This window comes from Camellia sinensis, chromosome 8 (assembly GCF_055761805.1).
Source record: "Camellia sinensis isolate YWXY chromosome 8, ASM5576180v1, whole genome shotgun sequence".
NCBI lineage: Eukaryota > Viridiplantae > Streptophyta > Magnoliopsida > Ericales > Theaceae > Camellia > Camellia sinensis.
Window position 1 is genome coordinate 40,780,933 of NC_138968.1, and position 112,192 is coordinate 40,893,124.

The 112,192-nt window shown below is 37.5% G+C and overlaps 2 protein-coding genes, 2 long non-coding RNA genes and 1 pseudogene across 15 annotated transcripts in view; 4 read left to right on the forward strand and 1 right to left on the reverse strand.

The window, feature by feature from the left end:
- Window positions 1-2,681, forward strand: part of LOC145796519 (uncharacterized) — a 5,334-nt gene extending 2,653 nt beyond the window's left edge. The window contains exon 3 of the long non-coding RNA XR_014336984.1: window positions 2,494-2,681. This is a non-coding gene — a long non-coding RNA (uncharacterized LOC145796519). The remainder of the gene's footprint in view (window positions 1-2,493) is intronic.
- A 36,562-nt stretch (window positions 2,682-39,243) lies between these two features.
- Window positions 39,244-98,075, forward strand: LOC114284510 (uncharacterized). Of its 12 annotated transcripts, none has more exons than XM_082882529.1 (22): window positions 39,283-39,521; window positions 46,170-46,268; window positions 46,955-47,100; window positions 48,014-48,165; window positions 48,695-48,767; window positions 55,744-55,866; window positions 56,461-56,569; window positions 63,391-63,470; window positions 63,683-63,764; window positions 64,505-64,644; window positions 64,740-64,850; window positions 65,039-65,155; window positions 65,309-65,398; window positions 74,897-74,950; window positions 75,151-75,225; window positions 75,709-75,784; window positions 75,954-76,053; window positions 76,973-77,042; window positions 78,763-78,836; window positions 78,998-79,107; window positions 92,895-93,143; window positions 97,513-98,075. In XM_082882529.1, the coding sequence occupies exons 3-22, from the start codon at window positions 47,044-47,046 to the stop codon at window positions 97,791-97,793; spliced, it is 2,223 nt and encodes a 740-aa protein (XP_082738655.1). In that variant the 5' UTR covers window positions 39,283-39,521; window positions 46,170-46,268; window positions 46,955-47,043; the 3' UTR covers window positions 97,794-98,075. The 12 variants fall into 12 exon arrangements, with proteins under 12 accessions (XP_082738653.1, XP_082738654.1, XP_082738660.1 ...); XM_082882532.1 differs by having other exon boundaries at window positions 39,303-39,521; window positions 47,005-47,100; XM_082882527.1 differs by lacking the exon at window positions 46,955-47,100 and having other exon boundaries at window positions 39,244-39,521.
- Window positions 69,723-70,790, forward strand: LOC145797435 (binding partner of ACD11 1 pseudogene; annotated as a pseudogene).
- On the forward strand, window positions 82,726-82,980 carry LOC145796906 (uncharacterized). The gene is made up of 2 exons (XR_014337607.1): window positions 82,726-82,834; window positions 82,871-82,980. It is a non-coding gene; the product is annotated as an uncharacterized LOC145796906 (long non-coding RNA).
- On the reverse strand, window positions 84,822-85,406 carry LOC114306347 (ethylene-responsive transcription factor RAP2-3-like). The gene has a single exon (XM_028251561.2). The coding sequence runs from the start codon at window positions 85,360-85,362 to the stop codon at window positions 84,841-84,843; it is 522 nt and encodes a 173-aa protein (XP_028107362.2). The 5' UTR covers window positions 85,363-85,406; the 3' UTR covers window positions 84,822-84,840.
- Window positions 98,076-112,192: the final 14,117 nt, after the last annotated feature.

A 112,192-nucleotide genomic window follows, 5' to 3' on the forward strand; every position in this document is an offset into this window, starting at 1 on the left:
TTTTTGTATTTGCAATTGCAAAATATGGAAGAAGCTCCATCATGTCATGTATATGAACCATATTACCATGTTTATTGTTGTTAATTCTCTATTACTGTGTCCTTTTTTTATATTAGAAATTTTCTCATACTTCAGTTTTGTTGATAATGCATGTCATATCTTTCTTTAGCGATAATATTAGACACATCTGGGGTGTGTGAGTCACATTATCAAGAAATTTGAACATCACTCTTGTTAAGATATTCGCTATATTGGTTATAGTGAGGAGAGTCTTAGAACTTAGAAGCATTTTCCCATGAAGTTTCAATTTTAAATTAGGGCACAAATCTAAGGAGTGTGCTAGTTTCTAGGAGTATACAAGTAGCGTTAAGTATGCTTATGAATAGGCCATTCTAACCTTAAAAATGGTTAATGCAAGCATTGCCAGTTTTTACATTTGCAAATCGAGAGGGTCTTTTGCATAATGTAGGAGTATACATGAACCTGCTGAAGAGGGTCTTTTGCATAATCTATAAAAGATAATTAACTGTCTAGTACATTTTTGGACTTCCATTACTGTCAGGGAAACATTGAGAAAATTGTTTCCCAAATGTTTAAGAAGCAAACATATTGTATTTCCACAATGTGTGATGGCAAGTGACTTGCCACATGTTCATTGAATATATGCTTTTCCTTATTACTAGAAACTAAAATTTTAAGAGAGGTCCACCTGAGCTTTGGTGGTACGTTTCTTAGGAAATATGCCAAAAACCTTTCTCCACCCAATAGGTTCTCCCCAAGCCCATACCAATAGAGGCAGCGCATGGAGGGTTTTTGGCACATCCTCAAGCTCATGTTATTGTTGCTAAGTGCACATCAATTTATTTTTGTTACGTGTGCATGTATTCTTTCTGTAACTTGTTTGGCTGATGGACAGCAAAATAAAATCAGCTAGTTGAAGCTTAAGGCATTTTTGGCATGTGAGAAGCTCATTGAGCTGTGTTAGCATCTCATGCAATGGCATTTTTTGTTTTATTTAATTATAAATCTCTAGAGTGATGATGCCCCTACCCCGTGTTTCAAACAATGTCACACTTAAGCTTCAAAAATAGGCCTTCGGGGGCCAAAATCGTGCAACCGCCACGAGACGGCCCGGGAAACACCTTAAACACCTCGGGATGGACCAATGTGAGTTGTGGAAACTTACGGAACTAGCACGGGACTCCCGGTTTGAAAACTAAGTCCAAAAATGCACTTTTCCACAGTTAAGCTTCAAAAATAGGCCTTCGGGGGCCAAAATCGTGCAACCGCCACGAGACGGCCCGGGAAACACCTTAAACACCTCGGGATGGACCAATGTGAGTTGTGGAAACTTACGGAACTAGCACGGGACTCCCGGTTTGAAAACTAAGTCCAAAAATGCACTTTTCCACAGTTAAGCTTCAAAAATAGGCCTTCGGGGGCCAAAATTGTGCAACAGCCACGAGACTGCCCGGGAAACACCTCAAACACCTCGGGATTGACCAATGCGAGTTGTGGAAACTTACAGAACTAGCACGGGACTCCCGGTTTGAAAACTAAGTCCAAAAATGCACTTTTCCACAGTTAAGCTTCAAAAATAGGCCTTCGGGGGCCAAAATTGTGCAACCGCCACGAGACGGCCCGGGAAACACCTTAAACACCTCGAGATTGACCAATGTGAGTTGTGGAAACTTACGGAACTAGCACGGGACTCCCGGTTTGAAAACTAAGTCCAAAAATGCACTTTTCCACAGTTAAGCTTCAAAAATAGGCCTTCGGGGGCCAAAATCGTGCAACAGCCACGAGACGGCCCGGGAAACACCTTAAACACCTCGGGATTGACCAATGTGAGTTGTGGAAACTTACGGAACTAGCACGGGACTCCCGGTTTGAAAACTAAGTCCAAAAATGCACTTTTTCACACTTAAGCTTGAAAATAGGCCTTCGGCGGCGAAAATCGTGCAACCGCCACGAGACAGCCCGGGAAACACCTTAAACACCTCGGGATGGACCAATGTGAGTTGTGAAAACTTACGGAACTAGCACGGGACTCCCGGTTTGAAAACTAAGTCCAAAAATGCACTTTTCCACAGTTAAGCTTCAAAAATAGGCCTTCGGGGGCCAAAATCGTGCAACAGCCACGAGACTGCCCGGGAAACACCTCAAACACCTCGGGATTGACCAATGTGAGTTGTGGAAACTTACGGAACTAGCACGGGACTCCTGGTTTGAAAACTAAGTCCAAAAATGTACTTTTTCACACTTAAGCTTGAAAATAGGCCTTCGGGGGCCAAAATTGTGCAACAGCCACGAGACGGCCCGGGAAACACCTCAAACACCTCGGGATGGACCAATGTGAGTTGTGGAAACTTACGGAACTAGCACGGGACTCCCGGTTTGAAAACTAAGTCTAAAAATGCATGTTAAATTGTATATGTTATAGATAAGATAATAATTGTCTAACTTTTTTTTTTTTTTTTCATTTTTTTGCAGATTCGAGATTTGATATGGACGTGTTTGGTAATTTGGAGGGCCAATGGTAGCTCATTTTGTGTTTTTGTTCATATTACCTTACATGTATTTTGGTTGTGTTGTAAATTTTATATTTTTGTTAGTATTAAGGGACATGTTTGGTAATCCGCCCTTGATATTTTATTTTTGTTGATATTAGTAGACATTTTTTGTTGGATATTAGGAGATGTGTTTGGTAATCTGCATATGGTTGATATTATATTTTTGTGGATATTAGTAAACGTTTTTGTGGATATTAGGAGACATGTTTATAATCCGCATGCAATTCATGTTGTATTTTTGTGGATAGAGCTAAAATTCGATTGTGATGTTTATGATAATGAACAGATTTTTGTATTGATTTGTAATAGATATTTTATTGAACAGGTTATTGAAATGCGCAGGGAATTGTTACTGAAAAGAAAAAATTTCGGAAGAAAATAGTACCCTCATTTTCAAAATTTTTAATTTTTATTAGTGACGAAATAAAAAATGTTGCTATAAGTTTTCAAAAAACATGACGAATAATTTTGTCACTAATGATATAGTATGAAACAAATAATTTCGTCACATTTGCTGAATATTTCGTCGCTAAATTGAAATATTTGGTGACAAAATGTTTTTTGTCATTGAATAATTTTCTTTTTTGCACATTTTAGTGACGAATTTTTTTGTCACCTTAATCTATATCATTGGTGAGGAAAACTTTGGTCACAAAAATATATTTGGTGACGAAATATTTCGTCGTAGAAAACAATTAAAATAAAATATTATTTAGTTTTGGTGACGAAATTGGTGTTTTAGAGGACGAAAAATTCAACATTTGGAGACGAAACATTTCGTCGCCAAAAATGAAAAATAGGTGACGAAACTGTTTTTCGTCACCAGGTACTTTTTGTGACGACGTATAGGCCACGAACGTGGTGACAAATTTTTTTCGTCACAGATCACTTTAGTGACGAAATTTTGATGTTTGGAGACAAAATCAGTCTGTCACCAAAGACCTTTTTTGTTGTAGTGACATTTTACCTATCTAAACAATATTATAAAGTATACATTTTATTTTTTCTGTCAACTGTTTCATGTTTCTACTCTAACCATACTCTTTATTTTAGCTATTCATCCAAATACTATAAACTTTATAGAATGCCACGTCAGCAACAAAGATGGAGAGAAATAATCCTAATGATTAAATATATTTTTCCTAGCCTTGAAAGCTATAGTTACATGTAGCTAGTGAATGTGAACTGAGCCAAAATGCCTAATCATAGGCCTAGTGCATTAGAGTTGAAAAAAGTGAGTCACATTAGGCGTTTTGACTAACAAGCAGTATATGCCTAGTGGGTTGGAGATGCTTTTATATATATATATATATATAAATATAATCTGCTAATTGCATTATCAAAACGGTATATATAATAGAGGGTAAATTACAAACACACTCATGAGGTTTATTTAAATTATAAATTATTTTATGTGATTCTAGAAATTACATTACGCCTCATAAAATTTTTAATTTCATAACAAATAGGTCATTTTATTAATAAATCATCAAGTTAATTAACAGTTTTTAATAATATTAAAATTTTATTTCAATTAATAATTCATATAATTTTATTATTGTATAGATGAACAGTTAGAAATTTTACTTTTTTAATTAATTTTGTTAAATAAAAAATTCTGACAGGGAGGTATTTGTAATTTTTCAAATCACAGGAGACAATTTGTATTTTAAGCAAATCTCAGGGGATGTATTTATAATTTACCCTATAATAGATGAGTGGTGCTATTAGCACTCCATAAATTATTTTGGACCCCTCATTTCTTTGAACTCATACTTATAAATTTTGAAACCTTTAAAGTTTATTTTCCCTCCCCAAATAATACCAAAATTATCCTTAAACATTTCACTCGTTGAATGCACACCCCCCGCACCCAAAAAAAATCTCCCTTCCAAAAAATCTTAACAAAACCCACTAAGAAGAATAAGAATCTCATCCTTTTCAAAACCTACGAAGAAAAAGAAGAAGAAGAAGAAGAAGAAAAATGTTATTTCTGCCGATTTAACTAACTTCCCATCTAATATTTTAATTGTTCTCAAATCAAAGCTCGTGATTTGAGCCACAATAATCTTTCAAGGAATGTTCTAATACAAAACTTGTCTATGGTTGTCACCAACCTTACTTATCTTAACCTATCATACTATTATTTCTCGGAGACTAAAATCTCCAATCCCCAGTTCCTAAAACGGTTCAGTTCTTCAAGTTTTCTTCATTTTGGACTCATCCCAGATTACAAAAAGTTCAAAATTAATGTTCGATAACCAGTTCCCAAACAAATAAATAATGTTCAAGCCTGTGTTCCCGAATTTCGGTCATATGTTCGGGACTTCAGTCCTGAAAAAATAACGAACATATTTTATTATTTTTATCATTTTTTTAAAGAAACTTACCCTTACAAGGCTAATCTCCTATGAGTTAAAAATAACATCAAAGTTATGAACCTTCTCTAGATTTTTATTGTTGTACTTCTCTCGTCTTATGAAATTGTGGTTGCCAGAAAAATTTTCGCTTATTGTCATAGTCGGAAAAATGTAGGTAATCAAATGGTTGCAATCGTTACCGCCGGAATATTATTGCTAAAGGGTTTTCAAGGTTTTGAGGGTGGGTAGATTTTGAAAGTGAGATTTCGAAAAGATGGATGAATGATGATGGAGGTGGGTGCTCTCATATTCATGATATAGTTGGTGTATAAATTTAATCGTAAGATGGGATGTCCCAAAATTAATGATGTCCTCTCTAATAATTTTTTTGAGATTATTTTTGTAATAAAAGAAAGCTAAAAATTAAAGATTCAAAATAATTTATGAAGTACTAATAAGAGCACTCATAATAATATCTCTAATGCTCTCTGTCTTTTACATACAAAAACGTCCACAAAAATTACGTTTGCAAACTATCTGCCCTCGACGCTCCAATTAAAAAAATGGAGGGGTATCATGGATGAAGAAAATTTGAGTTGGACTAAACGCATTGTATGAGGGATTTTTCACTAATTTTTTCTAAAATTATTAATTTTTTAATTAATATCCTAATATCTTTTAATTCTTGACACATATAAAGAAACAGTGTTACCCACACATATACAAAGAAATTAAATTACATTTCCAAATTTATTTATACTTACCATATAAAATTTTGAAAACATTGTTAGGTTTTTAAGGCTTAAAATTCTCATCCATTTTTCTTAGTTTTTGAAAATTTTATATATTTAATAATGATATATCATAATATAATTAGCCTAAATATAATTTTTTTAAGAGAAAATTGGCCTAAGGTCCCTCCTCTACTTTTGATGGGATGAGAGGTCCAAAATAATATGTTTTGATGGCTAAGGTCCCTCAAATTTATTTTAGGTTATAAAGTACCTAAATTACCCTTCCTTTATAACATAAATTTGTTTGAATATTATATTGTTGACTTAACTGATAGATTTTGGAAACCGAATTTGCAGTGGAGATTTTGTCGGAGTTTTCGTCGGAGATTTCAGTGGAGTTGACAAGAAAGATTGGTACGATCGTGTAGATTTCGTTGGAGATTTCGTCGAAGATTTCAGTGGTGTTACAGTGTGTTGATCGCGTAGATTTTTAATGGAGTTGAATCAGGTTTGTTTTCGATGGAGATACCACATGCATTTTGATTTTTGTTTTGAATTTTTGTTTAGAGAGAGGCCAGTTTGATAGAGTTGATTTTTATTTTTGGAATTATTTTTTGATTCTTTATTTTTTAATCAATTTCAAAGAGTGTTGACAGTGTGTTGATCGCATAGGTTTTTGAGTGGAGTTGAATCAATTTTGTTTTCGATTTCGATTCGACATAGATTTTGATTTTTGTTTTGAATTTTTGTTTAGAGAGAGTCCAGCTTGATAGAGTTGATTTTTATTTTTGGAATTAATTTTTGATTCTTTGTTTTTTGATCAATTTCAAATAGTGTCCAGCTTGATAGAGTTGATTTTTATTTTTGGAATTAATTTTTGATTCTTTGTTTTTTGATCAATTTCAAATAGTGTTGATAGCGTAGGTGATTTTGATGTTTAGAGTTTGTTTTTCGTGCTCTGTTTTTTTAGCAACATGCTGATCAATGATAAGTTTTGTTCTATGTTTTTTTTCAAACCAGAGAAATTTCATTTTCTGCACTTTTGTTTGTGTAGTCCAGATAAAATTATAAGTGCATATGGACATATTATTAGAAGTTTCTAATGCAGATAAAATATGAGAAAGTGAATGTAAGTTCATAAATTTCTCTAGACTTGTATTTGTAGTTCGGAGAAAATTGTAAGTTTGTTACTCACTTTCAGTTTGTAGTTCAGAGAAAATTATATGTTTGTAGAAGATGAATAGAAGTTTTTGTTTCTCTAAGCAAAAGTTATTTTTTGTGTTTTTTCTTTCAGTTTAGATGGACAATGCAGTGTTTTTTGTTATCTTGAAGGTGTATATAAGTTTGTAAATTTCTCTGGATTTTTCTATGAGTGCAGTATTACAGAATGACGCATAGAAAATTGTTAGCATGTAGTGAGGTGAAAATCACGGAGAAGCCTGTAATTTCATAACAGATATTCTGCATGATTTTTTTCTATGATTGTGTTTAATAGTTAGCAGTAAATTTCTCTGTGATTCATTAAGTTTCTGTGATTTTGTTTTTTATCATCTTGAAGGTGAATATCAGTTTATAGATGTCTTTGGACTTTTATTTTAAGTTCAGAGAAATTATAATTTTTAGAAATTTCTCTGGACTTTTATATTGTTCTTGTGAAGTGTTTCTATGTTAAACAAATTATTTTTCTTGTTTTTTGTTTCAGTTTCAATAGACAGTGCAGTGTTGTTGCTGTGCAAATATGGGAATGATACTATTGTCATTAATGTTTCATGCGAATTGAATTTTGAGGAATTGGTTAGCATTTTGTGTAAAACATGGGAGAATTTGAAACCTGAGACTATGTGTATTTCATATTCTATTTTGGGTCATCCGAATTGTATGGTTCGAAATGATATTGATTTTTTGAATATGTTGAGGGTTGTTTGTGCACGCGGTGTTGATATAGTTGATGTTTCAGTTACTAGATGTAGTACTTCTGATGAAGAGGATGAAGTGGGGTCTAATTGGGTAGATGTTGTGGATGGTGAGTGTGATAGGCTGGTGGATGTTGAAAGGAATTCACTCTCTAAGTTTTGTTCTCACCAAGAAAATGTGTTATTGTCGGCTAGTTGGCGAAATAATATTACGAGTGTTGGACAAAAGTTTCAGGATGGTGTGGTTGAGTTCCATACTTTTTTATACAAGTATGCTATTGAGGTTGGTTTTCAGTTTATGTATGTTAAAAATGACAAGCTGAGGGTTACGGCAGAATGTGCATATAAGGAATCAAGGGGATGTATGTGGCGTGTACATGCTTCTGTTGAAAAAATAAATGGGTTTTTCTACATAAGGACTTTGAACAATGAACATACGTGTGGTGTGGCGGTCCGTACAAGTAAACATTTGAGGATGACTTCCAGCTTAGTTTCTGGGCTGATACTTGAAGAGGTAAGTGCAAAACCTTTAACTCGTCCAGTGGATGTTGTGAAAGAAATGAAAGACAAGTATGGGGTCTCAATCAGTTATAACTGTGGTTGGTTGGGTGTTGAAAAAGCAAAATGCAGTACATATAGGGATTCTTGTTTGTCATTTGATCAATTACGGTGGTATTTTGATGAGGCATTAAAGAACAATCCAGGTAGTCGTTTTGAGTTAGATTTTGAAGATAACAAGCGTTTCAAAAGAGTGTTTGTGGCTTTTCATGCATGCATTGCTGGTTTCAAATATTGCCGGTCATTGCTTTTTCTTGATGGAACATTTTTTAAAGGACGATACAAAGGAGTTATGCTTGCTGCAACGGGGAAAGATGGGAATGAAGGTAATTGTAAATATATCTAATTTTATCTAAGTATGTGAATTTTCTATACATGTAGGAATTGAGTGAATGTGAATTTTCTCTGGTTTTGGCCACTGCGTGGATTTTCTATGGTTGTGGCCACTGTGAGAATTTTCACTGGATTTTGGTCAGTGTGTGAATTTTCTCTGGATGTTGTCATTGTGTGAATTGTATCTGTAGATGGTCACTAAGTGAATTTTCTCTGTAGTTGGTCACTAAGTCAATTTTCTCCGAATGTTGCCAACGTGTGAATTTTCTCTGGAGTTGGGCACTAAGTGAATTTTCTCTAGATGTTGGCAGTATCAAACTTCTCTGGTTGTTTATTGTTCTATTTTTCTCTGCATGTGTATATCTAATATGCTTGTTCCTATTTGTTTTGTAGCTTTTTTTCCTGTAGCTTTTGCTGTTGTTGATGCTGAGAATAAAGACAATTGGTGTTGGTTTCTTGAACATTTATATGGAGTATTGGGATCAGAAAGGGTGATAAGTTTCATATCAGATCGACATTGTGGTATTGTGGAGGGAATTGCTAGGTTTTTCCCTAACTGCTTTCATGGATTTTGTCTTGAACATCTAAAGAGAAATTTGAGGGATAAGTTGTCATGTGGAAACACAAATTTAGTTAGGGAGACGATTGTGTCCAAGTTTTTAGAATGTGCATATGCTCCAACAAAGATATCATTTCATTTCAAGTTAAATGAATTAAAAAGTGAGGGAGGAGGCATTGTGAGTGTTTTCTTGAGAAGTTTACCATATGAAAATTGGAGTGATGCATATTTTGCGAGAAACGTTATGGTGAGATGTATTCAAATGTTGCTGAGTCATTCAATTCATGGATACGAGAAGCTCGGCACTTGCCAATAACAAATTTGGTGGACATGATACGGTTGCAAATCATGAATATGAGGTCTGATAGGAGGCTACTCTCTAGTAAATGGAATAAAATTCTGTGTCCTCGTATGGATAGTGTGTTGGAGAAGTCTTTTTTGGATGGGAGGACATGGAATGTGAGTTTATCATCTGATAATGTCTTTAAAGTGCAGTGTTTTCCTTCGGTTATAGTTGATCTTGGGTTGAGAACTTGTTCATGTCGAAAATGGGAAATAAATGGGTATCCATGTCAACATGCTGTTGCTGCAATTTTTAGGAGTGGAAAGAATTCGAATTCATTTGTTGAACCATTTTTTCATGCTGATATGTATCGTCAAGCATACTCATTTTCGATTGGCCCAGTTCCAACTGTTGAAAAACCTGTGTGTAGCATTGAAGATGTTATGATTTTACCTCCATTGAGCAAGAGACCTACTGGGAGGCCGAAGAAGAACAGAATTCACTACAAGAAAAAACACTTTCCGCGACCAACATTTTGGTCGCGAAAAGTACCATATTTGGTCGCTAAAACCTTTTCGCGACCAAAATATGTTGGTCGCGAGTTGGTCGCTAAAGCCTCGTCACAGATAGTTTTCTGCGACCAAAAAAGCCTTTTAGTCGCCAAAAGTTAAATTTTAGTCGCAGAAAGTGGACTATTTGCGACCAAAAAAAATAAGTGGTCGCCAAAAGTGTTTTTTCTTGTAGTGATTGCTTCTACTGGAGAGTTTAAAAGGGTGATTAAGTGTAGTCGTTGTGAGAGTATTGGTCACCATAATAAGAGGACATGCAAGGAACCTTTGTTAAATAGTTGAGGATTATACATTTTATTGATTGAATAATACATTTGATGATTACTTTGTGTATTTTGTTTTGTGAAATGTATTTTTTAGATAGTGTATATAATAATATCAATCAAATTCATCTAGAGTAATTTTTCAATATCAGTTAAAGTGTGCATTGTGTTTGTTGATATATACTATAGGCAGTGAGTTTGTAATACCTGTCAAATTCATCTAGAGAAATTTTCCTATGGCAGAGAAAATTCTGTGTATTATGTTTTGAAGCTTCATATTCATCTACATAAATTTGACAATGGCAGAGAAAAGTACTGTGCGGATTGTGTTTTTTGAATTTGATAATTGTTTTGTACTAACACAGTGCATTAGAGATTGAATAATCATATAGGCACCTTCTTTGGCGAGATATGAGTTAAATTTCTCTGTGAATTTCTGGTAACTTCATATCAGTCATTTCAAGAAATGTGCACACCAAACAGAGCATACAAAAAATTATTGCACAACCAAGAAACAAAATTAAGCTCTTTTGAAATTTCTCTGAATTGAGAATTTCTCTGGACCAGGGAAGAATTTCTCTGGACTCACTTCAACTCAGAAATTTTTGTCAAAGGCTGAGAAATTTTCCTCACCAACTCGGAGAAATTCCTCCTCTCCAAATCACTTAACCAAGAGAAATTCATAACTCAGAAATTCCATTTTCTGTCACCATTCGAATCCGTCAATTTCATCCAGAGAAATTTTCCACCATCCAGAGAAATTTCTCTAAGTTGACAATTTTCTCTGTGTGGATTGTGTTGACAATCACAATAAATATATATATATATATATATATTTAACCATCGATAGGTATGAAATTTACATTAGTCGAAATATAAAAAAAAAATGAAATTTAGATTAGTTAAGAAAGGATATATACATATATGTCAAGGATCATCATTCCTTCAATGTATCAATAAAAAACTGAATGCTTAATACTGTATAGATATATACATATATGTGAGACAATTTTCTCTATATGGATGTGTATATTGTCTTCCTTTCACTAGTTTCACTATTATATTTGTGGTTCTTCTAAAGGTATTTCAATTGGTTCAGTCCATGACCGGCCAACTTCAGTCACAAATCTCTCTATAAGTTATGCCCTCGTCAACCTTATCTCTTGTATGGACAATTTGGAGCTGATAGGTTCATGCTTGCTATATTGTTTTATTATATAGCAGACAAAGAGGCCACAATCCAGACTGCATACAAATTATAGGTATGGTTAGTTTTAAGAAACATGCAAATCAGATTATCTTATTTATAGATGTATGAAACTTACGAATCACTTTCTTGTTGTGGAGCATTATTGACATACTCAAAGTCGTAACTTGTGTTTTTGAGTTTATTAATTTGAAAAAGGGTTGTGATTGAGCGTCTCTTTCAAGGCAAGCTTTCAAAAAATTCTCCACGTAATCTTGCTGCAAAAAAATAACTTTTAAATAGCAGAGAAATTTACGGACAAATCAATGGGATTCTATGAAAATTATCATCACATAAAGATAATGATGGATCAGAGAAATTTGCACTCGTTACCAATTGTTTTGCATCTTTGACATATTTGTCTTCTGCATCATCTCTCATTGGCCTCAGTGAGTTGTAGAACCTCCATAAATTGTCTTGTTTGTCCAGGACAAGCAAGGTCTAGTGATTTTCACGTGTGGACTTGTCATTACCTCCAGTATTTATTGGGAAATGGAGGAACCTGTAGTTCTTCCATGCTGTTTCAATATGCTTGTCAAATAAGGACACTCGAAAAGATTGATTTTCTGTCATCTTGATGAAATTCTGTGTTTAGAGAAAATCAAAAAATGGTTTTGTTATGACTAGTGACACAACTGGCTTCAATAAGCATTTTACGAAGAGAAAGTAATAAGTAAATTCCAAAGAAAATCAAATAAAATAGTAGTAACATACTAAGCTCATGGATGTGAAAAAAATGAGATTGGTTGTTGTCTCTCTCTCATTTGGTCAGCCAAAAGGATCTCTCCATAGCCATCAATGACCTGAAAAATATGATTTATAATTGTAATATTGGTTTATAAAGGCTGATGGAACATTGCAGAGAAATTTTGATGAAAGGGAAAGACTTACATTGTTGGCAATTTCTTTTTGCTTTATTAGGTTTCCAATGTCTTCAAAGGTAATGAGATTCAACTCACTTGTCCAAATTAAAGCCCTACAAGATGACAAAGAAGGGATTGAATTGTTGTTAATGCAATATAAGTTTGTAATTTGTTGTTTGTAATCTTCTATTTTGTTTGTTGTACTTACTCAAGTCCAGACACATTTGATATATGCTGCAAAATGTCTTTTACATGATCTTTTATCAATCTTGAAATCGGAAGAGTTTGTGGAAAGACCTAAGATTTTCTGATGTTTATAGGTTGAGGCAAGACGTACGCATCAGCATCAAGCACTTCTTTGTCCTTCGTGCTTTGCTCAGCTTGCTTTGCAGCTTGTTTTGAAGCTCTAGTCACTTTTGCAACTTTGGGATATTGGAATTCTGGATCGTGCTGCTTTTCTTTCTTTTCTTTTGCCTTTAAATTTTTTATCATTGACGTCGGATCTTTTTTTACTATAGATAGTGAAAATATTAGGAAAAGTGAAATTTTTCTGAAGTAACAGATGATATTTCAATATGTAAATTTATTTGATTCAATATTTTGTAGTTACCATAGACTTTTGTCTTTTGTTTCGGTTGTTCTTTGTGTGCCATTTCTTCTTGTTGGGTTGTCGGTTGTTGTTCCACTTGCATTTCAACTATACACAGTGAAAATCAAACAAGCCCCAAAAATGGAATAAGAAAATATACAGAGAAAATGAAATGAGCAGTAGAAATATAACTAATGTGTTCAAAGAAATATAACTTCCAGAGAAAATTACCAATGACAGAGAAAATTATATTAAATAGAAATTTCTCTGAGTTATGTTGACACAAGGATATAACTTTTTGTGGCTTAAGATTTTCACTGACCTTGTGGTTGAAGTTGTGTTGGTGTTCGGTATGGTTGTACTGCTAGTTGGACGGATAGTTCTTGAACTTGTTCATGCAATTTAGCATTTTCAGTTTCAAGCTCCGAATTTGAACACCTCAACGGTTGAATTGTTTTTGTATCGTCTGCTTTTTCAACCTTCAACATCCTTAGTTTCATTTGGATTGTGCTTTCTTTTTCTTGAAGTTCTGATGTCAGGATTCTTATTGAAATATCCTTTTCAGCAAGTAATTCAATCCAATTTCTCTCTTCTTCCTTTTTAGATTGAGAAAGTGCCTTCAGTCTTTGACGTAGATCAGCAATTTGGGCATCCTTTGATTCCTCAAATTCTTCAGGCTGATGCATTGTTGAGCCACAAATGCTATCACGTTGTTTGTCCATCGGCTCATTATGTTCTTCTTCATCACTTTCCTCCTTGTTTTCTGTTTGTTGTTCATCTTCTTGTTCACTGTCTTCTTCTTTCTGTTCATTTTGTTCTTTGTCTTCTGCTTCTATTTCTTCACTTTCTTCTCTGGTTTCTTCTTCTTCACTTCTTGCTTGATGTTCTTGTCCATTACTGGCATCGTATTCTTCTATGTTGCCTTCTGCTTGTTCATTCCTTCCATCTTTAGATGGATCTTGTAATGTCTTATTGAATTTGACAATTGCCTTTTTTGATTCTTTCTTCGTCTTTTTGCCAAGACAGAACTCCTCTGATGGGTTTTTGACTAGCTGGTTGTTATCTATCTATAACAGGAGACTCTTTTATTAGACAAATGTTACAAAATTCACTGAGAGAAAAAATTCAAATAAGGAAAATAAAATTCATCTAAATGATACTAATGGGAAACAAACTTCAGAGAAAATTGTATGGGCTAGAGAAAATTAGAGACAAGGAGTTAATTTTACGAGGCAGAGAAAATTATGAAACAAGCAACATAATTTAGATATCAGAAAAAATCAATCAAGGCATATTAGTTAATGTTTTACTATAATTGTGTTAGAGAAATTTGGATTCTAGAGAAAATTCATTAGAAGGGTAGAAATAAACAGTGTTTGTCAAAGATGCAAGGCACATAAGTTATAGGCAGAGAAAATTACACACAAGGAGATAAAATTTTATGGGCCAGAGAAAATTATGAAACAACCAACATAATTCAGATATTAGAGAAAATCAATCAGGGCATATAAGTTAATGTGTTACAATTGTGGTCAGAGAAATTTGGATGGCAGAGAAAATTGATTACAATGGAAGAAATAGACCAGTGGTAACCAAAGAAGAAAACATAAATTGATAGTTCATAGAAAATTGATCTTAATCAATCAATGCACAAGGAGGGAAACAAAGCAGTGGTCAGAGAAATTTTAGAATTTCACTGAGATTTCAGTAGCAATAGGAATCTAACCTGTCGAGGTGCAAGAGAGTGGACTGGTGTCTTCTGCAGCTATTTCGTCAAGGTTTGCAGGTTCCACTTGGCACATCTTGGGAAGTCAGCTGTGTTACTGTCTTACGAGTCAATGATAGTTGCATGTTCACATAGCCAATACTGTGATGAAAATTAAAGTAAATAAAATTTTCTAAACTCACAAATTTGTAAGTATGATAACTGCAAATCTAAATGGATATTATACTTACCAGCAATGCAATGACACACCCCGTAACTTTTTCTGGAGTTTTGTGCAATGCCATGATAGAATCAATCAATGTTGATGTGATTGCTTCCGGCCAATTATACTATTTCATTGATTCAAGAGGTTCCACATACTTTATAAAAACCCAACCTATTGAATTCCCACTTGTTGCAAAAAATAGGGTGAGACACAAGTACAATGTAACAATGATTGCTAAATCTTTGAAGTCAATTGGTTGCTTGCCTTTCATTGCTTTGGCCAAGGTATTTTTAAGAACAGGACCAGTGAGCCTTGTGTCCTTTTGGAATCTTCTCCTGAGGAATGCAGATTTTGGCTTTTTAGAGTATCTTAATGACGTGGCTTCTTTACCTCCTTCCAAACCAAAAATCAAGGTCATGTCATTTGTTGTAAAGGTCAGGTTCTTCTTACCAACTGTGAATGCTTTTGTTTTTTCATTGTAACATTGGATTATGGCAACTACATCATCATCGGATTTCCTAGATTTCTTTGGATCCATCCTTCCAGTGGTTAGAGCTTGGATCAAATACCAGAATGGGGTCTTTTGAAGCTCTAGAAGTTGCTTTGAATTGAATTTAAGTGTTTGAAAAAAGAAGACGACAGATGAGAGGTTGGATCGGAATTGAATGCTGTAGTGAGCTCTCTTTTTGTGGAGTTTAACAGGTTTTTTCCCCCTTGAGCTTGAGTCTTTTGAAGTTGGGGTACTCATCTGGATGCTAGTTGCTTCATCACCTTGGACTTGTGTGTTTTGGTGAGGAGTTTGTGGTGTTTTGTTGTTGGTTTTTGATCTTAGATGATAAGAAGACTGAGAGAGTTGTTCTTTCTTGCTTGGTGTTTCTAGTGTTTTGCTGCTGGTTTTTAATCTTAGCCCATAAGAAGACTGAGAGAGTTTTTGTTTTTTACTTGGTGTTTCCGGTGTTTCGTTGTTTTTCCTTTTTGCCATTTCTAGACAATGATTAAAACATAAAGATGTCAACATTAAATCCTAGAGAAAATTGGATATGTCAGAGAAAATTACAGTTAAAGGCGAAAATTACAGAAAAGAGAAAATTGGAGATGCCAGAGAAAATTACAGATAAGGAAAAATTACAGAAAATTGGACATGCTAGAGAAAATTTGACATGCCAGAGAAAATTGGATATTAAAAATTAAATGTCAGAGAAAATCAAGACAGCATCATAAACATGGGAGAGAAATTTTCAATAATTGTTAAAATTACAAATAGAAGTAAACATACCAGAGAAAATGAATGATAGAAAAAAGTAAACATGGCAAGCGAAAGAAAATTTCCATTCCACAATTAGCAAGATAAAATAAACAAAGTAATGTAAACATGCCACTGAGAATTATAGCATATTGAAACCAAGAATTGAACAAAATAAACATACCAGAGAAAAATACACATTCCGGAGAAAATTACACATTCTTGAAGAAATTTTCATTCCAAAGAAAATTTCAATTCATAATATTAAAATGCAAGAGAAATTTACATACACAACCAGAGAAAATTAACCATGATAGAGACACACAATGGAGAAAAGTGGTGTGATGTGGTCAGAGAACATTATAAATACCAGAAAAACTTAGACAGGGGCAAGAGAGTAATAGACATTGCAGAGAAAAATACATATTCCAGAGAAATTTACAAAGCAGAGAAATTCATAGACAAAATCACAGAAACATGTTCAAGAATAAGATCAAAATTCAGAGAAATAACTTTTTCTCAAAATACACATGGCAGAGAAAATTCAAAGAAGAAACATTCATTCCAGTCCATAATATTAAAATTCCAGAGAAAATTAAAAATGATAGAGACACTCAAGGGAGGAAAGTGATGTGAAGTGATCAGAGAAAATTATAAATACCAGAGAAACTTAGACAGAGGCAAGAGAGTAATAGACATTCCAGAGAAATATAGACATTCCAATTAAAAATACATATTACAGAGAAATTTACAGGGCAGGGAAATTTATAGACAAAATTATAGAAATATGTTCAAGAATAAGATAAAAACACAGAAAATTGTTTTTGTGAATAAACAAGCCACAGAAAATTGAAAGAAGAAACATACATCAAGCAAAAATCAGAGAAATTCAAATGCCAGAAAAATTTACAGATAAAATCACACAAACATGTTCAAGAATAAGTTCAAAACACACAGAAATAACTTTTTCCAAATTCAGGTAGCTTTTTATTACGAAATTGAAATCCTAATTTATGGAAGGTTAATATAAAATGCTATTAACTGTGTTTCCAGAAAAAATCTAATTGTATTGTAGAAAAACTGACCAGAGTTAGGATGAAACTTGAATGACGAGCTGATATGGCCTGAGATGAAAATGCGACGTGACGAAGATGGATTGAAATGATGATGAGCAGTGAAAACGAAGCTTTAACGTAGGTCAGAGAAATTTGTGAGGAAGGAATGGGAATGATTTTTACAGAAGATAACGAAGCTCTAATGTCGATGGTGAAGATGATGTTGAAACCCTAATTCTGCTGTTCTCCTGTTCGTGAAATGCTGGATGTTTGGAATGGAACTCAAACGTCGGAATGAGTTTCATTTTTGTGTTGATTTTGACAAGGGTATTTTGGTCCACAAAATAATTAAAAACGCGCGCCAAGTTGTTCAGGGACATGATGCATCACTATTTTTTTGGGTGTCCTTTATCCTCTAAATTATTATTATTAGAGACCTTAAAAAAAATTCTTCTTTTTTTAAATACACATATTCAAATTATTAATCATTATTAAAAGTTTTTATTTTTATTTATTTTTTGTCTTTTTTGGTTTTAAATTTATTTTATTTTTTTAAATTCTTCTAAACTATAAGAACTTGTACAGTAAATTTTTTAACAAAAGAAAATCAACTAAGAAAATGAATCATTTTTTTAGCATTTGTCAAATATGGTGAATTCTGATTTTATTTTTTTTATATCTCAATTGTCAATTAAATAAATTTAAAAAAATATATTTTTGACTTAAATAGCTCATAAGTGACTTTTGCTAAAACAAATAGAAAATTTTTTTATTTTTCTATTAAAAGTGATGGTCGAAGGAACTTACTTTTTTTTATAAAAAAATAATAATAAAATAGACGTTACACGTGATAATTTATGGTTCATCTAATTATTTTCAGATTAAATGAGAATACCATTATAAACATTCTTTTTATTTCTTTTATTTTTATTTTTATTCATATATTTTTATTTTGTGAGAAATTTATTTTATTTAATATTTTATTATAACTTTTAAACTAAAAATAATGTCTAAAAAATCATATTTAAATTACTTTATGCTTTTATAAAAAGTAAAATATCAACTTATTTGATTATTCCTTTCTAAAAGATGTATTTTTTAAACATTTAAAAAAAAAATCTTATTGGACAAACTTAAGCATACCGTTTTCATTAATATTAAAATTTTAATTAATTTTATTTATTGTTTTAAAAAACAAATTAGCAAGTAATTTTATATATACAATTTGAGTTTTAGGCTGCTCAAGTTATTTGGTGTTTCTGCCCATTTTCAAATTTCTAAATTTCTGTCTAGGTCCTTACCGAATTAAAAAATATGTTGTCCAATCTTTAAAAAATTCCAAGCTTGATTCGGATTGCTTGGGTTGAGCTCTTCCAAGTTTGCAACTTTAACAAGGGAGTTGAAAGTTACATAATTAAATTTGTAGCAAACTAAAAATTGAGACATAAATTGTAATAAAATTGTGAGTCTTAATTTTTATTTTTATTTTGATTTTGTAATTTACATACAAAAATCTAACTATCTATATTGTTTATATAAAAATATATTATTAATTTTTTCACATGTTATGTATAACATGGGTTTACCGCTAGTATTCTTATAGTGTATATCACACCCAATTAATTAAGGGTTGTGAACATTTTTTCAACTGGAAATAAGTTAATAATCACACCACTGCCGCTGATAGTTCCTTCCTATGATCATTCAAATGTGATCAAAACAAAAAAACACGCAAATATATATACACTACTTCTGTTGACTGACCCCCTTAACAACCCTTCCCGTCACCCATTTCTGTCTCCTATTTTGTCTCGTTCTTTTTCACAATAATAAAATAGAAAAAATAAAAAAAAAAACAAAAGGAGACGAAGAAGAAAAAGGACAGGGAGGGATGATGCACTTCGAATATACAGAAAATGAGTCCAATTCAACTTTTTCCAAGTTCAATTCTAAAATCTTTATGTCTCAATAAAGTAAATATATCTGAAGTTCAATTACTTGCTCTAGGCCTGGAATAATGCCTATACTCATTTAGACCTCGTTTGAAAATTTTCTTTTTTAGTTAAAAAGTCAAAAAATTACTAAATTAGTCAAAAAGTCAAAGATTCTCTTTTCTCTCTACTTTTTGCACATTTTTTCATAAAAAGCCAAAAAGTCATTCCAAACATACTAGTTTTATTTAGCTTATATTTTAGCCAAATAGCCAAAAAAATACTAAATTAGCCTGTTCCCAAACGAGACCTTAGTGTAAATATTTAAAAAAAGAAAAAGAAAATTACATATGGTGAAATAGGAGGATATCCATTTAGGTAGGTTGGGAATAATGCCTCTATCCAATTGTGGGTGTTGATTTCTGACCATACAACCAAATGAAAAACTCAGCTGGAGAGCACCGGCAGAATAGATTAGCCCGAACAACCTGTCACCGAAAGATAAAAATCTGACGATGATTCGTCCACCCAAGGGCACTCTGACGATCAGGTCAGTAATCAATATCTCTTAAAGATAACAAATAGTGCTTAACTCACTAGATAGAACATAAAAAGCATATCTTAGACCCACCGGGGGTGCCTTACTTCCTCAAGAGTCTTTTTTTATCCAAATAAGTAGTTTGATGTCATCTAGGACTCTAGTCCTCTATCCAAATATATCGGATTCCAATATTATCGCACCATATCTCGGCACCATAGTCCGCCCACGTGGCACATCGACTAACAACCTCAGCCACGTGGACTACCCAGAAATTTATCTCCACAACTGCCCTCTAGGTTCTATTATCTCGACAAACTGAGGTGATGGAACCTATATATGTACTTCTCCAACCGAGATCGTGTCTCGTTGGCACCAAGAAACAAGGACTCAAATGTCCACTCGTCAAGAATCAAGAATTAAGAACCAAGAACCATAAACCATAAACCATCATGTTTCATTTCATCTAGGTCCAACATCTCGACAGAGATTGCACTGCTAGCAGAGATCATGACTTGCTAGTTCAAGAACATCAAGATCCTAGTATCAACTCATCAGAAACCAAGAATAAACAAGTTCCGCCACCATCCAAATTCAACATCTCAACCAAGATCAACATCTCAACAAAAATCATCATGTCAACCAAGAGCACCATCTCAACCAAGATCGTCATCTCAACCGAGGTCATCATCTCTACCGTGATCAATATCTCAACTGAAATCGCACTTCTTAATCAAGATCATCATTAGATTGGAGCATACCAACCATGTCCCCATCATGTTGCATTAGTTCTGCCCCCCACCGCCTGACGTCAGCACGGGTACGTCGGAACTCGAAATCATAACTTTTTGCCATATTTTTCTAATTCCAGCAAAACCATTTCATTTTCCCATTTCGTCTTTATCTGTGCCCCTAGACTCTCTTTCTCTTGGCCTCCACAAACCATTATCACTGTTCTTGAAGCATTCATTACTATGAAGACTCCCTTTATGCCCAAGGGTCAAACTCTACCAGCTGAATCATACTAGCAGCCAAGTAATTCATCAGCTGCTCCACACATCAACCTATCATCTCAATGGCGGTGAAAATAATGACAATCTTGCAGCTAGAACTAGGAACAGGAAACACCGAGGTCCTAAGCTCCTAGCCTGAGACCTTGATAATTTTCCAATCACCTTATCTATGAGTAACCATCATCGTAGCCAATGACGACATGTCTCGCCGAACTCTTGTCGTAGAAGACCTTTTTGTTGACATCCCTAATGTCATAACTGTGCAATCCACTCCATCTCCTTATAGTCAATCGAACATGCTCATGCCTCCAGTAACTCAATATCTCAAAAGAGAAGCACATGAAGCAAGTGGACCAAGTTACTACTGCCAAAGCCGAGGCCATTGCCAAGGCCGAAAACACAAGTCAACATAGCCTGCAACAAAGGCAACTATCTCAGTTGGATGGAAGCCCTAAAAAAGTTGTCTATTCCCGAGGACTCACATCTCCATGATATGGGTTAGCTCAATGTCCCTTTCCCTCCCTCTCCCAATTAATCTGAGGATGAGGCCGAGGAAGTAGAAGAGGCCAACGATGAGGAGGCCGGAGACAAGGAAGAGGCCGAGGCTGAGGTTGTCGAGAAAGAATCTAAAGCTACTGTTGGAGCCAAGTCCCTTACTCTAAATGTTCAAGTCCTGGACTTGACAGAGGAGGATGAAGATGAGGTCTTCAAGCTCTCCAAAGAAGGCCGACACGTCTCAAATCGAGATCACTGTCACTACAAAGAGCCTAGACCAGACTCTTTTGGAAATCGAAGCCGAAATCGCGGCCGAGAAGTCTACCCAGCTGTCTACCGAGGCCAAAACAATTTCAACAGCCGAGGTTGAACAGTCTGAGATCAATGCATAAGATCCTAGTAGTTAGGAATTTTTCTTCCCATTATACTTTTTTTTCTTTGTAGTTGTATTTTCTTCTTCTTTGTTTTGAATAGTATCTATTTTGTCGAGGTCGATGTGCCTGTTTATGTACTTGAACAAGCTGTCTCTTTTCAATGCAAGTCTTCTATTTTTTCTTCTAAGTGTTGCATGTATCTTCTATATGCTTATTGTCTTTTCTTTGTGCCTTGCATATTTTTTCATACTTTAGAATTTTTCTTAACTTCCCAAGTCTAACAACTTGGTTCCTCAACTCGAATCCCAGGACCTCGGATATATCCAAATCTTGGGTAACAACTCTTGTTTAGTTATCTCGGCCGAATTGCACTTATAACATTTTTTCATAAACTTTTTACAAATGTTGTTTCTTCATTTGTGCTTGCTGTCTTTTGGCAAGACTTCACTTTTCCAAGTCTAACAACCTGGTTGGGTATCTCGAATAATTACACTTCAGGTACAGTACAGTACTGTCATCTTGGATTGACTTATCTCGGATAGTATCACTTGTCAATGATCTCGGATAACATCAATTTGCTCATTCCCACTTCCTGCCCCCTAATGTGAACTTGAGTACCACTTATGTTCACATTAAGGACGCATCACACGGTTATCACCTAAGTCTCTCTTAGACATTCTTGGCTGAGGTCATCATGTTTAGCTCGCCCAAACAAAACACTTAAGACTTAACCTTAGTGCACCGAGAGTACCATATTCCCCGGCTTTCTTTTCAAACTGACCAAGTCATGGCCAGTTTCATTATGTTTCATACCGAAATATCGTAAACTTAGTTCAACTCTACTATATGGCAAGTCTAAGTTGTCAAACTTAGTTCAACTCTACCATATGGCTAGTCATGTTTCTTACCGAAACATTACAAACTTAGTTCAACTCTACCATATGGCAAATCTAAGTCACTCGTCATGTTTCATTCGGAAACATCGCAAACTTAGTTCAACTCTATCATATGCAAGTATAATTCAACTCTGCCATATAATAAGTCTAAGTTAATTCAACTTAGTTCAACTCTATCATATGCAAGTATAATTTAACTCTGCCATATAATAAGTCTAAGTTACTCGTCATGTTTCATTCAGAAACATCGCCAACTTAGTTCAACTCTATTATATTCAAGTATAATTCAACTCTGCCATATAATAAGTCTAAGTTACTCATCATGTTTCATACCGAAATATCACCAACTTAGTTCAACTCTATCATATGCAAGTATAATTCAACTCTACCATATAATAAGTCTAAGTTACTCATCATGTTTCACTCAAAAATATCGTCAACTTAGTTCAACTCTATCATAAGGAAAGTATAATTCAACTCTACCATATGATAAGTCTAAGTTTACTCGTCATGTTTACCATAGGAATGTCGCCATAAGACATTTCGATCTTATCGCACAATCATGGATTCCAACAATATTTTCATGCTTTTTTACATAGGCTTCGGCATTCTTTTGTATATAGGGTCGCCAGAATCCCTGTGATATAGCTCTATGGGCAAGGGATCTGCCCCGTACATGGATCTCGTGTAAAAAGTCTTCAACTTATGAAAGATGTACACATTGAAATAGAGGTCCAGTAAAAGTCTTTCTGTATAGATAGCCTTCTGCCGATAGGCAGAACCTGACAAACTTCAGTTTGATCTTGTGTGTTTCTTTTTTGTCTTCTAGGATCTGGGATTTACTTATTTAGGCTAAGCTCTTGTCTTTTCGGACCTAATCATCTAGACCGAGATCTTGTCATCTAGGATCTGGGATTTGGGATCTGGAATCTGCTCACTTGGGTTGAGCTCTTGTCTTCTCAAACCAAATCATCTAGGCCGAGATCTTGTCTTATAAGCTCTCTGGGATCCGGGATCTGGAATCCCAGATCTACACACTTAGGCTGAGCTCTTGTCTTTTCGGACCTAAGCATCTAGGCCGAGATCTTATCTTATGGGATTTGTGATCTGGGATCTACTCACTTGGGCTGAGCTCTTATCTTCTCAGACTTAATCATCTAGGCCGAGATCTTGTCTTCTAGGATTTGGGATCTAAGACCCAGGATCTGCTCACTTAGGCTGAGCTCTTACCTTCTCGGACCTAATCATCTAGGCTAAGATCTTGTCATCTAGGCTCTAGGATCCGAGATCTGGAATCCGGGATCTACTCACTTAGACTGAGCTCTTGTCTCATCGGACTTAATCATCTAGGCCCAGATCTTGTCTTCTAGGATTTGGGATCCGAGATTTGGAATCTGAGATCTGCTCACTTGAGCTAAGCTCTTGTCTTCTCAGACCTACTCATCTAGGCCAAGATATTATCTTCTAGGATCTGGGATTCAAGATCTAGAATCCAGGATCTGCTCACTTAGCCTGAGCTCTTTGTCTTCTTTGACCTACTCTTCTAGGCCGAGATCTTGTCTTCTAGGCTCTGGGATCCGGGATCTGCTTACTTAGGCTGAGCTCTTTGTCTTCTTGGACCTACTCATCTAGGTCGAGATCTTGTCTTCTAGGCTCTAGGATCCAAGATCTGGAGTTCGGGATCTGCTCACTTAGGCTGAGCTCTTGTCAACTTGAAGGTCGTCTTCATCTCCTTGGGAGCGCTTATGCCCCCTTATCTTTGCATTCATCATTTCTGGAAGGGCCTTCATTCCGTCAATGTTGACGTATTCTCCATCTTCGCTAAACTCGTTGTTGCCGAAACATTGATCTTTCATGATGATAGCCATCTATTCTAACTAAGTTCCCACAGACGGCGACAAATTGTGGGTGTTGATTTCCGACCACACAACCAAATGGGAAACTCAGCTGGAGAGCACTAGCAAAATAGATTAGCCCAAACAACCTGTCACGGAAAGATAAGAATCCGATGGTGGTTTGTCCACCCGGGAGTACTCTTACGATCAAATCAGTAATCCATATCTCTTAAAGATAACAAATAGTGCTTAACTCACTAGACAGAATATAAAAAACATACCTTAGACCCACCAGGGATGCCTTACTTTTATAATAATCAGTGTCCAACTTTCTCTAGAAGTCTTACTTCATGAGACTCTGTCCTTTACAATGATAACATCTATCACAACTCACACTATTCAGATTAAGATGAACTTCCTCAAGAGTCTCATCTCTATCCAAATAGGTAGTTTGATGTCATCTAAGACTCTAGTCCTCTATCCAAATATCTCAGATTCTGGTATTATCGCACCATATCTCAGCACCATGGTCTGCCTACGTAGCACCTTGGCTAACAACCTTAGCCACGTGGACTATCCAAAAATATATCCCCACACCAATTACTTGCTTCTAAAGACATCCTCCTGTGTGAGTTGAGTAATTTTTCTAAGCAAACTTAGGTCCATCCATCATAAAACCAAAACCCAATTAGGCCCATTGGGTTTGCTGAGAGCTTAACGCCGAACAACACGTTCACCGAACAATAGGCCGACTATGAGATGCTAGTAGAAACGGCTGACACCTATGCCAAGGACTAAAGTGGGCTCAAGGTGTCCCCTTCCGAAGGTTTAGTAGGAAACTGGGTCTTGACATTCAAGTAATGATGAGAGATAGGGATTATGTAAGAAATATCTACACCAAATGGCTATATAAGAGCATCTCCAACAGTGTATCAAATTTTTCAACAAATTTGAGTAAAAGTTTCATTTGATATCAAGTGCTCCAAAGGAGATCTGTAAAGCTTAATCAGAACACTAGTCGACCGGGTGAATGTCCAGCCGGTCGACCGGCCAGTGTAAACTTTTCACAAAATTTTGCCTTTAGGTGGTCATCCGGGGAGTCAACCACGCGAACGACCAAGGGGTCGACCGGCCAGTGTAATTTTTTCACTAATTTTTTCCTTAAGATGGTCACCCGAGAGGACATCTGGGGGTGAAAATCAAACGGCTATGAACAGTGATTTGATGAAAGGCACATTGGTTTTCAGTTTGATGAAAGAAAAGTGAAATTCTGGATTTGATACCTATTTGGTGAAACCGTTAAAGTGGAAAAAAAGAGTCATTTTTCACCAAATTCAAATTTGATGACAAGTTTGAGTAACCATTGGAGATGGTCTAAGGAAAGGGAGTTGAAGTATGCACCATTAACCCACTGAACTCTCTCTCTCTCTCTGAAAAAATATACTTATCCCTCCTCATAATCCAACTTTCCCGTCAGAGTGCTAATTCAGGCACCCCTGAGTGGAATGTTTCCTGTTTCAAACATCGGAGCGAGGATCAAGTGAAAGATTGTTTGGAATAAAGGAATATTATAGGACCACTCCTCACACCTCCCATTACACCACATGTAATTTTATTTTTAAATCTGACCCTCCCCATAAAGGATATTTTGAACAAATTACTATTAGCAACGATCAAGGTGAGGAAGATTAGAGAGGTCAATGATTGTTTACTATCTAAGTGGTGGTAGAGGTTTGCTAAGAAGATAAGGCTTTATGGAAAAGCATAATTTGTTCCAAATATCCCATGATAGGTGGCAGATGGTTACCATTTATGGATAATGCTACCAGAATTTCTAGAGTTTGAAATGATATTCTTAACATTGCTAACAGTAACCCACAACTCAGGAACTTCTATTTATCAAATGTTGAGATTGCCATTGAGAATGGGATCAGAATCAGATTTTGGGAAGATAGTTGGGCTGGTAATCAAAGCTTAAAATAGGCTTTTCCAAGATTGTTTAGGTTGTCTACAAAAAGGAATAACTCCTTGAAGAGGATGCTAGATAAAAAAAGGTAACTCTGAGGAGTGGTGCTTGGATTTCAGAAGACCTTTGAGGGAGTGGGAGGTGGCTGAGGTTGTTAGACTTAATTCTTTACCAAGTTCAGCACAAATAACAGTGTCCAATGCTGATGGTTGTCTAATGTGGAAAGCTTTCTCTTCATGTGTCCTCAATCTCTAATAGGAATGAATTTGAGGCTATTTCTGTTGTTCCCTTCATTCTTTGGAGGAATCACTTTCCTCCAAAAGCACAATTTCCTGGATGGTTGGCCTGGAAGGGTAGGGTCAAAATAGCAGCATTTTTGCAAAGGATTTGTGTGCTTAGTACAGATGCTAGTATTTCTTGTGTGTTTTGCAATTCTGAGGTTGAATCATCTGATCATGTGCTGTTATGGTGTCTCTTTGTGTGGAAGGTGTGGTCAAAGATGATAAATTGGTGGGGATTATATTGGGTAATGCCTGGTTCAGTGGAAAGGCTATTTTACTGGTGGGTTGGGTTTAAGTTTAAGAAAATCTTTTGGATGATGTGGAAATCCATTCATTTGGCTCTAATGTGGTCCATATAGAGATCAAGAATTGAGTGTGTTTTCAACCCCAACTAGATGAGCTATGTTAAATACTCAAAGTTAGGATTGCTTTGTGGACTAAATATCGCTTCCCTAAGTGTGTGTACTCGGTCCATGATCTGGTGACAAATTTGCAGCAGATCAGGTGTGTTGCAACATAAGTATGAATAGTCCACAAACCTGAAACGGTGGAGGAACAGAGGAATGTTGGAGTTTGGTTGCTGCTAGTTGTGTTTTATTGGCAGTTTTGTGTTGCTTTGATTGCTTTGATTTGTTTTAATCTTTTCTCTGTTGACTTGTCATTAACTCCCTGACTTAAGCTAGCATATGATTGGGCTTTCATCTTGGTGCCAACTTAGTTAGGATTAGAATGGGTGCTATGATACTCTTTGCTTTCGTCTTCTTTTTATTGATGTTAGTTCATCAATAAATTTCTTTTTTACTGATAAAATCAAATGTCTGTTATTATATGGGACAATGGTAAGTATTTTAATTATTAATATAAAAATTATAAAATATCATTTCATTATGTATAAAATTTATTTACAAAAAAAATTATTTATATAAAAAACTATATGAAAAGGCCATCATTTTAGAGTTGATTTTAGTAAAATTTTCTTACAAAAATTCCTCATTTAAATTGTAAAGGCACATTAATCACGACCTTGTGTCACATCGCAACAATATGTTTTCTAATTTGACAGTAGAGATTATTATGAGTTGGAGCCTATGTAAGGCATTCGAGTGATCCCTTTTATTTTGAGTAATTATCACAAGTGTTGTTGAATTTAATTTCTATAAAATTCTATTAAAAATAAATTTTAATAAAATCGTTATTAAAAATAATTTTTTGTGATATTTTTTTTACATATATTACTAAAAATTAACAATTTGTAACTTTTTTGTCACAATTTTAATAAATTGTAGTTAAAACTAACAATTAGTGACATAATTTTTTAAATTGTCGCTAAAAATTTGAAAATTAGCGATTTTTTTGTGACGGTATTTTTAAATTTTTGCTAAAAATTATAATTAGTGACATTTTTGTGACAAAATTTTCAAACTGTCTCTAAAAATTAACAATTAGTGACTTTTTTTTAATAGTGTTTGATAAAAAAAAAAAAGCCATTAATTATTATAAGAGCTATTAGACAATAAGTTTACCTATTAGGACTTACACATAAGTCCTCCTTTTCTTTTTTGTTGGATATAGTTTAGAGTAAGTTTTAACGAATGAAAAAAAAATAATAAAAATGCACATATTAGATACATTGGCCTTTTTTTTTTAATTGAAATTTTTAGTGATTTTTTAAATTTTTATGAAACAAATTTACAAAAAAAATAAAGGGGTAAATTACAAATACACTCCCTGAGATTTGATTAAAATATGAATTCCCTTTGTGATTTTGGAAATTACATTCCACCTTCTAAGGTTTTTAATTTCATAACAAATCGCCCATTTTAATAATAAATCATCAAGTCAATTAACTATTTTTAAGGATGTTAGAAATATGTTTCAATTAATAATGTAGGTAATTTTATTATTGTATAGGAGAGCAATTATGAATTTTATTTTTTTAGTTAATTCTGTTAAATAAAAAATTTTAACAAGGGAGTATTTGTAATTTTCTAAACCACAAAAGGCGATTTGTACTTTAAGCAAATTTAAAGGGGTATATTTGTAATTTACCCAAAATAAAGAGAAATTTTGAATATTTTGTAGTGATTTTTTTGTCTTTTTGACTAAAATTTCATGTTGCCAAAATAGGTCATTATATCATTATATATATATATATATTTTTTTTTGATAAGTTACATTGACCTCCTCTAGGGTTTAGACAAAATAAAATGAATCTTATAATTTTGACATAATTTGTGACGACCGGGTCTTTCCTTCTCTATTCCTTGCTTTTCTGTCCCTCGTCGCCCCGTTCTCCTTTTACTTTCGTTGGGTTTGAAATGACTGGAAATAACCCCCTAAATAAAGTTCTTATTTTTGTGTTGTTCGGTGTCGAGTTTCACTTGTTTCGAGGAGTGCAATGTTGGGTCCGGAGTACCAAGATTTAGACCGGGAAATTTTTTGGGCTGTCTGGACTAATTCGCACATGCGGAATACAGGGGAAATTTTGGGTCACACACTACTAAAAAGGCACGTGCGAGGGTGAGAGCCGCACGTGCGGGAGAAGGCGCACCGCACGTGCGGCAGACGGGCAGTCCGAATCGTTGTTTTTTTTTATCCTTTTGGCCGAAGTTGTATCACATTTTGGGGCTTTTTCTCTCACTCTATACTTCATTTCTCTCCTCCTTTTCTCTAGAAACCCTAACCAAAACACTTAAACACTTTGATTCCTTGCAAATCCTTGGATCTAGAACATCATCATCTCTCCTTAATCTTGAAGATGAAGCTTGGACTTCTCTTGGTGTGGAAGAAATTGAAGAATACTCCATCTTGAATATAGGGTTTCCTCCCTCTTCTCCATCAAAGTTTGAGGTAGGGACATTCTTGAGTTTTGTATACATGTTTTGCAAGATATATGTTGATTTTATTGCTTCTCTTGAATCTATTTTGAGAGTTTGGTTCTTGGCTTAAGGATGATGGGATTTCTCAAAACGAGGGTTTAAACTTTAAATGTTCTAAGTTGATCTTTGAAGCCGTTTACCTATGATATAAGAAAGATGATTTTGATGAGCTTTCACATGAAAATGGGAGGTGTTTTGGTTTTGAGAAAGAACCCTAGAAATTGGGGGTTCTTTTTTTAGAAAACATGAGAAAAACTATGAAATTCTTCTTTTCATGTGTTTAAATAAGTCAATGAGTGTGCAGGGCCGACCATGGGGTGAGGCAACTGAGGCGGTCGCCTCGGGCCCCCAATTTTGAACAAAATTTAGGGCCCCCAATTAGGGGAGTGTATCATGCCATGTTATTTCATAATTATTTTAATATTAGCTCAATTTATTTATTTTTATGTTGTCGTGTGGTGTTATTTTGATTCGTGTTCGATTGATGTTTAATGTGAAAACTTTCACTTTTAGTTAAAAACTTAGCAAGTGTATTGACAGATTAAAATTTTTCTCATAAGTTGAATTTTATAAAATTTATTTCAACTAAATGAAATTATTCATAGAATATTTGATTTTAATTTGATTGCATTTTTCTAATTAAAAAAATTGTACCTTATTACTATATATTTTTTATTAGATTGACTCTAAAATAGGTAACAAAAAAATATATATCTTAAATGAAAAAAAGATATTAGCCTTAATTATTATTTTGCATACTTTTTTATTCAGTTAGATAGAGTTAAATAAAAGATTAAAAAAATGTCATGGCATCCCTTAGTGAACATTCAAATATATAACTAATAATTCATGTTATTGAGTTATGTCATACTTGGATTCATGTTGGAAATAGTTAACCTTAACTTGCTAATTTTATATATTACTTGAGTTGTGTCGAAAATTCTCATCCTTATCCCCAATTAATTTTTGTTCTTATAACATTGGTAAGCTAAAAAATAAAGATTCGATTCAACTAATTGAAGTTCAACTATTATATATATATATATATATATATATATATATTTGTTATCTAAATTTTGTTAAATTGTGATGCAATAGTAATAAATTTTTATCTTTTTTGTTTTATCCAAACAAATTTTTTTTTTTTTGGATAATGATATATAAAGGGCCCAATTAAAAAATTCGCCTTAGGCTCCTAATAAGTCAGGGCCGGCCCTGTGAGTGTGGATTTCACAATGTGATATAAAGAAATGATAATTTTCTTGATATAAAAGAGTGGAGGACCTATTTTTTAAACTATTGTTGAATGCATGGAAATATTTAAGTGGAATATGATAATTGTTGTGCACTATGGATTGTGAGAATTATAAACATTGAGAATTAATGTTTGAAAACATTACATGTAGTCTTGATGAGACTATATTGCTAAGAATTGTGAAAAGTGAAATTGTGGCTAAGTGTAGATAACATATGGTTATCTTGGGGAAGAGTATTGAAAAGAGGTAATGGGAAATGTGAGACACTATTGTAGAGACTTTGAAAATGGAGAAATGTTATGAGATATGGAAAATCATTGCATTGCATATTCATTCAATTATAATTTTTGCATTGTAAATTTTGATTGAAGATATTTATTTCATGAAAGAAAATAACGATGTGATAAGAACTATGGAAATGTGATATGGGGTAAATACGTGGTAAGTCCGGATAGGGGGTGTAGTTAATCTTGATAAGTTGGCCTGAGTGTCCATGGTGAAAGACTAGAAAACCGCACAGATAGGTGTCGAGTCTACCGGTTAATACCGGTACAAATGGCAGTTTGGTAGTACTCGTAGAGTCTACTTGCAGATACCAACCTAGAGATTACTAATGTCGTATTTACCGCCCCTATTGATTAAAATTGGAAGTTTTTGAAATGTGTTGAGATTGCTAACTTTTATTGAAATGGAAATTTTAAGAAGAGCATGAAATGGAATTTTCTTTATGAGAGCATGGCATAGCATGAATATTTATATTTTATTGAGATTTGGCATAACTGTATATACTTTGTTAGAATTCTCTATTGGGTTTTATGCTCACCCCTTTGGGATTTGGTGCAGGAAAAGATTTGGTGATCCCGCCGATCTGAGGGCGTGGATATTTTTGTGAAGAGTAAATAGCTCTTTCATTTTTGTTGCAAATTTTGTAAAGCCAAGGGCTAAATGTGTATGGGTTCGAGAGACCATTTTGTGTAACCGGGCTATTACCTTGGAAGATGTAAGCCCGTAAGGGTATGTTATTGTTTTGAGACTTTGTGCTTCACATGTTATAGATTCTTATGTATTTCTATCGTTGAATGTATAACTGCATGTGAAACTTTTGTATAAATTCTCTTATTAATCATGTAAAGATGGAAGGTTCTATTGTTATGTTTTAGTGAATGTTAATTAATGTGGGTAGTTCATGTTAAATTATTTTGGCGCGTTACATAATTACATTATACTCTCTTAATGTTTTAATTCACATAACATTTAACTAATTTTTCATTAATAATTCATTAATCATACGGATAAAAAATAATGTTATTATCTATTTTACATGAAATGTATATTTTTTTCTTATTTGTCTTTATGTATTCATACTATTTATATTAGTTTCGATCTTTTTAATCTTATTAAAAAAAATTAATATAATTGTACCAAGATTATGGCACTATAATTTGTTTGGTTTCAGTTTTCTAAATTTACTTTTCAGAAAATTTTATACTTTTTCGTTTTCCGTATTTTTTTGTTTTCATTGATTTTTTTTAATATTTTAAGTATTTTTTTAAAAAAAATTTAGAAACATTTAACATAAATACACTTAAAAAGTATAATATTTGTGAAAAAAATCATCAAATACCAAAAATGCAAAAAAATATAAAAAAATTCAGTACATTTTTCATATTTTTGTATATTTATTAATTTTTAAAAATATTTTTTTCACAAATATATTATTATTTATATATATATCTAAGTAAGGTGCATATAAAAAAAGTAAAAAAAAATTGCTTAAAATATTAAAAATATTTACTAAAAATAAAAAAATAAAAAACTAAATTTTAAAAAAATTGAATTCAGAAAACTGAAGCCAAACACACTGAATTATTTTTTCTTCGAACTACCAAAAAGAAAAAAGAAAAAAAAAAGATCAGTCTAATTTCCCTTTTTTTAATTTGATAATCATTGATGTAATTAAACCTTAATTTTTAATTTTTTGACTTCTATTGTATTATTTTTCTTGTCACACGAACATAAAGGAAGAAGAAATAGGCTCTCCTCCATACTTTATCTCTTTATATCTTTTCATACTCTTCTTATTGGGTTCAATTCTAAACTCATATTGATGATTCAAACTGTTTATGTCGTAGGTTTCGCAATAAAGATGATCTACACAAAAATGAGTTTCATCGCACATTTGTAAATATAAGAAAAAAACACATTTTGTTTTATAAAATAAATGACAAATGTGATTATAAACTTAAACTATTTATCATATATATATTATTAAAAGTAATGGTTTTTTCAATGCTTAGGTGACACATTATAAGGGTTTACTTTCTTTTTTTTTCCAAGAGAGTCGTGTCAGCATGTATTTTCTTAATTATATATAGAGTTTTACACAAACTTAAACCTAATTTAAATTATACTAACTTTACTTATTTTATATGAACTTTATTTGACAAATATTTTTTTCTATATATTTTTCATAATAAATTGAGATAATCCACAAATCCAATACTGATTTTGCATTTCACGTTTTTCTTCTTAATTCTTTCAAAGGTATTAAGATTTTTTTATGCTAAATTGCCTCTTTTTTTTTCTTCTTATTTTTTCATGCATTATTCTATACCTAATACCAATTATGTATTATAAATTTGTCGTTTAAATTTTATGGTAATTTTATATATGAAATTATACTTCATTTCCTATATTATTTTATATAATCACAACTCACAAGAGAAAAAAATCTGCACAACAATGATACTTTCGAGGAACTTTTAAAGTTTGTGAATTTTTGGATGTTGTCATTATTTTTTTCTTTTTAGGTTTAAATGTTGTTATGTGATTTTTTCTTGGGAAAAATTAGTCTAAGGTCCCTCTCCCATTTTTAATAATAGAAGAGATCCACAATATTATTTTATGATGTCTAAGGTCTCTCAATCCCCAACACCTATATATCACAGAGAAATTTGATTCCCTTAAATCAAACTGCCTCTCCCTCTCTTCTTTTCTCTTTGCTCTTCTCTCTCCGATGAACTCTACCTCCATCATCGGAGTTCATCGTTGTCATTTGTACTGGACCGGACCGGATACAGTAATCAAGTATATGACAGATGGTATGCTTTTGAGAGAGATTTTGATTGATGAGAATTTATCTCAGTATTCAGTTATAATGCTTGATGAAGCTCATGAGAGGACAATCCACATTGATGTCCTTTTTGGATTGTTGAAGCAGCTTGTAAAGAGGAGACTTGACCTTCGATTGATTGTCACATCTGTCACATTAGATGCAGAGAAATTTTCAAGTTATTCCTTTAACTGTAATATCTTTACAATTCTTGGAAGAACTTATCCGATGGAGATACTCTACACCAAATAGCCAGAAAGTGACTACCCAGATATATCTCTAATCACTGTTATAGAGATCCACTTGACAGAACCTGAGCGTGATATCCTCCTCTTCTTGACTGGTCAAGAGGAGATTGCTCTCTCTCTCACTCTCTCACAGCTCATACACATATAAACATCCATGTATATAGTATGAAGTTAAACTATTTGACAAAATGCTTCTTAGAACTCCAAAACACATAACTGTGAGATTTGGTTTGACAAAACTCTTTTTAGAACTGTAAAACATATAGCTATGAGCTTTGAAGCTAACTTGTTTGATAAAATGTTTCTTAGAAAAATAATCATAGAGAAAAACAATTACAATTTTCTCTAGTTTGTTCAAAACACAGAGAAAATTATGATTGTTTTTTTGTTTCTAGGTAGCCCAAATTTCTCTGGTTTGGTTTGATTTTGAATGACCAATAATAAAGAAGTTTAAATAACCAAGAAATATTTCCTGGTAAGTAACTAGAGAAATTCTTTGATTTTGAATGATCAATAATGGCTATGAGAAATTTGGAGCATCAGAAGCTTCTTCTGCAACCATATATCCAAAGAAAAAATATTAGAGAGTGAGAGAGAGTTTAGGCTAAGATGAGACTTGAACTTACTTTGTCCAAAGAAATTAGAGTGGGAAATCCAGAGAAATTTGGCGAGAATTTCTCTAGACAGTGGGAAGTCCAGAGAAATTTGGAAAGAAGTCCAGAGAAATTTGGCGAGAATTTCTCTGGACAGTGGGAAGTCCAGATAAATTTGAAAAGAAGTCCAGAGAAATTTGGAAATAAGTCCAGAAAAAGTTGGAGAGAATTTCTCTGGACAGTGGGAAGTCTAGAGAAATTTGAAGAGAAGTCCAGAGAAATTTGGAGAGAATTTCTCGGGAGATTGAAATTTCTCTGGATCAATGTGTGAGGGACCTTAGATATTATAAAAATATTTGATGTCCTTTATGCTATAAACTCTTAATACCAGGGACCTTAAAAAAAATCCCCTATTTCTTGGTTAGTCGTTGAATTTCTTTTATATAATTGATATTTTAATCTAATCAAGAGTGATTATCTTACAATCTTATAATTTAATATATATATATATATATATATATATCATATAAAATCTTTATATGGTAATCAAATTATAACAAATTTATATTTAATTTTTTAATAAATTTTATATAATTTTTATTTCTACATATTTTTATTTTTCAAATGAATGTAAAAAAAATTAAATAGTAAGAATTAATTTTAATTTTACGTTACTGATTCTTCTTCTAATTTAACTATTATTTTTAGTTGATATTTTAATTTAATTAAGAGTGTTTATTTTACAATCTTATAATTTAATATATATATCATATAAAATCTTTACACGGTAATCCAATTATAACATATTTATATTTAATTTTTAAATAAATTTTATATAATTTATATTTCTACATATTTTTATTTTTCAAATGAATATAAAAAAAATTAAATAGTTAGAATTAATTTTAATTTTACGTTACTAATTTTTCTTCTAATTTAACTATTATTTTTAATATCAAAATGAGTATTTATTTTTTATTATTTTATAATTTAATATAGATTATACAAAATTATTATATGATAATTACACTTTTATAATACAATAGAACTAAAATTATCAAAATATCCAAATAATTTAATTAAAATTAATATATATATATATATGTAAGTATTCAAGTAACAATTTTATAAAAATAATAGCAACAATATTATCAAAATAAACAATTAAAAAAATGGGAAATTATTTATAAGTCTTATTAAGGAGACTTATACTACATATAGTCTTACTAAAAAAACTTATGTTCCCATAAGTCCTGTGTGAAATTTATTGGCACATTTACCCTCAATATTAGTTATTAATATCATGAATAATGGTAAAACCATAAATCATATCTATATGAATGTGAATTTGAATTTCAAAATACACATTTACGAAACGTAACGTGACACGTACATAAACGTAACGTAACGTGACACCTATATAAATGTAACGTAACGTAACTTGACGTGACATCTACATAAACGTAACGTAATGTGACACCTACATAAACATAACGTAACGTGTCACGTTACGTTTCGCAAACTTACTAGGTTTTTGATTTTTTAAATTGAATGTAATCTATGGTAACATTCAATTTCTTATATATGGTTTTGCCATTATAGTGTATAATAGTATATTAATACCATTTATTTACAATTCATAGGATCTTGTGGAATACATTCCTATCTAAATAGGACTAAAAACTCTATAAGAAATTATACAGGACTTAACATAGCATAAGTGTCCGATATAGGACTTATAAATAAGTCTCCCTAAAATAATACTTTAATTTTAAATTTAAATTATTCTTTTATAACACACATTTTACCATCGAATATTTTTTTTTAGAAAATAATACGTGTATTACACGGGTCAACGACTAATTTTTTAAAATAAAATACTATTTATTTATATATTTATAATTGTTCAATAAAATTAATTTTTTTATATAAATAACATTTATTACGATATACACATAGTAAACTGTTCAAATCCTCTGTGCAAGTTTAGAATTAAGTCCTATACGAGTATGGAGTAGGGGTGTTTGCTGTTCGATTGTGGTCAGATTCTCTAATCTGTCATCCGTTCGTCGGATGGATGGATTGGAAAAAATCAATCCACATCCGTTCGTCGAATTGACGGATGTGGATTGAGCGGATTAGGAGATGGATGCGAATTGGTTTGACAATTTAAACTTTTACAAATTTTGAACATAATACAACAATTTGTCAACATTTTTTTTGGAATAACAATCCAATTTAACATAACCAAAAGATTATCAAGTAAATTATCAAATATCAATAATAAATACATATAAGAAAATAATGCATTATTAAAACTATTTCATTACTTTTTTTTTTAATTCCAAAACTATTTAATTTGATTTTTTTTTAAATGATAAAAGTAAAGGTTTATATTTTCCACACAAAAATACCAAATATCAACCCTTACCATTTGATAAAAGGATTTCTAAATTGAAAATAAATTGAAAATACAATAAAATATCTAAACTCTTTTTCAATTGAAAACATAAATAGAATATCTAAATAAATTGAAAATATAAAATCTTACAAATTAGGATAAATTACAAATACACCCCCTGAGGTTTACTTAAAATATAGATTGTTCCCTATGGTTTGAAAAATTACAAATACACCCTTATTAGAATTTTTTATTTAATATAATTAACTAAAAAAATAAAATTCATAATTGCTCTGCTATATAATAATAAAATTACCTAAATTATTAATTGAAACATATTTTTAATATCATTAAAACTGTTAATTGACTTAATGATTTATTAATAAAATGAGCGATTTGTTATGAAATTAGAAATTTCAAGAGACGGAATGTAATTTTCAAAACCACAGGGGGTGATTTATATTTTAATCAAACCTCAGGAGGTGTATTTGTAATTTACCTTACAAATTATTAGGGGTGCTCACAGTTTTGAGATTCAGTTACAGCCAAAAGAATTTCAAATTCGTCATTCATTTAAAACTAGGCGAATTAAAAAAAATCAATCATTAACTGTCCATTCGTTATCACAAATCTATTTAAAATATAATAAATTAATTCAATTCAATCAATTTAAACGGATCGAAATATCTACTGCCTACCCTACTATGGACGTAGGCAGGAATGAGGCAGGCAGGAAGCCATTGTCCTACTTTCTTTGTTTTGTATTTTTTTTTAGGTAAATTACATTGACACCCCTTGAAGTTTATGTTTATTACAGTTTCTCCTCTTACCTTTTAAAAATTACATCTTTCCGTTGAGATTTAAAGTTTCAATACAGATTTCCCCCTTCAGCAATTTAATTTTTTTAAATACCAATTTTGCCTTCATTGGGTAAATTACATTGACACCCCTCATATTTTAGAAATTACAATCCCCTTCCTAAGGTTTAAAGTAACATTATCAATTGCCCCATCGGTTAGTATAAGTTGGAAAAAAAATTCATAAAAAAAAAATTAATTGGAAAAAAAATTATTTAAAAAAAATTAATCGAAAATTAATTTTTTTTTAGTAAAGTTTTTAAATTTCTGTTTAAAAGCCAATGTAAGCTCATTTTTTGAATTTACGTTTTTTCCTCAAATTTACAAACTGAGACAACCATTTATAAACTAAAAAAATTATCAAATAAGTTTTTATGACAGTTTTAAAATTTTTGTAAATATAAATTAAAAACTGAAAACGAAATGGTTACCAAACAGGCTTGATGGTAAAAATGTCGTAAAATTAACAAATAATTAAATAAGTTACCAACGTAAAAAATGACTTATCAAAAGATTCTTAGGCTATGCATAGTTTGATTTTTAGAATTTTTTTTAAAAATTAAAAATTAATTTGGTTAAGAAATAAAAAATAAAAAATAATAATCATTTTTATATAATTTTTATCTTTCGAGTGGTTAGAAATAATTTTTTATAAATTAAATTGAAACTGCTATACATATGTATATAACTTGTCCAAAAGTTAAAATGATAATTATTTTTTACCCTTAAATGATAATTATTTTTTATTTTTTTATTTCTTAACCAAATTAATTTTTAATTTTTAATTTTTTTTTCTAGAAATCAAACTATACATATCCTAAGAATCTTTTAATAAGTTATTTCTTACGTTGGTAACTTATTTAATTATTTATTAATTTTACGACATTTTTATCATCAAGCCTGTTTGGGAACCATTTCGTTTTCAGTTTTCAATTTATATTTACAAAAATTTTAAAAAATTGTCATAAAAATTTGTTTGGTAATTTTTTTTGTTTATAAATGGTTGTCTTAGTTTGTAAATTTGAGGAAAAAATGTAAATTCAAAAAATGAGTTTACGTTGGTTTTTAAACAGTAATTTAAAAACTTGACTAACAATTTTTTTTTTCAATTAATTTTTTTTTCAAATAATTTTTTTTCTAATTAATTTTTTTTCAATGAATTTTTTTCCAACTAATATTAACCGAAGGGGCAATTGGTAATGCTACTTTGAACTTTAGGAAGGAGGTTATAATTTCTAGAATGTGAGGGGTGCTAATGTAATTTACCCAATGAGGACAAAATTGGTATTTAAAAAAATTTAATTACTAAGGGGAAATCTATAATGAAACTTTAAACCTCAAGAGAGATGTAATTTTTAAAAAGTGAGGAGAAAATTGTAATAAATATAAACTTTAGGAGTATCAGTGTAGTTTAGCCTTTTTTTTAATTTTTTATTTTATTTTAAGGCAAGATGGGACCATTGTCCTACTTGTTGGGTCCGCAAATATTACGTCATCTCCTTCTCCTTCCGTTACATTCTCTCACCTCTCACATTTACACTCTGCCATTACAATTACAACACAGATCGAGCAACAACAACTCTCTCTCTCTCTCTCTCTCTCTCTGGATTGTATGTATGTGATTGTGGTGGATATTAGGTAGAAGAAGATGTTCAAGTTCCTAAAAGGAGTTGTTGGTGGATCTGGTTCTGGACCTAATAACCTACCCTATTATATCGCTGAACCTTATTGCTCTTCTTGGGGCTCTTGGTCTCACTCCCGCGGCTCCTCCAAGGTTATTCCTGTGAATTGTTGAGTTTTATCGTCAATTGTAGAGTTTATGTCATCACATATGGATAATTGTATTAGTACTGGTTACGTTGCTGCATAATTACTGCCTTGTAACTCCAATCTACCGCGTAATTCATGAATGAAAATCAAGTGTGTTCTCGAAGAAAAATTACACGTTTTAATTTTTTGGATTTAATTTTCTAGAAATTATTTATTTTGTTTTTCGTATTTTGTTTTGTTTTGTTTTTTTTTAGTGAATATTTTTTAAATTTTAATTATTTTTTTTAAAAAGTTTTTTAGATATATTTAAAAAGTAAAATATTTATAAAAAATTATTTTAAAAAATCAATAAATATACAAAAATATAAAAAATATACTGAATATATATATATATATATATTTTATAGGGGTATTTTTTTTAAGGTCATGATATTATGATTTTATAGTATAAAGGACATCAAATATTTTTATGATGTTTAAGGTCTTCAACATCAATCTAGAGAAAATTGGTCCAGAGAAAATTCAAGTCAGAGAATAGTGGTCCAGAGAAATTTGAATTTCTCTGGCCTCCCCAGACCCAGAGAAATTCTCAGACAAAGGGGATCTTCAACTCCTACATTTGAAGTCTCTCTCTTCCACCTAAGCTGTTAGAAAACGACCTTTAACAAGCAGGTATGTCCCATGAATATGTCTGTGAATAGGTGGGGCATCAAAAGTTTTAACCACTTCCATCCTTGGTTTGTCTACGATCAACATAGATTTTCTTGAAAGATGTCCAACAAATAAAACAAGGTCTCTGAAAGCACAAAATTTAAAATTCTTTCTACCATTGTGTTTCGTATCCAATTCGTGGCCTTTATATTTCCGCTTCGGTCTTCCATTAATGGGAGAGTTCTGCAACTTCTTCAGCACCGGATCATGACCATTTGCCAAGTCATTGTCATCATCTTGATCAACTGGTAACCCAAAGTCAATCAAGCGCATTGCCCTTTATTTTCAGAGATTCTCTCACCCAGAGAATTTCTCTGGACTCCACAATCCAGAGAAAATTCCCAAACATATTTCCAGAGAATTTCTCTGGACTCCACAATCCAGAGAAAATTTCCAAACATATTTCTAGAGAAATTCTCTCAACCCAGAGAATTTTTCTGGACTCCACAACCCAGAGAAAATCCAGGAGCTTGCTTAATCCACCGAATAATTTCTCGTTGAAGAAAATCTGAGTAATCAAACCTCAAACATGACTAGTCTCTTACCAGGAGGAGGAGAACCCAGCAAATGGCATCACTGGCCATCTTCTCTATTGCAAAAATACCATGCAAAACCAGATTCTCATACCTGACTTCATTTTCTACACAAATGCAAAGCTTCGTCTAACAGCCAACTCGGGCCGAAGATTCCAACCAAATTCGCTCCGTATACTGTTGTCTCTATCGTTGCCGAAGAAGTAAACACTGTCCGAGTCAGCACCGAATGTCTAGCTCGACTCGGTAATCGCTGGATCGACTCTGTCCTTATTATCATCATCATCCATGCCGAGTTTGGTGGCGATAGGGGGCAACCAGTGAGGAGCAAAGTCGTAAATGATCCAATTAGGTGCGGTAGCTTGAAGGAAGCCAGCCAACCCAGTCTTGAGTCCGTCGAAGGCTTTCTTCAGGTAAGGAATATGATCGGAGGGGACGTCCATGGTGGCCTCTGCGTTTTCACGGAGGTGGTCGTCGACGCGGGTCAGATGATGAAGATAGTATAAAGGACTGAAATTTCTCTGATATATGTTTAGGGACCTTAGATATCAAAAAATAATTTTGTGGATCTCTTCCATTACGAAAAGTGGGAGAGGGACCCTAGACCGATTTTCCCTATTTTATATGTATGGTATTTAGTGAATTTTCTAATAATTTTTTTCACAAATATTATATTTTTTAAGTGAATTTATGTTAAGTATATCAAAAATTAAAAAAAATTCTTAGAATATTAAAAAAAATTCAATGAAAACAAAAAAATATAGAAAATAAAAAATTTCATTTTTCTGTAAAACCAAACAAAAGTGTCCTATTTACTGTGTAATGGTACTTCATAGGTTTCTTTTGCATAGTACCGGGTACACGAAATATGTATCAAGATTTTGTTTTTAATATTTCCTTTATTGCGGATGTACCTAGCATATATCCAAATTGTATCGAAGTAGTATTTTCTTCTAATACTGGGGGGAAAATTAGTTTTATTGGAATTCTTTACATGTTATTGTTATTATGTTTAACATTATTTTAAAGTTTAGTCATGGTTTGTAAGTTTTTTAATATAATGACATTTAATTTAATTTTATATCTTTACTTTTGACATTAACTGTTAATTATAAGTTGGATCGTAAAAAACTAAATTGTTTAACTAATTTTTACATTATTCTAAATTAAAAATAAATATCATTTTACAAACATACCCAACCGTATCTGTATCTTACTTATTTTAGATTTTACTGTATCAACATGTTCGTATTGTACTAATAATACCCGTATCCATACTTGTACACGTGCTTCATAGCGTGGTATCATCTACGTGTTACTCTGGCAAATAAGACACTGCAACACAACACACTTGCAAGTGTGAGGTAGCATGTCCCAGCCGTAATTGGTTTGGAACACTACATAAGTAATGACACATGGTTTTTTAGGACTACTGAATAATTCCCGGTGTTGGAAGCTGCCTGAATTTGCTTTTCTTTACACCTGCATTGTGAAATTGAGTTTACAGGTACTAATAAGCCTTGGAAATTTAACATCTTGTTTTTGTTGTTGATCTACAAGATCTAGTTATAGTTACGAGAACTACAATGGATATCTTAGTTTAATTTCCGGATTGGGGCTTAACGGTGCATGCATGCAGTTGAAGAGTATAACTTGCGTGACTTCAAAAAAGTAATAAAACATTTGCTTTTCTAAATTGATAATTTTGAGGATTCACACCCTCTAGCTGAGTCTTTTGTCGAATCCTCTTTTTTGCCAAAACATTTCATCATGTAAATGTAGAGTGCATGGTAAATGGCCATTCTAGAGTGACTTTTGGTGTATTTGTCTTTTCTTCAACTTTTTCATGAGATGCAATTTTCCCCATTGATTAGTCTCTATTGTTATTACTTTTTTTAGGGAGACAGGTTTATCTGCTTGTTACTTATTGGATTTTTCTTGCCAGGGAGAGAGTTGCTGGACGAAACTCCTTTCTTTAACCTAGTGAATTCAATAAAAGTTCACCATTATCTCTCTGCTTCTTTCTCTATCTGTTTTTTTCTGTCTCTCTAATTTCATTGTACGTGAATGTTAGAATTTACCTACACCTACCACCACCTACTACCACACCTACTACACCTACCACCAATTTACCCTCACCTACTCCTCACCTACTACCCAAACCCTCTCCTATATAATGAGCTACTCTGCTTTGTAATAGAACATATCAATAAATCAATAATACATAAATTACATAAATTCTTACATGGTATCAGAGCTTGGTTAAAGATTTTGGTGTTCTTCGCCTTCCAGCGGGCGGCAACCTTGCCTTGACTGCCCGCCGGATCTCAACCAATTCAAACCTCCCTGTCCCTCTCGGCACCTCACTTTCTCTCTCTCCAAACACCCAATTCAGATCCCAAGAAGAAGACTAAGAAGAAGCTCAATAGGAGCCGTTGCTATATGTTTTTTTCCTTCATCATCAAGCTCGAGCCGAGGCAGCTGCCTTAAGAACGGGTTCATGTCATCCATTTCTCTCTGATAATCTGTTGGCGGAGTTCATCTCAACCCTAATCTTCGTCTTCGCAGGAGAAGACTCCGGCATGGCCTTCAACAAGCTGACCGGCGACGGCGCCGCCACCCCCTCCGGCGTCATCTTTGCTGCCATCGCCCATGTTTTTTGCTCTTTTCCCCGCCGTCACCTTCGGCGGCTTCATCGGCGGCCACATCACCTTCCTACGTGGCATCCTCTACTGGATTGCCCAGTTGCTTGGTTCCATCGTGGCTTGTTTATTACTCAAGTTTTCCACCAATGGCATGTCAACATCGGTGTCTGGAAGGCTTCAAGAACTCTATCAGCGACCCACAATCCAAACTCTCCTCATGGATCTTCACCACCACCGCGGAATAAGTTTTATCTGAACCGACTTCAAACTATGGGACATGGTTCATTGGACCATCATGATGTTGTTTCCTTGCCAGAACTTCTCTATCCTGTTGAAAGCCTTTCACAAATTTTTATTGCTACTTTTACAAACGATATTTTATGGTTTTTATCATACTGTGATATTCCTACCCACCTGTGATGCCAATCCCATCTACCCACCTGTGATATTCCCGACTGAAAAGTTTGACCTTCACATGGGCACACACCCCACTCTGTTCTTTTCTTTAAACAATAACAGCCCCATGTGCTATTATTTTATTTAAAAAAAAAAAAAAAAAAAAAAAAAAGCCACCCACGTGGGCTTGTCCTCTCTCTTTCTTCTGTTTGATTTTTAACTCTATTATTTTTATTTATTTTCTTTAAACCCCTTTTTTAATCTTTTTCCAATCCCATTTTTATTTTATTCTATACTCAACATTTCCATCATTCTTTTCCCCACTCCAATATATTATCCTAGCCTTAATTGATTCCACTGATTTCCCCCACTTCATTTTATTTATTATTATTATTATTTTATTTAACAATAAAAAAAAAAAAAAAAAAAAACATTATTCCAGTTTAATTTTTCTGCTCCGTCTTGTCCCTTCACGCCATTCGGATTTGCACAATACACTCATTTTATTCATATCGGGATCAACCCCGATCCACATTTTACATAAAAAAAAAAAAAAAAAAAAAAAAAAAACAAACAAACAAACAACACATCCACCGGCGGGATTTTTTCTTATCTACTCTGCCGCCGGTCTCTTCTTCTTGCCTCCGTCCTGGGCGGCCCTTGACGGTACTGCCTCCGTGCTTCCTCGGCCACCAAGCCAGTTGCCTCCTCCCTGCTCCTCCACTCCCGCATCTGGTGGACCTCCAAATCGGAACATCACAGTGGCCTTCCGCTTCAGTTCCTTATTTTCCGCCTTCAGCACACTTATCTCTGCTCGCGCATCCTTATACATGCGTTGGAGCAGAGCCAGTTGGGAGTTTAACTGCTGTACCTTATTTGTCCTACTCTGCAGCCGGTTCGACAGGTTTGTAACCGCCGTCATGCTTTCCACACATGCCTTCAAAGTATACTGATTGGCCTCCACATCCGACAGCACTGCCATTCTTTTCTCCACCGACCGCATCGGAAAGTTCAACGGAGCAAACTCCGGGGCGCTTGGTTGAGGTTCCAGTGCCACCGCACCAGTTCTCTCTCTTGTTGACTCGTTGAGGTCGGGAAAGAGGGTGAGCAGTCCACAGGAATGTAATTATCAGTATTTTTGTTTTTGAAGACACCCAATCCATGTATTAGAGAAACTCCCAACACTAATAGGCATTTTTCCTAACAAAAGTACATAAAAAGATCATGTAATTATTAGTATTCTTGTTTCTGAACACGCCTGTGTATTACGAAGTGGAAGTTAAGTTTTCTTTTACTTTATTATGGCTCATGGTTTTTCAAAACTCATAAGTTGAATGGTGAATGAATTGTCTAGCTCACGACATCATCTTTCACTTATAGTTCTTTAAACAACGGAGTTCTGCAGAAATGTAGAAGCTTTAGCATAAAAGAAGCATTTCCTACCAAATAATCCTGCACATAATAGACTTTTAATAATGTCTCAAAAAATAAAAATAAATAACAGCCTTTTAATAAGCACTCCATAACTTTCCTGTGGTTGGACTAACATAATAACATTCCTGTCAAAAGCATGTCAAATATCCATACTTGTCAGTTGCTGCAGTGAATTATTTTCCTCTATGGCACATCTCTATAACCAGTAAGGCAAATACTTGTTCACAGGACATCCAAATATGCTCTTATTCAAAGAATGGGGTTGTTGACGTTATTTGTAGGTGCTTATTTAGAGTTGCTGATAAAATAAGTGCAAAAAAAAAAAGTTGTGAATATGTTTGGCAAAGGTTGCTAAGAAATATTGAAATAGGGACATGCATGGCATTGTCGCTTTTATTTGAGAGGAAGTTTGAAAATTGTTGTAGTTCGTTGTGTGTTTGGGTGTGCCTCACTTAACAAATAAGCTAAGAAGCACCTTACCAAACATCTCCCTCAAATAAGCAACCCTGAATTGGGCCATATTTTATGATGAGAAGATAAAATATCCCTGAATTTACTTACCCAAAAAACAAAAAAAAAAATCCCTGAATTCCTTGAAAAAAATCTCTTTCAACATCTCAGATCACGTTTGCTTCTTAAAAAGAGACATGAAATGCATTACATATCTGCTGTTGGAAAGGAAAACTCTCTCTTTGAATAAAAAAGAACTTAATGGCATCAATGGTACAATTTCAATCACAAATGATCCATATTTCTAAACCAAGCTTCAGTCAGTTTATTTCTGGCAAGTTGACATGCATAGGTTCAAATTTGGATCTTAGTTTCTAGGATAGTGTGACATTCCAGGATATTTTAGTACTCGAATATACCTGAATTGTTTTAGGCTTCTAATGATACTGAAATTCACTTCTGATTATTTGGTTGCTTCTTCAGGATGATGGGTCTCCAGTGTCAATATTTTCTCTTTCAGGAAGTAATGCTAATGATGGACTTTTAGCTGCTGGTCGTAATGGTGTCAAGCGTCTCCGAACGGTAAGTTATCAAGGCTATAAAATTGAAAATATAGGATACCTATCAATGGTTATTCCTCCGCATTTTAAACTTATCAATTGACTCGTGTTCTCCAACTCAAATAGGCTTGCACTTAATATTTAGTAATCTATGTGCTGTCATTTGCTGAATATTTTATTGCATGTTAGGATATTCGGAGTAATCATTCTTGGGAAGTTCATATCAAACTTGATTTTAGAAAAGAACAAGAAGAAAATAAAATAATTACAAGACTGCATGATAATTTTCTCTTATCAAAGGAAGTTGATGTTTTATATTCTGAGCACTAGTGAGATCTCGAGAGTCTGGTTTTGACCTAGGTCTTTTGGTTTTGCTTTGTTCCCTTTTGGTTGTTTAAGCGGTTTGCTGTGTTCAGCACTGAACCAGACCGCAGTGATTTTAACTTTCTCTGACTCCCGTAGAATGTACATAGTACATGGATCTATTATAACACAATAATGAATGCAATAGTCATTTTTCTTTAGAGTCACTGAGAGAATGTTTGTATTGTTGTTGCAAGATAACCTACCTGACCCTACTTATCCAAAAAAAAAAAAAAAGAGAAAAATAAAAGAAATGAAAGATAACCTACCTGAGCTCATTATTATCAACACTGCTGGCCAATATTTCCTACCTTATCTTTGGTGAAAGATTTCTTTGTTTTGTAGATCTGTATCTCCAATTTCAACATCTTATGCCAGATGGTGGCATATTTCAGGAAGTGCACAAGAGAAACATCAGATTCTAGCATCTAATAATGATGGTGAGGATGAAAATGCTAATTGGATCCGATTTAAATTCATTTTGTGATGGGGTTTGCTCCTAACTGTGCTCATATGTCCGTTTATGGTGCTTGAGAATCCATGTTTGTGTTTAAGCTTCTGTTGCATAACCAAACATTTGAGTTGCCCCTTGAAAGTTCATCAGTATTGAGGTTAAAGTTCTATAATCAGTTTTGCCATTAGGATTAGAAGTTCTATATCATGATCCATATAATCAAAGTAAGTTGGCTCAAGTAGAGGTGTACGTCTAACATATTATGTGATCGGTGAATACCAACAAAAGTGAATGCAAAATTTTATAAAACAACTATTAGGCCAACGATACTGTACTGGTCTGAATGTTGGGCAACTAAAACATGTCATAAAATGAGTGTAATTGAGGTGAGGATGCTTAGATGTGTGATAAGACTAAGAACGACATATTTCAAAATGAATATACTGGTGAAATGGTTGGAGTATCACCAATTGAAATAAGTTGAGAGAGAACATGCTATGACATTTTGGTCATGTACAATGAAGACTTGTAGATGTGATGGTAAGGAAGAGTGGAATGACCTGTACGTGCTAGGATTAGAAGTTCTACAAATACCTGTAGAAAATGAATTTATTTAATTGAACTGAGCATATAGCTTTTGAGAGCGGAATGACTGAAAAAAGGCTCATGCAACCTCACTCAATTGAAACACAAGCCTTAATTTAGTTTGGTTTGGTCAACTAATTTACATTAACTATGTGTCTAATGGTTGTGGAGGAAACTGTTTTTAACATGTGATACTCCTCAATAATGGTGAGGTGATTTAATAGCAATATTGAGATTTAGATGTACCCAACTTTTATCGTGATTTAACATGTGATACGCCTCTCTATATATTGGTTTGTCAATTATCTATTGAAGTTGTCATGATTCCACATCTACCAGCATAAAACTCTGCTTGCTCCTTTCAGGTTAGGCATCCAAATATTTTATCATTCCCTCACAGTATGGAGGCTGAAACTTTTGATGGTTCTACTGCAAAGGTTACTATCTATATTGTCACTGAGCCTGTCATGCCACTATCAGAAAAGATCAGGGAATTAGGATTAGAAGGTACACAAAGGTATATAAATCTATTCTACGAGATTTATTATTTTTTTTTATTTTCTTATTTCTTTATTTATTTTTATTTTTTTCAAAATCAGCGATGCGCTTGATTAAAGCCTTTATATAGTGTTTACTAATTGTTTTATTTCATGTGGTTTTATAATGTAACTATTTCGATCCCATTTACACAGTATAATTTTCTTTTGGGTGCTTTCCTCAGATATTTTATGTATACAGTTCTGTAGATTTAGAATAATTGAACAAGTCAGCACTTAGTATTTCATGTGGTTTTGTAATGTAACTAATTCTATCCCATTTACACAGTATAATTTTCTTTTGGGCACTTTCCTCAGAAATTTTATGTATACAGTTCTGTAGATTTAGAATAATTGAACAAGTCAGCACTTGTGTACATTCTCTTCAATAGTGTGTGCATTTTGTTTTCAGATTAAATTGTTCTTTTGTTTGTTGAAGTTTATTTACCTTTCTTGGAGATTAGTCATAGATTTTTTGCCTTTTGAACATATCTCATTCTTTGGTGGCAGGGATGAGTATTATGCATGGGGATTGAACCAGATAACTAAAGCTGTGAGCTTCTTAAATAACGATTGTAAACTTGTAAGTATTTTCAATTTTAGTTCACAATTTTTGTTATGTATTGAGTAAATTTTTAAATCAGGTTTCACAATTGAATAAAAGTTTCAAATGCTTCAGTTAGAAACAAATTTGGTTGTTCACAGATTCATAATTTAATTAGTTGATGTACATCTGCGCAATGCACTCTAGTTTGAGGAAAAAACTAAGACCAATTATCAATTTGTGCATTTGAGCTTTAGGCACTGTGAGGTGTACTTTTCAATCTTCTTGTAATATACTGGTTGATATTGGCCTAGTGCTGGTTTAGGTTAGTGATTTTATGGTTGGGGACCGACTGACCAATCCCCAGTGTTGGGGCTATTTTATTTATTTATTTTTTAAAAAATTTAGAACTGTTTTTCTTGAACTATTTTTTGTTTTCTTGATATTTTATAATTTTAGATTAGTCATCAATTGCTATCTCATATTTGAATTTTAAAAACAGGTGTAGTACTAAAAATTGTATTAAGGCTTGAAATTTCAGTAGTGCTCATTTCTTCTGCAATGGTTATAGAGTTCAGGCTGTCAAGACTCAAGTGTGATAATGTAGGTTTGAGATTCAGGGCTGCCACTCTGTGCAAATAATGCCGTAGTTGTTGTACCCAGTCTACCCCTTTCAGCACCCTCAATTGACAGGGACTACTACTAAGTACTGTCCTTTCCTTCTTTTTTTTGGCTTGTAATTTTATTATCCTCAATTATCATTGGGAGTTTTGGACCAAAAGCCTGTGATATTGAAAAGACTTCCCCAAGTTAAAGGATTAGGGTTCAAGGCCCATCAAGGATCTTTTTTTGGAAGGTAGAAAAAATTATAATGTGTGTTTTCAACATTACCAAAAAAATGTACATATGTGTATATATATATCACATGATGCTTGGGCCCTCTATTCCTAATTTTAGGAGAAAAATGCTGAAAGTATTGTTCCCCTTGGCTGAGTTATGAGAAGGAAAGATGAGTGGGGTTATTCAACTTGGGCTGAAGACATTTGATCTTGCCAGAGAAGGTGAAGATGGGAGTTGAGTGGTGGTGGTGCTGCTGCTAGGGAGATGTGTTCAAAGATCTCTCACTCTACATACAGTGGTATGAAGTTGGTTGGCTAGACAAGAAGATGTAAGAGGCATTGAAGGGGCATCAGGGTAGAGGGTTTTGGAGAGTTTGAGAGGGGTAAGAAGGTTGCTGGAGTGTAGAAGCTTTCAAAAAAAAGCGGGGTGGGAAGGTTCTTGGATATGAAAACTTGCCATTTACAAAGGATGAATAATTTTTGTATCTTGGAGTTCGTATATGGAGATCAGTGGGTAGAAGTGGTGATGGTGCTAGTGGAGTTTAAACTAGGTGGTGTCTGGAAGCATGTTGCTAGAGTGTAGGAGCTTTGAAGGGAGGGGGGGCTGTTGGAGGTTCTTGGAGTAGAAAACTTGCTATTACAAAGAAGGGAGAAGGTTTGCACCTCAGAGTTCATGTGTGATGCTACTAGAGTTTAACCCAGGTGGTGGCTGGAGAAGGGTGTCTTAGCTGAATACGTTTTCTACATGCATCAGTGGTCCCAACATGGCCTCAGAAGTCGCTAATAGTTGATAAGCACAACAGACCAATGTTACCAGAAAACACTAATATCATAGCGATTATGTTTTGGAATGCACGTTCTGAAATGTGGTATACTCTCATTCCAAAACTGTGAATTTTTCGATCCAAAGTGACCTCTAAAATATTTTCCAATATAAACCTTGAAAGTTACCTTAGAAGGAAAAATAAATCAAATATAATAAACAAAAATCTAAAGAGAATGAAGTTTTGGTATGACAAAACATAAAAAAAAAGTCATAATGCTTATAAAAATGTGTTGTGACATGATTAATTTGAAAAAGAAAAGTAATTTTATTTGATGTCTAATTGTTAATAGAAAACTGCTCTAAAAATACTTTAAATTCTAATAGTGTAATTTAAACAAGTCCTACCCTAATCGTACCACATTTTAGAGAATGGGGTGTGTTAGGGAATTAGAGAGCCCACAAGCACACAGCAATAGGGAGAAACTCTGGAGTCCACAAACGCCATATCAAGACCCAACATATATTATTTGGAACTCATACCCACTTAAAACCTTAAGCCTATAAGTGGAGAGTCCATCTGATGTATATTAAGACTCTTCTCTTTTATTCTTTATCCAATGTAGGACTCTACCTTCATACATGCTCCAACAATCGCCCCTCATGTGTAAACCAAACATTGGGCCTCTCTATGCTCCCACTCGAGTCTTGTTCTATCATCAACAAGTTCATTGTAAATCATTGCACACTCCTCTTTAATCTTGATCTAAATCTCCAACATTGAGTCTAGCGTGGGCCACCTGCACACACTTCATTATGAGCCACCTTGTCGCGGTCTAACCTTGCCATGTGCATCAGGAATTTTCTTTGCTCCATCAAGAGTTATCATGGATTTTTCTTGCTCCATCAAGAGTTTTTGCGCAGCCCAAGCCCACCAACATCAATGCTCCAGGAGAGTCTGCCCATAGATCATCTGCCATCGACTCTGATACTAGTTGTTACGGAATCGGGGAGTCCACAAGCGCACAGCAATACCGGTCCAATCCATTGGAGAGAAACTCTATAGTCCACAGACACCACATCAAAGCCCAACATACATGATTTGAAACTCGTACCTACTTAAAAGCTTAAACCTATAAGTGAAGAGCCCATCTGATATATATTAAGACTTATCTCTTTTACTCTTTATTTGATGTGAGACTCTGCCTTCACACATGCTCCAATAGGGTGTACCATGTTCTCGATCTCGTTCCACGTACCAATACAATCCATGTTCTAGTTAACATAGCAACAAATAAGGAATTTGTGATGAGGAGATGGTTCACTCTTTAAGTGACGTGTGATAGAATTTATGAGTTTGTGTTTGGTGGCGTGATTAAGAGAGTTGGATGCTTTGTGTTAATGTAAAATGTAAATTGTAAAATGTAAACTACCACCCACCTACCACCTCCACTACCACCCACTCCACCTACCACCTCCACTACCACCCACTCCACCTACCACCTCCACTACCACCTACACCTACTACCACCCTCTCTTCTATATATAGGAATTGTAAACATTGTAAATACATATCAATCAATACATATCAATCAATAATATACATCAATTTATTTTACATGGTATCAGAGCAGGTTTAGAACCTAATATTTTCGCTTCCCCGGCGGGCGGCAATCTCGCCTTGGCCGCCCGCCGGACAAACCCAAATTTCCCTAATTTCTTCTTCAATGGCAGATTCTTTAACAACACTTCTATCCTTCTCTGCTTCTTTCATCTTCAGCCATGGAATCACTCCTGAGACGTCTCTTCATCTTCATCATCTCGTTCACTCTCTTCGTTACCTACATTTCAGTCGTTGTTTCAGCAACAACCATAACACTCTCCAACAAGTGCACCCACCCAGTCTGGCCCGGATTCCAACCCGGCGCCGGACAACCCATCATCGCACACGGCGGCTGCAAGCTGCCCCCCTGGTTCCTCATCTCTTCTTGTGCTCGCCTCATCTCTTCAGGATCCATGTTTTCTACTAGCTTGGGCATTAGGAACACCACGATCACCATGAAACCCATCATCAAACCCATTGGGCTTTTCACAACAGACATTATGGAGAAAGGTTCCCTCATCTCATAATACTGCTCCTCTTTCAAAGGCTCCAAAACCAACTCATTCAGACTCCTCCTGATCTCTGTGAGTGTTGCCTGAACCTTACCCGGGGTTCTGGCACTAACATCAACACGAACTAGAGAAAAGAAATAACCAATCGCAGACACTTCAATAAGATGAGTACCGGCTGGGACATTATGGAATGAAAAATATCCATCAGGCCTGAGGAAAGTGACCCTCTCTCTCTCTCTCTCTCTGCGCTTCCAATGGCAGTGACGAAGAGTTCGAAACCGATCTTTCTCAAATTTTCACTTCTCTGCTTTCTCTCTATCCTCTCTTCGGCACTCGCGATCACGCCCTGGACTGGTGATGGTTATACCATTAATGGTCGGGTGAAGATTCCAACTCCAGGTCTTGGTGGTCCGGCCGCATCTGGGGCCGCCACGGTTGCCGCTCCACCGTGTCTTCGTCTCCCCCTTCCTCCGCTGCCTCCAAACTAAGCCAAAATGGCGTCAAGTCTTCTCCATCTTCTTCCATAAGTTTAGAGAGTTTGGTCTGCTTTTGAGAGAGAGAGAGAGGAGCTTTTTTTTTCAGACAGTGGAGGCGTGTTTGGTGTGCTTTTGCTTTTCTTTTTGGGATGTTTTTGCTTTCATCTGAAGCACCTCTGTCTCTCTCCACTCAAGGCCTCCCTCATAAAATAAAATAACAACATATCACCACACTGCAGCAGCCGAGGGACAAGGTTCACACACACACACACAACACCCACGTTCTTTCCCACTTTTCTTTTCTTTTAATATGTATATATATTTTTATTATAATATCTTTCCACCAATATATTTCCACCATCCTCTAAAATAATATTTCTTCCCATCCTCCCACTTTGACCCATTCTTTGTATTATTATTATTATTATTATTATTATTATTATTATTATTATTATTATTATTATATATCTTTCCAAAAAAAAAAAAAAAAAAAAAAAAAAAAAAACAAATGTAAACTACCACCCACCTACCACCTCCACTACCACCTACACCTACTACCACCCTCTCTTCTATATATAGGAATTGTAAACATTGTAAATACATATCAATCAATACATATCAATCAATAATATACATCAATTTATTTTACACTTTGTTAGGAGGTTAAGGTGGTCAAGGTGTGGGTCGACCGAATTATTTTTTGGGGACAATTTAGGAATGGACAAAGGTTGGCGAAGTTATCTGGTTGGAGAAGCTGGAGGAGTGTAAGTTTCAAAAGAGTTGGAAGACTATTGAAGTTGCTGTGGACTATAGCCGGAGGTCGCTTGGTGGTCTTGCAACAAAGTGGCGTAGGCAATGGGTGCAAGTTAATCTCGGGAATGGGTGTGGCGGGCACTGGTGACAGACATCTGGTACGTGATCCTTATGCCGACACCAGTGAAGAAATCAAGCTAAAGCTTTGTGTGGTGTTCACACATGAAGTTGTGTTACTGGGGGTCAAGTGGTGACTTTGGGGAGTGGGCTAACTGCACACGCATGATGCTAAGAAAGCTTTCTCTAATGAGCTTTCGAATAGTCTTGGTAAGTGGCATACGATTAGTTATAGGGGTGGGAGCTCACATCAAAGGGCAACACGTGGAAAAAAGCCTTTGGAACGAAGTTGTGTGGGAGGCTCTTGTTTGGGTATGATGCTTAAGACGGGTTATGGATTGGGCCTTTTCGAAAATAATTATGAAAGGGAAGAGATCAATTGGGGTAAGAAGTGTAAGAGATCAATTGGGGTCTCGGGGAGTAAAGAGATAGCTAATGTGGATGCCCAATTAGTCCAAGTCCAAAGACAAAGAAATGAGTGGATGGAGAAAGTGTGGTGGGCTGTAGAAAAGCATTTTGGGCAAAAAAGATAAGAGGCTAAGAAAATAGTGGGAGCTCATTCTTTTGTTCCTCTTGTCAATAGTGCCCAAGCCAAAGAAGAAATATAGGAGCGGTGACATATGCTACAAAGTCAATTGATTCTTTTTTAGGTGTAGGCCCAAGTAGTTTTATGGGTCTAGTACATTGTAGGTCTTGATTAGAGATGAGGGTATTTCTGTTCAAGTTATGGACTTAAGCCCAAGCAACGGTCCTACCACAGAAGAGTTTGTTGGTCAGAGAGGAAGCCACTGATCGTGTGGAAAGTTCTTGTAGGTCTACTGTATTAGATTTGGTGGTGATGATGGTGGAAAAACCTACCATTGTTCTTATAAAGGGAATGGAGGAAGAAGTGTTGGAGTGGGTTATGGAGAGGGTCAAAAGTCTGAGCAAATATGTCAGGTTTCCCTTGACAAAATTTTGAGAAAGATGCTTTCGTGAAGCAATTAAAAAAATTTGAAGCAAAATGGAGGCTTGGTTTCGTTGAAAATCTGGCAACGATGGCAGGAGCAAGAGTACGAAGAAAAAAAAAAAGAAGTGAAATGGAGTCGTAAGGTTGGGGCATTGGAGAGTGGTGAGATGTATTGGAGCCTGTTGAAGGTTGTCCTTGTGCTTTGTGTCTCAGATAATCGTTTCCTTCCTTGTTCTATTTTGTACAGTGGTGGTCCTCCTGGCATTTTCTATAATATAATTTTTATTTACTTTAACAATATATAGATAATTTCAGTTGGGCCATCCCTTGGGTAAAATAAGGCCTTGTTAACAACATTTTAGTATTATTTTAGTCCTGGTCTACTTGCGGAAAATGCCTTATTATATATAAAAAGAGTATGCAATGCATTTTATTTTTGTTTTCTGGACATATGCTGGCGTTAAAAATTAGTAAAAAGTGATCTTATTCCAATGGTGATTCTATGGTCTTTTGTTGTTGTTGGGGGTACTAATGATTCATTCATTTGTTGAAAAGAGGAGGAAACTTGTCTTATGTTTCCATTAAAAACATGTGTGTGAAATGTTTCTCTGAAATTCAATGCTAGCTGTTCTGAATGTTGATGATTGTTGAGGGAAAACTGCTGTTTGGAATTGTGACCAGATTATGAATTGGTAAAGCATTGGGAACATGCACCAAATTATGCTTTTGTTCATGTTGCGAAGTTTCTATTTGGATCTGTTCCAGATGTATTATTTCAATATTACGCATCCATAGGGGAAACGGGCACTGCTTCTGTTTGTGTATATATATTTTTTTGGTTCTGCTTTACTTTCTTCTTCTGTTCTATTTTTTGATTTATTTTTTCCAATGAATCCTAATTTACTTTTTTCTTACCCTCTTCCCCACTCCCACAAAATAAAAAAGGAAAAAATTTCTCTCTCTCTCTCAATGTTGTGATTCATGATTCATTTTGGGTCTACAGGTCCATGGTAATGTTTGCTTGGCTAGTGTTGTTGTTACTCGAACTTTGGACTGGAAGCTGCATGCTTTTGACGTTCTGTCTGAGTTTGATGGAAATAATGAAGCTTCTATGGGATCAATGCTGGTACTGTATCTTTTGTGGATGTGCTTCAGTTGCTTGCCATTGCCTTTTAACTTGATGTTGGCACATGTATCTTTATTTTAATGAATTCTGTGCCCAAGCAACAGTTATAATTGATAAAAAAAATCATGAATTAATCAAAATATATATATATATATATATATGAATTGATAGAGCATTAAAGAAAATATAGTTTGGCACTTGATTTTTTCACACCATTGATTAAATTATAATCCTCCCAGTTGAAACATGCCCACAATTTATCTTTAACTAAATCTTTCTCATTTTGTATTTGTGCTGAATTAAAAAGCTATGCAGACTGCTTATGCTATGCCTGTTCTTGATTTTTACTGATGATAAATGTTTCACCGACTTTTCTGTAATAATTTTTTCTGTATATTTCTCAGAACATGTATACTAAAATTATTCCTTAGTAGTTTGTTTGTAGTCCTAACAGATTGATTAGGATTTTCTTTTGCCAAGTTTCTCGGGCTTTTCATGGTTCATGATGGAATTCTTATCTGGATGACCGACCACCTTCCATTTGTTAGCCACATAGAGGTTTGGCTGCTCACATACCGATTTTTTTTCATACAGCAATATGAATGGCTTGTTGCTTCGGAATACAAATCAATGGAGTTTTTGAAATCTGATTGGGCAACAATCAGAAAATCTCCACCTTGGGCCATTGATTCTTGGGGTTTGGGTAAGTGTGCCATTGCCCTTTCAATGGTACCAATTCTACTGAATTAATCTTCATCAAGTTGGCAATAAAATGGATTGGTAAATGATCTCTTCACGTTGCATGAGTGCTAGACGCAGTACTTTTTTTTTGTTTTTTTGTTCTAGCTATTAGGATACACTGTCTTGAATGCCCATGTATTAATGAGACATTTGATCCGAGCATTTTACTTTGTTTGTACTTCCATGGAATCGCTATTTGATAAATTTCTATACAGATTCCGTACTTTTCTTGAACTTTGCTAAGAAAGTACTTCTGTTTAATACTGGTGTGCATTGAAGATTATTTTGGAGGCTTGTGGTGACATACTGGATTCATTTCTGGTGTGGAAAAAATTAAATGGAAAGTTTTAATGACTAAAAGAACATTCGTATTTGCTGGAAATTGTGTTCATGCATATAATATGATAGTGGTGTTGGTGGTAGATAGTGGCATGTATAGAATATGATAGTGGTGTTGGTGGTAGATAGTGGTATGTATAGAATATGATAGTGGTGTTGGTTGTAGGTAGTGGCATGTATAGAATATGATAGTGGCGTTGGTGGTAGATAGTGGCATGTATATAATATGATAGTGGTAGATAGTGGTAATATATAATATGTAAGTGGCATATAATGGATTATGATGATGTTTGTAATATCTCCTATATAAGGAGTGTCATTTGGTCTTGTAAGATAAGAAGTTTTGAATATAACAGAAATATATTCCTTCTTCCTCATATTTTCGGAGTTCTTCTTCTTCATATTTTCTAAGTTGGTATCAGAGCAACAAAAAACACAGCAGCCCTAAAACCGTCATAGCCATGTCGGAAGTCACGTCCGGAACCACTTCAACCCCTGCCGCTGCCATTCCGGTGAAAACGTCCAACTCTCACTCTGTCCAAATCACCACCATCCGCCTAAATGGTGATAATTTTCTCCGCTGGTCACAATCTGTCCGGATGTATATCCGTGGGCAAGGAAAGATCGGTTACATCACTGGTGACAAGAAGGCTCCTGCTGTTAATGATCCGCTGTTCGACAATTGGGACGCTGAAAACTCCATGGTTATGACATGGTTGGTCAATTCCATGGAGGAGGATATAAGCTCTAATTACATGTGCTATACTACTGCACAAGAATTGTGGGATAATGTTAGTCAGATGTATTCTGACCTAGGAAATCAATCTCAAGTTTTCGAATTAACTTTGAAGTTGGGAGAGATTCGTCAAGGAGATGATTCCGTCACCAAATATTTCAATTCGTTGAAAAGGTTGTGGCAGGATCTTGACATCTTCAACACATACGAATGGAAATCGGTTGACGACTGCAACCACCACAAGAAAACTGTGGAAGACAGCCGTATTTACAAGTTTCTTGCCGGCCTCAACATTGAGTTCGATGAAGTGCGAGGAAGAATTATTGGCAGACCTCCTCTCCCATCCATTGGCGAAGTATTTGCCGAAGTCAGAAGGGAAGAGAGCCGAAGGAGCGTCATGCTTAAGAAAAAAGGTAATGGTGAATCAATTGAAATTTCTGCTTTAATTAGCGATGCTGCGGCCAACAAGGCTGCAAATTACCAGCGCAGGTTTGATGATAAGCCACGGGTCTGGTGTGATTTTTGCAACAAGCCTCGCCATACACGCGAAACGTGTTGGAAGATTCATGGCAAACCTGTCAACTGGAAAAGCAGCAAACAAGGAGAGAAGAATCGTGGCTTTCCTACCGCTAATGAAGCCGATTCAGGTCCCTTCAACAAAGAGCAGATTGATCAACTCTTAAAGCTGATAAAATCCAACTCCTCAACCGGTACTCCTAGTGTTTTGTTGGCACAAACAGGTAGAAATCCTAAAGCCTTCTCTTGCCTAAACTTCTCTCCGTGGATCATAGATTCCGGTGCCTCCGATCACATGACTAGTTTTTCCCATTTATTTAGTACCTATTTCCCTTGTTCTGGTCATGACAAAATCAGAATAGCCGATGGTAGTTTTTCACCTATTGCAGGAAAATGATTTATTAAACTAACTGAGAAAATTAATCTCAATGCTGTTCTTCACGTCCCCAACTTAGCCTGTAACCTTTTGTCTGTCAGTAAACTATCTAAGGATTCTAATTGTCGTGTTACATTTTTTGAATCCCATTGTGAATTTCAGGACCAGAACTCGGGGATGATGATTGGGCGTGCTAGGATGCTTGAAGGTCTTTACTACTTTGATGAAGTACCTGTTAGTAATAAAAAAGCTCAGAGCTTTAATAGTACCAGTTCAATCTCTGTTCGAGAAAAAATAATGCTATGGCACTATAGGCTAGGACATCCTAGTTTTCTTTATCTGAAACATTTATTTCCAGAATTATTTAAAGGGATTGATTGTTCTTCTTTTCATTGTGAAAGTTGCATTTTTGCAAAATTTCATCGCTCTACTTATTTGCCAAAACCTTACCAGGCTTCAAAACCTTTTTATTTGATTCATAGTGATGTTTGGGGCCCTTCTAAAATCACTACTCTTTCTGGTAAAAGATGGTTTGTTACATTTATTGATGACCATACCCGCTTATGTTGGATTTATTTGATGAATAAAAAATCTGACGTGAAAAATTTATTCACAAATTTTTACAATATGATTGAAAACCAATTTCAAACCAAAATTGGTATTTTACATTCTGATAATGGAACAGAATATTTCAATGAGCAGTTGGGTGAGTTTTTGGAAAAAAATGGGATTTTTCATCAATCTACATGTCGGGATACCCCTCAACAAAATGGCATTGCAGAACGAAAAAATAAGCATCTACTTGAAGTAGCACGTGCTATAATGTTTTACATGCATGTTCCTAAATATTTATGGGGTGAAGCAATTTTAACAGCCTCTTATTTGATAAACAGGATGCCTACAAAGGTGTTAACATACAAAACACCTTTTGATTGTCTCAAAACTTTTTTTCCTGACACGAGGTTGTTTTCTGATTTACCCGCCAAAGTTTTTGGATGTACTGCCTATGTTCATGTTCCCAGTCAATTTCGTTCAAAACTTGACCCCCGTGCTATAAAATGTGTTTTTTTGGGTTATTCCTCAAACAAAAAGGGGTATAAGTGCTTCGATCCTCAAAACAAGAAATTTCATGTGAGTATGGATGTGTCATTTGTGGAAACAAAATCCTATTTCCCCAACACTTCTCTTCAGGGGGAGACAAGTGGAGTAGAAGACCGTTTTTGGGATATTTCTATCCCGCTCCCCAATGTCATTTATCCTACACAAAAACCACATCTGTCTGATAATGATCACTTAGGAGAACCAAGTTCTATGGTGCCTAGTCAAGAAGATTCTTGTTTAGGGGGAGAAGTACTACAAAATGATCTAAATCCTGAGCTTCAGGTTTATACTAGGAAGCGATTTCATCTGAGGAATAATGACCCGAATGTCCATCCTAATGACCCGAATGTCCACCCGAGTTCTGGCATCGAAATTTTAGGTAATCCTATTCCTTCTATTTCCGACCTTGATGTACCTATAGCAATTAGGAAAGGTGTCCGAAATTGCATTAAACATCCTATTGCAAATTACCTCTCCTATCAAAGACTGTCTAAAAACCATAGAGCTTTCACATCTAGGATTTCACACTTGTTTGTTCCAAGGAATATACAGGAAGCATTGGATGATCCGAATTGGAAATTAGCAGTCATGGAGGAGATGAATGCTTTAAGGAGAAGTGGTACTTGGGAGATAGTTGATCTACCCAAAGACAAGAAAACAGTTGGGTGTAAATGGGTGTTTACGATAAAATGTAACGCAGATGGAAGCGTTGAGAGATACAAGGCGAGATTGGTAGCTAAAGGCTTCACTCAAACTTATGGGATCGACTATCAGGAGACGTTTGCTCCTGTTGCTAAAATAAATTCCATCAGAGTACTGTTATCTCTTGCAGTAAATTCAGATTGGCCTCTACATCAACTTGACATTAAAAATGCATTTCTCAATGGTGATCTTGAAGAGGAGGTGTTCATGAGCCTACCGCCGGGATTTGAGCAGAGACTTGGAAGTGACAGAGTATGCAGATTGAACAAGTCATTATACGGGCTCAAACAATCACCAAGAGCGTGGTTTGAATGCTTTGGGAAGGCAGTTATCAGTTGTGGCTTCTCGCAGAGTCAAGCAGATCACACAATATTTTATAAACATTCAAAAAACAGTAAAATTGCAATTTTGATTGTTTATGTTGATGACATCATTTTAACTGGTAATGATGAAGCAGAGTTAGCAGCCCTCAAAGAGAAACTCGCAAAAGAATTTCACATTAAGGATCTGGGAGCCCTCAAGTATTTCCTCGGAATGGAATTTGCAAGATCCAAGGAAGGTATATTCGTTAATCAGAGAAAATATGTTCTTGATCTCCTTGGAGAAACAGGTATGCTTGGTTGTAAGATGGCGGAGACTCCGATCGAGCCTAACTTGAAGTTACAAGCTGCTAAGGCTGAAGAAGTCAAAGAGAGAGAACAATATCAGCGACTGGTAGGGAAATTGATTTACTTGTCTCATACGCGGCCTGATATTGCCTTTGCAGTCAGCATGGTAAGTCAGTTCATGCACTCACCAGGGGCAGAGCACTTTGAGGCCGTTTATAAGATCTTAAGATATTTGAAAGGAACTCCAGGGAGAGGCTTACTATTCAAGAAACATGGACATCTTCAAGTTGAAGTATACACAGATGCAGACTGGGCAGGAAGTGTTACAGACAGGAGATCAACATCCGGATACTGCTCCTTTGTAGGTGGGAACCTAGTTACATGGCGGAGTAAAAAACAGAATGTGGTAGCTAGAAGTAGTGCAGAAGCAGAGTTCAGAGCTGTTGCCCATGGAATCTGTGAAGTAATGTGGATTAAAAGAATTCTTGAAGAATTAAAGCTTTCTCACCCGACACCTATGAAGGTCTATTGTGACAACAAAGCAGCTATATCTATAGCTCATAATCCAGTTCTACATGATCGCACAAAACATATAGAAGTGGATAAACATTTCATCAAGGAGAAAATCAATGCTGGCATAATCTGTATGACCTACCTTCCAACAGGTGAACAATTAGCTGATATGCTAACGAAGGGACTACACAAGAAGCAATTTGATAAGCTGACTAGCAAGCTGGCTATGGAAGATATCTTCAAACCAGCTTGAGGGGGAGTGCTGGAAATTGTGTTCATGCATATAATATGATAGTGGTGTTGGTGGTAGATAGTGACATGTATAGAATATGATAGTGGTGTTGGTGGTAGATAGTGGTATGTATAGAATATGATAGTGGTGTTGGTTGTAGATAGTGGCATGTATAGAATATGATAGTGGTGTTGGTGGTAGATAGTGGCATGTATAGAATATGATAGTGGTGTTGGTGGTAGATAGTGGCATGTATATAATATGATAGTGGTAGATAGTGGTAATATATAATATGTAAGTGGCATATAATGGGTTATGATGATGTTTGTAATATCTCCTATATAAGGAGTGTCATTTGGTCTTGTAAGATAAGAAGTTTTGAATATAACAGAAATATATTCCTTCTTCCTCATATTTTCGGAGTTCTTCTTCTTCATATTTTCTAAGTGTATTTTCAAAATTTATCGGAATGCTTGTAGTTTTTATATGCATTATGCTTAACTATTGCTTTTTGTGGATGGTTAGGGTATATAGGCTAGTAGAGGAAGTATGCTAAGCACTGAGCTCGCGCTGCACCACAGAGAGTGAGAGAGAGTCCCCAGAAGATGATGCTGACTTGCCTGGAGATGAAAGACAATGGGCCATTATTTATGGGGGCCTGCCCATTGAGGCTAGTTCACCACACTGGAGGGGTACAAAGTATGCCATGGTCATGTCGTCTTGGTTTGGAGTTGTATTATTGTGAACTTCTCTCTAAGGTATAGCCTATAGGTCCCTCAAGGGACGATGGAACAAGTACCTTTGCAAACCCTTAACTCTAGCCACTAAGCCAAATGATCCCCAAAGGTCCTGTGTGTGGGCCACAAGATAGCGCTTGAGCGGTCCATTACTGTGGCACCAACTCTAAGGGGTCCCTAGGCCCTACTGTCAATCTAAGCTGTTGTGGGAGTATTATGGTGCCTTTGGAGGTAAAGTGCTATGAGGCATTGGAGAGCCCCGCTCAAGTGGAGTGTTCCTCAAAACAATTGAGTAAAAGCCTGAGAAAAGTGAAGATGTGCTCAAGTGGAGAATTGCTAAACCTTTTTGAGGGTGAGACCAAGTATACATGGACGAGCGTATTTGGTGTGCCTCTTGGAGATTGGCACTTTAAGCACCTATGCTCAAGGTAAGCACCGTGATTCGCGGTCATTAGCCTTGTCTGGCATGGCTCAATTGTGGACAGAAGGGTGGCAAGACACATTGTAGCATTTAATTGGTCATCGTGTCACATTACTCACATCGCAAGGATGATATATGATGACCCAAGCACTTGGAGATGGTGACGTGGTAGTGACATGGCATGCGACATGGGCAAGTGGGCCTTTCTTGTACCCACACGTTTTTTAAGATTTTGATTAATGTGTAATGTGTTGCTTCTTTGCAGTTGGGATTATCTTCCATTTTGCAAAAAAAGGCCTCTAATAAAAATGAAACTTTTACATGGGAGAACAATCAACCTAGTATTTTATGTTGGGTTGTTTATGGCTTTATTGATTTCGTGGGCATTTCACCACTTTTTGTTTCTTTATCTTTAGGTATAATTTGTATAGATTCTTTTTTATTTTTGGGAAGTGATTTATGTGGATTTTTATTGCAATCTAATTTTTCTTTTTTATGTTAGGCTGTCTTATTTATGAGCTTTTTTCTGGTATGAAGTTGAGTAAAACTGAGGAGCTGCGTAACACTGCTTCCATACCCAAGGTATTGACCCCTCCAAATGCTTTTTTCTTTATTCAGTTTCACTTTCTTTACTCATTAAATTAGTGTCATTGTTTGAGCAAGTAAATGCGGATGTGTATGCGCATGTGTTTGCCCGTGGCTAACAAACTTTTGTTTGTCTTTGATTGCTTTTACTTTCCAGTCAATTGAAAGATTCATCTTCATTTCCATCTGTGTATTTTCTTGGCTCACAGTCTCTACTTCCAGATTATCAGCGGCTTTTGAGTTCCACGCCTGCTCGCAGGTTGAACTCATCAAAGCTTATAGAAAATAGTGGTGAGTTCTCCTCCTTGCTATTTAAGTAAATGCCTGACGGATTTCTTGTTCTTGGAATTCAAATAGCATTGCATTTTCTTTGGGAAAATTTGCCTTCGTTTGATTGCCCATGACTGCAGCTTATTTTTACCTTAGAGAATGTTTCTTGAATTCAATTGTCAGTTACCCCTCCCTTCCCTTTTTGGTGCCCCCCACTTTGGCTTTTTTAACCAATCAATTTTGTGCCTGTCAACTGTGGCATAGTTCATGTTTCCTTTGCTTTTGTTGCAATATAGTTGGCAATTAAACCTTTTGGATTGGGTATCTTCAATTTAAATCTTACTGTTGTTTGTTCTGGTTATGTATTTATCTCATTGAAATTCAACGTTTGTGTAAGTGTGGTAGGTAGAGTTGAGTGTGTTAGGTGAGAGTTGAGTGTGGTAGGTAGATGTAAGTGTGTTAGGTGAGAGTTGAGTGTGGTAGGTGAGTATGTTTTTCTCTTCTATATATAGGAGAGTCATTGTATACATTCAATAATATCAATAACATCAATCAATAATACAATTCTCTATTTCTCTTTATACATTAAATATCTACAGTTTGAATTGATATGCCTTTTCCATTGCACTTTGTGTTTGGGGTAATTTTGTTTTTCTTTCCTTTAATTTCATTGCCATTGGTAAACTTGTTTCAATGATTATCTATTCTGTCCCATACTTTCTCCTGTGTTTTACTGAAAGAAGCAAGCTATGTTTCTGCAGAATATTTCCAAAATAAGTTGGTGGATACCATACATTTTATGGAAATTCTGAATTTGAAGGACAGCGTTGAAAAGGATACTTTCTTCCGCAAACTCCCAAATCTGGCAGAACAGCTCCCTCGCCAAATTGTTCTGAAAAAGGTTTCTTTAGATTGATAATATGATATGCTCAAACATCAGTATTATTGTCAATGGTTTTCAATGCAAAATCATTGTTTGTTGTCCTGTCTCTACAGTTACTTCCTTTATTAGCTTCTGCCCTAGAATTTGGTTCAGCTACTGCCCCTGCTTTGACTGCAGTGTTGAAAATGGGTTCTTGGCTTTCACCAGAAGAATTTAGTATCAAGGTCATAGTCTTCCAGTGCCTTATGGTGTCCTTTTTAAATTGTTTACATTTTGAATTAATTCCTATTGCTGGGTTTCTTGTTGAATATGTTGTCTTTGTAATTACCATTTTTTAAAAATATGATCTGTCTAGAATACATGACTTTTCAATTTAATTTCATCTGTTAGAATACCTTGCTCTTATTTGTAGGTATTGCCAACAATTGTTAAACTCTTCACCTCCAATGACCAGTCTATTCGAGTTGGTCTCCTGCAGCATATTGATCAATATGGGGAATCACTGTCAGCACAAATTGTAGATGAGCAAGTATGCAGTCAGGACTAAATTATTATAATATCTTCGTAGCATTCTGGCAAAATTTGTTTGTTCCTCTTTGGCCCTTCGGAGCATAACTTTTGTTGACCTTTTACTTTTTCGCCATAGAGTTTGAAATTCTAAAACGTATGTTCTTTTTACTAGGTTTACCCTCATGTTGCTACTGGGTTCTCCGACACATCTGCTTTTCTTCGTGAAATGACACTTAAATCCATGCTTGTTCTGGCTCCTAAGGTGTGTGTGTCTTATTCTTTTGGTAGCAGTAGCAGGACCCTTTTTCATGGTCTTTGGCATGTAATGTAATGATGAAAAAATTGTCTATGTGATGAGAATCAGTTGATATAAAGAGACTAGTAGAACTGGTTAGTCGTGTTGAAGTGTGGGTTTTCTTAACCTTCTACATTTGGAAACAATGTTAAAACTTTCCACTCAAATCCCATTGCTAGCATTGGTAGTCAGAAGCAACTATTATTGTATTAGTTCTTCCTCAATTATAAGTTGATTTTGTTTCCTTGCTTATCCCTTCATTGAATTACAATCTTGCTCAAGTGAAGGCTAGAAGATTTCTAAGCTGATTATGCCGACTTCTGAGAAACACATACACTTCTAAGAAGGTGGTGTCTTTGTCCAACACGTGTTAGACACTTACCAACAATCGTCGGACACATGTCCAAACATATTGCTTGGACACGATTTGGATACTTGGGGGACACAAGGATCCATCGCTTAGACACACATGAAATACATTACAAATTTGAACAAGATAACTTAGGATCTAATGATAATAGGAAAACGATGTAGATTTATACCTATTAATCTATCGTCTCTTAAACTTTAGAAATTCGTAGTGCATTTTTATGTGTTCATACGTGTCTTACATATCATAAGTCTGACCTAGTGTTGGCACATAAATTTTAAACCAAATTTATGTTTAAATTTCAAATACAGTCAATGACATACATAGAGCCTACAATAAGATTGTTGTAGGCAATCACTTCCCAAAATGATTAATTTGCTCCGTTGAAGTGTATAAATAAAACAACGTCGTATCTTAACGACGTTATTCAAGATGCTCAAATGACACGTGGAGCCTACGAAAGATGACACCTGTAGAGCCTACAGCAAAGACACCACATAGGATGAAACCCCAAAGATCAATTCGGTTAATCAGATATACGATTAATCAGATAGCGCTATTATTCAAAATTTAAATGGCGTTATCATTCAATTTGAAATTCAAATATCATTCAATTTGAAATTCAAAATGAAGATGAAGCGTTCCTATCACCTGATGGCCCTCCATAAATATGGGGACCATCACACAAGACCGGGGGGATCGAAAAATCAAAAGGGAAAAGATCAGAGAGAGAGAGAGAGAAAGAAATTGAGAGCTAAAGAAGTCGTTACAAAAAAAAGAAGAAGAGAAGCCTAGAGAACTGAAGAGCCTACGCTAATGGCGATGAATAGGTAAAGGGTTCCAAACCCAAACTGTATTTTGTATTCGAGGGTTCAAAACCCATAACAATTGTAAGAATTAATCTATAGAGAAATAGAGAGAATTGTATTATTGATTGTTATATGTTGAATGTTACAATGATTCCTATATATAGAAGAGTAGGTGGTAGTAGGTGGTAGGTGGAGTAGGTGAAGTGGAGGTGGTAGTGGTGTAGTGGGTTAGGTTTAGTGGAGTAGGTGAGGTGGTAGTGGTGTAGTGGGTTAGGTTTAGTGGAGTAGGTTTAAGTGGGTGAAGTAGGTGATAGGTTTTAACAGCCCCCCGCAAACTCAAGGGGGATAGGAACTAGCCAACTTGAGTTTGGAGAGAGTAACAAAACAAGAAAATAGACGAATACATAAAAGAAAAGAGGATAGGAGACACTGTATGGTCGTGTCAGACCGATGTAGAAGATAGTTTATGGGGTCATGTCGGACCGTTGTAGCAGACAATGTTGTGACAGTTGTTGTGACAGTTTACGGAGTCTTGCTGGACCCTTGTAGAAACTAACCGAAATCAATGTCGGGACAGTTTACAGAGTCTTGTCGGACCCATGAAGGAGCTAACCGGAATCAATGTCGGGACAGTTTACAGAGTCTTGTCGGACCCATGAAGAAGCTAACCGGAATCACTGTCGGGACAGTTTACAGAGTCTTGTCGGACCCCTAAAAAGTCGCACCCTCAAAAGGTGTGCCCAATTTTTCAAAAGGCGTGCCATCAAAAGGCGTGCCCAATCCATAAAAAGGCGTGCCATCAAAAAGGCGTGCCTATCAAAAGGAGCGCCCATGTTGTCGGCGAGCGCCGAGAGGCGCATGATGCGCGTGTTGCCTCGGCTATTTAACCAAGGTTGAGGCGGAGGCTGTGCAAACCAGTCTGAAACCGCCGAAAATCCTTTGAAAAAAACTCTTCCGTTTCTGAGAAAGAGATTCTGGAACACTCTGTTGCCATTCTGTAACCAACCCTTCTCCACTCAGCAACCCATAACATGGCATCGTCTTCCCGTTCAACTACCCAGAATATGGCCTCTTCGTCCCGTGGTCTGCTCACTCTCTTTCCCGACCTCAACGAGTCAACAAGAGAGATAACTGGTGCGGTGGCCAGTGAACCTCAACCAAGCGCCTCTGGTTTTGCTCCGTTGAACTTTCCGATGCGGTCGGTGGAGCAAAAAATGGCGGTGCAAACTGATATTGAGGCCAATCAGTATACTTTGAAGTCATGTGTGGAGACCATGACGGCGGTCACAAACCTGTCGCACCGGCTGCAGAGCAGGACAAATGAGGTGCAGCAGTTAAACGCCCAGCTGGCTCTGCTCCAACGTATGTATAAGGATGCGCGAGCAGAGATAAGTGTGCTAAAGGCGGAAAATAAGGAGCTGAAGCGGAAGGCCACCGTTATGTTCCGATTTGGAGGTCCGCCATATGCTGTAGTGGAGGAGCAGGCGGGAGTGATCGTGCCCAGTGGAGTGGGAAACACGGAGGCAACACCGTCAAGGGCCGCCCAGGACGGAGGCAAAAAGAAGAGACCGGCGGCAGAGTAGGTCGGTGGGTGGCCGTCTGCAGAAAAGAAAACAAATCTGTTGTTGTTGTGATGGTGATCTTGTGTGGTTTTTTTTTTTTTTTTTTTTTTTTTTTTGGTGAGATGTAAAATTGTAATCGGGGTTGATCCCTGAGATGAATAAAATATGGTTTATTGTGCAAATTTGTATTTGTAAATTGTTTTGGGTGTTTTTTTTTGTTTTTGTTTTTTTTTTTTTAATGAAAAAAAGAAAGATAAGAGAAAATAAAGAAAGCGGAGATGTGAGGGAGTCGGTGAGTGGAGTGCAGAAGGAAAGATGGGTTTTAAAAATAAAAAAAGGGGGCATGGTCCCAATGTCTGGTCCACAGCTTTGTTTGCATTGTCCAAACGAGATCTCTTTTCAAAAATAGGCTCTCCCATCTGAGAATGAGTGGTGAATTGAGATTGGGTAGCTGATTGATTTGTAGATGCGTCTGCGTTGCTCCAACACAACGATCAGTAGACGCTCCTGAGCAAGAACGCTGATCATGGCTTCTTCGCCTCTTCCGAGGGGTCTGTAACTGTAACGGAGCTCTGGAGCATGTTGTGGAGGTCCTCATCGGTGGTGACGGAGATGAGGGATGTGTTCAGAATGTGAATTGAAACTATCCCCACTGGCGTTACACTTTGCAATTACCGAGGGATCCGAACTCGGACGATCGAGATCAGAGAAATCAATCAAGCTCCAGGAGCACCAGATCAGTAGCGGTAGAGCTTGCCGAAGACATGGAGAGCGGTGTCGAAGCCGATGAAGCAGAGGCTCATGACGAGGACGACGGTCGGGCTGATCTTGAAAGGTTTGAAGCTCAGGTTGAGCTCATAGCTCTTCTCTGCGAAGACGAGGATGACGAGACACGTGGCTCGGCTCCGATCGTCCATCTGAGTTCGTCGGAAGGCGTGTTGGCTCGCGACGGGAGCTCGGTGGAGGTGTGGAAGCTTGATTTGCTGGGCTGAGTCAGACCCGACTGTACGAGTCGGGACGTGTGTGGTTGACTTGGGTGATCGGATCTTGGTAACCGGGTCGACTTGGAGAAGTAGTGCTCAACGTTTGGCCCGAGTTGCTGGGTTTTGGTATAGTTTTGGCTATGAAGATCGACCAGTTCATGCAGATGGTTGACCATGCTTACTAAGGCTGTTGCTCAGCACAAGCCAGTAGCCTTCATAAGAGTGGTTGGTTCTGAGTTCTTTCAGAAATATTAGGTTGAGGTCCGGCGGGCGGCCAAGGCGAGGTTGCCGCCCGCCGGTGAAGCGAAAAATATTAAGTGCTTAACCTGGCTCTGATACTATGTAAGAATTAATCTATAGAGAAATAGAGAGAATTGTATTATTGATTGTTATATGTTGAATGTTACAATGATTCCTACTTCACCCACTAAACCTAACCCACTACACCACTACCACCTCACCTACTCCACTAAACCTAACCCACTACACCACTACGACCTCCACTTTACCTACTCCATCTACCACTTACTACCACCTACTCTTCTACATATAGGAATCATTGTAACATTCAATATATCAATTAATAATACAATCATTTCTCTTTATACATTAAATTTCTACATGGTATCAGAGCCATAAGATTTAGGCCCGTATTTTGTTTTCTCACCGGCGGGCAGCCGGCCGGCAACCTTGCCTTCGCTGCCCGCTGGAATTTTGTACACATACCTTCATCCATCCATTGTTGAAGATCACCAATCCAGATCGTCCTATTCTCTCATTCGATCCCTGATTCTCTCGATGTCGATAAGAACCATTAAAGTCAGCAATGTTTCCCTAGGGGCAACTTTGCAAGACGTCAAGGAGTTCTTTTCCTTTTCTGGTGATATTGAATATGTTGAAATGCTGAGTCATACTGAGCGATCCCAAATAGCATTTGTTACCTTCAAGGATTCGCAAGGAGCACAAACTGCAGTCTTACTTTCGGGAGCAACAATAGTTGATCTGACCGTCACCACAAATCTGGATCCAGATTATCAGCTTCCACCTGCTGCTTTTGCAGCTCCTCTTAAAACAGAAAACAAAACCGCAAGTGGTTCTGAATCTGTTTTTCGGAAGGCAGAGGATGTAGTCAGCGGCGTGCTTGCAAAGGGCTTTGTGTTAGGCAAAGATGCGGTCAGCAAGGTCAAGTCCTTTGATGAGAAGCACCAGTTGACTTCCACAGCCACAGCTAAGGTTGTTTCTTTTGACAAAAAAATCGGGCTTAGCGAAAAGTTTAGCGCCGGGACTTCTGTTGTTAATGAGAAGGTTCGGGGAGTAGATCAGAAATTTCAGGTTTCTGACAAAACCAAATCAGCATATGCTGTTGCTGAGCAAAAAGTCAGTAGTGCTGGATCAGCCCTAATGAAGAACCCGTATGTACAAACTGGAACTACGTGGGTGACTGGTGTTTTTAGTAAAGTTGCAAAGGCAGCTGGAGATGTTGGCCAAAAGACCAAACAGAAGGTAGGAATGGCTGAAGAGGAACAGCGAAGGAAAATGGTGGATGAATTTGCGCAGATTCATTTATCCGAGTCACCTAAATCACCAAATCCGAGCAATCTTCAAAGCCCGCACCGGCCAAATCACCAAGAGTGACGGCCACCCACCGACCTACTCTGTCGCCGGTCTCTTCTTCTTGCCTCCGTCTTGGACGGCCCTTGACGGTGTTGCCTCCGTGCTTCCTAGACCACCAAGCAAGTTGCCTCCTCCCTGCTCCTCCACTGCAGCATATGGCGGCCCTCCAAATCGGAACATCACGGTGGCCTTCCGCTTCAGCTCCTTGTTTTCTGCCTTTAGCACACTTATCTCTGCTCGCGCATCCTTATACATGCGTTGGAGCAGAGCCAGCTGGGAGTTTAACTGTTGCACCTCATTTGTCCTGCTCTGCAGCCGGTGCGACAAGTTTGTGACCGCAGTCATGGTTTCCACACATGACTTCAGAGTATACTGATTGGCCTCAATATCAGTTTGCACCGCCATTTTTTGCTCCACCGACTGCATCGGAAAGTTCAACGGAGCAAACACAGAGGTGTTTGGTTGAGGTTCACTGGCCACCGCACCAGTTCTCTCTCTTGTTGACTCATTGAGGTCGGGAAAGAGAGTGAGCAGCCCACGGGAAGACGAGGCCATGTTTTTGGGTTGCTGAGTGTTTCAGCGACGCAGCGATTTCCGACTGGTACTTTCAGAGAAGGATTGGTTACAGAGTGTTACAAAGTTTCTCTCTCCGAAAACGCAGAGTTTTTCAGAGAAGGGTTGGATCCAGAGTATTTTTCAGAGTGTTTCAGTCTGACAATGTTCAGAGGTTTCAGCCTGGTTTGGTTTCCACAGCCTCCGCATTGGTTTATATCGACATTGATGACGCGGCCGACACGCCACTCTGTCGCTCACGTGCCTCGCCGCGTCTCCGGCTCACCTTTTGATGGCTCGACGCTTTCTGTCAGGCACGCCTTTTGATGAAGTGGGCGCGACTTTTGAGGGCTCACTATATATATCCATATATATATATATATTTGGGCAGCCTATATACACCATCATACAGTGTATTTTTTAGGGGTCCGACAAGACTCTGTAAACTGTCCCGACATTGATTCCGGTTAGCTCCTTCAAGGGTCCGACAAGACTCTGTAAACTGTCCCGACATTGATTCCGGTTAGCTCCTTCATGGGTCCGACAAGACTCTGTAAACTGTCCCGACATTGATTTCGGTTAGTTTCTACAAGGGTCCAGCAAGACTCCGTAAACTGTCACAACAACTATCACAACATTGTCTACTACACCAGTCCGACATGACCCCATAAACTGTCTTCTCCATCGGTCTGACACAACCATCCAGTGTCCTCTACACCGTTATGACACCACCATACAGTATCCTCTGCAACGTTATGACACCCCCATACAGTGTCCTCTACAACGTTATGACACCACAATCCAGTGTCTTCACCAACGGTCTGACACGACCATCCAGTGTCTCCTATCCTCTTTTATTTTTATGTATTTTCTTGTTTTGTTACTCTCTCCAAACTCAAGTTGGTTAGTTCCTATCCCCCTTGAGTTTGCGGGGGACTGTTAAAACCTATCACCTACTTCACCCACTAAACCTAACCCACTACACCACTACCACCTCACCTACTCCACTAAACCTAACCTACTACACCACTACCACCTCCACTTTACCTACTCCATCTACCACTTACTACCACCTACTCTTCTATATATAGGAATCATTGTAACATTCAATATATCAATTAATAATACAATCATTTCTCTTTATACATTAAATTTCTACAGATTCCTATATATAGAAGAGTAGGTGGTAGTAGGTGGTAGGTGGAGTAGGTGAAGTGGAGGTGGTAGTGGTGTAGTGGGTTAGGTTTAGTGGAGTAGGTGAGGTGGTAGTGGTGTAGTGGGTTAGGTTTAGTGGAGTAGGTTTAAGTGGGTGAAGTAGGTGATAGGTTTTAACAACAATCTCAATAAAATATTTCTTTTTTTTTAATTTGTCATTTGTTGTTTATTTTGTTATTCATTAATCGGAGGTTTCATTTGTATAAAATGTGTAATTAACGATCTGAAATACAGATCGGAAATAAGAACCTGCTATTCAAATAATCAACACTGTTTAGTCCAAAAACTAAACAGTGGACATTTGTAACATAAATTTTAAAATGTGTTTAAACACTTCATGTTTTAAAATTTGTGTCTACACCTAGTTTTAGATCTAGCAGAAATCCTTGAGATATATGAAATGGATCAGACACAGATTGTTATAGTAGCTAAAGAGTTGTCAATTTCTGTAGACAAAATGTGTGCTAAGTGTCTAGGTTAGGTGTAGCTCCTTGAGATATATGAAATGGATCGGACACAGATTATTATAGGATTTAAAAAGTAATCAATTTCTGGAGACAAATTGTGTGCCAAGTGTCTAGGTTTGGTGTATGCATTGAGTATCCAAGTGTTCAAGGGTGAAGATGTTCAAAGACAATGCAAGACCAAAAAAAAAAATGTAGGCCCCACATCATATTCTATCCGGCCATCCCCCCTAATCCCCCCTTGGATTGCCCAAATAAACAGGACCACAGATCGCTCTTATTGCATTGGTTATCCTTCCATATTGCTAATTGCGCTCGAAACTTCAAAGGAGCGGAGACGTAGACAAAATCTGGTTTAAACCAGTGTCAGAGTCACATGTGACTGAAGTTTGTGCTTGCAAGTTTGAAGGGGAAAATGTCAAGGCTAATGCATCAAAGGTTGGGTTGTAAACTTGGTAGTCATTTAATTGATTATTTTGATTAAAGTTTTGATCCAGTGGATTTTGACAGGCAGGGGCCTTCGGTTTTTTAACCAAGGAGACTGTTTATCTTAATTTATTTACTACGATGCTCTGTGGATTTTGTTGGAGAGCTTGATATGCATTATTGGACCTTTTCCTTATAGCTTAAATTTTTGGGACTAAAGCTTGATATGCATTGTTGGATCCTTTTCCTAATAGCTTAAATTTTTGGGACTAGAGTTTAATAAGCATTGTTGGGCTGCTTTTCTAATAGCTTGGTGATCATGAGATATTGAAATTGACAACTAAATTGATTTAAATAATCCACTTAATAACTTTTAATTAGTAATTTGAATGAATTAAGAGTTTGGCCTATTCATCCCCCTCTAGGAACAGACGTAACCGCATCCACAATTTCACAAATAAACTAAAAATATACAATTGAAACAAACTAAAATAGCAACAAAATTTTGTGCAAATTTTTGAAGGATGTTCTGGTGATAAACTTAGACAATTTAGCACCTTAAGCAAATAATTCCAAGAAGCTACTTCTAGATTTGATTGCTTCATCAGTAGTTTGTGCAGGGTTCTATGATACCTCTATTCTTAAATAGGTGCTATGGTGCTCTTCCTTTGTTTCATTCTCAATCATAAATTGATTTTCTCAAGAGAGTGGGAGGTTATAGAGGCATTATCCCGTCAACTATGACAGTATGAAAGCAGTCGTCCAGTAGAGAAATGCTTCTTGGAGCATTATGTGATCGTAGGTTATTAAGAAAGTCGGAATTGGAAGTTTAAGAAGTTGGCTATTTAGATCAGTTACGCTCTATGTTGAATTAAGGGTAATCCAGAGGCATGTTCTCAAGTAACATTAGCAGAAGTGAGACTGATGAGATGGACCAGCTGAAATGCAAGGAAATATGGAATGAATAACAAATGCATTCTGAGGGTGAAGGTAGCATCAATTGAGCACAAGAAAAGTTTCCTGAAGCACTGTAGCATATTTTAATAAACACAGCTGAATAAGGATGAGAATTTGATAGAGGTTGATGTTTTGAGAAAAAACCAAAGAAATGCCCAAAGGACTGTTGGCTGAGGCAGTGAGAAAAGATGTAGTGGCCTATGCTTTGGTCAAGGGTGTGGCTTATGATAGCTCATTCCAAGTTGTTACGATTTGAGGCTTTGCTGAGTTGGGTATTTCTGTAATAACAATAAATGGGTATGTTTCATTGTGATGAAAGTGTATCCCTTTTAATTATTCGTGTACATAATTAGTTATAATTATGTTTTTATCTTGTAAGTAAATTATTATTTTTCTTTTTTTGCCATCTTGTGGTTGTCCATCTTCAGAATCCTTGGATCATGTTATTCTGCTTATGATTTGTGGTTTCTAAGTCCTTTCTAAATATTGTTTTTGTTTGACTTGTTATTGTAGCTGTCTCAACGCACTCTCTCAGGATCTCTATTGAAGTATCTTTCTAAGCTACAGGTATTCATCATTCATTTGCTAATTCAATCGTAAGGCATTTAAAATTGATTGTCAATTACACTTACAGGCTCTCTCTTTTACTGTAATGTTATTGCTATTTGTAATAATTCAACTCACTTGATGCATTATGATTTCTTTCTTCTTCTTTTTCATTTGTTATGTTTTGTTGTTTGTCTTTTTCATACTTGTAAGTTATGCAGGTTGATGAAGAGCCAGCTATTAGAACAAATACCACGATACTGATTGGGAATATTGCCAGCTACCTCAATGATGGGGTTTGTAACAGCCAACTAGTTTTTTTTTTTTTTCCTCATTAAATGGTATCCTGACTTACAGTATAATTTGCTTGACATGCTAAAGCTATGGGCCTATGGTTATGTGGTGTTGTGTGTTTTATACTCCCTCCATCCCATTTTGTTTCCAACTTCCCATTTTTGGAACTCTCATTTTTTGTGTTCTAATTTGAAAAGTTCAAAGTTTTGACCATCTCTTTCTTTATTACCCTTCTTTATATTTATTTTTAAATACAATTTTGATTCCCAATTTTTTTTAAGCAAGATGGACATTTCTGTAAATTTATTTGTCAAAGACACTTTCTTTGAAATTTGTGCAAAGTCGACTAGGATAAGGAGCATCAGTTATTATTGCATTCATCAGTTAGTACTGCGTTCAACATTTAATGCTCATTTGATAAACATATTTTGATTAGACGTGTCCACATATTACGTGTAACCAATGGATCTGAAACTAAATTGCAGACACGGAAAAGAGTTCTGATAAATGCATTCACAGTTCGTGCTTTGCGTGATACATTCTCTCCTGCCCGAGGAGCAGGTAAGAATTAGACATACTGTTTTCTCTGATTATTTCTCTGCTAGCCTTTACTAATGTGTTTGTTTCAAAGAACCCTTACATTTCTTCTCTCTCTCTCTCTCCCTCTCTCTCCATATACATGCATACATATGTATATCAATATTGATTAAGAACATTTATATTGTGGCAGGTGTTATGGCTTTATGTGCCACCAATTCCTATTATGATGTCACTGAGATAGCAACCAGGATTCTTCCAAATATTGTTGTACTTACAATTGATCCTGACAGGTTATCTTTTCTTTTGATAATTTATATTGCCATTTTTACTTCATCCTTCATTGTTTTTTCAATACGTTCTATCTTTATATATATATATATATATAAGAAACGCCTCGAAGGGCATGGTCTGAGTCTCTGTGGCATCATGTTCCTGACAATAAAATGATATCCCTTCTCCTGGTGTCGTGTATCTTCTATCTGTTGGAATTTTAGGTGATTACATCATAAAGTTTACTTCAGTTGGTGAAGTGTAGAAAAACACTACAATCATAAAAATATCAAGATTTAACATAGGAATAGTTCTACATTTTGGCAGTTAAAGTTAGTTTAAAAATACAAAAATAAACATTTTCTTATGGTCATTAAACTGGTCTTTATATTTGGAACAGTTACAAGTTTTATTGTAACTTTGTGTTGGGAAAAAGAGGTTTGGTTACATATGTTTGTCTTATGCAATTGTTTAACAATATACAAAAGTACACTCATCTCTTTCAAATTAGAAATCACTGTTACCTAAGTTCTGTTGTTAAGTTGCCCCTACTACTCTACGGGGGTGTACATAGTATGAGAGGCAGAAGTATATATGAAGACTGAATATTGTCAATTTTGAGGCTCTAGGAAAAATTGATTTAGGTTGATTTTCAGTAGGTGTTCCTCTTGTCATCTGTAAAACTTTCTTTTGTGAAAGTCTTTGATGTATATCACTTTTCCTAACTCCTAAATCTTTCCTTTTCATTTTCCCCCCTGCCCTGGATTTGTTAAATTATTTTTTTTATGTTGTTAAATTTTAGGTCCTTGTTCTTTGTTTTGTATTCTACAGTCGTTCATATTAAACCAGAATAGCATATCCATTTTTTGTTTTTTTTGTTTTTTTTTTTTTTTTTGCGGGGAATTATGTAAGATTTTTACTCTCCTTTCTGTGGAACAGTGACGTCCAATCAAAGGCATTCCAAGCAGTTGACCAATTTTTACAAATAGTGAAGCAGAACCATGAGAAGGTGTGTTACTGGATTCTTCTTACTTTTGATTTCAGTGGGGCATTTTCTTTTTTCTTTTTCTTCTTCTGGGGTGTATTTTTTTTAGATATTTCAGAATCTGTAGGACATTATGAAGCACAAAAAATAGCTGAAATGTTACATTGTGTTTATCAAGTAGCATGCACTTCAACGAATAAGGGGACGTCCTTCCACATCAAATACCTTAGAGCAGCAGATCTCTCCAGAGGTACAATTACAATTATCTATGGCGGAACGAGCAAATATAGCACCAGCAGAGGTGTTATACAGGACTAGACGAGATGATGCTCATCATCGAGTTTATGTTCATCGATCTGAGGAAGCCATACTTTGCGTAGGAGAAACGCAAATCGAAAGACCCTTCATCCAGGAAGAAAGCTATGAAGAGTTACGAAGGAGCCATATGCAATACATCCATCTACTCCTGATGGTATGGACAATTTGTCAGAGGAAGTTGATAAGCCAATTCCTGGTGCTTCTGTTGTTTCAGATGCTTTGAGGGCTTCCAGATACACCAAATCGTTTTGACTCATTCAACAAGTGCTTTCTTAAGCTGTTGAAGAATCCCTTCAATTGACTTTCTTGTTCACCACAGGGTTTCACTGGACTTACTCCTCTCTGCCAGATATAGGGCCTGTGTCTTTTACTTAAATCTTGTTCACCACAGGGTTTCACTGGACTTACTCCTCTCTGCCAGATATAGGGTCTGTGTCTTTTACTTAAATCTTAACTTCAAGGATTGTACTGCCTTTAAACCAATCCAGTCTTGTGTGTCCTTCATATATGCTATCTCAAGTGAAATAGTAAGTGGTACGAATTTGCTATGATACAGCTTTGTCTTGCCCCTTTGACTTACAAGATTACTTCACCCCAAAAGTCCATATTACCTTGTGCGTCTATCGTACTTAACAAAGGTACTGTGTCTTCCATAGGGAGTCAAAAGCTCATCATCATAACGGGTTCATGCATGTATTTAATTCCACCTTCTTTCAGGCCAAGTTACCGTGCAGGTTCAAATTATATGGGTGTGACGTCCAAAACAGGTCTCTGCTCCTGGTGGTGCATAAAATGATTCTTCCATATCTAACACACATGCCAGTCATTTGCCAATTGGTCCTTATAAATTGCAAAATTGTTATTTCAGCTTGTTTGGGAAGTTGTCTATTTTAGTAGGTTATTTTAGTTTTTGGCTATTTTAGTAGACTAAAATTTGTGTGTTTGAGAAGATAGTTGGATTTTTTTGTAGTTGAATGTGATATTTGTGGGAGAAAAAGTGAAATGATTATGGGTTTGATGTGACATTTTGTCTTATTGGCTATTTTAGCCTATTTTGTCTTTTTGTGGATTTTAGCCTAAAAAGCCCAATTTTAGCCTTTGCCAAACAAGGCCTTTGCTTATGGAACCTAGCATATATGGACTAAATGAGTAATCTTTTGCTTATCTATTAATGTCTTTTCTCGATAAATTATTGGGCATACTCAAACATACAGATTCAATTGGAACTAATAATGTGAGCAAACTGTAACATGTAGCTCTATTTATATTAGTGTAAATTATTGTCTTTTGTGGGAAAGCAAAGAAATAATTTCAAGTAACTGTCAATATAGGGGAGGAAGTTAGCTATGATGATGGTGATTGTTTCCTTCTTAGTCCTCTAAGGTTCAATTACATTGTTGTTCTGTATTTGTTGTCTTTCGTGTAGACAAATGTAGGGGATACCACTGGGAGTACAGGTGGACTAATCACATCAATACCTGGAAACGATAGTTTACTTGGGTAAGTTAATTACTATATAGTTAATCTGTGGCAGTTATATACTTCCTTGATTTTTGATTCTATTGGATGGTATATAGTTCTTCTCTTGCAATATTATAATATTAGAGAAAGTTCGCCAAAAGATTTCACTTTGACACTGACTGTGACAATTGAAATGCCAGATGGGCCATGAGTTCCTTGACCCTCAAAGGAAAGCCTTCTGAACAAACGCCACTTGCTCCAGCAAAATCTAGTGCAGCTCTTACTTCAACAATCTCTAGTCCCAGCTCAGGTATGTATCTTGATTACTTAATTGGTTTTCCTCATTGTATTCAAATGCTACTAAAAGTTTGTTTGCTTCCTTTTGTGATGTTTTATGGTTTTGACCTAAAATGATCTGATCAATATTGATCTAAATGTATATCAAAATGTCATGATTCAAGGGTGTATTATAGTCTTTAAAAGAGTGGAGGAAACCCTTGTTTATCCATTGTCCACTTCAAATTTAATTAGTGTTAAATGGTTATTATAGTATAGCTTCATTGGTCATATTTTCTATGTCTAAATGGTACTTTTATGTTTAACCATAGTTATTTGACAGGGATATGACAACTTTAATAAAAAGTACAGTTTGGAAACTTTGTGAACTTCTAAGATTTATTTTATTTATTTGTTTCGTTTTTGGTAGATGCTGATATTGATATTATTTAATTGTGCTTTCCCCAGAGAGTTAACATTTCCTGAAGTTCTCAATATTTACACTAGTATATTTGTTAAGATAATTGTATGGAGAGAGAGAGAGAGAGAAGAGAATATCTATATATTGAATAATGTTGTATAATATTGTTGTATTGAACTATTACAAAAGGCGGCCTATATATAGGACTTGTATGTAGTGCTAATCAAGAAATCATGAGAATAAGGAAATCTATAGAAATATGGAAACCTAATATGGAAAATAATATATTTTAGATATGCTTTAACAGCTCCCCTCAACCTTGAGTAGGTAAATTAACTTGAGTTTTGGAAGAACAAAACATAAAAAATAAATGAGAGTTTGTTGTGTACAGCAAACGAAAGAACCTGCTAGGGACAATTGAGAAGAGTTTGTGTCACGCCCTAAACTTGCCCCTAAAAGTTTGGGCATGACCTATTCAGAAACGTACATTTAACCTGATGTACATGACATATGGGGCCTTACCGGAAGCACGTAATATGAAAATAATGAAACATATGAACTCCATTGAGCTACTTCTACATGCCAGGATCTCATACATCACATGTACCATAGTAGATAGATAAAGTCCCAACTATATCACAGAGCATCGGTTATATACATACACATATGCAGTCCCAGCCCCATAATTGGGCATATACAAAAACAAAACTATTGAAGTTATATACATTCGACCTTAGGTGGCAATCAAACAGTAAGCCAACATCTTAACAGACTTCACAAAATAAATGGCCTTGCACAGTGCTTGAACATGCGAAGGTTGACAAAAGAAAAACAGGCGTCATGGCTAGGACTGACCACCGGGTTGGTTACCTACAGAAACAGACATAACACAGAGTGAGCCAGACTCAGTGAATAGTAATACTTAAATAAAACGATGCTTAACTTGAAATATAATGCATCAAGCGTAAGAAGATGCACGCATAGTTAGTCTGATTCTGTACTAATGTCATAACGGCCTTAGGCCCATTTTTGAAACGTAATGGCTTGAAACATAATATCTTGAAACATGATGGCACGAGGCCCTTGAGTAAGTTGGCATTAAGCCCTTGAAACATTTGGCATTAAGCCCTTGAATTATTTGGCATTAAGCCCTTGAACATGCTTGTATGAACTCAAGAGGTGTCTCACACGGATTCTAGAGGTGACTCACTTCGTAGCACTTAGTTCCGTGTAGCACTTTGTTTCGTATCATAACAACTTATACGGAACGGCCATAGGCCCCGAGTCTTACAAACACTTCGAGTCATGTGAAAGTATTTCATTCTTTTCTTTATTTCTTTTCATGCTTGGCTTCATTCACATAATTACATACATAATAATCATGCGTTAATAGAATGCTAATGACAATCATTAGCATGCTAATGACAATCATTAGCTATATGTGCAGCGTACTACTGCTCACAGTGTTGTGATGACGTGCTTGTTCCTCCCGGAGTGTGCCCTTAGCTTCAATCTCTCTCACTTCTTCCTTCTTCCTATCCTCTCTTCACTTTTCTCCCAGGAAATATTTTATGAGAAGGTTCCTAAGTCTTGAGCTCAATAAGAAGCTTATAGACATATATATATATAGATTGAATAAGGACAAAATCAATCGTTTAAACATCCGAAATTGAAATTTTCCAAAAATGCTTAATATTACCCAAAAATTATGCTGATCACATATATAAAATCAATTTCAGATAATTAAGCCCCTAAGGCTTCTAATTTCTGATTTAAACATTCTAATGTAACAGATACTTTTTCTTGTTTAAACAGATAGACACCCTTAGACATGGAGTTCGCTTAACCTTAATTTCGTATAGGATTTCACAATAAGCATTCAAAAACACAAAATAGGGTCTGAAGATATATCAGAAAACATGTACGAGGGTCTGGTTATTACACTCTCCCCCCCTTAAATAAGTTTGGTCCCTCAAACTTGTTTTACCTTAGTGTAGAAACAGATGCGGATACTGGTGTTGCATTTCCTCCTCTCTTTCCCAAGTTGCGTCGGTTTCGTAATGTTCTTGCCATTCAACCTTTACCATAGGAATTTCGCAATTTCGCAACTGCTTCACTTGCCGGTCAAGAATTTGGATTGGTTTCTCTTCATAAGTTTAACTTGTCATCCAACTCAATTTGGTGGTAATCAATAACATGAGACGGATCCGCAAGATACCCTCGAAGCATAGAGACATGAAACACGTTATGTACTTGACTCATATGTGGCGGAAGGGCAACCCGGTAAGCTACCGGACCCGCTCTTTCCAGAATTTGGAAGGGACCATCGTAACGGGGTGTCAACTTACCCCTTTTTCCGAACCTTGGGTGGCCTTTCATCGAAGTGACCTTTACAAGGACATGGTCATCCACTTGAAATTCTAAGTCCCTTCGTCGGTTGTCCGCATAACTCTTCTGTCTACTTTGTGCCGCTTTTAACCTTTCCCAAATAGTTTTAACTTTTTCAGTGGTTAACTGAATAATTTCGGGCCCTAACAAGGATTTATCTCCAACTTCAGCCCAACACACGGGAGAACGACACGGTCTTCCATACAGAGCTTCATAGGGTGCCATTTCAATACTTGAGTGGTAACTATTATTGTATGCGAACTCTACCAACGGTAGATGGGTTTCCCAACTTTCTTGAAAATCTAAAATACACATGCAAAGCATATCTTCTAACATTTGTATCGTTCTCTCGGATTGACCGTCAGTCTGAGGATGGAAAGCTGTGCTGAACTTTAATTCTGTACCCATGGCTTCTTGTAAACTTTGCCAGAATCTGGAAATAAACTTCGGATCTCTATCTGACACAATTGAGACCGGAACACCATGAAGCCTTACAATTTCATTCACATAAATTACCGCCAGTTTATCTGCATTATACTGAGTCTTTACTGGTAGGAAGTGAGCGGACTTAGTTAATCGGTCTACAATGACCCATATTGAATTCATACCTCGAGGAGTTCGTGGTAACCCTACAACGAAATCCATGGTCAAATGTTCCCACTTCCATTCTGGGATTGGAAGGGGCTGTAGCAACCCTGCTGGTCTCTGATGTTCTGCTTTTACTTGCTGGCATTGCAAACATTTAGAGACGAACTCCGCGATCTCTTTCTTCATATTTGGCCACCAAAAATTTTGTAAAATAACTGATGTATTATTGGTTGATAAGTGATATTGTGTATTTTCTGATGTTTACATTGATTCCTATATATAGGAGATGTGAAGTGGAGATGGAGTGGTGGAGTAGGTGAAGTGGAGGTGGTAGTGGTGTAGTGGGTTAGGTTTAGTGGAGTAGGTGAGGTGGTAGTGGTGGTAGGTGATAGTGGAGTAGGTGAGGTGGTAGTGGTGGTGGGTGATGGTAAATTCTAACAGCCCCCCGCAAACTCAAGGAGGATAGAAACTAACCAACTTGAGTTTGAAGAGAGGAACAAAACAGAAAAATAAGCTGACAATTAAAATGAAAAATGGGATAGGAGACACTGTATGGTCGTGTCGGACCATTGTAGCAGACAGTTTACGAGGTCATGTCGGACCGTTGTAGCAGACACTGTGTGGTCGTGTCAGACCGATGTAGCAGACAGTTTATGGGGTCATGTCGGACCGGTGTAGCAGACACTGTGTGGTCGTGTCAGACCAATGTAGAAGACAGTTTACGGGGTCATGTCGGACCGTTGTAGAAGACAGTTTATGGAGTCTTGCGGGACCCTTGTAGAAACTAACCGGAATCAATGTCGGGACAGTTTACAAAGTCTTGTCGGACCCTTGTAGAAACTAACCGGAATCTATGTCGGGACAGTTTACAGAGTCTTATCGGACCCTTAAAAAGTCGCACCCTCAAAAGGTGTGCCCAATCTTTCAAAAAAGGCGTGCCTGACATGATGGCGAGGCACGTGAGTGCCTTGGTTGGCGCGCCCGTTTGTCGTCTGTCGGCAAGTGGCGCGCGATGCGCGGATCGGCCCTGGCTATTTAAACCAAGGTTGAGGCAGAGGCTGAGGCAGACAAAAAACTTCTAAAAAGCCTCTGAAAAAACTCTTCGTTGTGCTGAGAGAGAGAGTCTGTAACACTCTGTTGCGAGAGATATTCTGTAACACTCTGTTGCCCAGAAAATGGCCTCGTCTTCCCGCGGGCTACTCACCCTCTTTCCCGACCTCAACGAGTCAACGAGAGAGAGAACTGGTGCGGTGGCACTGGAAACTCAACCAAGTGCCCCGGAGTTTGCTCCGTTGAACTTTCCGATGCGGTCTGTGGAGCAAAGAATGGCAGTACAGTCGGATGTGGAGGCCAATCAGTATACACTGAAGTCATGTGTGGAAACCATGACGGCGGTCACAAACCTGTCGAACCGGCTGCAGAGTAGGACAAATGAGGTGCAGCAGTTAACCTCCCAGCTGGCTCTGCTCCAACGCATGTATAAAGATGCGCGAGCAGAGATAAGTGTGCTAAAGGCGGAAAATAAGGAGCTGAAGCGGAAGGCCACCGTGATGTTCCGATTCGGGGGTCCGCCATATGCTGCAGTGGAGGAGTATGGAGGAGGCAACTTGCTTGGTGGTCTAGGAAGCATGGAGGCTGGGCAGTCACGGGACAACCAAGAGAAAAGTAAGAAGAAGAGACCTGCAGCAGAATAGAGAAGAAAAATCCCACTGTGGGTGTGGTTGTTGTTTTGTGTGTTTGTTTGTTTGTTTTTTTTTTTTTTTCTGTAAAAATGGGATCGGGGTTGATCCTAGTGTAAAAAATGTGATCGGACCGAGATGGTGAATGGATTGTGGAATTTTATTTTATTTTATTTTATTTATTTATTATTATTTTATTTATTTTATTTTTTTTATTTTTTGTTTTATTTTTTAAAAATATATATATATATATATATATATATATATGAAAACAAAAAATAAATAAATAAATAAATAAAGATGGGGATAAGAGAAGAAAAAGAAAAGAACTTGTCAAAAAACAGAGGGACATGGCACGTGGGTGTCATGATAAGAAAAGGCAAAAGAAAAAGAAAAGAAAAAAAAAAATTCAAATAAGAGTGGAGACAGGTTGGGTGGGATGTGATGGAGGAAAAAGTAAAGTGAGAGAGAGATGTCGTGCATGTGTATGCCGTGTGTGAGATTCTATATGTTCTTCTTTCTGATTGTTTTATTTTTATTTTATTTTATTTTATTATTATTATTATTTTTTTTTTTTATTTGGTGATTTCAAGATGAGAACCTCATGAACATGTATAGAAAGGTTTTCAAAGCAGAGTTGGAATTTCCGCCATGGATTTCCTCTGAAGCTCGGAGGTTAAGTTCGAAACTCCTAATAGGGTTGTTGGGGTTGGAACCCAAAATCCATGAATTGATTCTTAATCTGAGTCGACTCGGGGTTGACGCACTGCCTCTTAGCCGGTGGCGGCAGCGGTGGCGGTGATTGAGCAAAGTTGAGCTTGGCCTTATCACCGCGGATACGTTTGGCGGCCTCGTCGTAGGCTCTGGCTGCTTCCTCAGCCGTGTTGTAGGTTCCGAGCCAGACTCGGACGCCTTTATGAGGATCGCGAATCTCAGCCGCCCACTTCCCCCATGGCCTTTGCCTGATTCCTCTGTACGCGTTCTTTCGAGTCCTCTGAGTCTCACTTTTCGTCCGCGCAGCTTTCTCGCTCGTCCCTTTGTTGAGTTGCTTCGGCTTGCGAGATTTGGTCTTCTTCTCAGACTGATTTGAACTTGAAAGGTCCAGACCGAAGTGATCGGAGAACGGATCGAGCTCCGACCAGAGATCGTCCGTCATCAGTTTCCGGCCGCAGTGGGCTGGGACGAAGTCGGAGATGATAGCACCGCCGCACATCTTCTTGGCGTTACTTCTGTAGAGAGAGAGAGTTTTAGAAGAAGAAGAGGTTTGATTGAAGAGGTTGATGGTGAGTATGGAGATTGGGGTTATGATAGCAACTAGAGAGATTTGCAGAGAGAGAGTTTTCTCTTGGGAGAGTCTAGCAATGGTTGGTTAGCAAAGTTCGATCCGTGGCCTGTTTTCTTCCGGCGAGAATGGAGTCGGAACTGGCCGTTCTTGGTCGGTTTCTTCGTAACCGGTACTGTCAACATATGTGACGAAGAAAGAAAGAAGAGGGCTAATAGCAGAGTTCTTCAATAGTGAGGAGAGGAAGATGAAGTTACAGCGGAGTCAGGGTATGTGTAGAGGTCCGGCGGGCGGCCAAGGCGAGGCTGCCGCCCGCTGGTGAAGCAGAATGATCAGGTTCTTAACCTTGCTCTGATACCATGTAAAATAACTGATGTATTATTGATTGATAAGTGATGTTGTGTATTTTCTGATGTTTACATTGATTCCTATATATAGGAGATGTGAAGTGGAGATGGAGTGGTGGAGTAGGTGAAGTGGAGGTGGTAGTGGTGTAGTGGGTTAGGTTTAGTGGAGTAGGTGAGGTGGTAGTGGTGGTAGGTGATAGTGGAGTAGGTGAGGTGGTAGTGGTGGTGGGTGATGGTAAATTCTAACAAATTTTGTTTCAAATCTTGGTACATTTTGGTACTCCCTGGATGCATTGAAAATCTTGAGGTATGTGCTTCTTCCATCAACTTTTGTTTAAGGTTCAACACATTGGGGACACATACTCGGTTTTGAAATTTGAGCACCATATCTACCAAACTAAATCCCGGTTTCGACTTGGTCCCTAACTCACCACCTATCTTCTTTAAAGTTTCATCTTCCATCTGATGCAATTTAATTTCCTTAAGTAAGGTTGGTTGGGCCATCACTGCTGCCATTGAAGCTTCCTGTCCATGTAATATAAGGTCCACTTCCATTTTAGCCAATTCATCTGCTAATTCCTTTTGCCCTGTAACCAAATTGGTTAAAGTCCCCATACTTTTTCGACTAAGCGCATTGGCTTTGCCAGGATGGTAATGGATCTGCAAATCATAATCTTTAATAAGTTCCAACCACCGTCGCTGCCGCATATTCAACTCTTTTTGAGTAAAAAGGTATTTGAGACTTTTATGGTCAGTGCACACTTCGCAAGTAGTGCCATATAGATAGTGTCTCCATATCTTCAAAGCAAAGACTACTGCTGCTAACTCAAGATCATGCGTGGGATAATTCTTCTCATGGAGTTTCAATTGACGAGAAGCATAGGCGATAACTTTGCCATTTTGCATAAGTACACAACCAAATCCTTTATGGGAAGCATCACTGTAGATTACAAACCCTTCAGTACCGGATGGTTAGACTAGCACTGGTGCTGTAGTCAACCTTATCTTCAATTCTTGGAAAGCAGATTCTCGCTCTTCTGACCATTCAAATGCAACTCCCTTCCGAGTCAGTTGTGTAAGCGGCACAGCAATTTTGGAAAAATCTTGAACAAACCGTCTGTAATAGCCGGCTAACCCCATAAAACTACGCACTTCAGTCACATTAGTAGGAGTTGGCCAATTCGCGATCGCCTCCATCTTGTGTGGATCAACAGAAACCCCTTCCTTTGTGATAACATGCCCCAGAAATGCCACCTTTAGCAGCCAGAATTCACATTTCTTCAGCTTTGCATACAGTTTCTTTTCCCGAAGGGTTTGAAGGATCAAGCGAAGATGATTCTCATGATCTTCTGCATTCTCTGAATAGATTAAAATATCATCAATAAAGACCACCACAAATTCATCCAAATAGGGCTTGAAGACGCGGTTCATCAAATCCATAAAGGCTGCTAGGGCGTTAGTCACTCCAAAGGGCATAACCAAAAATTCATAATGGCCATATCGGGTTCGAAAAGCCGTCTTCTCGATATCATCAGCTTTGACCTTTAATTGATGGTATCCGGACCGTAGATCGATTTTGGAAAAGACTTGTGCCCCTTGAAGTTGGTCAAATAAATCATCGATCCTTGGCAACGGGTACTTATTCTTGATTGTTACTTTATTAAGTTCCCTGTAATCGATAAAAAGCCGGAGTGTTCCATCCTTCTTCTTCACAAATAAAATTGGTGCACCCCACCGAGACACACTTGGACGGATGAATCCTTTGTCCAGTAAATCTTGCAACTGAATTTTTAATTCCTTCATCTCGACTGGTGACATCCTATAGGGAGTCTTAGAAATGGGTTGAGTTCCCGATGCTACATCAATTATAAATTCAATTTCACGGTCTATTAATTGCCCTAGTAACTCCTCCGGAAAAACATCCGGAAATTCACAAACAACTGGAATCATGTTAACGTCCCCATTCATCACTTGCCCCTCCAAAACGCTGCATAAATACCCCTGACACCCTTTCTGAATTAATTTACAGGCCCTAGCTGCCGAAATCAAATAAGGTGGAGAAGTCACTTCCTGTCCCTGGAAAACAAACTCTGACTGTCCCGGAGGGTGGAAATTAATTTACTTAGTCAAACAGTCTATAGTCGCCCCATATTCACTCAACCAATCCATTCCCAGAATAACGTCAAAATAGGTCATGTCGAGAGGTAACAGATTAGCATGCACCCAACTATCCCCAAGTTGGAGGTCACAAGCTAAATATACAGAAGTACAGATCATAGGGTCTCCCAAAGGTGATGACACACATAATATATAAGACAAGTTTTCTTCAGTTTTATCTAAATTAGGAGCAAATAGTTTCAACACAAAAGAGTGGGTGGAACCAGAATCAAACAATACATGGGCAGAATGACCGTGAACAATAAATGTACTTGACGCCACTGTTGCCGCAGTTTGCACATCTCCTGGAACCAATGAGAACACCCTGCCTTGTCTCGCGGTATCTTTATTGTTAGTTGGTTTGGCCGGTGCCTTGGGGTTGGTAGTTGGTGCAGACCCCACTGAACTGGTAGTAGTCCTATTGTCACTTTGTTGCTGCTTCCTCTGAGGGCAATCCTTTATCACATGACCCGTTTTCCCACACTGAAAGCAGGCTCCAGACTTCAGGTAGCATATTCCACGATGCTTCTTTCCACACTCCACACATACGGGAATTGAATCCTGACTAGGGGTAGAAGCATGTGAAGTCCCTGAATTTTGCTTCTTGTTTGGTGGAGTAGTTGACCCCTTCGACCGTTGGCTGTTTTGTCTTTTCCCCTTCCATTCAGAAATTCGATTTTGTGCAGCAATATTTCCTTCCGCTATGACGGCCCTCTCCAACACATCTACATAGGTAGGCAACTTCAACATATTGACTCGGTCCAGAATAGCACCCCGTAATCCCCCTTCAAATTTTCGTGCCTTCTTATAATCCGTATCTACCATATGAGGTGCAAACCGGGCTAACTCTGCAAATTGAGCTTCATAGTCAGCAACAGTCTTGTTCCCTTGTCTGAGAGTTTCAAATTCAGTCACCTTCTTATCTCGCATACTTTGAGGGAAATATTTATCATAAAACAACTCCAAGAACCTGTCCCATGTCAATCCTTGATGTATAGTTCTCGTAAGCATCCACCATCTCCATGCCTCGTCCTCAAGGCTAAAGGCAGCCAGTTGCACCTTTTGAGCTTCAGTGCAAGGGAAAACTTCAAATAATTTCTCTATTCCCAACACCCATGCCTCTGCTTTCATGGGCTCTATTCCTCCTTTAAAGGATGGCGGTTTCGTCTTTTTAAACTCCTTAGTAAGGGTAATGGTCCGGTCTCCAGCATGGAAGTCTTGTACTGCCGGTGGAGGCCCCGGTGGCGGTGGCGGTTGTTGTTGAGGCTGTTGCTGTTGTTGCCTTAGGGTTTCCGCTATTTCCATAATCATTCTCTCCATCCTATCCAACCGTGCAAAAGTAGCATCTTCCGCATCTTCTGTCCTTGTCCTCACCATAGCCTATATAACAATCAATTATGTACAATAGACATAATTTCAAATTGTTAGCATTATCAGAGTTCATATAACGTTGCCATCGATCTCTTCTATACTTTCGGGGTGTCATGCATGATACCTAAATCTTTTCTAGACACCCTAAAGCTCAATGGATCTGTGTGTGAGATAGCAACTCGTGCTCTGATACCATTTGTCACGCCCTAAACTTGCCCCTAAAAGTTTGGGCATGACCTATTCAGAAACGTACATTTAACCTGATGTACATGAAATACGGGGCCTTACCGGAAGCACGTAATATGAAAATAATGAAACATATGAACTCCATTGAGCTACTTCTACATGCCAGGATCTCATACATCACATGTACCATAGTAGATAGATAAAGTCCCAACTATATCACAGAGCATCGGTTATATACATACACATGTGCAGTCCCAGCCCCATAATTGGGCATATACAAAAACAAAACTATTGAAGTTATATACATTCGACCTTAAGTGGCAATCAAACAGTAAGCCAACATCTTAACAGACTTCACAAAATAAATGGCCTTGCACAGTGCCTGAACATACGAAGGTTGACAAAAGAAAAGCAGGCGTCATGGCTAGGACTGACCACCAGGTTGGTTACCTACAGAAACAGACATAACACAGAGTGAGCCAGACTCAGTGAATAGTAATACTTAAATAAAACGATGCTTAACTTGAAATATAATGCATCAAGCGTAAGAAGATGCACGCATAGCTAGTCTGATTCTGTACTAATGTCATAACGGCCTTAGGCCCATTTTTGAAACGTAATGGCTTGAAACATAATATCTGGAAACATGATGGCTATAAGCCCTTAAACGTAGTGGCACAAAGCCCTTAAACATAGTGGCACAAAGCCCTTAAACATAGTGGCACAAAGCCCTTAAACATGATGGCACGAGGCCCTTGAGTAAGTTGGCATTAAGCCCTTGAAACATTTGGCATTAAGCCCTTGAATTATTTGGCATTAAGCCCTTGAACATGCTTGTATGAACTCAAGAGTTGTCTCACACGGATTCTAGAGGTGACTCACTTCGTAGCACTTTGTTTCGTATCATAACAATTTATACGGAACGGCCATAGGCCCCGAGTCTTACAAAACTTCGAGTCATGTGAAAGTATTTCATTCTTTTCTTTATTTCTTTTCATGCTTGGCTTCATTCTCATAATTACATATATAATAATCATGCGTTAATAGAATGCTAATGACAATCATTATATGTGAAGCGTACTACTGCTCACAGTGTTGTGATGACGTGCTTGTTCCTCCCGGAGTATGCCCTTAGCTTCAATCTCTCTCACTTCTTCCTTCTTCCTATCCTCTCTTCACTTTTCTCGCAGGGAATATTTTATGAGAAGGTTCGTAAGTCTTGAGCTCAATAAGAAGCTTATACACATATATATATATATATATAGATTGAATAAGGACAAAATCAATCGTTTAAACATCCGAAATTGAAATTTCTCAAAAATGCTTAATATTACCTAAAAATTATGCTGATCACATATATAAAATCAATTTCAGATAATTAAGCCCCTAAGGCTTCCAATTTCTGATTTAAACATTCTTATGTAACAAATACTTTTTCTTGTTTAAACAGATAGACACCCTTAGACATGGAGTTCACTTACTTAACCTTAATTTCGCATAGGATTTCACAATAAGCATTCAAAAACACAAAATAGGGTCTGAAGATATATCAGAAAACATGTACGAGGGTCGGGTTATTACAGTTTGTTGCTAGGGCAAACAAAAAGGGCTTGCTAGGGGCGATGTTGAACGGTGTGTTCACCGTGAGAGGAGCTTGCTAGGGGCGACTGATGTGATGGGCCTTGTGAGGTGCTTGAATAGGAACAGATGTTAAACCAGCAAACTTGGCACCCATGTAACTTATGACGTGGTGCTGAACAGTGATGGCGACAGATGAAAAAGTGTGCCAAGGGGGGCTTATGACAGGGTGCGGCAGGGGGCGACTTAGGTGGTGCGCCAAGGGGCAGCTTGGATGGTTCACATGGTGTATCACCATGCTTACTATGATATAGGTGTATTACCCCCTTCAAACTCAAACAGGTTTTAAGATAGAAACCTATTTGAGGTTGAAACGGAGAGAACTGAGAGAGTGCGGAAGCACCAAAAAAAAAAAAGGATTTTGAGTGATAAAGGAGCAGAAGGCTGGGATTGGACCAGCAGAGGACATCGTGGTTTATTGGTTTCTGGAGATTGGGACAAACACCGGTATGTCTAAAAAAAAAACTCTAGTGGGCAGCGAAGGAAACACAGACTGGAAAGAAACACATACCGGAATTTTATAGCTCTGATCTATGAAGCACGGACACGTCGCTGGAGGCAGCGTATGGGTGTTGGACACGGACACGCGTCGGACACGCGGTAGACACGTGTCCGACACTCGACCTAACGTGTCCCTGTTTTTTTTTTTGAATTTTTGCAGGTGGACACTCTTTCGGACACGCTTGACACGTTGTGGACACGTTGTAAACAGAAACCCTAACCAGAGACCTAACCCATTGAAGATAGAGAGAAAGAGAAAGAGAGAGAGAGAGAAAGAACCTGTCGAGGCTAGATCGAGGAAGAACCTGTTCGTCTCTCATCGTCTTCATCTCCTCTCTCTCTGTCCATCTCTCTCTGGTGTCGCCTCTCGCTCTCTAATCGTGTCTGCCTCTCGCTCTCGCTCTTGCCTCTCACTTTCTTTCCCTCTTCCTTATACCGTGTCTGTCTCTCCCTCTTTATTCCTTTTTTCTTTTTTATGCCTTTCTTTTGTAAATAAATAATATAAATAAATACAAATAATATATATTTTTTTTAATTTTACATATAATAAATAAAATAAATAAATAAAATTAGTATATATTTTTTAATTTTACATATAATAAATAAAATAAATAAAATTAGTATATATTTTTTAATTTTACATATAATATATAAAAAAAATTATATATATTGAACGTGTCCCCAGCGTGTCGTGTCCCGTATTTTTTGAAAATTTGCGTTTTTGCGTGTCCGTGTCGTGTCGCGTGTCCGTGTCCGTGCTTCATAGGCTCTGATACCATATTAAGATAATTGTACGGAGAGAGAAGAAAAAAGAGAGAGAAAAGATAAAATCTATATATTGAATAATGTTGTATAATATTGTTGTATTGAACTATTACAAAAGGTGGCCTATATATAGGACTTATATGGAGTGCTAATCAAGAAATCATGACAATAAGGAAACCTTTAGAAATATGAAAACCTAACGAATATGGAAAATAATATATTCTAGATATGCTTTAACAACATTACTGAAACAGCTTGAGTCAATTGATTATGCAACTTTTGCTCCTGTCTTGGGGTACAGTGGTGCATTCATTATTTTGGAAATTTTCAGCTGAAATAATTTGCTTCAGGTTTCAGGAACTGTTTGGTGGCTAGACCAATTATCAAATAAACAGATATATGCAGTTGATTTGCTTCTGATTTCTGTTGAAAGCTACTTCAATTTCTATGTCTATAAACGCATCAATCTCTGATTTCAATTTCTTGTGATCACTGCAGTGACAGATAGTGGTAGCCCAATGCCAGTCCATGTAAGTTACAGTGCAGATACTGCCGATCAACCTGCTCCCGTGTCCCCTACATCAACTGAAGGCTGGGGAGAAGTTGAAAATGAACTTCAAGAAGAGCATGAAAGTGACAAAGATGGGTGGGACGACGTCGAGCCACTTGAGGAACCAAAGCCTTCTCCAGCTCTCACAAACATCCAAGCAGCTCAAAAGTGGCCTGTCTCACAACCAAAAACACATGGTAATAACATCCAGTCAACTTCTTGGTGTGGTGGTTTTACAAATCCATCCTTTAATCAGACAAGTGATATTCCCAGTTCATGCCTGAGTACCTTGACCATGGTACCATACAGTCTATTGGGAAGTCCTAACCAAAACTATAGGTACAGTATTAAGTTCATAATCACGGACAAAGGGCACAAACATATTTACAAAAAGACTATTAGTTTACTGCTTTAGATTAATAGAGAGATGATAGAGACCTCATTTTATGAGGTAGAACTCATTAATAGCCTGTTTTGTAGGAGGGAAAACTGGAGTAGGGAAGAAGAGATGGTGTGGGGGTAAAAAAAGAGAGATGATAGAGACCTCATTTTATTGTATTTTTTTTACTGTGGGAAAGAAGATGGAAGGAAATAAGACTTCTAATGTACAGTATTAACATTCAGCCTCCGAGTTAAATAAATCATTGGGCTAGGTGAATTATTGAATTTGATATATTTATTTATTTTGTCATTCCACAAAAGGGTAGTGATTTTGTTTGAAGAGCAACACATATTACTTTATGTATGTATATCAGAACTTCACCTGCAAATTGATAACACACTTGATAATCTTGCTTGGTGCCATGTCCTTTTTGCCACCACATAGCTATGTATTTAATCCAACCCAAAAAAGGTGTAAAATAAATTGATAGAGAGAGAATAAATTGTATGTATTATTGATTGATGTATGTTATATATTACAAATGGTGAGGGGCTCCTTATATAGGAGATGTAGTGGAGTAGGTGGTAGTAGGTGATAGTGGTAGGTGTGTAGTAGGTGGTAGTAGGTGGTGGTAGGTGGAGTAGGTGATGGTAGGTTTTAACAGCCCCCCGCAAACTCAAGAGGGATAGGAACTAACCAACTTGAGTTTGGAGAGAGTAACAAAACAAGAAAAATAATCTGAAAAATAAAAAATGGATAGGAGACACTGTATGGTCGTGTCAGACCGTTGTAGAAGACTGTATGGTTATGGCAGACCGATGTAGAAGACACTGGCTCGTGTCGGACCGATGTAGAAGACAGTTTATGGGATCATGTCGGACCGTTGTAGCAGACAATGTTGTGACAGTTGTTGTGACAGTTTACGGAGTCTTGCTGGACCCTTGTAGAAACTAACCGGAATCAATGTCGGGACAGTTTACAAAGTCTTGTCGGACCCATAAAGGAGCTAACCGGAATCAATTTCGGGACAGTTTACAGAGTCTTGTCGGACCCATGAAGGAGCTAACCGGAATCAATGTCGGGACAGTTTACAGAGTCTTGTCGGACCCTTAAAAAGTCGCACCCTCAAAAGGTGTGCCCAATCTTTCAAAAGGCGTGCCATCAAAAGGCGTGCCCAATCCATAAAAAGGCGTGCCATCAAAAGGCGTGCCATCAAAAGGCGTGCCCAAGTCATAAAAAGATGTGCCGGACATGATGGCGAGGTGCGTCACCACATTGGCTTGCGCGCCCGTTTTGTCGTCTGGCGTCAAGTGGCGCGCGATGCGCGTGTCTGCCTTGGCTATTTAACCAAGGTTGAGGCAGAGGCTGTGCAAACCAGTCTGAAACCGCCGAACATTTGCATTCTGAAATACTCTGTAAACACTCTGTAACCAATCCTTCTCTGAAAGTACCAGTCGGAAATCGCTACTTCGCTGAAACACTCAGCAACCCAAAAACATGGCCTCTTCTTCCCGTTCAGCTACCCAGAACATGGCCTCTTCTTCCCGTGGTCTGCTCACTCTCTTTCCCGACCTCAACGAGTCCACAAGAGAGATAGCCGGTGCGGTTGCCCATGAACCTCAACCAAGTGCCCCTGAGTTTGCTCCGCTGACCTTTCCTATGCGGTCTGTGGAGCAAAGAATGGCAGCACAAACAGATATTGAGGCCAATCAGTATACATTGAAGTTATGCGTGGAGACCATGACTGCAGTCATAAATTTGTCGCACCGGCTGCAGAGTAGGACAAATGAGGTGCAGCAGTTAAACGCCCAACTGGCTCTGCTCCAACGCATGTATAAGGATGCGCGAGCAGAGATAAGTGTGCTAAAGGCGGAAAATAAGGAGCTGAAGCGGAAGGCCATCGTGATGTTCCGATTTGGAGGGCCGCCATATGCTGCAGTGGAGGAGCAGGGAGTAGTGATCGTGCCCAGTGGAGTGGGAAACACGGAGGCAACACCGGCAAGGGCCACCCAGGACGGAGGCAAGAAGAAAAGACCGGCGGCAGAGTAGAGAAGAAAAAACCCCGCCTGTGGATGAGGTTGTTGTGTGTGGGTTGTGTTGTGTTGTGTTTTTTTGTTTTGTTTTTTTTTTTTTTTTGTGGTGTAAAATGGTGATCGGGGTGAGCCCCGATATGAATAAAATGAGTTTGGTGTGCAGTTCGTCTTCTTCGTTTTTTTTTTTTTTTTTTTTTTTCAACGTTGAATATCAGAACAAATAAAAAAAAAAATGGAGAGTGTTTGGTTTGGAAGGGTAATCAAAATATATTTGTGGGTGTGTGTAAGGGTGGATAAAAAGGGTCAAAAAGCACATGGAGTCTGAGTGTGTGCATAATAAAAATAATAAAAGGAATGAGTGGAGAGAGGGTGTTATGTTTAAAGAAAAGAAGAGTGGTGGAATAATAAAATCGTGTTTTTTTATTTTTATTTTTTTTAATAATAATAATAATAATAATATATTAATGGAAAGCATGTGCGCTGGTAGTGTATGGTGTAAGGTGATGGCTTTATTTGAAAGACAAAAGGTAGTAGAGGTAAATATTAAAAGAAAAAGAAAGGAAAAGAGAGGGTTTAAAGGGAGACTGAATAATAGCTGGATCATTGTTAATGGGAGGTGAGGTCTGAACAGGTGCAGTAAATCCTTGATATCACTTCCACGGAATAGTATGTACTCATAAACCTTGTCACTCGGAGGAACTTGTGGACCATCCTTTTTCCGTCCTTCCGTTCCAAATGATCTCACGTTTCGCAATCCAATACTGGACTCTTCAGTGTTGATTTTGTACAAAACGCCCTCGTATCTCATTTCACTCTTGGAAGTCAAGCTAATCAAGCTGCCGATGTAAGAATCGGCCGATGAAGTAGATCTAGAAGTCTCTGCCGCCATAGTTGCAGCAGCAGAACAGACCGAGCAAGAAATCAAACTGCAGTCCCCTGGTTTTTTTTAGAGAGAGAGAGAGTAGAGATGCAGAGAGAGAGGGGGGAGAAGGATATTCTGGCAAGTTTGAACCAGGCAAGTTAGATGCTCCAGTTGGAAAAGGGGCATTGAATCCAGAATACTGCATCGGCTGCTGCATGGAAGGAGGCATTGATAGTCCAGGTGTTGGCCTAAGCAAAGTTTGCTGGTGCAACTGAGGGAGACCATTTGGGGGGCCATAAAATCCTTGCCAGTACATTGGCATAGCTAATCCACTTCCATTCGCACTTGGAATAGGGGGTGAAGGCCCCCGTGACCCTAAATTTGCCCCAGGTTGATACAAAGGTAAACTACCTTGGAAACTTGACCCTGGATGTCCCAACTGTGCAGTATGGGAACTAAGATCTGTAAGAGATCCGCTAACAGCAGGAGGCAAGCTTGAAGATGTAGAAGCAGGTCGAGGATAGTGACTCGGATCAGGAGAGCCTGCTGCTTCGTCTTCAGCTTTAGGGATTTCAGAGACAAGAAGGAGGAGAAGAAGCTGGTGTTATTCGATGACAGATCTGACTTCAACCCGCATGGTTTCGAGCCATGGCTTGTTCTAGAAAGAGAAAGTATGAGAGAGGTCTTGCGAGTTGATGGAGGTCTCAAATTGGTTGAGGTCCGGCGGGCGGTCAAGACAAAGTTGCCGCCCGCCGGAAGGCGAAGAATACCAAGAGCTTAACCTTGCTCTGATACCATGTAAAATAAATTGATAGAGAGAGAATAAATTGTATGTATTATTGATTGATGTATGTTATATATTACAAATGGTGAGGGGCTCCTTATATAGGAGATGTAGTGGAGTAGGTGGTAGTAGGTGGTAGTGGTAGGTGTGTAGTAGGTGGTAGTAGGTGGTGGTAGGTGTAGTAGGTGATGGTAGGTTTTAACAAAAGGTACTAGACAGTTATGAACAACCAACAATTGTTTACTATGGCGTGTTTGTTTGTTTATTTATTTATTTTATTATTATTAAATTAATAATTATATATCTAGGTGTTGACTTCTTAAAGTAATAATACCTTTTTCTTTCATTCCTTGTTTGTTTGTTTATTTATTTATTTTATTGTTATTAATAATTGTACCTCTAAGTGTTGACTTCTTAAAGTCAAACCTTCCTTTTAAGCTGTTTTTATATATGATTACTTTTTCAGAGAAGTCTCTATCTAATGTGAGATTTTTTATTTTCTCAGTTTCAAGTTTGGTACCAAAAAATACTCTGAAGATTACCAAAGCCGAAGATGATGACTTGTGGGGTTTGATAGCTGCCCCTCCTCCCAGATCGACTTCAAAACCTTTGAACTTGAAAACCAGTGGAACAGTTGACAATGACGATCCATGGTCTGCCATTGCTGCTGCTCCACCTACCACAAGGGCCAAACCTTTGTCAGCTGGGCGAGGACGAGGTGCGAAACCTGCTGGTCCAAAATTGGGTGCCCAAAGGATAAACCGGACATCCTCATCTGGGATTTAAATTATAGGTAAAAATTAAAAATTAAAAATAAATAAGAAGAAGAACAAGCAAATGGAAATGAGAACAGCTGAGTTATGTACATTTTTCTCTTCTTAGGATTCATTGTTCATTTCAAAATATAATGAAATTAGGGCACAATGAAATTAGGGCACGGCGAGTTGAACATTTGATTTGTAATATCATTTTTTTCTATCAATCATTATAATTTGACATGGAATAGCATTAAAATGTCAAATTTTGACAAGTTTTTTACTGGTATAAATGTCATTTTGGCACACTCAACATAATTTTGTCATGATCTTATTGTGATAATCTAATGATTCAAATTTAAAGTTGAAGTGAAATTATGTCATTTTTGGATGTGTAGTTTAAAAATATTTTATTGTTATTTTATTGAATTTTTAAGTTTAGATGTTAAGATATGTCATTTGTTGATGTGTTTTATCTAATAAAAATCACAAGAAAATCATTACAAATTGAGTATCTCTCGTTCTTCACATCATTGGATCAAAATCCTCTTTTCAATAAGCTTGAGTTGGAACAAAGGTCATTGCCAACTTGGGCCTCCAAAAAAATGTTTTTTAATGGAACTCCGAGTCGGTTGTTTCTAGTAAGTCTTGGTTTGGCATTTTTGTGAGGCTATATAATCACAAAAGATAAAAAAAAAAAATTATAAAATTACAAAAAGAAAAAAAAGTTACAAAAGTATCAAACTACCCTATATACAAATAAAAAGTCAAAAAAGCATCATTTTATACTAAAGATAATTTTGTCATTCCAAAATCAAAAAGTTAAAAAAGTCAAACAAGAATATCCAAATGACTAAAAAAGTCAGGCAAAAAAAGTCAAAAAAATCAAAAAGTCAACTAAAAAATTCATTACCAAAAGTAGAAAATTAATCCGAAAGTATAAATTAAAACATTAATGTTCTCAATTTTTCAATAATTAAAATTTTCAATTAATTCAAGTATCTTTGCCTCATAAGTTATAAAAAATTACATCAAACATTCGAGTACATACTCTCAAAATATATATATTGAAAAAAAAAAGAAGATAAATTACAAATACACTCTCTGAAATTTGTTTAACATATAAATTGTAAATATCTCTTTGTCTGAAATTTTTTATTTATCAAAATTACTTAAAAAAGTGAAATTTCTAATTGTTCTCATATTTAATAATAAAATTACGTAAATTATTAATTGAAATATATTTCTAATATCATTAAAAACTGTCAATTAATTTGATAATCTATTAATAAAATTATGTTATAAAATTATAAATTTCAAAAGATAAGATATAATTTCTAAAATTATAAGGGACAATTTATATTTTAAACAAAACTCGTAAATGTATTTATAATTTATTTAAAAAAATAATAATTAAAAATATATATATACGCAGCCCCCTAAGCTGCACCGATCACGGCCTCCATAATCCATTATAGCAGCTTGCTACAGTTCTATAAAAAAAAAAAAAGGAGGTTTTCGCAAATAGCTCAGTGAGCTCACATGAAAGGGAATGTTCTATAAATTTTGGTAAATTTAATTTTGAATTTTTGTTATCTAAAGATTCACACTCTAAAATACTTTGAGAAACTCACACACCTACTTACCTTTGTATACATATTTAATGAAATATTTTTTTAATGACAATTATATCTTAAAAACAAAATGACTATAATAGACATCAAAACACACCCTTAATTACTCCTCAACCTTTCCCTGAAATTTCTTTCATTGGTCTCTCTCTCCTTTGGATTCATTCATGCCGACATCTCCGACTTTCCAGCCATTGTGACGACCCTCGCCTTGGAATGAAATGAAATCAGTTGCTTATGCTTCTTAAAATCAATCCCACCAAATCCATAACTAATTGTACGGGGAAGAAATAATTCTCCTCGTATAATCCTGTTGACCAAGTCCACGCTCCTCCGTACGACGTCGCTTTGTTACCTGAAAACACAAACGTGAGCTAGCTGGCGGGTGTGTGCCGGAAACCTCTCCGATGCCTAAGTCAGAAAACTTAACAAATAGACAAAGCTCTATGTTCTCAGAAAGATTGTGTTCAATTACCTCCTCCAAGGTGATGTTTGTGAGCTTTTATAAGTTTCCAGTGGCACAATCCTAGTAGGACTTTTATTCCTCCATGCCGAGTCCTCCTAGGATTCATACTCCTAAGGATAATGCTTATCCTTTTACACCCTCCCCCACTGCTTAAACCAAGTGGGATGGTTTTTACTTTGGCCGAACTACTATATGACCGAAATAAGCTTGGCTATGCAGAGCCATTGAGTAAACCGAACTCACCCTTAGTTCGGTTCTTGTGTTTTCCCTTTCTTATCTCAGCTTTCCATGTAGAACCCATGGTACGGTCTTAGACCGAACCAACGACTTTCGGCCGGTCTAACCCCAATACCGGTATAACTCCAAGTTGCCTTCGGACCGAAGTATCTTTTACAATCACTGTGCCGAAGTAACTTTGTCTCTCTTAGGCCGGAGTAGCCTTGCCTCTCCTTGGCCGGAGTAATATTGCGGCCTTTCCTGGGCCGGAGTAACATTACGGCCTTCCCTGGGCCGGAGTAACATTGCGGCCTTTTTACCGAGTCTTTGGCACTTTGGGCCACAAAGCCCATCTCATAGCTCGGCCCAATTTTTACCAAAAATTACCCTCTCAATTGCCCCTTAATTCCATCTGCACAACATGATTGGGATTACCAGTCCAACCGAGCTGAAGTTATTAAGCCTTTCCAGCCGAGCTAAAAACCTTTAGGCTCTCCAGCCGAGCTAATTTTACTTCGGGCTTCACTTTGTTCGGTCAAAACGTCTGTTCAATCACGACTGTAACGCTTCCCTTTCCGTATACACGTGGCACGTCCCCATTCGTAAAAGGCAGCTGTCAACGCCATCTTCGTGTTTCGCAATTTTTGAACAGTTCCCGCTTCTTCCCTTTTCTTTTCCCTCTCTCTCATTTCACCAAACACTCTTTTTCATTCTTGAACCATTCACCTTCTTCTCTCCCTTGTTCCTGAGCCCCTGAGTTTTGAGCTTGCTGTGTTCGTGCCTCCATTGCTGCCATTGCCTCCATTTCCTAGCTTCTTTCTTATTCGGGTAAGCAAGCCTATCCTTCTTGCTCTTTGTCTGCTTTACCATCTGTATAGTTTTGTTTTGTATGCTTTTTGCAAACACTTTCTTCCATTTATTGCTTTTGCTTCTGTACTTTCACGAAAAAATAATAGCAGAGCTCATGTGTGTATGAACTTCTATAAAAAACTAGTTTTAGATCCAAAATCTCGCCCCAACCGAACTAGGATACTGTTTTTGTGCTAGTGGTAGATTACTTTAGTCAATAGCCGAACTAGGACTTGTGGAGATGACAGTAGCTTCAAAAAATAACCTCCTGATTCACTTTAGCCGAAATAAGATCACCGAACGAAGTCTGAATACATTGAACTAAGAACCTTAGTCTTCAACCGAGCTAAGCCCTTTGGGGCTAAGCCAGCTTTCTTAGTTTCTAAACCAAACTCAGAAAGCTGCCCCTAGTGGCTTAACCGAAGCAAAAAACCCACTGTTCGAACCGAGATAACAAATCCTAAAGGAAAACCGATCTTGCGCACAATAAGTTCAAACCGAACTATCGAGTGTTGTGCAGAACCGAAACAGAACCAGCCCATAAAGCCGAAACAGGGCTCATTTACCTTGTTTTTAATTTGTAGCACAGTCCAATGATCTGTGCTTAACCCCTTTGTTTTCTACTTTGCAGACTTAGGTTACCCAGGCACTCCTGCGTGCGCTCAACCGAGCTACTGGGCACAATTTTTGCACCGATATAACTTATTGGTAAATTATACAAATGGGTAAGTATAGGTACTTGGTAGAGACCCCTGGTGGTATGGCCGAATTCCGAAGGGATTATGGCATTCCAGACGATGTACACCTTACCTTAGCCAGGAAGAAAACTATTCCGTGGAATAACCAAGGCTTCGTCCCCTTTACTGTTTTATCCATTATAGAAACCGGACTAAGGTTCTCGGTCCAGCCTTTAATTTGTGAATTTCTTAGGCAAACCAGACTATGCCCAACCCAGCTATCCACCAATACATACCGGATAATAATGGGTATCGCCGAGCTAAACCGCCAAACAGGCCTGAACCTCGGTTTAGCCGAAATCTTCCACCAATACTCCATAGGTTCCAAAGATGATGGCTGGGTTTATTACCTTAGGATACGCCGACGTAGAGAAAAGATAATAAAAAATACACCGGATAAGGATGTTAATGATGATGACTTCTTCTAGGTATCAGGCAATTTTGAGGATCACCAAGCCCAAATCCCAGGCCGAAGTATTAACTGGAAGAAAGGAGAACCTGGTAAAGTTTACCTCGGTTTTATATTTTTTTCTTGTACTTCGGTTTCAGATGTTATAACCGACTTAACAGTTGTATCCTTTTTGCAGACTTAGCTCATCTTGCCTCCTATTACAGCTACCCAAATCTGAACATACTTCGAGCCGCACTACGGATTAAGGAAAGAAGTTGGGCTAAGCTTCTAAGCTTTGAGCCGACCTACAGATATAGCGGTCGTCGAAAAGCCCGAGTGACCGATTTCCTTCTAGAGGAAGCACCTGAACCGAACCCAAACTTGCCTGAAATACGACTTGTCCCACTAACAGCTGAAGAAGAGATGGCGAAGAAAAGCAGAGTGAGGGCCCTTCTGACCGCAACAACTAGGGCCGAAGTGCAACCATCCTTAGAAACGCAGCCTGCCGTTGTGGCCCTCCCTTCTCAGCAACCTTCTTCATCTCGCCCTTCCAAACGTGCCCGATCTACATCGACCGAACAGCAACTTGTCGATGAGGTTGAATCCATCCCCCAAAGTCCTCAACCTACCCTCCAACCAGAGCAAACTGACCGAGCAGAATCTTCGAAATGGGCTCCGCAGCTAACCTTCAACGACCGAGACATCAAAGCTTCTGATTCTGTTGTTGCTGAAAAAGATCATCTATTGGCTTTTAACCTGGCCAAAAGTGTGTGCCTCCCCAAGGACATGGAGCACCACCTCAAGCAATTGAACACCGAGATGAAGTCCATCCAGTCTACATCGAAGTCCATGATTTTGATAAGTAGCTCTGTCCGTTTTTTCTGTTTAAATTTTCCAACTTTCACTTCGGCTCAAGAGACTCTTCGTTTTGTCAGGCCTTACAGAAGAACAACATTACTTACAAGAAAGTCCAAGAGCTTAGAAAAACCACAAGGCAGGCAATGGCGGAAGCCGAGGCAAAGGTGGCCGAGCTAGAAGAAGCTAAAAAGAAAATGGCCGAGATGCAAGTAGAGAACGGCTGACTTGCCGATCTGGTTAATTCGGCTGAAGCGGAGAAGTAGAAAGCCGCCATCGCTATGAAAGACAAGTATCTGCGGGAGTTGGTGAAGCTTGAGAAGAGAAAAGACACTGAAATAACTCAACTAAAAAAGAGCGCAGAGGAAGCCGAAAAGGAGGGGTACAAGCAGGGTTACAAGAAGGCAGAAGATGCCTATGTTAAACAGTGCGACGCTGCCAAGGAGCTGTTCTTCAAGTGCGGCTGGAGGGCGGCTGTTGAGAAGCTCGGTCATGATCAACAGACCGAGGTCTTCGACCCTCCAGCTTACTTTATACCGAAGTCCCTTGCGGAGTATGCGGATGCCTTGCAACAAGAATTTCTGGAAGACTCAGATTCTGATGACTCCTCTGCTCCCGAAGACATTCCGGTTGTTAGTGCAGACCCATCACTTCGGTTGGAGCCCATGGTAGAGGACCTACCTATCGAACGGCCAAATGAAACCGTGGTTCCAACCGAAAGCATCTTGGCAACCGAGAGTGAACTTCCTCTTGAAACCGGTCTTCAAGTTGCTGGTGATGCGGCTTTTGACGCCGAAATTGAAAAACTTTTTTCCTGATTATGTTTTTTTTCTTCGTTGCTTTTTGCCGTTGTAACCGAACTATGAACCTTCTTTGTAATAGTTTCAATGAATGAAAAATTTTGCTTGAACTCTTGTTCCGGTTTTGATATGTATGCCTGTACTTTGTAATGCCTTCAGTTACTCCAACAGTTATTTCGGTTTTAGGTGGTTAAACTATGCTTACAAGCCAACCACTCCTTAGCCGATATATTTACTTCGGCTGAGGAGTACAAAGTGTTTAATCCAGCCAATCCAATTTCAGCCATACCCTTACTTTGGCTGAAGAGTAACAAGAGTTGGTTTATTTCAGCCAACCACTATTCAGCCTTGCACTTACTTCGGCTGAAGAGTAACAAGAGTTGGTTTATTCCAGCCAACCACTCTTTAGCCTTGCACTTACTTCGGCTGAAGAGTAACAAGAGTTGGTTTATTCCAGCCAACCACTCTTCAGCCTTGCACTTACTTCGGCTGAAGAGTAACAAGTGTTGGTTTATTCCAGCCAACCACTCTTCAGCCTTGCACTTACTTCGGCTGAAGAGTAACAAGTGTTGGTTTATTCCAGCCAACCTCTAAGTTAGTTTTTCCAGCTAACTTAGAATAATGTTTGGTTATTCCGACCAAACGTCCTGCAGCCTGGATCCTTATCCTGGGCTTAGGAAGGTGTTGGTTTAATCCAGCCAACCTCTAAGTTAGTTTTTCCAGCTAATCTTAGAATAAAATGCTTGCAATGTGCCTAACCTTAAAGCTAACTTTTACAAAGAACAACTTGTGCTGAAAAGAATTTCTCGTTTTATTGAAGGAAGAAAGAATTACATATGTTTGAAAAAGAAAAGCTAAAAGTAAAATAACTTGAGATTTGCCGTATTCCATGGCCTAGGGATTGCCTTGTCATCCTTGTCTTCTAGGTGGTATGCCCCTTTGCCTGCTAACCCAACCACCTTGTAAGGACCTTCCCAGTTTGGCCCTAACTTTCCATCTCCTGGGATCAAAGTGTTTCCCATTACTCTGCGCAGTACCCAATCGCCTATCTTGAATTGTCTTGGATGTACTTTTTTGTTGTATTTTCTGATCAACTCTCGTTGGTATGCGGCGATGTGAACTAGTGCTTTTTCTTTTCTTTCTTCTGCAAGGTCAAGTTCCAATGTTATGGCAACTTCATTCAAGTCTGGATCAAAATTTTCGCTTCGAATTGTGGGGAGGCCAACTTCCAGTGGGATTACAACTTCCATTCTGTAGGCTAAGGAAAATGGTGTTTCTCCTGTCGATCGCCGAGGTGTGCTGCGGTATGCCCATAAAACATGAGGAAGTTCGTCTGCCCACTTGCCTTTTGCCTTCTCTAGCCTTTTCTTTAGTCCATCCAAGACGACTTTATTTGATGCTTCTGCTTGCCCATTTGCTTGAGGATATGTCGGTGTAGAATTGTAGAACTCTATCTTGTACTCTTCACAAAAGCTTCTGAAGATTCTGCCATCGAACTGAGTACCGTTGTCTGAGATCAGTGCTTTTGGTATGCCAAACCGAGTGATGATATTCTGCCAAACAAACTTCTTCACGTCTTTTTCTTTGATTGATGCCAATGCTTCTGCTTCCACCCACTTTGTGAAGTAGTCTGTTGCTGCGAGAAAGAACTTCCTGCCGCCGGGTGCTGTTGGAAGTGGTCCTACTATGTCCAAGCCCCACATTGCGAAAGGCCATGGGCTGGTCAATGGTAGGAGTTCTCTAGCTGGTTGATGTATTTGATATGCGCGAATTTTTGGCATTTCTCACACTTCTTCACATATTTCTCTGAGTCTGCTTGCATATATGGCCACCAATATCCTTGCGAAATGGCCCTGTAAGCTAGCGACCTTCCCCCTTGATGACTTCCGCACACCCCTTCGTATATTTCGAACAAGAATGCTTCCACTCTGCTAGGATGAACACATTTTAGGTAAGGCCCTGAGAATGACTTTTTGTAAAGTGCCAAAGATGGAGATAGCCAAAATCGCTGCAACTTTGCTCTTATTCTGTTGGCTTCTTTTTTCTCTTCTAGTAGGATGCCGTCTTTTAGGAACAGGATGATGGGATCCATCCAAGAGGGGGCCTAATTCTGTGCAATATACCTCTTCTGCTTCGGGGTCTTCTATGCTTGGTCTTGGTAAGTAGTCAAGGAGTAATGGATGAGGGACGGATGTATCTGCCATTGAAGTAAAGCTTGCTAGTTCATCCGCTCTGCTGTTTTCCTCCCTACCAATTTGTTCTATCCTTACTACATCAAACTTCTTGATCTCTGTTCTGACCAACTCTTGGTACTTGGCCATTCTGTCATCCTTTGCTTCGTATTCGCCAGAAATTTGGTTTAGCACCAGCAGAGAGTCACTGTATACCATTAGTTCGGTGGCCTTCATGTAGTATGCTGACTTGAGTCCTGCGAGAAGCGCCTCATACTCCGCTTCATTGTTGGATGCTGGGAAGCCAAGGTTGATTGCTTGTTCTACAACCAGGCCGTCTGGAGAGATGAGGACTATGCCATGCCCTGCACCATGCCGGTTGGATGCTCCATCCACAAAGAGCTTCCACATCTCTCCAACGAATAACTTCCAGCAAGTGGAAGGATCAGATGATGTCGTGGGGTCAAGAGTAGTGTTTTCTTCAATGTCCATGCTTGCAGTCCGCCCCTCGCCATTTGTTTGGGCTTTTGGTGAGTCTTGGTTTGCCTCTTCCTTGCTGTTTTTAGTTTGGTTTGTTTTGGAGTCTGACTGAGTGTCTTCTGCTAGGGGTTGCGCTATTCCGGCGTCAACTTCCATCCCTAGTTCGGTTGTGTCAGTTAGGTCGACTGGGCAGATATGATGACTACCAGGAGTAAACTCTGCGACGAAGTCTGCCAAAGATTGGGCTTTTATTGCGGTCTTGGGTTGGAATTTGATGTCGAATTGTCCCAACTCTACTACCCACTTCAAAATTCGCCCACTAAAGTTTGTCCTTTCAAACAGAGCTTTTAGTGGAAAGGTTGTGAGGACGACTATGGTGTGGGCATGGAAGTAGTGCGCCAATTTCCTGGAGGCCATCATTAATGCTAATGCTAGTTTCTCCAAGGGCAAGTATCTTGTTTCGGCTCCCAATAATGTCTTGCTGACATAAAAGATGGGCAAGTGTTGTATTCCTTCTGCACGAACCAACACTGCGCTAACTGCGTACTGAGAGACTGCCAAGTACAAAAAGAGTTCTTCACCCGGTACTGGAGTAACAAGTAGTGGTGGGGAAGACATGTACTCCTTCAAGCTTTCCAGAGCTTGGTCGCATTCTTCATCCCACTCAAACTTGGCTTTTAAAGCTTGGAAGAATAGTCGTAGTCTGTCTGATGACCTGCTTATGAACCGATTGAGCGCAGCCGCCATGCCGGTGAGATGCTGTACTTCTTTGACTGAGTTTGGTCTCTCCAACTTCTGGATTGCTTTGATCTGGGAGGGGTCTGCTTCTATACCCCGGTTGGTCACAAGGAAGCCCAAGAATTTGCCAAATCCAACTCCGAATGCGCACTTGGACGCATTGAGGCGTAACTTGTGTTTCTTCAAGACTTCAAACATTTCTCCCAAGTCCCTAAGATGGTCATTCTCATCCTTGCTTTTGACCACCGTGTCGTCGATGTAAGCCTCCATTGTTCTGCCTAACAATGGTTCAAACATCTTGGTGACCATCCGTTGGAATGTCGCCCCTACGTTCTTTAGGCCAAAGAGCATGACCTTGTAGCAGTACAATCCCCTTGGTGTTGTAAAGGATGTGACCTCCTGGTTTGATTCATGCATGGCGATTTGGTGGTAGCCTCTGTATGCATCCAGAAAGCTGAGTCGGTTGTGCCCTGCCGTCAGGTCCACCAGTTGATCTATCCTTGGTAGAGGAAAGCTATCTTTTGGTCAGGCCTTGTTGACAGTTTTGTAGTCGACGCAGACACGCCATTGTCCATTCTTTTTTGGCACTACGACTGTGTTGGAGATCCATCTTGGGTAGTGCACTTCTCTAATTGCTCCTGCCTCCAACAGGTTGCCTACTTCTTCTGCCACTATTTCGGCATGGTGGAGTGCCGATCTGCGTGTGCGTTGAATGACTGGTCTGGCGGATGGGTGGACATTGACTTGGTGACTGATGAAGTTTGGATCAATGCCTGGCATGTCGTAGGGCGTCCAGGCAAACACTTCGATGTTAGAGGTCAAGAATTCCAAGACCTCTAATCTCTCAGCACTGGACAACGATGAGCCAAGCAAGAAGAACTTATCCGGGTTCTTCTCATCTATTTTTACCTCCACCAAGTCCTCCACCGCTTTCTGATCAGTCTCTTTACCGACGTCCGCGAATAGTTCATTACTTTCCGGTTCTTCCACCGAATGAACGTATCCTTTGGCAGCGCGGCTGCCATTCACCGTGGCGAAACATTGCTTTGACATGATCTGATCTCCATAGACTTCTTCAATTATACCAGTGTCATTGGGGAACCGCATTACTTGGTGGTAAGATGACGCCACCGATCGCATGGCATGCAGCCATGTTCTGCCCAGGATGATGTTGTAAGTGGAGGGGGACTTTCAACACCCAGAATTCCACTTGTTTTGTCACGCTTCCTGCTCTGACTGGAAGAATTATTTTGCCGACGGGCCATTCTAGCATGGAGTTGAATCCAATTAGGGGAGAAACTGCAGGCGCCAAGTCTTTGTCTTGTAGCTTCAGTTGTTTGAATGTGTCATAGTACATGATTTCACATGAACTACCCTGGTCAATCAGAATCCGCTTGACGTCAAAATCCTTGACTCGGAGAGTGACGACTAGGGCATCATTGTGAGGACAGTATATTCGATCCAAGTCCTTATCCGAAAAGGACATTACATTTGTTGCCTCTGTCTTTCCCTTCTTGATGGCTAGTAGGGCACTTAGCACCTCTCTAAAGTGCTCAGCCTTCTTGATTGATCCCCTGAGCTCGCATACACGCTCAGGTTCAAAGACTCCATGTATTACATTGATAATACCTTGAGGCGGTGCATCGATTGGCATTCCGTTGGGATGGTTATTATGATCTTAGAGGGCTGGTTGCGTCCCTCCTTCAATATATTTGTCCAAATGGCCTGCTGCCACCAACTCTTCCAAGTGTTGTCTCAATGGCGTGCAATTCTCAGTGCGGTGCCCTTTTTCTTTGTGGAAGGTGCACCGTGATCTTTCGTCATAATCCTTCTGGGCTTCTCCTAACTTGGCTGGCCACTTGACGAAAGGCTCATCTCTTATTTCGCTCAGAATCCGATATATCAGTTTTTTGAACACCGTTGTTATGGCAGTGTGGATTCTCAACCATCTTTTGTCTGGGTCTTCTCCGTTATCTCGTCTGCCACGCCCGTTTTTATTCTGCCGATCTACTGTATTGACCTTTGCTGAGGTCTTCTTTTCTGGTACTGCGGTTGCACTAGATTTTGCTTTGGCACGTGCGCCATCCTCTTCTACCCTGATGTGCTGATGCACTCTCTCCATCAGGGCTTCCATGGTAAGGGGTGGCGTCATGGTGATCGAGTCCCTTAGTCTGTTTCTGACTGGAAGGCCTCTTTTATACTGCGCAATGGCTAGATTGGTGGGGCAGTCTCCAATCTGGTTGAATGTCTCCCAGTAGCGACTGTTGTAAGATCTGAGGGTCTCTTTTTCACCCATGTCGATGGAGAGCAACTGGTCTATTTCCACCGGCGTTTTAGTGTTTGTTCGAAACCTTGTTACGAACGCTTCTGCCAATTGGGCCCAGGAGGCTATGCTGCCCTCTGGGAGCTTTTCGAACCAAGTCAAGCCTAGGTCGCCAAGGCTTGATGGGAAGAGTAAGCACATTAAAGCCTCGTTTCGCCTGTACACAGCCATGACTTGGCGAAAGTGGCTCAAGTGTGAATACGGGTCCGTCTTTCCTTCATATGTTGTGAATTTCGGTTGAAGGAAGCTTGATGGTAGGGGAGCGTTTTCGATTGCTGGAACAAACGGCGAAGTCTGTAGTCTTGCCAATGCTTTGTCCGTTGGTTCGTAGGCCGGTCGCGGTATTGGCATTCCAACCTCGACGCTTCCATGCGTCCGAGGGGCCAACCGCTGTAAGGCTGAAACTCTATGTGGATCCCTTGCCCTGGCATCCTCCTTGCATCGTGCTTTTTCTTCGAGCACGGTTCGTAAGTCGGATGATCTGGGTAATTCTGTCTGTCTAGATCTGGTTTGGTGTGAATGTGAGGGCCAATATGTGCTTCCTTCAGTGTATGACCTTTCAGATCTCGTCCTCTCAGACCTGGAGTGACGAGTTCTGGAAGACCAGGATTGAGTGTCGCCTGTCCTGAGGCTTCTGTTTTCTCCTTGCGAAGGTGTAGTATTCCTACTACGATTTTCCGAGTGGCGAGGGGGCGTCTTGTTTTTGCGCCCCTCCTGTCGCCACTTCTTTTTTCTTCATCTGGTGCTTCAAGGCTTCCATGTCCGCCGCCATCTTCTTTATCAATTCATCTTGTTCTTTTACGCGATCTTCCAGAGCTTGAGGGTCAATCCTCCGTCTTTGTCTGTCGGGACTTTGAGAATGGGACTGACGGGGGCTGTGAGTCCATCTCCCCCTAGCATCCCTCCTGGAGGTATGTCTTTGGGGCTCCAAGTCCGCCATGGGAGGGACAAAAGGTAATCCTTCACGTCTTGCGCCCCCTTCTGGAGTTAGCCCGTCGACGGCGGACTGTGGTAGTTCTTCAATGTGCGCCATTGATTGAGAAAAGGAGAAGCTTAGTCAAGAGGTTTTTTGTTCTTGTCTGTTCTTCCCACAGACGGTGCCAATTGTACGGGGAAGAAATAATTCTCCTCGTATAATCCTGTTGACCAAGTCCACGCTCCTCCGTACGACGTCGCTTTGTTACCTGAAAACACAAACGTGAGCTAGCCGGCGGGTGTGTGCCGGAAACCTCTCCGATGCCTAAGTCAGAAAACTTGACAAATAGACAAAGCTCTATGTTCTCAGAAAGATTGTGTTCAATTACCTCCTCCAAGGTGATGTTTGTGAGCTTTTATAAGTTTCCAGTGGCACAATCCTAGTAGGACTTTTATTCCTCCATGCCGAGTCCTCCTAGTATTCATACTCCTAAGGATAATGCTTATCCTTTTACACCCTCCCCCACTGCTTAAACCAAGTGGGATGGTTTTTACTTTGGCCGAACTACTATATGACCGAAATAAGCTTGGCTATGCAGAGCCATTGAGTAAACCGAACTCACCCTTAGTTCGGTTCTTGTGTTTTCCCTTTCTTGTCTCAGCTTTCCATGTAGAACCCATGGTACGGTCTTAGACCGAACCAACGACTTTCGGCCGGTCTAACCCCAATACCGGTATAACTCCAAGTTGCCTTCGGACCGAAGTATCTTTTACAGTCACTGTGCCGAAGTAACTTTGTCTCTCTTAGGCCGGAGTAGCCTTGCCTCTCCTTGGCCGGAGTAATATTGCGGCCTTTCCTGGGCCGGAGTAACATTACGGCCTTCCCTGGGCCGGAGTAACATTGCGGCCTTTTTACCAAGTCTTTGGCACTTTGGGCCACAAAGCCCATTTGATAGCTCGGCCCAATTTTTACCAAAAATTACCCTCTTCATTCTCATTTATGATCATATATTCTTCTTCTTGTTTTTGCTGTGATTTTATAATAATAAACACTGAAGGATGTATATCAGTATTATTAATACAGTCAATTTATCACGAGAATCGATGACTTGGCTAATATTCATTGCTTCTTCTTCTTCTTCTTTTTCAACCACCAACGTTACAATCCCAATCACCCTCACAACTCTTGCCTGAGTTACTGTTGTTGAAGCTATTCACCACTACCACCACCACTTCCACCGATGGAGTACGTATCAGTGGTAGGCAGCGGAGGAAGTGGTGGGCCCAATGGAGACAACCGCCACACTGCTAACCAGATTTAGAAGCTTGAAGCATAAGTTCACTCTACACACCAACCTCATCATCTCTCACTCTCTCACGTCCATTCTACACACACTGAGTGGCAGACAGCGGAGGAAGTGGTGGGTCCAATGGAGACAACCGCCACACTGCTAACCAGATTTAGAAGCTTGAAGCATAAGTTCACTCTACACACCAACCTCATCATCTCTCACTCTCTCACGTCCATTCTACACACACTGTTTTCTGGATTTTGTTTTTAGTTTATGGGTTGTGTTTTTCTCGATGCATAAGTTTGAACATTAGGTGGGTAAGAAAGGGTTTGAACCGAAATTGGGTATAGATGTGTGGAACGAGGGTTTTGGTAATGTGTGTACATGAATAAGTTAAGGTATAATTGAAATAAGCAGTGTGTGGAATGAGAACAATAATCTATAGTCAAATTAATAAATGTGTATATTGGAAAATGATGTGCGTAAATATGTATGTGGAAATAGAATTTTCCAATACTTTGTCTATAAGAATAACTTCTTATAAAATGACCGCATTACCTCTATAT

What these genes read in the sequence shown, in the direction of transcription:
- LOC114284510 (XM_082882527.1), top strand. Translation starts at nt 39,396, where the DNA reads ATGTTCAAGTTCCTAAAAGGAGTTGTTGGTGGATCTGGTTCTGGACCT. An exon ending in TAAATAACGATTGTAAACTT is followed by an intron (nt 48,768 to 55,743) that starts GTAAGTATTTTC and finishes TTGGGTCTACAG; the next exon opens with GTCCATGGTAATGTTTGCTT. An exon ending in CCAGCTACCTCAATGATGGG is followed by an intron (nt 75,226 to 75,708) that starts GTTTGTAACAGC and finishes ACTAAATTGCAG; the next exon opens with ACACGGAAAAGAGTTCTGAT.
- LOC114306347 (XM_028251561.2), bottom strand. Translation starts at nt 85,362, where the DNA reads ATGTGCGGCGGTGCTATCATCTCCGACTTCGTCCCAGCCCACTGCGGC.